Source organism: Indicator indicator, chromosome 7 (assembly GCF_027791375.1).
Source record: "Indicator indicator isolate 239-I01 chromosome 7, UM_Iind_1.1, whole genome shotgun sequence".
NCBI classification, from domain to species: Eukaryota; Metazoa; Chordata; class Aves; order Piciformes; family Indicatoridae; genus Indicator; species Indicator indicator.
Genome location: NC_072016.1, coordinates 30,916,502 through 31,028,718, shown reverse-complemented (window position 1 = coordinate 31,028,718; position 112,217 = coordinate 30,916,502). Strand labels below are relative to the sequence as shown.

The following is a 112,217-nucleotide window of genomic DNA, read 5'->3' as shown; positions in this document are numbered from 1 at the left end:
GCTTTCAGTGAAGCCGTGGCATGTAAGAGAACATTGGTTTGGGAAGCCTGCATGCGATAATGTTGTAGGCTGTTTCATGACTGGATAGGGTATGTAATTTAACCTCTTAAGAGAACAAAGAGGTCTCCATGAGACTTAAAGCTCTTGCTCTGAGCTTATTGCTTTCGCTTGCTCAGATTTTATTTCTTAAACAGCTGAACATGTTTAAGGGGTTGTATTATCTTGTTTATGTGCTGATAGCATACTATGTGCTGAAAGATCACAGCTAAAGCTACAGCTCCAACTCTGAAGGAGCCATAACATTCTAACACAAGGACTTTAGAACCTGGAAGACAAACCTCACACAGGGACAAGCTGCAGACCCAGAATATAGTTGTAACATAAGGCAAGTGTGCTCTAGACCTCCGCATGTGCTGCCTTGTATTTGCTTCGAAACAGAAGGGAAGAAGCAGAGCCAGAGCCAGCTCTTTTTTCTGCTCCAAGCATCTGGCTTAGCCTGCAAAAAGAGAGTATTGTGTGCCTTTAGTGAGATGTCAGGGAAGGCACGGTCTCTCAAAATATCTCTGGGGGGATGCACTCCAGACTACCATCTCCTCATGTGGCTGTGGCTAACCGATAACATCCTGCTGTATGTATCTATGTGGAGCTTTAGATGCCACAGCAGAAGGCTATATTTTACATGGGTTGAGAAGTGTGTGTTTTACACATCTTGCTACATTTCTTGGTCACTCTCTCTGAAAGGTTTTGGAAGGGCACATCTTCTCATTTCTTTGTCTGTAAAGATCATCACAGCTGAAAAAATATGTTGTTAGAGAATGCTGGATGCTCTAAGAAGGAAATTCAAGTAGGGAAGTAATACTGGGTGATCAAAACCTGCCAAAGTCAAATGAAGTTAAAGAACTCCTGCAATAATTTTGTTGAAAGGGTATGTGAAAGTCATCTGACTGTGACTCTTCAGGGTTTCATTTTCATCCTTTGTACTGATATTGCTTGGTTTCCTCATTTAAATGCTCTGTTTCAACAAAGGTTATTAATCACAATGCAGCTTTTCTGCTGTAGTAAAGCAATTGTTTGTTCAGTATGGTTATTTGAGACTTTGTTCAGGGTCTCACACATCTTCTATTCATCTTTTGTACAAAGCATTGAAACGAAAAAAATTAATTTCTTCCAATGGGAGAAATTACTTCTGCTAATTCCCCTAAGAAATATTACAGCAGTATGAGGAGATGCTGTCCAAGAAGATGTGTCCAGTTTGGCTAAACAGCTTTATAATTGTAGTTTGCAAAGAATGACAGTGAAGAAGCCACTGTGACAGTAAAAGGAGGAAAGCTACGTGCAAAGTACTGCAACACAACAAAATCTAATGAAAATATAAAGTGATAGAAGAAATTAGTCAGAAAAGAAACTTCCTTGTACTCATGATTCATTTTGGCTAGCTGTAATGCAGTTGTATAAAGTATCTTTCATTTGGATGACAGGCTAGACAGCACAGCTGTATATGGAACAGCAAAATCCACTTGTCTGTCACAGTCCTGAGTGAACTTATAGGAAGCAAATGGACAAATCACTGAAAGCCCTTTCTCTGCTCCTCCCAGGTTACTTGGCAGTTGTGAATGAGAGAAAAACAGCAGTTCCCCAGCAAAGGAGCTGAAACGACTTCCTTCTGGCCATCAGAGCAGAAGAGGTAGAAGGGAGCAATATCCCTTCTGGTGCTGGGAAGCAAGATATCAATGAGAATGAATCTGATGCAAAATTCTTAATCCTTAGAGAGTCATCACTTTTCTTTAGAGCTCACCCAGGGTCAGAATATTATATCCAAGTCTTCCCTATTTTCAGCTTGTGTAGAAAATAAAACTTTTCATTCTATTTTTAGTGAGGAAAAAGTTGGGTACTTGGAGGCAGTGCTTGGCTACTGAAGTTTGAAGATATTTTGAATGATGTGATATTTCTAATGTTGTGGTTCAGCAAATATTGCTGTGATGCTACCAGACAGTCCAGTTGCAATCAGCAATTGTGCTTTGCTTATGCCTTGAGAGATGTTTAGTTTCTTCCTCTTTTCTTCCCCTCTCCCCCCTGCTACACGATGATATCCTCTCCAAGGCCTACCAAGGGCTGATGAATGAATGAAGCACTGGGTAGGCTTTTGTTCAAATGACACTAAGTATACAGCCTGGCAGGGTCTCTGGGCTAGAAAGCAATAAAGGTATATTCATTTATTTTCTAAAATATCTATTAAACCACCTTCCTAGTAAGCAAAAATGTATCACCAGAGGAACAACTGTTCCATTACAGGTTTGATTAATGAAAATTAAAAATTATTTATCCTCTCTACAGCCAAAAGCAGATTCCTAGCTCCAAAATGAAGATCTAGCCTTTAATTCAGTATTTCTCTCAGCCTGACTTTCTGGATTGTTCAGACTGAGATATGGAATTTGCCTTAATATGCCTTGAGCCTTCTCTTTATGTTTTCCTGATTGAGATTATGGAACAGAATTGTCTTTATGGCTGTGCAGCAGCTATCCCATGGTCCCCAAGTGTGCACTGGCACTGAGTGGCAGTGCAAGGCACACTGCTGCCATATCACAGAAATAGCAAATGTAATTGCAGATATCTCTAGTGAGCAAATAAGTGCAGCTAACTCCACAGATAATTCTTGAGTAAGCTGTAAGAAGGAGAATATCTAGTGAAAACACAGTAGAGAACAATCCGTGGTGTTAATGAAAATGCCAATAATTTTGCAGACTGGAAGTATCTGTCTCATAATGAATCAGTATCAAGGGGAGGAATTGCAATGCTAGTTACAAATAATAGCTCTAAACTGGTGTTATTTAGGATTGCAAATGGGATCAACTGACTCCAGCAGTCAGCAGTTCTGCACTCTTGACTGGTTCATTAACTACAGCAAAAAAGGAGTGCACTGAGGACATTTTTTCCTTTCCTGGAACACTAATAGCAGTGACCTTGGGCACCTATTATCTTGAGAGATATCAGAGGATGTCATGAACAAAACTGACTGCATGACCTTCTTCAGTTTGCTAATTCAGTTTCTGCTAGCCAACTAATTACACAAGCTTTCTGAGTTTCCAAGAACCTACATTTAAGGCAATGTTCTCTTATTAGCCAAGTGATCTTTGGGATAAAATATTCACAAAGGTAGTTTGTTTTGGCAGTGGCTGGATGTGGAAATCCTTACATGGAAGGGAAGAAAATCACATAGCAGGAAGCTTGAACAGTGTGACCCTGAAACCTTTCATTTCCTCTTGTTTTGAGTCTTGTTAGACCCATTGCTGAAAGAATCTGAGCTTTTCCTAAGTAAACAGTGGTAGAGACATCTTAGCAAAGCTAAAGGGAATCCCAGATATATCTGAGTGCAGATCCTCTGTTTTATGTGGTGAGAGACAGCTTTGAGTGCTTGATGCCCTAAAGATGTTTTTTTCAAATGCTCGTTGTCTGTACCATAATAAAGAGGTTATTTGCAAACAGCAGATTCAATGCAAAAAGCATTTAACCATCTTTGGCTTTCAGTTGTAGTTAAAAGTGAGTCACTTGATTCAGTGCAAGTTGTTCCTGTCTAGTTTTTCAAGTTAGCATTGTTTTTATTGGGACTGCTTGTGTGTGAAGGCCCAGTGTCAGAACAACCAGCTACTTCTTCCTCTGCTAGTGGCATCTTTGTGGCCTTTATTCAGCAAGAGGTGCTCTGCCCAGCACCTCTGTTTGGAAACTGGAAGGTTAAGCAGGTATTAGAGCCTATATCCTTTTGCTGTTAATTTGATTGCATTTACCCATACACTGTTGAACACTAACAGCTGAATGGTTTTCAACTGTATAATTACAGCTATGACAAACAAGCTAAGATTTAACAGCAGTAGTCTGTGTTGCGGACGTTTAATGATCACAATCACATTCTTAGGTGCTTGCAGGAATTCTCACTTAACAGTCGCAATTGTCACACCTTCTGTTACTGCCTGTTGACAAGCTGTAGCTGCTGCAAGACAGACCTTGAGGCTTCAGACATAGGAGAGGTTAGGCTGGAGCAAAGGACTAAGGTTAGCAGTTTTGTGTGTTTGGGGGTGACATTGTGAGATATTTTTAATAACTGTATTTATAAAACTGTGTACCAGATGGTGGTTTACCTTCCTGGTTTAAAAACATAAGTAGCTTCAAATTCCTTTCCTTGTAGTGACTCAAGAAAGTCAGACAACAAAATTCCCATTTCCAAGTAATGTAATTAAATGATGGAATATCCAAGCCCACTTCTGAGGGAAACAAAGTCCCTCTAAGAACAAATAAGCTGAAGATTATGTCCATGTTTAGGTAACGTCTTACTTCTTTATGTATATTTTTCAATATAATATTTTATATTGATTTATATTTATGTTCTAGGTATATGTTAATTTTCTTCCATCTCTGTTTTATAAAATCCAGACCTTAAAACTCCCCCTTGACTGTAAGTCTAAAAGAGGCTGTTTGTTGCTCACTGTTACGTACTTCTGTAAGTAGTGGGAAATGGGAAAAAATGGTGGTGCTGGTAAGCATCTTCACATCTTGCTGCTCTTTGCTTTCATGTAAGTGTCTACTGCTCAAGGGAGTTACAACTGATGTGTAGCTACTACTGCTTCTGTTGAGAAAAATAAGTAGATTCAAGGCCTCTTCTGTGAATAAAACCTTTAATAGTCCAGCTTCTGTCCTTAGATACATTGCAGAATAGATCTGGAGCAACTGCCCAGGATTTACTTGTAGCTGTGAACAGAATTACTAGCTCCCACCTTGCAGCCCCTCCATTTGTAAATGCCATGCAGTTAAATTTTGTAAACACTTTTCAGGTAAGATGCAAGGTTTTCCTCTATGAACTTGAATCTTAAACCTTGAAAAGTGTAACCTATAAAAGAAAGTTCCCTTCTAAAAGCAAGGAAAAAAAAGAAGAAAGAAAGGAGAGGAAGAAAGGGAAGGAAAATGGAAGAAAGAAGGAAAAACATCTATGTAGAGTTTTGGGGAAATGTCATTATTTGTAATAAACTTTTAATGGCTTGGCTTGGGAGTTGAACAATGCCTCATCTTTTAAATACTTGTGATTATGTATATATAATGTGTGTGTATATATATATATACGCATACATATATATATATACACATATACACAGTAATCTATAATATATATTTAGTTAGAAATATTATGCTGAAGTAATAAATTGTGTTTACATGTGCATAACATGTTCATTTAACATGTTAATGTTTTATGATCATTAGATAAGTAATCTTAAACCACAAGCAAGTGATTAGGAGCTGGGAATATGTTGAGAGTCTAGATTTCTGCAGTAGAGGATCTGCCTAGACTGCACTAGTGATTTTGGTCTCCTCCAGCACAGTTCTCTTCCTGGTCTGGAAGTGTTCACCATTTCACCCACAGACATTTGAGTGAGATTCAAAGTGTGCAAATGTTAAATCCTCAAAAGCACTTCTTTTGCTTTAAGGAACTTTAATGAGCCTTAAGAGCACCTATTTTGCAAGCAAACAGCGATATTTGTCCTTCTGGTTATAGAAATGTGAGAGGTAAAATGCATTCTTCCCTTACCACTCTATTTTGTCTCTAATATCTCTTCCCTCTCCTGCTGACAGCATAACCACATAATCCACAAAGTTAAAACCGAAAGTTGGAATTCATCATCTCAGAAATGGGGTGGGATAAATCCTCTCTTCAAGTCATTCTGCAGAAGACACTGCCAGAGGTTTGTGTGCACTTGGAGTCATGCCTTGGACTATGACCTCAGTATTACAATACTGAGCACAAAATATTTAACCGTTCTTCAGGGAAAATGCACATTCAAAATTCTTTAGCTTTGTCAACATTTCATTATATAATGAAATGAGTATTTTTTATCGGATCAAAAAAAGTCTTTTTTTTTTCTTTGTAATTAATATCATCCCTTAGTAGTTCTCAAAATGAGAACTGAGACCCATTCTTACCAATGTCTCAAGTTCTCTTTGTTTTCTCAGTTGAAACTGAAATAAATTTATTCTGATTTTTAAATTAGGAGATAAAAAAGGAAAACAGGTGATGGCTGTCTCTGAGGCCTGCCTGGGGTGCTTCTCCATCCTTCTGTGAAGGCCAGGGTTTAGATGTTACAAGTTCTGAGCATAGTGCTTCAAGTGCTCATGATGTAAGTTTATATTGATTCAAACAATGTCTATCAGCCAGTTTCCTTCAAGGACTGGCCATATGAAAAAGGCCCAAAACATAGAGCAGAGCTCCACAGTTTGGTGCCAAATATACACACAAAAGTCCTCAATGGAAAATGTAACTGACAAGCAACAATATCCATTTATCCTTGGATAATGGTGGTGGGTACACCACTCTGCAAGCCCTTCCTGGCTGAAACTGCAAATCCACTACAATGAACTACTCCCCAAATGATTTAAAGTAAGTAATTTCTATTGTTCCTGCTAACAGTACATGTGAGCAGCACACAATGCCACAAATGCATGGGGCCGAGGACTACTGTAAAGTTTTGGGGTGCGACTGAAGCTAGATCACTGAGCAAAAGTCTCTATTCTGCCCGTGAGTGTAAGTGGCACCAATGTTAAGGGAATCACACGTGTCAGAAGGCTGGACACCCAAATGCTTGTGCAGCCAGACTGAAGAAGCACAAACTGGGCTAAGAAAAAGCCTGAAAACCAGAAGTATGCAAACTATATGTAATTTAGACATAATTTTGCCTTGTAATTTCAAAATTCTGGGCTTTTTAATTTTTTTAATTTTATTTTTTCTTTTTTTTTAGTGAGATTCAGTTGTCATACAAATACTGGTTAGTAGTGAAAAAATCAGCTCAAGACTTAGATTAGATACAAAAGAAATCTGGCTTGCGTTTATTCCCTGAAGGTTTTTCAGTTGTGCCTTTCTTTTTTTCACACTTTCAGTGTGTTTCTTTCTGTCAGTCCTCCCTAAGAATGTTGTAACATAAACACCTTTACGTTTGAATCCTATTTTCAAACTGCAATGTTTAAATGAGATTGATTTTAGATTGAATGAATTTGCCTGTCCCTGAAGAATATTACTGTTTATGAAAACAGGTAGATTAAAATTTACATTGCATTGTCCGATCACTGCTATGGTATTGTGTCAATTTTAAACAAATAATCTCAGTGTTGTATTTCCTTGCAAACATACCTAGACTGCTAATTCTTTGCAGCTGTTGATAAGAAACATTTTTTCAGTCCCACAGTAAGACCTGCTGTAAAATCTCTAAAGAATGCACAGGAATAGCAAACCAGTACAGAGCACACAGTTCTCCTTTGTCTGTGGTAGTCTGTCAAATACAAAATCTAACCAATTCCTGAATGGCTATAAATAATTTCTGATAAGTAAATATCTTTCTGCTCGGCCACAGGAACTAACACACTTCCTAGAGCTCTTTAGTTTTGTTATCTGCTTCTGAAAGAAAAAGAGAAAGACAAAAAGAATGAAATATCCTGACATCAGGAACCTTCATGAGGTGTAGGAGAGGGAGAAGAGTGAGGTTTATGAAATTGTTCTATTAACATTTGCTGATTTTGTTTCCACCCTTAAATTCTAGAGCATCTTCAGCAATGTAAACCTTAGGACCAAAACAAAACTCCTGATAAAGGAATCTGTCTTTAGCATAATTTGTATAACATTCTACTGATGTAAACTCTAGAGCTACTCTGTTTTCTTGTCAATTGCTGACATATTATTTCATAAAACTTAAGATGGGCTTCTGATTACTGCTTAATGTTGCAATATATTGGGCCAAACATTTGCTACTGACAGTCAAATACTTTCCTGAGAGAGAGAAAGAGAGCAAAGGAGATAGTGAGAGCTCAAGGGTGAGAGCTATGCCCTTCTAGCAGGACTGTTTCTGCAGCTGTTGTGTACATTAATCCAGAGAGCAGATCTCCCAGCACTAAATATAGCCAGTGGGGTCATTTTACATGACAGAATAAATAAATAAATAAATAAATAGAAAGCATTTAACTATGGGGTCATGTTAAATTAGTTTTGATTTTGCTTAAGAAGGAAATCTAAATGATGGCATCTTGATTTGAGACTGAATACCAGAATGTCAATATTCCAGAATGTGGAGGGAAAATAAGCAGCAAGAAGAATACAGTGGAAGCAAGGAACTTTTCCGGTCACTGCAATTTTCCGTTGACTCTTTGGAGGAGTCAGACAGGCTCCCAGGGCTTTTAAGAACCTCACCAACAATATTCAAGCCATTTAGAATGCTGCAGAACATAATTTCTCTTCCACTGCTATACATATGCCTCAGCATAATTTAAGTCAGTCATTTAAAAATTACTCATTATCTGGGTTTTACCAGCAGTAATTAGCATTCAAATATCCATGCTCACCAAACCCTTCTGCACCTGTGCTGCAAAATCAAAATGTAGACTGATGTAAAGTTGAGGGATTACCTTTTTGAATTCCTCCAGATGTTGCTGCCCAACCCTGGCAGTTAGTAGTGAAGACAATTATCCAGAAGTGTGAGATTAAAGTTAAGGAGGCGAGGGAATTCTTGGAGTCCTCAGGAAGAAAACCAGCTAGGAGTCCATACAGTGAAGGAAGTTAACCTTCGTTATTACGAGGATGGCTGTGAGAAGCTGGACAACCTGTCACCACCGGAGCATTTGTCAGTTTGCAGGTCCCAAGTTATTTTGAGCAGCATAAACCATGTGCCTGCGGAACATTCCACCTCATTGGACAGGGAATCCACTGCTCTGACAGCACCTATGGGCACCCACTGCCTTCTCCACGCTCATGAAACAGCCCATAGAGATGCTTAGGTGCTTTTCGCTGATTCATCCAAGAGGTGCTGGAATGGCTCTGTGTTACTCTTCTCAGATGGTTGAGACTTCAGCCTCTCCACATTACTGATTATTGCTGTTGTCTTTATGTTATAATCAGAACTTGAAGGTTGCAGTCACTGGGAAACCCATCAGCTTGGAACAGTATATAAGTTTTGTAACTCCAAAGGCAAACTCAGCAGGCATGTGTAGTTTAATAGTAAAATATTCCTGGCTTCTTTGGATTGTTTGGGTTAATTAACAAAGGGCAACAATGCAGAAATCCTTAAGGATAGCCTGTAACTACAAATCCTCAAAAAGTCAGAACTTCTAAACTTGTAACTGATTGCACAGAAATAAGTTGATGGAGGTAAGTAATTAAAAGTGTTAAAGAAATTTAACTGTAATATAAACATACATGGAATAATTTCTAAATAGATTAAGCAGTATGCAGAGACATCCTACTACTATATAGAATTTAATTTTGTAAATCTGAGCTACTGCTTAAGACCTGAGTGACTAAAACCTACCACATCACTTGGAAAATGTGGAAACTAGATTTTCTTTTCAACTCATCCTATATATCAGCTACAGAAGATAATCTGTAGTTCTAAACAGTTCAGCTTACCAAAAGTGCTGCTTGATTGTTGATTAAAAATGAACATGACAGTTTTCAGTTTTAAAAAAGTTACTAAAATGCATTTATTATGGAGAATTGATGTATATGATTTCCACAGCTGATAATGTCACGAGCTGTCTTTTGGACCTTCTTCCATTTCTCTCAAAACAAAAATTGTCAAGTGCCTTTGCTAGAAAAGTTTCTCCTGTGGGATGTAGTCCTTCAGAAAGATTTCCTGATGCACTGAAGGCAGTTTTCTTTTGTTTGTTCCTCTTTTTGTAAACTGTCACTGTCAGAATAGCTCATGAGCATTAGTTTGTGCTGTGGGTTCTTCAGTGATATGGAAAAGTCGTATGGTGAAGGCAGCCCTTCTTCTGAGGACAGCTTGGGCACTATTGGGGACAAGTTTGATATTTTATGGGTGGAGTGATGTCTAATTATATACCTGGAATAGAACTTCAGTGTATTCTTTATATATCTGTAACGGTAGATGTGGCCATACAGTGCTGACAGGGTCTGCATGTTGATACTGTACCACATGCTGCTGTGGCTTGGACATTACAGTATCTGTAGATCTGTAGGCTACAAGGTCTGAATCATGAAAATAAACTCTGATGTGTCTGGTAAAATAACTGTAGATGTATGTGGACTTCTGCTGAACTGCAACTCTTATAAAATGTGCATGGGGTCTTGCTGAGCTGTGAACCGCTTTTTGTGCATGATATGCAAAATTAAACAATCCAAAGCAACTAGTCAATCTGATCTGAAAAATAAGCAAAACTTTTCCACTTTGAGAGTTTTATATACTAGAATTGCAAAATCATCGAATAATCTGTGCTAAGGGTACAGCATTGAGAAACAGAAGTTCTGAGCATTTCTTATGGTAGAATGACTGACCATGGTAACAGCAGGTGGTGCAAGGACAAAACTTGCAGAAAACACCAGAAGTGAGAGCATACACAGCAAATGTGCCAGAGCTGTCATCTTGACAGAGCAACATCAGAGAATTTCACATTCGCTAGTTTGCAAATAACAGCATGAAGTCCATGAAAATACTGTTTGTCCTCTTTCTACCTTTGTAGAAGACAGTGAATTGAGGCTTTTGACTGCTGAGCACTAAAAACCCCAAACATTTCAAGATATCATGACCTCCAGATTTAAGCCCTTTTGTCTTTGCTGGCTGGCAGAAGGGAACATCAGCTTCTCTAGGAGAAGGCATAGTGTCCTAGAATAAATTACACAAGCACTAATTCCCTCCAGATCTTCACTGTCAAAGCCCAAAGTACCACTATCTGGTACTTTTGCAAGTAGAAGGAGTGATTCTTAAAACAGAACTTTGTACATGGCTGGTTGGCTCTTATACCACAGTAGGATTAGCAGACTGTAATTGTAAGCCTCCAGGATTTATCATAAGTGGGAAATTCTTGGGTTTGTAGATATTAGGATGAAATTAATACAATTCTGTTAATGGCATGTGCTGAACCAGTAATTGAGAAATAAGATGGATTGAATGTTTTTCAGTAGACAACAATTATCAGACAAAGTTATATGAGGATTCTGTACTGTCTGTTGGGGGTCATACTGTTCAGCCTGACAGGAAGCCTGTGATTATGGCTAGAAGAAGCCATCTAAAGTACATTACTGGAGGGTTTTAGAGCCTTAGAACATAAAAAAAGACAAAGCACCTGAAGATCTGAGGCAGTCATTTTTTTATAACATGGATCCACCATGGGTTTTTTTGTTGTTGTTGGGTTTTGGTTGGGGTATTTTGTTTGTTTTGTTTTGAAACAGCTCTGAGAAAAAGTAAGGCTTAATTAATGTCCTATCCTGGAGTAACTGGGGCAGATTAGTACTTCTCTGGTGCACACAGGCTTGCCATAGTTGCAGTTAAGACTATAGTACATATAGACTAGTGTCATGTGCCTAGCATATAGCATTTATTTGCTTAATTAGTTTGGAATAAGAAATTCTCCAATTCAAGCTACCTTAAGCACAGAATTATGCATGTACAAATTGGCTTTAGAGGTTAGTGCTGGAAATAGTGTTGACAGCTGCAAGATGGCAGTAAGCTTTGGGACGTGTATTACAGGGCATCCTGATTAGTTAGATACCTATAAAAGAAGCTAGTGATGAAAGACAGCTGGAAAAATTTCAAATTTGTGTTCTGAGCAGGAATGCCACTTTAGAATAAAAGGCATAAAACTGAGAGCTGCTGATATTTCATTGGGCTGGAAGCAGAGAGAGGATGGAGGTGGGACCAGAAGACCCAGAGGCAGCAGAAAAGCCATCCACATGGAACCAGACTGAGCCTCGGGCAGTCCAAGAAAGGAAAAATATCTGCACCGAGATGAACATCAGCAGTGCAACTGACAGGAAAGAGGCATCAATTCCACAAAGAAAAACTTGCTGGCAATATGTTTTTACAATTGGTTGATGAAGTGACTCTGATTTTAACTAATCTCAACTGGACTAAACCAAGCCGCTTTGAGAGCAACTCCAGTCAGTTTGCTCACAGCAGCTGTCTGCGTGCCTGTGGGGAGATCAAAGCAGTGATTGTTTCTGCTGTAGGGATGTAAAATGGTACTGTAGCTCTGGTGATGCTTCCTAACTCATCCAACCATTAGAACTTGATCTGAATTTTTAGGCAAAATGCAAATTTATCAATGATGCAACTGTGCATGTGGCCACACCAGTCAAGAAACATGTGCAGGATCAGAACAAGATGAAGAAGCACAAGTCAGAGAGTGTGCCACTATTATGCTTCCTTCAGGAGCTGATCAATCTCTGTCAGCAATCCATGCAACCATGGAGTGTTCCCTAACATGTATAACCAGAACCTGCTCTCCCATGTTTCAGATAAGCATCTATCATCTGGAAGGGTCTGGATAGAATCGGGTATCTTTGCCCACAAGAGTAGCTGTGGTACTTCCTCACATGACAGTGTCTCTGGTAATGGAAGCTCATACGAATGTCCTCTTGCCTTTGTTCTGTCATTGTTTCAGAAGAACATAAGAGCCCTCGGCGTGCTTATTCTGGGCCGTAACAAAGCGCCACCAGTGTCTACAGGAGAAGGCTTAATTTTTAAACCAATAGAAGGAGTTTGCTGTATGATTCAAAATATAGGCAGTGATATGCCTGTGACAGGTTGTGACTCTGTACTAAAAGTGCTGGTTGATGGGCAAATACAGATTGCTTTGCCATGCCTGCAAAGGACAGGTCAGACAGCTGAGTCAGATCCAGAAAGATCTGATATATTCTAGAGATCACATTGGGGGAAAACAAAACAAAACAAAACAAAACAAAAAAACCCCACGAGATGGTCTAATGAAGATTCTCCAGGAAGTTTGTGTGGAACTGATACACTAATGGTAGAAATGACTAATCAGTGTTTGGACTGTCAGCAAACTCATGTTCCACTGTCTCTCCAAAACTGACAAAGAGGCTGACATCCAAAGGGCTCTGATAGCAAGAAAAGCTAGTGTCAAATATTTCATAATAACTTCTTACTGTGCTGTCACAAATGGTGCCTTTAAGCTGATGAAAGCACTATACAATGCAGTAGAAATTTGCTCTTGATTTAAAGGCACATGCTTTTGAAAATCCAGTACTGCCATTAAGATGTAATTGCAGGTTTCACATAGACTTTATGAAAGCCTAGTCTACTGAAGACATTCAAAAGAAGCAGTGATATCATAATAATAATTACATTTATGTCTTCAATTTTCATGTATAAGTACTGAAAAAAGACAGAAGCCCCCCCCTTTTGCATACCAGTTTTATTGGATTTTTTCTGACCCAAACACACTATACAAGAGCAGAGTCCATTATTGCCCATAAATACACACAATAGCAGCAATAACCATTGTGTTCTTGTGACTATCTAAGGTGACCTTCAATTAAACAGAGCAGGAAGATGGTGTTTGCACAGCTTTCTCACAAACAGAAGATGTGATGTGATGGGGAAAACTGGAAAAGGAGGGAAAAATCTCACAATGTCTGAACAAGATTTCTCACAAGACCAGGTTTTTGTCTGTGGTTGTAATCCAAGACTGCTATTGAAAATATTGTCTTTGTATTTGGTCAGGGTTTTAAATTGTGGTTTGTGGGTTTTTGTTGTTGTTGTTGTGTGAGTGTGGTTTGGTTTTGGTTTTGTTTTTTTTAAATTCCTATTGAAAATTCTGGAACCAAAATACTAAATTGCTTTGAAAGCTTCCTTAAGGTTGCTTGCAGTCAAGTTCTAGTGAGGCAGTGATTTTGCAGATCTCTGCAAAGGTTTGTGCAGCACAGTTACTACCCACTTTGGGCTGAATCACACCAACCACTGTTCTTGCTCATCCCAAGGCTGAACTCATTTCCTTCTAATGTGAAGTACGGAGTAGTGTGTTAGACAAGTTTGCTTTAATAGGCTGAAGAAATAACTTCAGAAGAGAGGCTTAGCAGGGCCATGACAATTTCACTGGTTGAACACCAGTGCTGACTCATAAAAGATCCACTTTGTCTTTTGTTATACTAGCCCAGTGATACTCACCTATTCCAATGGCAGTGAGTTGCTCCATACCTTTGAACAACAGCAGTGATGTCAGTGATTAGTTGCTGCTTGAGAAATTATTTAAAAGTCCAGTAATTTGAACAGCAATGGCAAGTTCTGTTTCTTTTTTAAATTATAGACTTTAATGAAGTATCTTAAACCCATTCAGTTTTTTTTTTTGGTGGAAAACCATTAAAAGCAATTTTCTGGATGCTTCCAGTCAAGCTGGTTCAGCAGTGATTTGCAAACCCTGTGTAAGATAGTATGAGTTGGATATTTTCTGTTCATATCATCATGCAGTGCATCTCTTAGCGTTAGCCTGCCAGGTTTTGTGATTATAAATCAGATTCTAATTTTAGAAGTGGAGACATCAGAAGGATGAAAGACACAGTAGGTCTTTTCTGTAGAAAGCACAAAAAGTAACATTGAGATGTCCCTTTGGTGCCTATTTCTGTTTCACTCAGAGCAAAACAGCTTTATCATTTAACAGGGTAGCGCTCACATGAGGATTGCTGGAGTGTTACTACAGAATGTTCTGGTCTCCTTAATGATTTAGATGAAATATGGGGCCTGATGCTGTTTCTAATGAAGTCAATGATCTCATGTCACCAATATCAATAAGAGAGGAGTCAGACTTTCCCAGAAAGTTACTTATAAGCACAGTAAAGAAACCAGTCTTTTAGTCATCAATAGAGAGCCACAATCTCTTGTACTGTCCACATCCAGTTCCATCCAATGTCCCATCTATTTGCTTTTCAAAATGAATCAATTGCTAAAAATACACACCAGTGTTTTGCTGTGTGGCAGTAGAAATGGTACAGCTGAAAAGTGTTATAAATATTTCTATAAAACACAGAGATAATCTTCAGAACATGAAATAATTGATGTAATGGGTGACAGTTGTAAATGGGGGTTTGTAAAATTCCTTTTTTGTAAAAAAAAAAGTATTCAGTTGTAAAAGTGTCAGCTTCTTTAAGGTGGTGGATTCCCTGCCTGTACATATGGAAGACGCTGTGTCCTTATTTCAAATTATGATCTTGTTTCCCTTGTGCAGTATTATCCATTGGCCAATACTACCTTGTACAATATTTGCCTTTCAAAGAACTTGGTCAGCTTGCAAAGGTGCCTGTAATACAAAAGAGTTAGGAGAAAGTGTCTGTTTGCAGCCAGTTTATTCTTCCCAGGATAGTCAATATTTTATTAGGTTTTCCTGCATTCTCCCTTTTGAAGGGGAAATTCTTCTTCTAAGTTGGCATACCTAAATAGTAACATTCTACAAGAGAAGAAATGAAGGACATGAAATTAAGTGAGGAAATAAAAGAAGACAGGAAAGGAAAGGGCCATATGAGGAGTGCAAATCTCACATATCACGCAGTGTCCCAAGTTAAGTGAAGACAGTACAGCTAGCAATGACATTCTACAAGCAGTTGGGTTCTTTTATTTGATAGCTTTCAAATTTTAAAGTTGGTATTTTCTCTTTAGGGTTCAACTATGTAGTGTGTGGGCTCTAGCTGGAAATGCTCAAATGGCTGAGTAGGACTTCCTTGAAGTTACCACTAATTATGGGTGCAAGATTTGGCTCACAACAACTTTCTTTCTGGGGGCAAAATCACCAGACTTCAATGATTTGGAGAGCACTCAGCAAATATTGATATATATAGATCGACAGTTTCTGAAACAAGTGATAATTTGATGCAACCTACTATATAAGATTGTTTTTAAAAAATCACTAAAAAATCAAATTGAGATAATACTAATAAGGAGTTGTATCTAGAAAATCCAGTGACTTGGTAGAGACTATATCTGGGAATCAACAGAACACAAGATCAGAAATCAATGCATTAAAATTAATAACCCAGAAACTGGGTTTGATTACTCAACAAAACCTCAAGGGGATGTGTACTTCCATTCATGACTTTCTTTGGGCAAGTGAAACAAGAGGAAGCGTGATTTGACATTGATGCCAAAAAAAAAGTCATGATTAAAAAGTGTGAGATTTACAGTCAGGGTTACTACTCTCAGCACCATCAGAAACTACAGAATCCAGTCTGACACTATAGGATCTTACTGTCCTGATTGCAAGACATGACTAGTGCAAAACAGACCATAAAAGGGGATCTGAAAAATGCTAGTTCTACTGTTTTCACTTAATTTGGGACATTCTGTGATATGTGAGATTTGCACTCCTACTATGACTCTCTCCTTCCCTCTCTTATTTCCTTGCTTAATTTCTTGTCTTTCATAGAATCATAGAATCAGTCAGGGTTGGAAGGGACCACAAGGATCATGTAGTTCCAACCCCCCTGTCATGGGCAGGGACACCTCACACTAGATCAGGCTGGCCAGAGCCTCATCCAGCCTGGCCTTAAACACCTCCAGGGATGGGGCCTCAACCATCTGCCTGGACAACCCATTCCAGGGTCTCACCACTCTCATGGTGAAGAACTTCTTCCTCACGTCCAGTCTGAATCTCCCCACTTCCGGCTTGATTCCATTCCTCCTAGTCCAGTCACTACCTGATATCCTAAAAAGTCCCTCCCCAGCTTTCTTGTGGGCCCCCTTCAGATACTGGATACACGTCTTTCTTGTTTTTAACAAGAACCTGGCTTAGCAGACAAGACTAATTTTTTGTTGTTGTTTCAAGATCTAACTAAGATCCAGGTGGCACCAACTCAGCCTGATGCTGGTACAAGTTTGCCAGATCTTGCTGTAGCTGATACAACGATGGACTTGTTTTCCTGAGATTATATGCAAGAGGGGGCACTAAGCCAAACATAGGTTTGTACTTTTGCTGTTCTTTTCTGGGTTTTGCTTTCCTCTTTTTCAAGGCTTGTCTAATCTGTTGTTCAGATAAAACAGGACCATACCCTAGTGGGTACAGATCTATCCAGTTCAGCTGGCTTCTTCAGAACATATATCTCCACAACATCTAAAAAGGGTGTTTGTAGCCATGAGTAATACCAGCTGAACAGCGTGTCAGAGGGACTGGTACAAAGAGTGGAGATATCTCATTACATAAAGCTAAAGGGAAATAAAATACAGGTACATTACTGAAGTGAAAGACACTTTATGTACTTTTGATTATTTGAACATTTAATCTTTTTTTATTGTAATGGAATTTTAATATTTTTTCTCACAGTAGCTCTTTCTATGCTTGATTTTAAGCAGAGCTGACATCTACGCTATCTGCCTTTGTTAACCACTGTTGTCCAGAGACAGGGTGTACACATGAATGCTTTTGACTTGGGGTTGAGATTAACACAACAACACATGTATTTTAAAAAGTGGATTAAGAGTCAGTCTAGTGAGTTGTGTTTTGTAACTACACAGTCTCTATTTCCCATTACACATTTGTCAAACAGAGGTTTGCATCCTTATTATAATTTAAATGGCATTGCACATCTAGAACAAAGAGCAGAATTTCATCCAGGATACTTACAACGAAATGCTAAAACCCTTAAAGAGCTGAGAGACTTCACTGAGAGTCCATCTGTAAGTGCTTTTACCATAAAGAGCAAAGTAAGTCTGATTGTTGTTTGTGGCAAGCTGATTACTGTGAGTTGCATGGTAATGAGGAAAACATACTCAGAGGTATAGTGGCTTTCCAGTCTGTTTCTTTGCTTTATGTCAGATGTCCTTTGGCCTACAGCAAATGAAACAGAAAGGGCCAGGCAGCTGGCAGGAGCCTGAGGCATCTCAGCCTGATGGTATCACAGATCAGAACCTTAAGGATTTCTGAGTAATCAAACCCAGACTGAATGCCTGATGTTTTGAGCATCAAAGGCTTCTGCGCTTGTTATAGACAACTGGAAGTGTAAAGAATATCAGCTCTAGTCAGAATTTTAATATGACAAAACATTCAATAACTGAGTTCTCAAGATTATACTTCATGAGATACACCCCTAATAAGAATGTCTTAAAGGATAGTTGCCAGAAGAGAACAAGGAAAGGGCATTCATGGGAAGCTGACATTTGAAAACTGATTTTGTGAACCTGCTTGCTTTCCAAACACACTGAGATGAGAGTGTCAGGGGTTTCTCAGCAGTGTACATGGCAGTCAGATCATCTCTAAACTTGCAGTTGTTGGATCACCTCAGCTAGGCAGGCCTGGGAGGAAGTTTGGAAGACAGCAACTTCATAGTTCAGTGAGGTGTCTACAGGAGCTAACTAAAGACAAGAGCTTGACATGCATGGACTAGGAACAGGAGAGCATGTGTTAACAACAGTTGGCTGAAATGTGACAGATGCGTACTCCATGGAGAGGAGAGAGTTTGTGCAGTATATTACAGTGGTGCAATAGGATGAACTGAGAATGGGTCAGTCTGAAGGGCCACAGCAGTTCCCTGCTTACAGGGAACCTACCATCTCAGCACATGGTTGCAGCAGAAAAGCATGTCAGTCCTTGTGGCAACAAATAAAATGCAGAAATGGTCTGTGAGGGCTTCAGGGAATCATGTTTGTAGCTAGAAGCAGGAGTGACAGCTGCACAGTGCACAGTGATCAGAAAGCACTGACTGCCCAGCTCTCTGACTGTACAGCCAAGGGAAGAAAACAGCTTCTAGGCAAGTTCTATGGCTTTTAAAATCTTCCTGCTTCGTGGTGCCACTCTGTAATGAAAACGTAACTAGGCTATCATTCCTAAACTCTGAATTTCAGTAAGTGGCTGATTTGAGAAATAACTGTTTTACCAGCACTTTAGTGTGTCACCTTACCCTGCACATTTGAGATCAGTTTACCAGCCCCTCCCAGTCATTCTGGCACTCTTTCACTTACCGTGCCTCATCTCTCTGGAACGCCTACCCTCAGGCCACTGAGTCACCTTCCTGCTTTAAATGTTGCGCTTTTTTAAATTGTGATTTTACACTGACTTACATTATAACAGTAAAAATGTATATGAAGATGCACTGCAAAAATTGTTTTTGAAGCTTTAAAAAACCTGTTTGTTTAGAATACAACTTTACTGACAGAATTAGTTTTAAAATAAAGGACTTTTTTGTCAAAACACAAACTTTCAGAAGAGACACAGATCATGAATTTGATAGTACCATCTTATTAAACCCCAGTAGTGTTAGAGTCACTCTGTCTAGATAAGGAACAAGTGATACTCAGATAATGTGAGCTCACTTACCAAAGGAAGGATCATGACCCAGAAATTTACCTCGGAGCAGCGAAAGGAGGTACTACCCATTCTGGCTAGCCATGCAAATTGTTAACTATGCCAAACATGACTTTTTCACAAGTATGCAAGACAGAGAAAGAGAGAAAAAGAGGAAGATCCACCTTTTCTTGTAGGAAACTAAGTCCTCTAATTAATTTCAAATAAATCACTTCATAATCAAAAATGTTTACAACTACTTTTCCAGGCCACATTCAAGACAGTGCTTCTGCTTATGCAGCTGTCAGTCTCCAGAACCATCTAATTTCCAAACAGTCAAAATATTAATTTAAGCAATAGAAGGTGCCTTTGAAAATGCTTTTTAGATGTCTCACTTTTTTTTTTCCTTTTAGAAAAGGAAGAATATTGTAAGACTCCAAACTGTGACACTCTGAAAGAAAACGCTAATATTATGGTAAGTATTTTTAATTTAATCTGATTAGTAAAGGCCTTTTAAAGCACAACAAAACCTTTTTGGCATGCTTAACTAGTGGTGTGGGGCTGTGGAACCTCTGTATTTGAACCTCTTTTTAGACATAATGCTCTTGAAGTATATGCTTAATATTAAATCATGACAACATGGCAAAATACTGATTTCATAAAGGTGTATTTACTAGCTTGGAATTTCAGAGGATAGGAAGGCCTAGTCTATGCTTTCATTAAATAGTTAAAAGATATACTTTGAATTTTCTTACATATTTGTTGAAAAGGTAAGGAGTTACCTTTGTGGACTCAGTTGTATATTCTCATTTGGGCTGTTCATGTATCTTCATATTGGCCAAGGCTTTGACACTGGAATGACCAGAAGCAATCACCTAAACCTTTACTCACCATTTAAAAAAAAATCAAAATACATACTTTGAAAATACATACTTTAGAAAGTCTCAGCCATAATGTTCATAACCCATGGGTATTGTACATGAAAACTGTTCCTCCTGAATAGAGCAGATTTGTTTTGTCATGCACTGAGCTGCTGAAGGGGATTTATGGTGTTTCAGTGAATATAGAAGCTGAAGTGGGGGCTGGAGCAAGGAGCCAGCACTGCTGTTATAATGCTGTGATGGCTAGAGCTTACATGAAATACATTTCAGATTGCTGACTGCGCTGCATGAAAGGAGTATAAACCTGTATTTTTTACTTGACACATTCAGGTGTGGGTTTTGAGACTTAGTTATAATTGGCATTAGTTCCATTGACTTTCCTTGAGAAACAATTTACCTGTTCGAAGGTCTGACCTACATGGAAGGGAAGCAGGGAAAATGATGAATTTGACTTACTGGCTGGGGAGGGCCAAGAACTCAGTAGGAAGAACTTCCAGAGTTTTCCCAGCTTTACTGAGGATAATGAAGTTTAAAATTTAAGAACCAATGAATAATTTGATTATCAAGAACAAGGCCTCTAATACCAGTCTCCGCGTTGCAGATATACCTACTTTTGTGCACTCCCATGGGATCCTTTTGATTGTAACACTGAAACTATCAAGGAGGGGTAACAGTGTCCCAAGCAGCCTTGCTTCCTTTCCCATTGAAAACTTGAAAAATTTAGGAAAGAAGCTCTTCACATACTAATCCTGAAATACTTCTCTATTTATGTGGTACAAGACCTTGGGTTCTTCTGCAGAATTGTGAGGAACGCTCTGGTCTAGATCCTGAGATGCAGCCAAGTACTTACATGGGAAAATGTGTGATGAATAATATATTAGCTTTTGGCTTTATTCTTTTTATGTTGGTCACTGTATGTCCAAAGAAATAACAGCAGAGGCAAGCATGGTATTTGAATATTTAATTTCCCCCATGTTAAATATTTGTAACTTCCCTGAAATATAACTACAAACCTAATTTGGTAATTCTTGAGCTTTTAAATCTTACTTCAAAATACATACATTTGAAGTGTATTTTAAAATATTGTAATTCTATTTGTCAGATGGTATTTCTTTCGACTTGCTGTGACTTTGTTAGAAAACATCAGGAAAGCTACAGTAACAACAGTATCTGTTTTGTGCTTACTTGGGCAAATAATGAATTCTGCATGCAGTAAAAATTAGCTGAAGGCTTTAAAATGGTATGTATTGCTATTAACTCTTCTAACCTAAATTTTAGCCAAAAGATAACAAATTTCATAAATTTGACTTGAAAATCTGCATTGTAATGCTAAAGCCTAGATTTCTGAAATCATTGCTGATGTAACTCTCTGGAAATTATGACTATTTGCAATGGTTATAAACAAAACACTTTGAGGTTTGTGTCTATTACAATTCTGCAGGGAAGTCAGGGGGATTATTATTGATATGAACAGACTGTTTTAATGCTTATGGTTATTATTTTAAACTCAGAAGATAACACAAACAAGTTTATAATGGTGATGAGCTATTTAGAGGCTCAAACTTGAGCAAGAATTCAGGAAAAGTAAAGATCACACTTCAGAAAAAGTGATTTTTAATCCTAATGCTGTTTGTTACAAAGCAACCGTTTGGCTGTAAGGCCAAATAAGCTTTATTTTATTTTATTAAAAATATCCTCACATGCTACTCAAAGCAATTTAATTTGTAGTATTGATACTGTCTGTTAGAGTCAGTTTGCCTAGCTGAGTTTGTTATAAGCTTAAAAGCATACAGTGTTGTTCATACTGAATTGTTTGTGTTTGCAGTGATTCGATCACGTCGAGCACAAGATTTTTTCAAAAGTCTACTGGCAAAAAAAATATTATGGGAGTGTTTTCTGATGAAACTGGAGCTTCAAGCAGACTTTCCTGCTGGGAATCTGTCTGGTTTTGGATGTCTTCACTGGGTCATGGGGTGAACAGAAGCTGCTATGTCTTGGTTGGATATTGTGGAAATGCTGTTTCTCTTCTTCAGACAGTCTCAGGAACAATCTCTCTTGATTCTCAGGAATCCAACCCCTAGGATGACTCTCAGATTTATGTTGGTGTATATTTAACAGTAATTTTGCTGCTCTAAGACTGTGCAGAAGCTGGAAATAGCCCTGTGTTCTTTTATGGAAGTAAATGCATACATGTTAAGTGGGGACTATCCAGTATCCCTCAAACAATCATTTCTGATTGGGATCAGTGATCCTATTTCACAGTGTCCTAGTGGCTTGCTGACATTAGTAACAAGAAGGTCTTCATTAGCCAAGACATAGGTGATGAATCATTGCTATCTCCCTCCATATCCAAGAATAAAAAGCCAGCTGAATGCAATGGAGGTTTGGCACAGGTGTCTGCTCTACTGTTTCTGCTTCCAAATGATATACACAGTGGCTTTGGCATCCCCGTTACAAGCTTGCTGTTTTAAATTGTAACAATTTTTCCTATGCTGCTAGACAAAATAAACAAAGAAACATCATCCCATAAACATTGCCTCAAGATTTTCTGGAAATAAGAGCCTCTAAATCACTCCTATTAAAAAATCAGCAAGAAGACTGTCAGCATTTTGCACGTTGCCAGTGTCTCTAAATAGACACAAACGATCACAAGTTTGTGCAATTTTTCATCCCTAAAATGGTGGTCAGTAACTATTGGTATAGGAGATCAATAGGTTTCTCTACATAGGGATTGTGTGTAGATAGCAGCAGTGACTCAGTTTTTCAGTTAGGAGGATTTGATTGCTCATCTCATACAGCTCACTTTCCTTCTGTCTCCAAAGTAAAAACTTCTTAATTTAATTTAATTGAAATACTTATTCTAATGCAAAGACTTAACACCATAGGAAATTCAGAGTTAACAGTCCTCCAAGGACTCCAAGCTCTGACCACTCATATAATTTCTGTGGAGCTCCTTAACAACCTCTGCAAGAGAGATGTAATTTTCCATCTGTCCAAGAGTCTTTGTCCACTGGGGCTATTTAATCCACTTTTTGAGTAGAGATGTTCTGTGCTGTCGTTGATACAAATGGTACAGATTCACACCACATTTTAATCCATGATATACCAAGTTGCTAACTGCACCAAAGTAGATCTCACAGTATCATGCCCCTCTGTGTTTCAGTAATACCTGCAAAATCCCAAGTCTTATTCTTAATTAAATCACAAAAGCTGCAGTCCAATCATCTTTACTAAACAGCAATGTCTTTATTGCTAAATAGTCCCATGTTCTTGAGTGATAACTAATAGCAGAAACAGCTGGATGTAGTTTGAACATACTGGTCACAGTTTACACCTCAGAGTTATTTTCTTCCCAGCTATTTTTTGCAGAGTCCTACTACAGGAACAGAGAAAACAGCTTGTCCTGAGAATTGTTAATGCAGAGGGCCACAGGCTGTCACACCTAGCTGATGGCAGAGTCCTCTGCTTCCTGAAGATGCATGCTGTGTCTTTTCGTCTCCTAGCAATCAACCCTATATCCATTTCATGTCACACCTATTGTGCCCTCCCACACTGAAGTCTTTCCTTACAGTTCCTTTTTTTTTTTTTTTCCTTTTTTCTTTTTCTGCTCATATACAGTCATTATTCTGGTCTAGGACTTTTTCCTTCACTACCTCTATTCCCACATCCAAACACATCCATGCGTATCTTCCTACTGCTGGAAAGATTTTTTTTCTCTGACTCTTACTTTTTGTAAATCCAAGAACTTAATCACCTAAGAAATGGAGTGGAGAGAAAGCTGACTCTCAGGAAAAAAATCAGTCTAGTTCAACAAAGATGGGACTTTACGGTGGTGTTTCTGGATTTGGTACCAGCACTATTTTTTTACTCCATTACCAGTTCTTTCCCGTAACAACAAACTTAATTCTGTGAATTAAATGCCAGCTCCCAGCACATCTCTAAGAAACGAGACCACCCATGACATTTTCACAGTTAGTTTTCCCGTTTTCTCCCAACCACCCTGAGAGAACAGAATCCTCCACCCCACCTCTATTTACAGGAGCACCTTTCTCTTTCCCAGTTACGTCCCCCTGTGCTTGGCATAAGAAATGACACTAAACAATTCAACATGTAAATTTGTAAAGAAGCCCAGGGTGCTCACCATGAAGTGTTGTGACCAGCCTGCGTGTGAGCCTCAGTTCTGGTCCTCTCCTGTGCTGCTTTGTTCTCCTCCGTGCATGCTGCTACCTTTCTGCCTGCTCTTTACGAAATACTAAGGTGGCTAATTTTAGGGTGCTTCATCATCCTGCCATGCAAAGACACAGTGTCATGTCAGAATCAGCAGCATGTGGCACCACTTGGAGCTGCTATTTTATAAGCTGAGGTTCAACATGTTCTCAAAGTGGTCTCTGCAGGGCATAAATGGCTCAGGCATTAATCTTGTATTCCTGTAGGATTGCACCTTTAAAAATCAAAGCCCAGTTTAATGATGTGGGAACTGGTCTCTCAGCATTCAACACTTAAGTCAAAAACCTCAAGAGATTACATGGGAATTTCCTGCTGTTCAGCACCTTGCCTGCTGATCTATTTGTAACAGAAAAAATCAGGTAATAGTGTTGAAACATCACCACAGTGGGAGGATAAGAGGCCATGTGTGAGGAGCAGCTACACTCCCAACCCTCTGTGTAGGATGCTCAGACATGTTCAGCATCTTCAGCCCTAACCTGCAGGTGCCCTAACCTGCTCACTCTGAGTGCCAGCTACAACTCGTGTGGGCTTGGGATACTGGATGCACAGGAGCTTGTGAGCACAAAAGCTTCATATCTAAAGCAAAGGTCAGCTTGTTTCTTTCATTGTACTCTTTCTGTCCGGGATTCATCCTTGTCTTTGCTGCTTTTCTGTTTTTTTCACATCTGCCACCCTATGAGTAGCATTCTTTTGGCTAATCCAGCCATATTTTGTGGACTGAAAGGATGAGAATGGGATGTTACAGGTTTTTGGTTTTGCTTATGCTTAAAAAGCTCCCTTAACGAGGTGCCTCACATCAGACACAGAAAAATTATTAGTATTTATAGAGTGATTTATACAGTGATTTACTTTCACAAATGGGTCAAAGCCAGTTCATTTTTTTTCACCATATTGCCATCAATTAATACATAACTGGCAAGCACATTTGCATTGAACTAACCAGAATCATGCTGGGTGACAGACAGAACCAGAACAGGGTCAGCTATCAAGCACCAGAGCATATAAAACCTGTACTCTGTGTGTGTGAGTTATGTCTGCATGTCTACATAGGCACATTAATTACTAACATACAAATATTGATACTGTGAAGAATGTAAGGATAAAGTGTCACACTGAAATAGCATAAAAGGATCTGACCACACCTTATTTGTAAGGCTATTTGCATTCTAAAGCCTCTCCTTTGTCTTAATGCAGAATATTTCACAAAGGCTTCACACAAAGGTTAGCAATTTCTCACAGCAAAATGCTCACATCTCTAATTTCATATTATCAGCTGTTCTGGACACCCACTTTTATTTTCTGTAGTCTGTGACACATCAACTATAAAACAAAGGGGTTTGAAATGAGGAATTCATGTTGATAAAGAATGTACTAACTGTTGCCAGGAGAAAACGGAGGCAGAGAACAGTCAGTCCTGGTTATGAGCTATACAGAAAGTTTCATGCTGTAACACTGCAGCCTTCAAAAACGTGTATTAACTGAAAGATGTTTGCCAGTAAGAAAGCATAAAGTATACATTAGTTAACACCAGATGATTTTTTCATTTTTATATTAACTGGGGTACAATTTAAAAGCCACCATTGTGCTGACAGCAATCACCAGGCAGTAGCCAAGCACTGCTATTTTAATAATGGCAGGGCAACTGAAAATAGTTTCCTGCTTGTTGTGACCATCCCTAAGAAAGCTACAAATGTAACAGGAAACCCTTTGTTGTAAGGCACTTGGAAGGAAAACATCCCATCTCTGAAGTTAACCAGATGGATATTCCTTGTCCTCACTGCATTTTGCATCACTGCAAAACACTGGGGTTGTTTACAGTGCTAGAACTGACATTTGAACTTTGGGATGCAAGCTTGCTCAGCCAGTTCTCTTGATTGCTGCATCTATGGAGCGACATTTTGGCAGATTTAATGGAGAATTGGTTGTACTGAGTGGCAGGGAGTCCAAGCAGTGATTTGGTATAAGAGCAGGTACTCTCTTTCTCCTGCCTCCTGCATACCTTCAGCCCCATTAAGGAAAGGGCTTTCTCAAGGCATTAAGACAAGCAGGATATGGCTTCTCTAGCACAGAAAAGAAAATCTGCTAAAATAGGTAATAAGTGGAATAAAAATATGGCTTATACTTTGTTTGAAGTCACATTTGAATCATTTAACTTGCAGTAATCTGATTTTAGGACTAAAATAATTCTTTTAAATAAGACAGCTATGTCTGTTACACAAGGAAGTTGGACATTCTGCAATGTTGTATGTTGTTTTCTGCTTTTTATATTTCTTATTTAATGCTTTAGGCCAGCTATACCAAAATATATTTTTTCTTTTTCCTACACAAAACCTGTACTGGGCATGTAGTGTTCCCTTCAAGTTCATGCACATATCTCCACACACTGGTCAGAGGAAACATTGCACAATGGATGACTCAAATCTGCTTCATGAACAAAATGGTTTCCTTCCTTGGCTATGTGTAACAGCCACTACTAACCTTCCATTCTCACATATGTGGAATGGGAAAAGGCAAAACGCTCACATCTGCCTTTTAAATAACAAACCTGTATGTTTGCTACCCTGAAAAGTGTTGCATCATACAGCCTTTGCCAGCCATGCAGCCATCTCATCATCTCTGTGCATGAATTTCATATTTCTGGTTTGGATCTTTACTGGTGAACCTACAACCGTAAGTCCTGAGGAGTCCTGCATAATCTTACCTATTTAGATACACAAAGAAGCATTTAATGGCTGGGCTAAGACATGCCATTTGTAGTTTTCTTAAATGCTTTCTTTTGCAGGGAAAAATGATACCAAACACAGCACCTTTCTTACCCATAGTTTGCAAAATCACTTGCTCTGAAGCACACCATGGCTTGGCCTTACTTCCTGGCATACATAGAGTTAGATGGCAGAGCTGCTACTGTGAGCCTGCTAAAGAGGAAACTGCATTTGGATTCCTAACCTGTTCCACTTATATAAATTACAATGGATTTTCCTCCCAGCACTAAGCAAAATCCTTAGAAAAGGCAAAAACAGTATTTAGCATGTAAACTTCTCTTTAGTTGCTCCACTAGAGAGAAATGTGAACCGAAACAAACGGTTTAACATGCCTGCCTTGTGCATGCTCTGAGACTGAGAGAAGCCTTTAACTGGAATGCAGAATTCCGAAGATAGAGCGAAGACCCTTAGGCCACCCTGCTCCTGAGCCAGGGGAGCCAGCGGCAGGGCCGGTGCTGCCGCTGCTGCCTGCTGCCGCTGCCACATCGCCAGCATCACCCTCGGGGAAGGAGCCCCTTGGGTCATAAGTTAATGACAGGTAATTGGAGTATGAAGAACAGTGCTTCTCCCTGGTGGAGCCAGTTCCTTCCCGCTCACTTATCTCATTCTGTTCGTGCCCTCGGAGATCAAGCAGAGGCTTCTGCAGATATCCGCAGACAGAGAAGGTACAGCAATACGCTTGCGAGGTCTCAGCCACAGCACAAGGATGAAGAAACAATGGCATCACGAAGACCTCTTCCCAGGCAACGTGGAGGGAGTGGATCAGAATATACTGATTAAAAAAAAAAACAAACAGTTCTGCAGTACAGCCACTTAAAGCTGCTGTATTTCATGTGGCTCCAATTCCCAAACCACAGATCCGTCCAGCTGCAGTTAGCACCCCTGGGTGGGCACCTGAGCTGAGCGCACCCTCCTGCACCCAGCTCTGCTCTCTCCAGGCGCACCGGGAAGACCGTAGGCACCGCTCCCCCACCCATCACCTTACTGCCATCCTATATTTTCTTTCTGTTATCAGCTTCTCGCTCAGCCTCAACAACCCAGCGGCGGGAACCGAAGCCACGCGATAGATTCCGACCGTAACCTTCCTCCCAGCCTTGCTCGGGGTCCGGGTAGCGCCCCCACCCCAGAGCGCCCCCGTTCCCGGCGATCAGCTGGACCCGAGAACAGCACAGGCTAGGCGCGGGCCGCTGAATGCCACCATCTACAGCCCAGCCGCCAAGCTCTGCGCTCACATCACGCCGCACCACCGCCCCTGGCCACGAGGCTGGGAAGGGCGCGCGGCGGCCCCGCCTGCAGAGTCCGCGCCTGCGCAGGGGTGGCGGCCGGGCCCTGTCACCGCGCCGGGACGGCTCACGCCCTCGCGGTGGCCGGTGGGTGCCTGCAGCGGGCGGGTCGGGCTTGGGCGCGGCCTGGCGGCGCCGGGTGGAACGGATCGGACGCCTCGCTGTTGGCGGTGAGTCTTGATGCCGGACTTCTTCGGTCTCGGGCGCTGCCTCATCTCGGTTCCGTGAGGCGAACGGGAAAGTGGACGGGGCCGCGTTCGGCCCGCACGGCGGGAGCGGTGGGACGGCGGCTGTGGTAGCGAGGCGGGAGGAGTGGCGGTGCCCTCGGGGCGAGGGGGCAGTCACGGGAGCGGCCGGTGAGCCGGAGCGGTTAGGACCGTTACGAGCAGCTGTGGGGCGCTGAGGGCAGCTCGGCGCCTGGCGCCGCCCCCGTCGAAAGGAACGGAGGCCCGGCTCCGGCCGCCGCCAGTCTGTTCTACTCCGCTGGGGCCGCTCCTACCGTGCTCTCCGGACCGCCGGGCGAGCTCTCTGGTGGCTGGGGAGCCTGTGCCCCGAGAAGGGGAGAGCTGTTCAGCCTGTACCGCAGTGGCTGTATGTCGGCGACGGCGGGCGGTGTCCCGCTCGAAGAGGCAGGTGGAGCGGGGAGGAGCGTGCGGTACATGCAACCCTCGGTCTCACCGGCCGGGCAGCCCTCGGCCGGGGCGCTTTAGGAGCGCTTCAGTGCCTGGGCACAGCGAGAGCGATGACACAGCCTGCGGGAAGCGTCCAGACCGTTCCTGCAGCGCCGTTACTCGCGCTCTGCTGACAGAAATTGAGTTGGGTGGTTCCACTCGCCTCCTGTGTTTGCTGGTAGAGAATGAGTTGGGTAGTTTCCCTCGCCTGCTCTGTGCGGTGTCGGCATTGGGCGGCTTTTGACGTCACGCATGGTAGTCTCCAGCAGTTGACAGCGTGACTTGGCTTTCATGACTATATACAAGGATAAAATAACGCTGTGATATGAGAGCAAAGTACAAAATTTGTTTGGCTACTGACTCTTAACAGAAATGAGCAAAACCGTCTATGGAAATACCCCTTTCAACAGAAAGAGACCTTTTCTTAGTCCACTGGAGATGGAGATGAATTTTGATGATGGAAACCTTGATGCAGTAAAATCATGGATCTCTTCTACCTTCTTGTGTTGCAGGTTGAAGTTTGCATTGCAGTTACTGCTACAGATGTGTGACATTTGCGGTGGTGTAGCAATGTCTTAGCCGAAGATGTCTTCATTTTGATGTCCCCTTCTGAATGTGGTAGGATATAGCTAGTGATAGCTAGGGAAATAATTGATCATGTGTCATCTCCTGAGATAGGTAAAAAGAAAGCAGTATATTTTAAGCTGTTGGCAGTTTTGGGGTTTTTTTATGAGACCACAAAAAAAAAGCATCTTGTTTACTGCTTTTTGACTTTTGCAGAGAAAAGTAGTTTATGGTGTTCTAGCAAAAATTGTGCCCTTCTTTGGTTGGTGTAACTGAAGTGCTTACGGACAGCTGGTTTCTTTGAGCAGTTTTATATTTAGATGGTTTATTCGTGTTATGACCCTGCAGAATGTAAGACAATGCATATGTAGTGCATTGTATTCCACCTGCCATCATTCATGCCTTCCACATAATGGTCACAGATGAAAATTTCTAGCAATTGTGCTTTTCAAGTTGCTCTGAAAGGGAAACTTAATGTTGTGAAAAATAGTATAATAGTCTAAACACTGGTGTAGATTCTTCATTGTCTGCCATAGTGAAAAGGGAAGAGAAACGTTACTTTGGGCCCTGTCCACATAGGTACAGAGTCTGTCAGCACAAATGCTGGTAACTGCAATTTCGGGCTGGGAGTTTGTATGGTCTGCTGTTACTGCAGAGTAATTCTGAAGCTGTAGCCTTTGTGATTGCAATGCAATGCTAGGGACTTGAGCTTCAGCTATGTACTTGAAATTGCAACTTCAGTTGACTCATAGTTGTTTAAATGCAATGATTGACACATCTTATTATTCTTTGTGTTGTATAACTGAGTTGATCAAAGCTGACCAATTTTTTTCCAAGCTTTGAGTCAAGTGTTGGTTTTGGGGATGCTCTTGAGGCCATACACAATGCTTTCTGGAGTCATCAGCTCCTTGTGTGAAGAAACTGACCTGTTCTGTCTCCTTAAATGATATTTGAGGTAATTTCTGTTAGCTAGAGGTGGTCGTGACTGCTATTTCTATAGGTCTGGATTAGACCTATTGGAGAAGCTGTACAAAGAGTGACAGTTTCAAGTTTTTGAAACAAAATTTTATAAAACCAGGGACCTACACATCTTGAAAGTCATATCTGAAAAGGGAAGGAAAGCATTTTACTGCAGCAAACATAGATAATGTCCAAACCCAGTAAATTATGCTGTATAAAATTTTTCTGTGTTTCAGTATATTGATGTAGGGAAAGTGAACTTGTGGATTACATGCTAGGTAACTTAAATGTTTGGGACAAAACTGAAAATCTCTACTTTCCCCCCCCTTTTTTTTTAACAGCTACATAGAAGAGATATTCTGGAAAAGGGAAGGTGGAAGATCTTTGTGATCAAGAGAAGCATAAACATGTTGTGCTGGGGCAATGCATCTTTTGGACAGCTTGGATTGGGTGGAATTGATGAAGAAATTGTTTTAGAACCCAGAAGAAGTGACTTTTTCTTAAATAAAAGGATCAGAGATGTAGGATGTGGACTGAGACATACTGTTTTTGTCCTGGATGATGGGACTGTTTACACATGTGGATGCAATGACCTAGGACAACTAGGACATGAAAAAGCCAGGAAAAGACCTGGTAAGTTTAGAAATAATGAATTGTGGAGAGTATGTATGATTGTGCATGCATTTTCTTTTTTGTTCCAGTATGCTAAGATTGTAAATCTAAGATTGCCTCTCTGTGTGTGTGTTTGTGTACGCAGCTCTTCCAAGAATAGGCATATTTTTGACTCAAAACATTCCTGTGTTTGGGTCACATTTTGCGACAGTTGGAAACAGTCAACTGTGAAACATGGATGCCCCCCACTTATATTGTCCTGCTGTGCAGCTGGACAGTGCCACTATTTTTATTTTCAGCATGAAATCACTTTACCTAAGGCCAGGGAGACTCAGTGGCTGGTTTTAGTCTCAAGGGAAAGTGACCTGCTTCAGTACCTAGTTTAGCATTGTACTATATGTATGGCTTTGGCTGCTGCTGTATGATAGGAATGAGTGTTTGGCAAACCATAGTTGAGAAGCCTGGTGTGTGGTTTTAGTTATCTAGTATGTGATACAGAACAGGTCTGATTAAAGCAATGTTCTAGTTTTCACTTTTTTAAGAACTAAAAATAAAACTTTTGATAAAAGATATCAACATTCAGTGCTACAGGAAGAGGATTTGGAGAAACCTAGGGGTTGCAATGTACAACTTCTTTGGGCTTTTATTCCTTCCTTGTCTATGTTCTATGTGTTTTTCTGCTTCCTGCTAATGCAGTTCTATAGCAGAGGTGGGTAAACATCTTGCAGGGACTGCAGAGGAGTGTGCACATGGGCTCCGTTCAGAACTGTGCATGTGAGTCATAGCTGTGTGCTGCTGAGGTATGAAGCAGTGCTTCTGACAGTGCTCACAGCGTAACGTATGCACACTGAAAAGGTGTAGTAAGAGTTTATTCTAGTCATGGCTGTAGCAATTGTAGTAGTTCCTTGGCATAGTCATTGATACAAATATTTCAAATAGAAGTAGGGCCTTGTGCAGTGTTTTAGTAGATCTTTACTCAAGAGTTTTCAGATTTGGTGCCAAATAAAGATTTTTGGGTGTTTTTGTCTAGTTGATGTGTAACTTTTTAAAACCGATTTGGACTTCTATTGAGAAACAGTAAATGGATGTTAAAACTGATAAACTTTAATCCTGTGCAAACATCTACTTCATGAATGTGAATAGAAACTCAGTTTGTCAAACTTAATCTGAATACTTGTTACTCACTTTGGAGATGATGCTGAATTATCTTTCAAATCTAGAAGTTTAAACCAATATCAGATACTAATTTATTTTTTAAGCAACCTTGTATGAGATTTCATATGTATATCAGTGTGAGAGCTGAAATCCCTCCACCCCGAGAATAACCAGGCTAGCTCAGTCTGGAAGCGAATGAAAGCTGTATTTACAAGCAAATCTATAATCTAGGATGAAATGCAATGAATATGTACAAATATACATAATTCACAACATTTACAAATATACACAATCAACAGAAAAAGCACAACCAAGCTCCCTTTGCTTTCCCCTAAAGGGGACCCTTCCCAAGGGGCCTCTCTCCCAGGGGCCTCCTCCCCCCAGACCCCTCTGCCAGAAAGCAGAGTTAGTTAAAAGCAAAGAGGCTGTTAACTTAGCTCGCCAAGGTCAGTGTGTTATCTTCAGCCAGAAGAGAAGAAGCAGCAGCAGCAGCCAGACAGCCCAGCAAGTTGCCCTGACTGCAGACTGCCCCACTTTGAGTAGTGGTTCTTAAACATTTCTATCTATCCAATGGAAGTGTTTAGAACAATCAGTATTTTGATTTCTTACACCCAATAGTGACTTATTTACATTCTTTCGCTTTCTCTGCTTGAACTTTGAGAAGAAAAATTAAAAAAGACAGTTTCAAACCATCACAATATGTAATGGACAGGCACCTACTACAGATCTTTTTTTTTTTATTATTATTATTTTTTAAGTATGCTCAGTCAGACACAGCAGTCGTGAGGATTGCATTGTCCTCCCTAACTTTTGTTTCATCTGTACATTAGTGATGGTACTGTTGAGTGTTCTAATGTGAAGTTAGTGCCCTGGGGTAATTTGTACAGCCTATAAAGAGGCTCAGTATCTTTAAAAATGTCTGGATGCTGTCTTTTGAATGTCTTTCTGCCAACTAAAGATAATTTGCCACCTGTGTTGCCAGTCACCACTGGCACTGTTTAGCTGTGCCTCCCGTCTTTCCTCCCCACAGAGCTCCACTTGCCATGTATGAATGTTGCTTCATCCGTATTAGGCCAAGTCAGCCTGGCTAGTTTAGCATCTGGTGAAGATAGCCTAAGCTAATCTACAAGCCATTGGCTGGGCTGGAGAGTGTTGACATGATGTCTTCTGTTGTCAGAGCTGTGGAGGCTGTAATGGGCTGAATGGGGGTGGTAGCCCCTTTAATCAGATTAGCTGTTTAAAAACCATGAACTTAGTCTGCTGCTTGTGGTGCTTTATTGTGGAAACAGTGCCTGTCATGTTGCAGATGCTGTTAGCTACTGTTTTGAGATAGGCTGAGGCTGTGCTAGGCTGTGTTTACAGCAGTTAGGTTGATGCTACACAGGCTTTCTCAGGGGTGTGCCATTAGTAGGGAGGAATAGAGTTTGTGTTTGAAAACTTGGCATAAAATGTGCAAGGAAGCTCTTACTTAAGGCAACTGTTGAAAATTCCAACCACTTTACAATTGCTGAAATGATAATTTTAGATTTCTGAGCACAAATCATAAGCATGAAAGCAGACTTTCCCCACCTATATTTAAAGGTATTGATGCATGCTGCTGGAAACAAATGACAGGTATTTTAGTGTTTGTTTTTCAGAGATGTGCACTGTATATCTAGAAAAATTTCTATTTAGGAACTGTTTCTACAGTATTTTGTATTATAAAGAGGACATTGTGTAGCTCATTGGAAAATCAGTCGCTTTAGTCTTTAATTTGCCTTGTTCTGCAGGCTGTTTTGTTAATAATGAATAGGTGAATTTAATTTGTTGTGTTAGACATTATGTAAGAGAAAAACGTTCTCCACGTGTAGTCATTTGACAATAATCTATTTGACCTTAATGTTAATTGAGTTTTTGCACTCATTTTCAGATGGCAAGTTTAGAAGGACCCGTTATGATCCAGTTGCAGTGTTTGTGCAGTTGTGTATATTGCTCCAGACACTATTGTTATTCTGTTACTTTGGGGGTGCAGATTTAACTTACTGGTTCTGAACCAGGATACTTAAAATGTTAGACAAAGGCTGTTTGAGCAGACTTCTGAGCTTCTGTGTCATTTCAATTGATACCTTGATACTAGGTAGAACTGTCTTGAACAACACTAGCTTATTAGCAGCTTTTGTTTTTTAAACAACTAACTTTTTGTTTGGTTGGTTCTTTAGAGCATGTTGGTGCACTGGATGCCCAAAATATTGTAGCTGTGTCATGTGGAGAAGCTCACACTCTTGCATTAAATGACAAGGGCCAGGTATATGCTTGGGGTCTGGCTACTGATGGACAGCTTGGCTTGCCGGGAACAGAAGAATGCATCAGAGTGCCCAGGTTAAAAATAGTTTGTATATATATTTTTTTTTTTTAAATGTTCTTAGATCACTTTGGTTAAACTATTCTACTGTTATAACTGAAAAAACGTATCAGGAAGTATATTTTAGCTGAGCCACTTGCATGCTGTAGACAGTTTCTCAAAAAGCTTACAAGAGAAGTGTGTTAGGTATTTATTTGGTTTGGGGTTTTGTTTTTGTTTTTCATAGCAGTCTACTAAGAATGAGAGATATGTTGTGGAAGTAGGATGGGTATTTTAAGAATGTGAATAGGGATTGATAACTGCCATTTAAGAGAAGTTAGAGAAGTAAAATGTTAAACTTTCAAATCCAGTTGTGGAAGTTTGAGGAAGGTGTGTTTGCTGTCTGATTTTCATACTTCGGTTGTCACCCTACAGTTTTTCATCTGTGATCAAATAACACACCTAGTTACAAGCTAGCCAGAGTCACTTGCTTGTTTTCAGAATGCTGTAAGCAATCCAGCTAGCTGAAGTACGCATTTTTACTAGGTTCATTGACATCAGTGGAACTGTCTGTAGCAGTTAAGTTTGCTTGCAAGCTGCAGATTTTCTCTTCTAATGTTTTTTACCTAGGAAAAAGAGGCACGAAAGAAACAATTCCTGGGAACACTAGTGGTTTATAACTTTATCATGACTATCTGTGATGTGTGTAAGCATGAAATATATAAATCATTAGTATGAAGAGTTATTTAATACTGTATCATATTTAAAAGGCCTCAGGCCTTTTAGAAACTCCTGTTTTTCTCATCACAAGTTGAAAGCATTCTAGATTTAATGCGCATTTGTATGCATTTACAACTTATTTATAACATTATGTAATACTTAATAGCTCTATAAACAAGTTTTAATTTAAAGTTGAGATGAGAAATTGAGTGTTGAGATTTTAACAGAAATTAATTCAGTCTTTACAGTCCTCTGAATATTAGATATAAAACCTTTTTTCTTTTGGAAACTAGAAAGTAGGTATCATTTTCTTCTTGCATCCAGTACTTACTTCCTCCTTTCAGCTGTGACATTTTCTTCTTGACACATGAGCCTTCCTAATTCTTTATTATGGTCTTATACTGACATTATTAGTTAGAAAGTAAGACAGAAAGAACCTGTTCTTGAAAGTGTTAGAAAAGAAGCAGTCTTGATTTTGAGCAACTCGGTTTAGTGGGAGGTGTCTCTGCCTGTGGCAGGGATGTTGGGCTTAAATGATCTTTAAGGTCCGTTCCAACACAAACCAGTCTATAATTTAAGACTTTACTAAATAACTTCTCATTAAAGTTAGAATATTTAAATTAGTTTCATGTATACTTCAGCAAAAAGGATTAATCTTCTGTATGTTACACTTTGGTGTGACTTTATATTTCATAACATGACCTTAATTCTTTCTCTGTTTTCTTACCCAAATAGAAATATTAAGAGCTTATCAGAGATTCAAATTGTTCAAGTCGCCTGTGGTTATTATCACTCACTGGCACTCTCAAAAGGTAAGCCAAATTCTTCTGTAGTTGTGTGTCATTTTTTAACTGCTAATTCTAAAGTTTTCAACATCTATTTTGCCTTCTTTTCAAAAAGATTTTAATTTTTGTTAAAAAACAAAACATAATGCAGATGAGATTTCAGGTTGGTATGGAAAGTCATTTAGTGATGCATGCTTGAATTTAGAAAACAAATGTACAAATATGTTAGTCTTTTTTTTTTTCTTTTTATCATCTTGCTTTTGTGTAACTTCCATTTTTAATTCCTTTTTGTTTCTCTTTTTTTGTTTCTACTTATTTTCATCCTGTTATCAGTGCTTCACTGTTCTATTTTAGCCTATGACCTCAAGGTACTGAATGTTGCAGGCTATAACTTCCTCTGTTGCTATTCTATTGTAAAGCCTCTATTTTGTTGGTATATCTCTAGGTAAAATGTAATGTCACTTTATGACTCACATTTTGAAAGGCTTAAATGTCAGTGTTCAGAATTCTGCTGGGGCTCTAAGAACATGCTTAGCTGGCCTCACTTGAATTGAAATTTGCTGCTGATTTGGTTCATTGTGACAAAGTAGAGTTGTGGCTGCTGGACAAGCTTAGTGGGAACTTAAGTGCTCAAAACAAAAGTTCCAGAAAGACTGTAGTTCGATAGTGTTTCTTAACAATATGTGGTGAAAATAGAAACTAGGCAAGTTGTAGGGAGGGAGGTATTAGTTGTATGTTGAATAATCTTTTTTCTTTAAGGAGTTTATGCTGACTTGATTCTGTGATTTTTCATGGGTTTGTATTGAATGTTTCTGTGCCATTACACATTCCCAGGCATCTTTACTGTTATAACCTAGTGAGATTCCTTTGTTTTCAAGAGGAACAGACAGATACAAGTAATCCTTTGCCTTGGTTCAGTTTAGTAGTCGAATGTAAGTAGTATCAGAATTATGCTCTTAAGTGTTCTGTTGGTCAAAGGTGCAAAACTAAGATGAGTTTGTGGTTGAAAATTCACTCTGTTTTAAATAGTTACAAGCTTCAAGTGCAGCATTGCTGTCCTATTGCCACTTCATGGATTTGCAGCTCAATGTTTCTGTTCTTTGTGTGCACCATAGGGTGGTTCCTGTTGGGTGCCTTTATTCTGGTTATAAGAAAACCTGCAGACATACTTGCAGTGTAGCAAGTGTATGGCCTTAAAAATAGACCCACATGGGGAAGAAAATGGGAAAAACTTATTGCATCAGGCATTTTGATCCAGTGGGTTACTTCATGTGACTATGAATGGTTGGCATAGGATTACTTTTGTATTAGGGAGGTTATTTTGCATGAAAGTGGTGGTTGGTTGTTTGGGGTTTTTTTGGTGGGTTTTGTTTTGGTGTTTTGGTTGTTCTGTAATGTTCTAAATACAGTCTGAGAGACTTATTTATACCCTAGGGGCTGGGTTTTATTGTTTTTCATCTTGATAAAGCTGGTATGGGAGTGATGGAGGTAAGAGAGACATAGGAATTGCTTCTGTTTGAAGAGAACATTGCTGTTTGAAACGTGTTACAGAAGCAAAATATCTTCATGATCAGATGTTGGTCTTTAAGATAACAAATACTTTGGTAAACTGTTGATTGTTCAGTAGAACATTTTTATTTTGGAGGTAGTCTTAACATTAATTTACTCTGATTTGTAGTTCTTTAAAATGTTTTCCTTTTATAAGGCCTTGAGTGAGATTACACACTTTGTGCTTCATTGGTCATTAATACAATGTAAAATTTTAAATGTACATCACTTGTACATGAAAATTAAGCCTTTAACTGTGAAAAGCTTAAAGGAGGCTTGTGATTGGAAATTGGAAATGTTTGCGTGTCAACTTTTGCAACTTCAGCAAAATCTCTGTATAAAAACGTATGCAGGAGTGAAACTCCCCAGGGAATAGATCTTGCTTGATAATAATCCAACTCAGTTTAGCTAACACCATTTAAACAGGAATGACAAGAGCAGTTTTGAGGGTTGTGAATGTGATACACTGTCAGTCTGGTTAAATGTGTTGAATGTCTGCAAATTCCAGGAGGCTGCTTAGCTTCAGAAGTCAGTAGTTTGTATCTATGTTTAAATTAAAAAAGACTTGAAGATTAACTGTCATGTAGCTTTTCTTGCAAAAAAAGCTTTATATAATTGAACTGTGTTGATTGTATTCCTTGGTGGTTTTTTTTTTTTTTCCCTTTAAACAGGAAGCGAAGTGTTCTCCTGGGGACAAAATAAATATGGCCAGCTGGGCCTAGGTTACGAGTATAAAAAACAAAACTCGCCACATGTGATTAAATCTTTGCTGGGAATCCCTTTTGCACAGATTGCAGCAGGAGGAGCTCATAGTTTTGTACTCACACTTTCTGGAGCCATTTTTGGATGGGGACGAAACAAATTTGGGCAGCTGGGTGTTAATGATGATAATGGTAAGTAAACATTACCTCAGTAAGAGCTCATGCCAAAGGTCTAGGTTTATGAATCTGAAGACACTGATATTCCAAGAGAAGGAGAAGGCAGAATGAACCTTTGTTAAATACTGTTAGAGAGCTCTGATGTCACATTAGATTGCATAAGGAAGACAGAGGTTTTGTAGAGAAAATTCTGACCAGGGTCGTGTTGCAACTCTAGCTTGCTTGACTTGCCTTCTTTCCCTCTTCTAGATTTGTCTGTGACTTAAAATTTTCTGAATTGAGATACTATGAAGCAGCTACAGTTTGAACTGCATTTTAATTAGAGAAAATTGCTTGACAAAACCAACAGTCTGTCAGAATAATTTAGTTGCCCTTAGTAAATACATTTAAAGTGGCTTTGTTGTTGTACTGGGTATATGCCTTTCTCAGGCCACTTTTGATAATAGTTGATGGTTTTCAGCTAACCATTTCCAAAATTTCTTCTACAAGGCTGTTGGTATTCATTAATGATTTTGAGAAAGTGGTTAGGTTAGATAAAAAAATTGTTAGTTGTATTGTGTTACATGCGCACTATCCACATGCAGGGCTCTAAGATAGGAGTAGAAGTTCCTGTGGTATGCATTTAGTGTAAAACAATCCATAGCTAGTTTCATGAATTCAAAATGTTCTCATTGGCTTATGTGCTCAACACCATTGAAAGTAAGAAAAATGTATTGTAGTTACAATGCATGTCTGAACGAACACTTTAAATCTGGTCATGCTCACATAACAAAAATTACACTTTGCAGAAAAAGGTTTTCATAGGAGGCGTCAGTTGCTTCTAGATATTCTTTGTTATGTGTGTGAGTCCAGTTGTCACTTTCTAAGCCTTGATAGGGCTTCTTCCAGGCATCTTGGTGTACCTGACAGGCTGCTAGACTTTAACGTTAATATGTTCAAAAAAGGGCTTTTGTGCAGCTGCATCTGCTCTGGTGAAGGAGGGAAGTTGGATGGAACATTGTATTACATGTTTAATGACATTGAACTATGACTGACTGCCAACTGAAAGGCACAGTTTAAAAACATAACTCAGAAGAACTCTCATTGGTTTTCTCATGGCTATTGGCAGCTGTAGTGGAATGTTCCATATCTCATGATTTATATCGTGACATGATCCTATGCTAGCAAAAATGAGACATACTCCAAGGTATTGCAGTAGAGTAGCCTCTGCTTTCCTGCCATAACACTTCCATCTCAGACACAAACAGAACCACAATGATTGCATTACGCTAACATATTGAAGTGCTTGTTTGGCTGGAGCCAAAGTGGAACAGATGAGCAAAACTATTTGTTTTCTGACTTTTATTTCAAAAATAAGCCATCTACTGCTATATTAAACCTTTCAGACAGGTATGTTCCTACGCTGCTAAAGTCACTGAGAAGTCAGAAGGTCGTTCATATATGTTGTGGGGAAGATCATACTGCTGCTCTTACAAAGGTACAGTGTTTAAAGATATGTTTGTGCTTGGGTTTTTTGTTTGTTTGTTTTCAGGAGAAGAAGCTACTTGAATAGGAAATAATAAACTAAATTCTGCATAAATTTTTTTCAAAAGTTGAGGAAACACTGCAAGAATGGTTAAATATTTGAAAAAACTTAGCAAATGCAAGACATCCCTTGGTTGTTCTACATTTTTGCCGGATTTGGTGAAACAGAACATACAAAATAGAGCATTTTTGATATGACAGTGCACATTATGTTACTAAAATTATGCAGATACTAAACTTTAGTGTATCCTGAGGAGATGAGCTCTTTCTTGGCTGTAATGCCTCCGGCATTGCTGTTATCACTGATCAAACCAAGTTAATTCTGAGTCTGAATTAAATGCCTAGGGCATTGGCATGTGTGGTTGCTTAGTTTTTTTAGGAACTGCTGTTTGCTGTTGTGGTGGGTTGACCTTGCTGGGTGCCAGGTGCCCACCACAGCTGCTCTATCACTTCCCTCCTCAACTGGACAGGGAAGAGAAAATGGGTCAAGATAAGGACGAGGATATCGCTCACCACTGACATGGTCAAAATGGATTCTACTTGGGGAAAATAAGTTAGGGCAGATCCTAAGTCAGAGTAGGGTAATGAGGAATAAAACCAAATCTTAAAATGCCTTCTCAACTTTGTGGCAACTTTGTAATCTTGAAATTGATGTATTACGGAAGGTTAGGGAAATATGGAAGGTAAAGAAAACACCAAACTCTAACTGGCATTCTAAATGTTTTTATTTTTTTAATTGATGGGCATTAATTTCAAACTTGCTTTAAATCTGATGGATTTGATTAAGGCACTGAATTTACTGTCAACGTTTCTACAAATGCTTTATGTCACCTGTTTGTGTAGCTCCCTTTTTAATAGCATGATAGCCCTTGCAGAATAAGGGGCTTGATTTGTACCTTCTGCAGATAGTGCTGTGTCTGTGCTATTGTTCATCAGGACCTTCTGAAATTCAGAAAAGCCTGTCAGTGTTTGGTACCCTGGCTCAGTGAATGAGGCTGCCATTTTAATGATGATTTCCAGCAGAGGTCCGGTCAGATGGAGACTAGAATTGAAAGAAACAGCTTTACAGAATTGAAAGAAAATGTTTTTCAAAGCGTTTGAAAATTAAAAGTTTCAAAGTTATTGTAAGCTGTGTAACTTCTGAAAAGGTTTCTGATTTAACATTCTTTCATTGAAGGTTTGGATTAATCCAAAACACTTCTAAAAATAACTTGCCTTACAACAATATTGAAATTTTCTGGTTTCTTATGCTCTCAAATAATAAAACTGACTATTTCAGTCATACTCTGCATCATGTGTCTGAGGAGGGCAGCTTCCTATTTGGCGATTGCTTTAAGATTTATATCTAGAATTTAAAAGCCCAAGTGTACTTTATTTAGTAGTGTGGGTTTGTATGCTCCTGTAGTTCATCCAGAAAACTGGAAAAGCAGAATAAGGCGAATTAGTGTCTGTTGATGACAGGAATAACGTATAATAATATGGAATTCAAAGGAACGTGATGTAACACAAATAAAGTAACACTTGATAGCTGTGACGTTTTCTTAACTGGAGCTAACCTGTGACCCTTCCTTGTTTCAGGGCCCTCTTGTACATGTGTATTTTCTCTCCTTTCCCCAGAATTCCAGAATCATCAGATAAAGAGATATATTGAACCCTTATTTCTGTTAGGTTTCTTGCCTCGAGAGATACTATCATTTTAATACAAAAAATTGATTTGTTTAGGAAGGTGGGGTTTTTACATTTGGAGCTGGAGGCTATGGTCAGCTGGGTCATAACTCTACCAGCCATGAGATAAACCCAAGGAAAGTTTTTGAACTGATGGGGAGCATTGTCACACAAATCACTTGTGGCAGGTAAGATCTGTTCTATGCTAGCACTGTGAATTGTATAAGTAACTTGTATAAAACTTTATGTATATTGCGAAGTGAAATGGGGTTTTTCTTGCCTGTTGTGGGCAGAGAAGAAAAGAGGGTTTCTTCTAAAAGATATTTAGAGGCCTTACTAGGCAGCAGAATTATTTAAGAGGGAGGCACACTTTGTTATTTGGGTTAAAGAAATGCAATGTAAATCTGTCTTTCTAGCAGTTTGGTTGACTCTGTGTGGACCCTTTGTCTTCTATTAGCTTACTTAAATTCAATACTGGTTCTTCCTATAGGAGAGAGGGCATCTGGAGTTGAGAAGGGCAGAGGAGATGCAGGCAATCCGGTAGAAACTTCACATTTTTGAATGTTTAGAGATAAGCCCTAAAGGTCAGACTGTGGTTAAGCAGGGATTCAAGGCAGAACCTTGTCTCTGTTGTGTGAACTATTCTATGAAAGTGGAGTGTTCCCTGTTGGAGCATGAATTGAGTATTGCCAATGGCAGTGCATTGCCAGTAGAGAAGTGGAGTGTCTGGTACTACAGGACCTGTAACATGCTGTTTAACATGGTTCTTAGGCTAGCTTGCAGAAAGCATGTTATAATCCTTAGTGTTTTGTTCCTCAATTTTGTTTGCCCTAGGCAGCACACCACTGCGTTTGTTCCTTCCTCTGGAAGAATTTATTCTTTTGGACTCGGAGGGAATGGGCAGTTAGGTACCGGAACAACCAGTAACAGGAAAAGTCCCTTCACAGTAAAAGGAAACTGGCTTCCTTATAGTACTCAATGCCCCAAAACAACAGGTAAGTAGCATCAGGGGTATTTCCAAACAGGTGTTTTTTTGTGTGTGTGGGTGTTTTTTGGTGGTGGTTAGTTTTTTGGTTGTTTTTTTTTTTTTTTTTTTTGCTCTGCTCTTTTCCCTAAAGTCCATTTTTGCTGTAGGAAATAAATGCTTGCTTGTGTTGCTGGCTTAGGTCCATTGTAAAACTTAGACCAGTTAACCTTTACCTGAGTTAAAAGTAGTCTTAACTAGTGTATTGTAAAGACATGCTTTGTCGAGGCTGAGTAATGAAGGAGTCTTTTTCTAACTGACTGTTGGTTGCAGTGTCCTGATTGTTTCTCAAATTCACATTTTCACAGTTGCCTATTTCCCTTTCAGACAGTGAGGAGTTTTACTGTGTAAAGAGAATTTTCTCTGGTGGGGACCAAAGTTTTGCACACTACTTTTATCCACAGGTAACAAATAGACTTTAGTTCCAAAGACTGTCAAAGGTTTAATTTTTGTTTTTCTGATGCATTTTAAAAGATCTTTGTATTGAAGGTACATGTCCGTACTGAAAAGTTTATTAGAGCAATGTGGAAGCACAAAACACTGAAGGTAATTTAGCAGTTGAAGGACTGTGTTAGCTGTCGGTAAGCTCTTGAGGCTTTTTGGCATAAGAATCGGTCTGCTTAAATTCTGGGATGGAAAATAAATAGGATTTTACAGTACAAATGCCAATGGGAGTGTGCTAGAAAGGAAATGCTATTAGAGAGTGAGTTTGGAGGAAGAACCAACATGAAGGTAGGTAGAACTGTTTCAAATATCGACCAATCAATATTAGACCACAAGGATTAATGAGGCATCAAGAGTTGAGTATGTAGGGTGAAAACTAATTTGAACATGAAGAAAAGGAGATGTTAGTGGAAAAGGTTGGTCAAGAAAAATGGTTAGTTTGCAGCAGCTGTTTGCTCTCATAGCCTGCTCTGGTTGTGCAGAATCAACAATTATTTTATTTTTATGTTAAGTATCGCTCTATTTGAGAGAAGCTTGTTGAGCAGACATGAACTGGAAAAACTACTGATTGCCTAGACTCAAAACTTCTCTATTAAAACTCCTTTTTTAAAACATTCTTGTGTGCAGTTTTCGTAATTACTGAAACGGATTCTGACTAATTGAAGTGAACTGGAGACTATGAATGCAGTTATTGTGCTTTGTTCTATACAAAACATGTTAGCAGTAGATGAACTTTGCTGCTGCACAAGTATTTGTTTTAGTCCAGTAACATGTAGCAAATTCTTTCAAAGTCGTATGTGCTGCACTCCTGGGACCTGTGTCCTTCCTTGCCACTTAAAGGGTCTCAGCCAAAATCTGTGTGTTTTCTCAAGTTAGTTTTTAAGCAGCTCAGTTGTTCTCCTGAGTTGTTTAATTGTGCATTTAAATGGAACTTTGGTGGGACACAAGGAAAATTGCAAGGTGGTTCCCTGTCCTGATCCTGTAGGATGGGATCAGAAGTACTGATTTTTTGCAACAGCCAGCCATCATTATGCTGAGTCAGCTGTGCTGACTGCACCCTCAGGAGAAATATATTTCCCTTTGCTCATTCAGCCTTATTTCTGGTGGGATTTGCCATCTCTTCTGAGCCAGTGCACCTACTCAAACTGATGGTCTTGGTTCTGCTCCTTTTTACTGCTAGAAATCTTGCTGGAATTCATTTGGCATGAGCAGCACATCAAAATTCAGCTCATCTGATGATGCAGTGAATGTTCAGAGAATCATGATTTATTCCTAGAAGAGTCTGATGGAAGTGGGGTAGGACAGCAGCTGTCAAAAAAAAATGCAAAGGCTCCTTTTCTTTATGCTCAGAGTTTGACAGTGAGCTAATTGGCTCATAGGAGTTAGGGAGAAGAGATGCTTGCTACTGTTGTCTCAGTGTTCATCATATAGAAAAGTCTGTATGTGTAGGGAGTTTTCCATTAAGCAAGCTGCAGTGTGAACTAACACACTACTGTAGGTAATTGCAATGCATGCTCTGCTTTCCTACTGAATGCAGAACAGCTAGAACACAGCACATTTGCCCTTGGGTTTGTGTGGCTGTTCTAGCCTGGGTAGGCAAAGTGTCAGTCAGTGAAGCTGAGCCACAGGACCGATATTTTTCTGGAAATCGATGTTGTGTGTTGTGTGACTGATTCATTGTGTTTTCTTCACAATTTAGAACATGGTACCACCAGATGATTTCAGGTATCCTGACTTTTTGAAGCAAATCTGGACTGTGAATGAAATGTTTATTCAAAGATTGCTGAGCTTCCCTTCTGGAAGGCTTCCTGTAGAGATAGCTAAGTAAGTGATGTTGAGGAAATAAACTCTCTTTCATAATTTTACTTAAGAATTGGGCATTAATGGGGTTTTGTACATACATAGCAAAGCTGTTTTGAATTACTTTGACTGTCATGCTTGTCAGGTAACTGAGATCCTTTAGTATGTGTAATCTCTGTCAGTTTTTCTGACTGTACAAGATTAAATTATTTAGCTGCACATTGAAAAATAACCGGGGGTGAGAACAACACAAGGATTATTGCTTTTACTTTATTGAGGGAGGATGCGAAGAAAAAGATTGCAAGAGCTGTCTTAAGCGTTAGAGCTGTCTTAAGCGTTAGAGCTGTCTTAAGCGTTAGAGCTGTCTTAAGCGTTAGAGCTGTCTTAAGCGTTGCTTCTTGAATGGAGCTTGTATCTAGTGTTAGTCACATTAAACTCAGAGTTCAATCCTTTATAGCATGTAATTTATTAGGGATTAAATATGGGTTTTATTGCAAATGGTAACTTCTTTCATCTGAACAATTCCAGTGAAATCGATGGAACATTCTCCTCAGCTGGGTGCCTGAATGGGAGCTTTTTGGCCTTGAGGTAAGTGGTCAGGCTTTTAAGTAAGCGTTCCTGTAAACAGAATTAATGGTGGCTACCTTCCCAGTGTCTCATGTTTCAGCTGTAACACTTCCCAGTATTGCCTTATCTTACTACAGTAACTGCAGTTTGAAGCTGTAGCTCCTTTCCTGCCATGGTGTGTCAGCTGGCCCAAGTGCAGCATGTCTCCTGCCAGTCTTTGGGAGTTCACGCTGCCTGGCTATTACCGTGTGAGCCAGCAAAGCACATTGTTTCTCAGCCACAGGTTGTCCGTAACTCCTGGGGAATATATTGCCTAAGCTGTTTTAGATCCTGGTGTTTTTACATGATTGGCATGCAGTTAGAGAAGATTGTTGGGTGATTTTTTTGCTTAAAAGTCCCATATGAAAATGGAAGTCTGATAGTATGGTCTCTTGCATTTTAATTCCCTAGTTAACAGGGTTAAAAATTTCAACTGGTAAAAATGGTTGAGTTGCTGAGAATTCAGGATTCAGTCTTCTTACAGTATTTTTTTTTTCTTCCTGCAGCAATGATGACCATTACAAAACCAGCACTAGATTCTCAGGGGTTGATATGAATGCTGCTAGACTACTGTTTCACAAACTTATACAGCCTGACCACACTCATATAGCACAGCAGGTTTGTGATGCATGTTGTCCTTCTGTTTGGGATTCTCTCTCCGCATTACAGCTACCCAGAAATACTATTGTTATGCTTGCTGTGAGCCTTTTAATAGTTTTTTTTACTCAATAACATAACACCTTGTACTGTCATGTGACAGATATAATATCAACATATTGTATTTTAGCATTTATCATACTGTCTTTTTTCTAAATGTCTAATAGTTTAATTTAAACTCTGAATGATTGTTTTCTAGGTTAATTTTTATCTGTGAACATTTGTTTAAATTCACAATTGTATTAAAATAACCAGAATTTTATGATGTACTGTAGGTGGCAGCTAGTTTGGAAAAGAACCTTATTCCCAAATTGACCAGCTCCTTACCAGACGTCGAAGCTTTGAGACTGTATCTCACTCTACCAGAATGCCCACTGATGAGTGATCCAAACAATTTCACAACGTTAGCTATTCCTTTTGGAACAGCTATTCTGAACCTAGAAAAAGCTCCTCTGAAAGTCCTTGGTAAGAAATTGAATTCTTTACTGTTAAAACTAAGGATCTGCAGATGAAAATGTGTAGAAATTCCATCAGTGAAGGCATGGACTCAGCAACATCTGCTGTTTATTTACAGTTCTGTGGAATTCCTCAGAAAGTTAAGGGTTAACATTGCTTGATACATAGGAAAACACCTCCTCTGTTACTTCTGGATGATTGAACTGACCATCCCTACGAATTCATCTGGTATTGTCATTTTTGGACTGATTCCATTTGGGAGGAATTAAACAGTGTATCTCAGTGTATTTGATACATCTTTGCATTTCAAAGTGAAAATTATATGGTCAGACAGCTAACAAGCTCTAAGCAAGTTACAGAAGTGTTGCAGAGCAGATGTTAAATTGTCTTTGTTTTGACTGCAGCACCTGTTTAATTGAGCAGTGCACATTTTCTCCTTGACTCTAAGATCTGCTCTGCAAGATCTACTCTACTCTTGTGTTTCTCAGTAGTTTTTGGTGAGAGTAAAAAGGTTCTCTGCTGTAAAGAAAAGCAAACTGTTATTTTCCTTGAAGTGTCAATCCTTTTCCATCATGCTCCATTGCTCTCAGAACATGGAGATTTTCAGGGTTGGAGCCATCTGCTTTTATGTCAGATGCTACTTTGTGATACTGTTGGGTTCTCTGGCTGGACAGCCTTAATGCAAAGAATTTGTGTGTAATGAGAAGAGTGTTTGAATAGAGGTTTCATTATTTGGACAAAGAGTAGTTTGTTGTTTTAAAAGTCTGCACCACTCTTGCTGTACTAAACTTTTTATTGAAAGTCTTCAGTAAGTGATTGTACTTTTTAGCAAAATGTGGGGTTTAGTTAAAAGGGTAATGTAGTGTAATGTGGTGGTGGCAAGTACTAAGCTTGTGTTCATCTGTTGACAGAAAACTGGTGGTCCGTACTTGAACCTCCATTGTTCCTCAAGATAGTGGAACTCTACAAGGATGTTGTAGTCCACCTTTTGAAGTTGTGCAAGATTGGGGTTCCGGCTTCTGAGAGAAGAATCCTTACCAATTTTCTACAGACGGCTTTCAGAGTTCTGGAGATACTGCATCGAGTATGTATTTGTCATTCATAACCCATTACTTTATCTCATTGGCTCTGACGGCTTCTGTGTGCTGTGTAGAACAGGTACTCCTTAAGGTGCTGGTCAAGTACCATGTATGTACAATCTAGCAAAATGGGCAGAGATACCCGAATTGGACATTTGTGTGTATCCACTCGATGCTGTGCTCTTTAGCCCAGTTTTTTACAAGATTGTTTTTGAAATGAGTTCTGTTGTCTGACTCAATTCTCTCTGGAGTTCCATGTCTCCACAGGATTTGTCTTTCCAGACCCCCCCACCAACAAGTAACCAGGCTAGCCCAGTCTGGAAGCAAATGAAGGCTGTATTTACAAGCAGAGAAATGCAATGAATATGTACAAATATACAAAATTCACAACATTTACAAATATATGCAATCAACAGAAAAGCACAACCGATCTCCCTTTGCTTCCCCCCCAAGGGGACCCTCCCAAAGGGGCCTCCCTCTCCCAGGAGCTTCCCCCTCAGACCCCTCTAGGACAGAAAGCAGAGTTAGTTAGAGCAGAAAGTTGTTAACTTAGCTGCCAAGGTCAGTGTGTGTTATCTTCAGCCAGAAGAGAAGAAGAAGAAAACAGCAGCCAGTCAGCCCAGCAACTGCCCCCACTGCTGAACGCAGAATGTGCAGAATGCCTACTTTGTTTTGGGTAGTAGTTCTTAAACATTTCTATCTATCCAATGGAAGTGTTTAGAACAACCAGTATTTTGCTTTCTTACACCCAATAGTGACTTATTTACACTCTTTCACTTTCTCTGCTCTGAACTTTGCAAGGAAAAATTAAAAAGACAGTTTCAAACCATCACAGTGTGCTATATGGAAAAGCCCATCTCCCCAGAGTCTCAGAAGGAACGGAAAAGGTTGTGTTGTGGAAGTTGAAGTTTGTGTGCTGTGGCTTGATTCTTTATAGAGACTATCAAATTAAAGCTGAGAGTAAGGCTGTTCAGTAACTGTCTTCTGTTGGAAGCACAAGATGTCCATTGCAGATTCCCCTATGGAAAGCTGCTGGCATATAATAATTTTTTTGCTGCTTTTAGCATTTCTGTCACTTCTCAGGCTTGCAGTAGGTGTGAATCTTAACAGCTGAAGTTGGTCTTAAAAATCTTAAAACCTTGTGGGTGATTGTAGAATTGTAACATGGCTCTCCTAAGGTTTTTGAAACCAAACTTTGACTAATAGGTAGCTGCATTGTAGAAATAGTTAAATTTGTACTTACCTTGCTGCTTAACTACTTATATTGGTATTGTCTTTAATAATAAGATGGTAGGGACTAAGGTAAGAGCTAAAAATGAGGTGATGTGTTGGGTGTTTCATGGATTTAGTATCTGGTGGTTAGAAGGGGGAAAAGGGGAAGATGGGTGGGATGGTTGAGAAAAGTAGGCTTAGATAATCTGGTTATAAAGACAGAATTGGGGATCTTGCTAGTTTGGTAGTTAATGTTGCTTAACAGTCCTTGGGAAAGAAGTATGTTAAGAAAGTGTGGATTCTTCTGCATTCAAATTGCTCTGTAGAGACAAGCTTTTGTGTAAAGATGTTTTTCCATGACTCTTTTTTTTTCTAAACATAATTTTTTAAAATAGAAGCTGTTCCTCTGGTCCCAGGTAATAGCGTTCATGCTGTAACTAAGACTAGAGTTCTTGAATCATAGTTCTTAAACTTGTACAGATACAGGAACAAGTCCCGCTGTTTACATGACTGCAGATTCATCAGGGTTCCTGTGAGATCACTGATGTTTCAGAGTGGCAGCACTGCATTGTGTGATTCTCCGTGCTCAGTTCATCTTAGTTTTCTTTGCAACTTTGATGGGATTGTGTCTAATCTCTGTATCCATGTCTTCACCATTGTGTCGGTGTGAGCTGAAATTCCCCCCCCACCGACAATAACCAGGCTAGCCCAGTCTGGAAGCAAATGAAAAGCTGTATTTACAAGCAGAGTCTAAAATCTACAATGAAATGCAATGAATATATACAAATATACAAAATTCACGACATTCACAAATATATACAATCAGCAGAAAAAGCACAACCGATCTCCCTTTGCTTCCCCCCAGGGGGACCCTCCCAAAGGGGCCTCCCTCTCCCAGGAGCTTCCCCCCCAGACCCCCCTGGACAGAGAAGCAGAGTTAGTTAAGCAGAAAGTTGTTAACTTAGCTGCCAAGGTCAGTGTGTTATCTTCAGCCAGAAGAGAAGAAGAAACAGCAGCCAGACAGCCCAGCAACTGCCCCCACTGCCGAACGCAGAATATGCAGAGTGCCTACTTTGTTTTGGGTAATAGTTCTTAAACATTTCTATCTATCCAATGGAAGTGTTTAGAACAATCGTTATTTTGCTTTCTTACACCCAATAGTGACTTATTTACATTCTTTCACTTTCTCTGTTCTGAACTTTGCAAGGAAAAATTAAAAAGACAGTTTCAAACCATCACAGTCCACCCCTTCTAAACAATTCCATTGGCTGCTACTATCATTTATCTAATCTAAAATAATATCTACAACAATAGGTGAATAAAGACCATAGTCCATTCCGGCTATTTCAGATGTAGATGATTCAAAAGAGTCAAATCACAGGAAAAACAGCAAACAGCTTGTTTCCTCACAGATGGAGCGAAGGAAGGAATAGGGACTCTCAGGCGACTCAGGGCTCTCAGGGTTCGTGCACCGTAGATCTCATGAACTCTCCTCTTGGGCGCGATGCTGTATCTGCGCAACACTCTGAATTTAACCTCTCTCAGCCAAAGTTAGATTTCTTTGTGGAATACACTGAATTTCACCATTTTCTTGCATCACCCAATAGGTGTGACCAGGACCTTCAGCAGAAACCACCCCTCGGTTAGGTTTGGCCTCTCCTGAAGGAGAAAATACCCAAACAGTTTTGCCTAACACATTCTTTTCTCTGATAACAGGAACTCTATCACCTTCCTCCTTTCACAACAAATCTGATTGGGCAGGTCCAGCTCGATTCACTGAACCTCTACTATTCACTAACCAGGTCGCTTGTGCTAAATGTTTCTCCCAGTTTTTTAAAGATCCACCCCCCATGGCTTTGAGAGTGGTTTTCAGCAAACCGTTGTAGCGTTCGATCTTCCCTGCAGCTGGTGCATAGTAGGGAATGTGGAATATCCACTCGATGCCGTGCTCTTTGGCCCAGTTTTTTACAAGATTGTTCTTGAAATGAGTTCCGTTGTCCGACTCAATCCTCTCTGGAGTTCCGTGTCTCCACAGGATTTGTCTCTCCAGGCCAAGAATGGTGTTACGTGCAGTTGCATGAGGAACTGGATAAGTTTCCAGCCATCCAGTGCTTGCCTCTACCACAGTCAGCACATACTGCTTACCAGATCGAGAACGAGGTAGAGTGATGTAGTCAATCTGCCAGGCTTCACCATACTTGTACTTGGACCATCGGTCACCATACCACAAGGGCTTGATCCGCTTTGCCTGCTTAATAGCAGCACAAATGTCACAGTCATGGATGACTTGTGTGATAGCATCCATGGAAATGTCAATGGATCTGTCACGAGCCCATCGGTAGGTTGCATCTCTGCCTTGATGTCCTGACGAGTCATGGGCCCACCGGGCTAAGAACAGCTCACCTCGGTGTTTCCAGTCAAGATCAGGATCAGGATCAGAGTTTGTGTCCACCTGGGAAACTCTTGCAGCTAGATCTGCCTGATGGTTGTGTTGTTGTTCCTCAGTAGCTTTGCTCTTAGGAATGTGAGCATCGATGTGTCTCACTTTCACTGGGATTCTCTCAATGCGAGCAGCAATGTCTTGCCACAGATCTGCAGCCCAGATAGGCTTTCCTTTCCTCTGCCAGCCATTCTTCTTCCAGTCTTTCAGCCAACCCCACAAGGCATTGGCTACCATCCACGAGTCGGTGTAGAGATAAAGCTTTGGCCATCTCTCATGTTCAGCTATGTTAAGAGCTAGCTGGACAGCTTTTACCTCTGCAAATTGACTGGATTCTCCTTCTCCATCTCTCGCTTCTGCAACTCTGCACGTTGGGCTCCACACTGCAGATTTCCATCTCCGCTTGTTCCCAACCAGATGACAGGAACCGTCTGTGAACAAAGCATATCTCTTTTCATCATCAGACAGATCACTGTAAGGAGGAGCTTCCTCTGCACGAGCTACTCTCTCCTCTGGAGGTTTAGCACAGCTTGTGCCTTCTGGCCAGTTTGTGATCACCTCCACCAAACCAGGCCTTTCGAGATTTCCCATTCGAGCTCTCTGTGTTATCAGAGCCATCCACTTAGACCAGGTAGCATCTGTTGCATGATGTGGTGAAGAACCTTTGCCTTTGAACATCCAATTCAGAACTGGCAATCTAGGAGCTAGAAGAAGTTGTGACTCAGTTCCAATCACTTCAGAAGCAGCTTTCACTCCTTCATAAGCAGCTAAAATCTCTTTCTCTGTTGGAGTGTAGTTTGCCTCTGAGCCTCTGTAGCCACGACCCCAGAAACCAAGAGGACGTCCTCGTGTCTCCCCTGGAGCTCTTTGCCATAAGCACCAGGTTGGGCCATTGTCACTGGCGGCCGTGTACAGAATGTTCTTAATGTCTGGACCAGTTCGGACAGGTCCCAGACCCATCGCTTGGACTACCTCTCGCTTGATCTGGTCAAAGGCTGCTTGTTGCTCAGGACCCCATTGGAAACTGTTTCTCTTTCGAGTCACATCATATAGAGGTTTCACAATCTGACTGTATCCAGGAATGTGCAGTCTCCAAAATCCCACTATGCCTAAGAAACGCAGAGTTTCTTTCTTGTTGATGGGATTTGCCATGGTGGAGACTCTGTTTATCACATCCATTGGGATGTGACGGCGACCGTTTTGCCACCGCACTCCCAGAAACTGGATTTCTCTGGCAGGTCCTTTCACCTTGTCTCGCTTGATAGCGAAACCAGCTTGCAAGAGAATGTCAAGGATTTTGTTACCTTTCTCGAAGACTTCTTCAGCAGTCTCACCCCAGACGATGATGTCATCGATGAACTGAATGTGTTCTGGAGCTCCACCTTTCTCCAAAGCATCATGGATCACTGCATGGCAGATGGTTGAACTGTGAATCCACCCCTGGGGCAAACGATTGAATGTGTACTGAATGCCTCTCCAGGTGAAAGCAAACTGAGGCCTGCATTCCTCTGCTATGGGAATAGAGAAGAAAGCATTAGCAATGTCTATAGTAGCATACCATTTGGCCTGCTTGGATTCCAGCTCATATTGGAGTTCCATCATGTCTGGTACAGCTGCACTCATGGGTGGAGTTACTTCATTCAAGGCACGGAAATCAACTGTCAGACGCCAGTCTCCATTCTGCTTTCTCACAGGCCAGATTGGACTGTTGAAAGGTGAATGAGTTTTGCTCATGACCTTCTGACTCTCCAGCTGACGAATCAAGTTTTGAATGGGCACCAAAGAGTCACGGTTGGTTCTGTATTGTCTGTGATGCACAGTTTGAGAAGCAACCGGCAGCTTTACATCCTCTATCTCATGTTGTCCCACAACTGCAGATTCATCTGAAAGCTCAGGTCTAATGGACAACTTCAATTTTCCTCCATCAGTTTCTACAGTTGCTATTCCAAAAGCCCATTTGTAACCCTTAGGGTCTTTAAAACGCCCTTCTCTCAGAAAGTCAATTCCCAAAATACAAGGTGCATTAGGACCTGTTACAATAGTATGTTTCTTCCACTGCTTCCCAGTTAAACTTATATCAACCTCTATCTTAAACAATTCTTGAGATCCACCAGTGACTCCCTGAATAGTTATAGATTCTCCCCCTTGATAATTTGATGGTATTATGGTGCACTGAGCTCCTGTGTCAACCAAGGCCCTGTACTTCTGAAATTTTGAAGTGCCAGGCCACTGGATGTACACATCCCAATAGATTCTGTTATCTCCATTATCCCTTACCTCCCCCTGGCGGAAGGCAGGGCACCCCTAATGGTGGGGATTACCTCCACATGTACAGCTGGCACAACGTCCAGCACCAGAATTAGGATCACTGTTGGAGCTATCAGAGTTGTTCTGGGAAACTGAGGAAGCGACAGCTACCCTCCTGGTATTGCAACCTCGGGATCTGCCCCTCTGCAGCTCCCGTAACCTCTTGAAAAGATCAGAAGTTGGTTGACCATCCCATCTGTTCATGTTCTCACCAAACTGATCACGCAGAGTTATCCAGATACTGCCACGTGATTGCCTCTGCTGTCTGTTTTGGTTTGACCTGTTCTGGAATGGCCTTCTTGGAGCACGTCTGTTTCTGACAGCTGAAACTTGTATCCATCTGGAGGAAGAGGAATCAGAATCATCCCCCTTCATCAAGTTGGATATGGAGGTTTTAAATTCCTCCTTCAGCTCTTTCATGCAATTCTTCATTTCTCCAGACAAAGTTTCAATGGCTGAAACCAAAGAAGTACGTGCAAGACTATCCTCCAACTGCCTCATTTGGTCAGTGAAATGGCCAACAGTAGGAGGTGCTCCACCGTAATTTCTTGCCACAATCCTGCTTGCCAGAATAGTAGCATAATTAGGAGGAGCAAGCTTAATGAGCTTTTTGGCAAGGCCTGTTCCAACAGGAATTCCATCAGGATTCAGAGTCTTATGATCTCCATACATTACTTCTCTCACAGCAAACTCTCTCAGACGCTTGATTCCCTCAGCTATTGTGGTCCAAGGCTTAGGGTTCCATGGTAAATCATCTCTGCTGGGGTACCTCAGTGAGACTGCCAGTAGGAGGCGTGCCCACAGAGAAACTTTACCAATGCACTTGCCTAGGTGCCTGTCTATGCCTGTATCCTTTGAGAGCATCCCCAACTGAGAGGCCGACTTGTCACCTACCACCAATGCTGGGGCTCCCATATCAAAACACCTGGCTAGCCAAGACAGGACTGGCTCATTATCTCCTCTGATGTAATCCTTCCTCACATGTCTAATTTCCTGTCTGGGTGCATTAGCTGACTGTATGTCATCCTCATCATCATCATCATCATCCTGAGGTCGCTGTCCCCATAATCCTATTTTAATCCTCCATTGAATTTCTTTGAGTTCAGAGGCTCTGCCAGCAGTTGCTAATCTACAGGGTCTACATCCTGACCTACATCTCCATCATCCATGTGGGGTCTCAAGAGGTCTACCAGAGTTTTAAGGCTAACCCTCTCTTCCTCATCAGAAGGATCTTTCTTAACAGAGGGACCCTGAGTAGAAGGACCCTCATCTCCATCTGCACCATCTCCTGCAGCATCTGCATCTCCTCCTGCAGCTCCTTTACGCTTTCTGCTTACAGTGGCCACCAAATTTACTGGCTTGGTTTTCACATTCACAGCAGAGTTGGAAGAGCAAGTAGCCTTATGTCTTTCTTGACACAGTGCTATCAGTAGCCATATGATTATTCCAAGAAGCAACAAAATTAAGGCAAGCACAAGATATCTAGGGTACCACTGGTTCCAAAGACCCTCTGTAGTTGTAAGAGGAGTAACAAACTCAAATGTGTCTGCTAGCAGATCCATAGTTGAGTTACCATAGCTTCTTAGCCCAGTAAGACCACAACAGAATTCACCAACATTCAGTAACTTGTTCTTAACCCAAAGAAACGACTTATATGCCACATATCTCACAATCTTGTCTATCATACAAGAAATGGCCCATCTGTAAACAATCGCACCGATAATAGATGAAATAGAATGACTCAGAATCCAAAACAGCTTCATTTTGCTTCCTAATCTGAGCAGAAATAAATCACAAGCAATCGAGCCCCGAGTTGGAGCGCCAAAAATAAAAAGTGTGTCGGTGTGAGCTGAAATTCCCCCCCACCGACAATAACCAGGCTAGCTCAGTCTGGAAGCAAATGAAAAGCTGTATTTACAAGCAGAGTCTAAAATCTACAATGAAATGCAATGAATATGTACAAATATACAAAATTCACGACATTCACAAATATATACAATCAGCAGAAAAAGCACAACCGATCTCCCTTTGCTTCCCCCCAAGGGGACCCTCCCAAAGGGGCCTCCCTCTCCCAGGAGCTTCCCCCCCAGACCCCCCTGGACAGAGAAGCAGAGTTAGTTAAGCAGAAAGTTGTTAACTTAGCTGCCAAGGTCAGTACATGTTATCTTCAGCCAGAAGAGAAGAAGAAACAGCAGCCAGACAGCCCAGCAACTGCCCCCACTGCCGAACGCAGAATATGCAGAATGCCCCCTTTGTTTTGGGTAATAGTTCTTAAACATTTCTATCTATCCAATGGAAGTGTTTAGAACAATCATTATTTTGCTTTCTTACACCCAATAGTGACTTATTTACATTCTTTCACTTTCTCTGTTCTGAACTTTGCAAGGAAAAATTAAAAAGACAGTTTCAAACCATCACAACCATTGTGTTTTGCATTCTTGTAGGCACTGTTGTTTTTCTAGAATTTTTTCCAGTAGCTGGGTATCTGTGGCTGACATCAACTGCTTGAAAAGCATGGAAATGTCTTTTTGAAAACTGTTTTACAGGGTGCTAATAAAATAACTTGCATTTCTTCAGGTAAATGAAAGAGGACAAGTGATACAGTATGACAGATTTTACATTCATGAGATCCAAGATTTGATAGATATCAGAAATGACTATGTCAACTGGGTGCAGCAGCAGATGTTCGGAATGGTGAGTTGTGTTGGTGTGTTTTGAGTTTTTGTGGGTTCCCCACCATGTTTTGTTTTGATTTTGCCCCATTAGAGAAGCCTGTAGCTTCTCTAAATATGGACACTTTCATAAATGTGTCTTCACGTGTCACTGATGCTGAACAGACTCATCTTACATCAGGTATTAGCTAAGGAAGAGCTGTTCTGTAGGTCTGCTTCTCGTAGGGTGTGATTATTAGGACTGATAGTGTTCAACATTTTAATCCCTCAGTTAAAGTAATTTAGAATGGTGTCACTTGAGAATTAAAGTTAGGAGTGACAGTTAATCCCAGGAAATCATCCAGAGCAACCAGCATTGCTATACAAAATACATTCAATTGATGAGAAAGATGGGACTGCCTTGGAAAACTAGGTGTAGAAGCATAATAGGGAGTAACTAACATAGCTTTCTACTGGGAGTATTGCTATAAGATCTTAGATAATTAATTCCTGGACCTGTAAACAGGAGAGTGGTAAGTGGGAGTAAACAAATGACTGTGCAGAGAATTAGTGAGTTGGATGGGATTTAGCCACACAGTTCTTTTTGCTTTGAAAGAGTGCGAAGTTAATGTGCTTTCTGTAGCCATTTCAGTTCAATTTTTTGCAGCAGTACCTGAAAGGCCCTGAAAAGGGGAGATGTACTGTTGCTGTCTTTTGTGAATATGGAGCAAATGCTGCTGTCTAGCAAAGAATTAAAATTGCTACATAAAATAACAACAGCAGGGAGGTTGCAGAGCGTGAAGCAGTAATGAGTCAGTACTGGCAGTCATGAGAGGTACTTGTTTCAGCCAAGCTTGTCTGAAAACATAACAAGCTTGTGATGTAGGCTGCTGGTAGATGGGGGGGGCAGGATGTGGTAAATGAGATGTAGAAGTGTAGATGTAGGTGTGAGATGTAGGTGTGAGCGTTGCAGGGCCTTGGAATTAGAGGCAGGTTGCGTGTTTGAAATAGAGAGGGGTGGCAGAATTGAAAAGATGAAGAATGCCCTTTGCAGTTGTGCTTTAAATGGATGTGAACAAGCCCAAATGGTGTATGTCATGATTGGGGAAGAAAATACTGAATATGGGAAGTGACAGGTGGAAAAATGGTTTGTAATGAAAATTTAAACCCCATTTGTTAGTTAAATCAGAAAATTGAGCTGAAGCTTGATGTTACTGAGAAGGTTCTAGGTACTGCTTTTCCATTTGTCATATTTCTGTGGGGTTTCAAGTTCAGCAGAAAGAGTTAATTTGATTTATTATACGACAGTAAGTCCATGGCCTCAGATCTCCTTCATTAATGGTTTTGATGGCTTTTTCTTGCCTTCATATCAACTAGTTTCCTGTGTTCTTGCTTTTATAATGATAAGGAACTCTGCTTACCCATTGAAGTGGTTGCACTGAATCAAAATTTGTTTTGCTGGTTTAATTATCGTTGTCATAACTTGAGTTCAGTTCCTTAACTGAAATGTGGAAGGGAAGTAGAGAAGAGAATCTCAGAAGCACCTGCAAGTATTCTTGCAGAGAAACTTGGAAGAACAAACTTCTATTTTTTTCAACAACAGTGTGGAAAATTGAAGGTGCTAAATAATGAACTATTGAAGAAATGTTCTTGAGGTATAGCTTAAAAGAATTGGGGGGGAAAAAATCTGAATTAGGAATAAATAATGGCAGATGCAGTAGGAGTACCAAACTGCATAGATCTCCTCATGACAGATGGGATACTCAGATATGATGTTTCCTGTAGTAATTAGGGATACAAATAGAAAATGAAGTATTCTGGCCATCACTTTGTGAGCCATGGATATGTGTTTTTTCATATTGAAAATTCATTGGTTTGTCATTACCTTTTGATTCTTTCCCTGTTTTCTGTCTGCTAGGTGGCAATGAGCTTAGCTTTCAGCAGAGGATAAGGAGGGCAACAGCATGAGATAGATCACTTAGTTGCTTAGCAAACTGATGCAGTTTGTTGCGCAAGTCTGCGTGCAGTCTTAGCCATATATATTGTTTTGTCTCTCATTTCAAAAGTCAGTTGTGTTTCTCATAGCGTATCTTACCATCGACCGAAATGATTTTTAAGACTTTGTGATAAAGTGGTGGAGTTCTTTTTTTTAATGAGTAAAAAAATCTAAAATACAAATGTTTTGCATTTAATTCGACATGCTACAATCATTTGGGAATGAAAATATGTAGGCAAAGCAAATGTCATTTGTTAAAGTATGGAATCAGACATATTTAATATGTTTGTGTTTTTTTTCATTCACGAAAACATACTTGCTTTAATGGTCTTTTTTTTTTTAAAGACTGATGCATAAGGTGTTGAAAGGCATGGCTGTATTTGGTAGATTCATTAGTATGTTTATGGTTGATGCTTATTTCTTAGTAAACCTTCTCTGGGGGGGAAACTATAGATAAGTATTTTTAATTCTGCATCAGAGCTGATTAATTAATGCAGACACTAATGCTGCTTTTTCATCTTAATTATTGCTACCTTTGTGCAAATGCTGTCATAGGATGTCAACCATGGATTAACTGAGGTAAGATGGGTTGCAATCTGATTTCTTTTGCAGAATGTAAGGAAAACAGAAATATGAATGTTAGGGGTTGTCTGATGTGTTCTGTTGGGACTAAAGCTTTAAGATAGCCTGGCTGTAATCTGAAGACGTTTTTGTGGGGCAAAAATATGTAATTCTTTATACTGTAAATTCGGAGCAACATTTGAAAGCAAGGACTACTTTGATAATAGCTGGTAGCTGTAATGAAAGGTGTGGAATCAAAATGTACTAGGTGAAAATGTGGCTTGTGTGTGGTTTGGTTCATTGGGATTTTTGTTTGTTTTTTTTTTCATTGGTTGGTTTTGTTGTATTTTTGAGGTACTAAACAATTGCAAATCAACTTAATTTTCCTAAGGTGCTTTGGACCTGCACTGACAATGACTAAAGATCTCTTTTCAATAAAATACATGTATTAAATGAGTACTATTGCAATTGCTTCTTTAACCATGACTGTAGGTTTTAGATGAACAGAGACATGGCCTTGTTGTTTTCATTCCAGTTAACAGATATTCCTGTTACAATCTGCACATACCCATTTGTATTTGATGCCCAGGCAAAGACAACTCTGCTACAAACAGATGCAGTCATACAGATGCAGGTAAGAGTCTTGTTATAATGTAATGTGTTACAATTTCTTGGTTGTTTCAGTTGGGGGGTCAGGGGTCCCACTGTTGGATTTTTGTTGTGCTTATTGGTTGTTTTGTTTATGTGTTTGTTTTCTTTAAACTCTGTTTAAAGAAAACAAACACACTGTTTAAAATCTGTTCCTTATGTGAATGAGCGATCTGTTTTTAATCTCAGAGTATATACATGACAGAAACCACTAGTTTGCAGATCTCTCTGAAATTAGATTGTTTAATGATTGCCTACTTGTTTTCATTAATGAGGTGGGGTTTTTCTGAGGTGTTAATTCATAGCAAAGCCATAAAGAAAACCAAACCACATCCCCCTCAAACAACAACAAAACAGCCCCACCTCCCATTTGAGCAGACTTTAAACATTGTATGTGGAGTTCGGAGTCCATCTACCTTATTAGAGGCAGCAGCAGCCAGTGACAAATACTTGATGGAACTTAGGAGCTAGTGTTGTTCTTAAGATTGGTGATACCAGAGAGGGCATGTGTTGGCAGCACACAAGTATCTAGAGCACACTTCATTTCCCATTTCCACCTTCAGAACCACTATCATACCACCTTCAAAATGCTGCTGAATTCTGAAGTCTGCTTGGTGTCTGCAAGGCAGTAGAAAAGCTTATCTGTTTGAGGTAGTGGGAATAGGTTTCCTGATCTTGCAATTTGCAGTAGATTTTAGCTCTTTTCCTGTTAAATGCAATTATATGTTACTCCTGATTTGTTCACTTTTGCTTTAAGCAGAGACTTCCCTAGAAATTAGATACTTAATACAAAGAATTGTGTATCTTGACCCATCTCAGTTGTCTAGAGATAGATACACTAGACAGCCCTACAGTAACTGAGATGGTCTTAGGTGTTTTCATGATTCTCTAGGTAGAACTGAACCCAGTGTGATGTGGTGAGCTGTTCAGTGAGTGTTGTTCAGTGTGTGGGTTGATTTTTTTTTTTTTTTTTTTTTTTTTTTTTAGTACACATAATCCATGCCTCTTCAGTTGCTGTAAGGGTATAATGAATCATACTTTTGAAAAAGGAAAGGAAAAATGAAGGGAGGCCACTACCAAAGTAACGGCCCCTGCCTGTCCCATGTTTGCAATGTTTAACCTAAGTTGTTCTGAGTCTGAAATTTAACAGAGAATTCATGCTCAAGTAATGGCCTCATGTAGAAAAATAGCAGCTTGCTTTTGTAGTTCATAGTAAGGATGCTCATATGCCTTTAAAAGTGTCTGTACACAGTGAGTGATGAATTCAGGGAAATATCTATGTTGAATATTTCTATTAACAATGCTAAAAGTATTAAATTGCATAAATTTGCAAGACTTCCATATTCAGGACATATGCAACAGTACCCTGCTTTTGAACAATAGTAATACAAAACTTATAATATAAATGAAAGAGATTAACAAATTGCTTCTCATTCTGTAAATTAGTTTTTAATGGCTGTTTCCATGCCAGGTGGGTATTAAACAGTTTACTCTTCATTAGATGAAGCACAGTATTTATTTACTTCCTTTTGTTGTCCAAAGTGTTTTGACTGGAATGTCAAAAACTGTGCTCAGTGGTCGTGTTCAGGGAACTCTCAGATGAGGCTAATGGATAAAATCCTCAGATAAAAGGAATCTGAAGAACAATTGGGCAAATTCAGCAGCTTTCATAATAGCTATTCTTATCCGTGTCCTCTGTGGTTTTTAAGATAAGGCTGATGGATGTTACTGCTTGACAAGAATCTTAGGTTACCTACTAATACAAAACCTTTTTTTTTTTTTTTTCCCCCCCCCAGATGGCTGTTGATCAGGCTCACAGGCAGAACTTATCTTCTCTCTTCCTGCCAGTATTTGAATCTGTCAACCCATGCCTGATATTAATGGTACGGAGAGACAATATTGTAGGAGATGCTGTGGAAGTCCTAAGGAAAACAAAGAATGTAGATTACAAGAAACCACTTAAGGTATTCTCAGTACATACTGTTCAAAATGTCTTTCCCTGATGTTCAAATAATTGAGAATATTTGTGGACAAACTTTGTTTCACAATCTGTTTTTAATCCAGTGTTGACTGAATGGTGTATTCCAGGTTATTTTTGTAGGGGAAGAAGCTGTCGATGCTGGAGGTGTTCGCAAAGAATTTTTTTTGCTCATCATGAGGGAGTTGCTAGATCCCAAATACGGAATGTTCAGGTGTTATGAAGAGTCCAGGCTGATCTGGTTCTCTGATAAGGTAGAGTGCAATTGATACAGTCATGAATTTTAAGTTAAAATAATAAATGTGTGCATATAATAATTTGTAGTGGCTTTATTTCAAGAGGAGAAGCTGAAGTAACTATTCTCAAAGAATGTTTCTTTATGTTCTTGTTGGATCAGAATTTTCCCCTTCTGTTTTTCCCATTCCTCACCTATTCCTTAACAGTGGTCCCCAACCCAGACAAGTTTAGTAGGAAGAAGTGCCAGCCAGAGCAAACTGATTCCAAGAGCAGAATCAGTAGATGAAGGTGGCAAAATAAAATTCCTGAAATGGGGCTGGTTTGTAGGTAGCCATCACGTCATCCTTTCTCAAAAGCTTTGATCATTGACATTTTAGTCTTTCAGAGGAAAGTGGTGACCAGCCTGTGTCAGTTACCTCAATGTTTACATGTCCACGTGGTGTTTGAAGACTTGACTATTAACTTCAGGGCAGTTAATAGTGAGCTCCTCCCACACAAGATAATTTTGTAAAATACCAACATGTATTTAAGCCCTAAATAGTGCATTAGTAGGTCTCTGACAAAACCAGACTCTTAATGTGGAGCTTGCCGTGATATGCCTGGCTTGTAACACAAAATACGTTGTAGCTCAGCCTTGTGTTTAAGTAAAAAGAGTTACTGGATGTCAGTCTCAGCTGGGTAAAACATCTCCTTTTCCTCTGTATGTCTGAATACATACATATTTAAAGAGGAGATAAGTGAAACTCACTCAGATTGTACTGCATTGTACAGTTTTAGGTTCTGCAGGATTAAAATAACTTCTTTATTTTAAATCATCTTGTCTGTTTTCTGTTCTTAGACCTTTGAAGACAGTGACTTGTTTCATTTGATTGGTGTTGTCTGTGGGCTAGCAATATATAATTTTACTATTGTAGACCTTCCTTTCCCTTTGGCTTTATATAAAAAGCTATTGAATAAGAAACCATCCTTGGATGACTTAAAAGAATTGATGCCAGATGTTGGCAGGTAAGTGAGAGAAAAATTAGTGTTACTAGAAATTAATTTAAAATTCAGCCTTTAAGAACCTAAAGAAAAAGTGTTATTTTTAGACTAACAGGGTAAACAGCTCAGAGTAACTTGCAGCCACCATGTTCTTTGAGAAAGAATACAGGCTGCTGTAAGGCACCTGCTTCTGAATGCTTGGGTTTAGTGTTTGTGTCTTATGGTTTGTTAACCTGCAAGAATTTTAGGGAAAATAATTGTGAACATTTGGTTTTAGCAATTAATTTTCTAAGCTTAGGTGTGAACACAGTTCAGTTTAGTTTCATTCTGAAGAACTTGGAAACACTTTGGCTTATTTCAGGAACAAATACATGCTGAATGTCTGCCCTTGAGTAGGGATTTGTATGGCACTGTGCTGGTTACCTTGTCCTTTGGGAAGGGAGTGGGGTTAATAAGGAGCATCCATCACTTGTTTAGTGGCTGAGACAGCCCTGACCTGTTACAGGCACTAACAGGGGGTTCAAACCAGCAGAAGTGGCTGTTTGCTTGCCTCAGTGGGGTGAGTGCTGAAGTTTTGAGAGATTCAAGGAGAAATCTAACAAGTGAATGAAAGAGCCCATCAGTGGTTATGAAGTACTTAGTGCCTCTGGTTTGGGAATCCCTTAGCTGATATGGCTGAGGGTGAGTCTTCTCTTTTCACACCCAGACATAGTCAAAAGCAAAATGATTGCCTGAGATTTCTTAACACTGCATAAGGTGCAAGTCAATGAGCTATTAAATGAAATAATGGTAGAAAGACTGGATTTGGGTTGGTGTAGCATTTTGCTTTGTTGTTTTTTTCTTTTTTTTTTTTCTTCTTTAAACTTGAATTATCAAAACATAAAGAGTATTTCAGGAAAATAAGTTCATTTTTCCACTGGTACAAGTTCTTTGTAACTTATTTTGCAGGGGAATGCAACAGTTACTGGACTATCCAGAGGATGACATAGAAGAAGCATTTTGTCTTAATTTCACTGTAAGTTTTATAGAATGTTTGAAGTATTTCTTATCAAGCTCATTCCTTATCAAGCATCTACTATAGCTGCCACTGATGGGAGTGATTGAACAAAAGCATCAGCTACTTACTCCAGTGAATTTTAGCATTTGTGTTTGCTTTTAGCTCTGCAGTAAATAAGATTTATACTATTTTTGTTTTAAATAGATCACAGTGGAAAATTTTGGTACAACAGAAATTAAAGAGCTTGTTCCTAATGGTGCTGACATTCCTGTAGCCAAACAAAATAGGTGAGTTTTGTGGATTACAGGGTAGTTCAGTGTTACTGTTTGCCTCGGGAATGTAATTGGGCTACTAGAAATGTGCTTTGCCAAGATGTTATGCTAATTTGGGGGGTAAAACCATTTTGCTTTTTCAGGCTGTTCTCATGTGCATTGTTAAAGTAAGCTATTGTGTTTAAGTATTTGCCAGCTATAGAGAGGCTATCCACACTCAGAATTTGTAATTCTTATTTTTCACATAGAGCTTCAAAATGCTTAAGTTCAAAGGCCCATTTTGACTACATGGTCTTCATTTTATAAGGATAAATGGTTGTGATTCTGCAGGAAGTTATATATGTAATTGACATTTCCATCACTAAACTTCAACGTGAATGTCATTGTATGGCAACTAATCATACATGAAATATTTCAGAGCAGTCTTCTCTTTGTAGAGCAAATAAATTTGTGAATGTTATCTGGTGGCATTCGCAGAAGAGCGTTTGAGTAGGTTTTTTCCTTAGTCAAGGATTCTCTAACTTCTGAATATGAAAACAGCCTATTCCACTCTTTGTTCCCTTTATGTTTCTGGAGAATACGTAGAGTGTATCTGGTGGTGCTTGAGTCCGTTTTTGCAGAAACCATGCCATTTTCCTTGAGCTTATCTTCACTGTGGTTGTTACAGGAAGCAAAGAATACATTAGGATCCTTCTTGCTTCATTTTCCAAGTTGTGTACTATACAGAAATGGCTGCTGGCTTGTTGGTACAAGGGTGAAATACGCCTCTTTTTCTTGTTGTCTCAGCATGATTTTTTTTTTTCACTTCTTTGTACAGGCAAGATTTTGTAGATGCATATGTGGATTACATCTTCAATAGATCTGTGGCTTCCTTATTCAGTGCATTCCATGGAGGCTTCCACAAAGTGTGTGGAGGTAAAGTTCTTCAGCTCTTCCAGCCCAGTGAGTTGCAGGCAATGGTGATTGGAAATACAAATTACGACTGGAAAGAACTGGAGAAAGTAAGAACCATAGTTAGCTATTTGTTTACTATATTTTAATTTCAAGATGCAAAGGCAAAATCTTGAAATGTCTTTTTGAGCTCTGTTTTAATGAATGTGACTTGCAGCCTTGTTTGGATTGATTGCACGAGTGAGGAACGTTCTTTGAAGTGTCAGTGGTGAAGAACTAAGTTAATATTTACCTTCCTGCTTAAAGTTTTTCTGAAGGAAATCAGGCTTAAAAGAGAGACTGAAAAAGCCACAGAAGCAAAAGGCCACTGTACATGATGCATTATGTTAGAACGGGCAAAATAAGATGAACACAGTTAATAACAATAAATTATTCTTGACTGCCAAAACTCATTGTGAAACTTTGTCCGTACTTCATTAGGATTGAATATGTTTTGGTGTACATGCATGCAAACACCTAGATGGAGTCACATACCTCTATATCCCTTTACACAGCTGGAATTCGTTCTGCTTAAATGTCAGATCATCCTGCTAGTTCTACATGCAAACAATAACCTAATTTCCTCCTCATTTTAGAGTACAGAATACAAAGGAGAATACTGGGCAGACCATCCTACAATTAAAATATTCTGGGAGGTTTTTCATGAGTTGTCTCTGGAGAAGAAAAAGCAGTTTTTGTGTAAGTATTTGACACTGTTCAACAGAAGCTGCTAACTGAACTGTGATTTTAGGCTCTTGGTGCAGGAAGGCAGATGGATGTATTTGTCAGCAGTGATGTGATTAACTTTGTTTGGAAGAAAAAACATAGAAGAAACTGATGTTGACCTTTTCTCTGATGTTGCTGGGGTTGTTCTGAGTAATTCTAGGCAGTTAAAATATTGCAGTAGGCCAGAGTAGTATTAAAAAAAAAAAAAATGCTGCTGTCATTTATCTGATGATGTGGGATTTTTTTTCTTCATTTCAACATAAGGTTCACATCCTGCATTTTTTTCATTGTGCATAGATGGAATTTTGGAGTTAAAACTAATTGTAAATACATCTCAAGGTATTGATATAAGTAGAAATGTACAGGAAAAGGCATGTTTTTGAAGCCTCCTGTGAATGAACTGTTGTTTGGAGTAGATCATGGATTAGTTTCTAAGATAAATTTCTTACTGAATGTTGTGGTGGGTTGAAATTACTTTGTTTCTGTTTAGGACTGTTTGGTTTCTCATGCTAAAATTAAATGTTTTCCTTTAAATATTCCTTATTGTGTTGTAGTTAAGGATTCCTGTGTGTAAGCTGGAGATCAGGTTAAGTCATTATTCCCTGATTTTGAAACTTAGCAGAACAACTTCAGTGTGAAAAGTTGGGACAGTTTAAAAATGCAAGCAATGACTGGAACTGAAGACATGGCATATCCAGTGTTCAAGAATCTGTTTTTTCTTGGCAGTGTTTCTGACAGGCAGCGATCGTATTCCAATTCTGGGAATGAAGTGTGTTAAACTGGTCATCCAGCCAACAGGAGGCGGAGAAGATTATCTTCCGGTAGCTCACACTTGCTTTAATCTTCTTGATCTTCCAAAATACACGGATAAAGAAACCCTGAAATCTAAGTTGATCCAGGCTATAGATCACTACGAAGGTTTCAGTTTAGTGTAACTTCAGAAATGAGAGTTGTGTGTAACGTGGGATCATTAAACTGACTTTTGGTGTCTTTCTTGTGGTGGTAAATATGGTGGTTTAAATGGAAGAGTTGATAACATAACTGATTATTTGCAGCAGTGTTCAGTGGTACGGATATCCATGGGAGCCAAAACACATACAAAGATGAGGAACTGTCTTAACACACCTTCTTGTACAGAACCATGTGGATTTTGCTATCTTCCAATAAAAATGAGAGCATTGTGACTGGGAGTCAAGTTTCACTAACGAGTTAACATTTCACCTTATGCAGACAATTTGGCGTGAGTGCATGAGAGACTTGCTTAAGTTTTTCAGACCGCTTAGTGAGAACATTTAACTTTTTCTCTGATAAATTCACTTGGTAACTTTTCATTTTGTAAATAGTAAATCTTTGTGATAATTATGTTCCAATAGCAGTATGATTTCTATTGCTTGTAATTGAATATGAGCTTATTTTATGGCTTTTAACAAGGAAAGTGACTATGATTTCTGAAGATATATATTTTTCTGGTTTGTTTTAAGAACCTCAATCATGAAAGTGATTCTTTAAGAGACATTCATTTTTCACAATGTACAATCCATGAAGCAGTCACTTAGTGCTGATACAAACCTGCATACAGTGGTATTTTTACCATGTGGATGGACAAGCTGACTTAACACTGTTTTATTCTTAAGGACTGATTCTGCAATTAAGTTGACACAGTTATAAAAGAGGTTTTTATCCTTTGAAACCTCTATGGCCATGTGTCAAGAAAACGGCTTACCCTGGAAAAGATGCATCAGGCATGTTGCCGTCGAGAGGTTAAACGTTTATTTTTAAATGCTGAAAGCGTAGCTTATAGTTTCTAATAGACTTTTCACTTTTTTTCCAGATAAATGCATTTGAAATAACTCTTAACACCCCCTTCCCCTTTTCTTAAGATTTTATTTTTAGTATAATTGCCCCTGAGACCATTGTGCTTAGCTGGACACTTTGGGATTTGCCTTTTCCTTCTCTGGTTCAATTCCAGATTTTGTGGTGTTAATGCATATGTGACTTGCAGCTGTGAAACAAATATTTATTTTTTTTAGATTTTTAAATGCAGTGAAAAAATTCAAGCTATAATAAAAGACTTGAATGAAAGCCTTTGTTGATTTATGTGTATGGATGCTTGCATCATGCATATTTCTTGAACTAGAGGACAACTTTTGCATGCATTAACTTGAGAGTACAGCTAGGATACCAAGAATCCTGCTTTTCAAGTGAGGAAATTCATTAATTGTAATTAATTGTACAACGTGTGGCTTTTGTCTTGGCAGTAAGTATAGTACAAAGCAGTCAGCACAACTAAAATGGTTCTTTTTTCCTTCACACTGTTTTTACATCTTTCTCATGCAGTTTAACATCTAGTAATTTCTTTGTATGCAGCCCATATTCCACCTTTTCCAACATTTGTTACCTGGCTGGGAAATTCTTCTTGTGAAAGAGCAAATACTAAAGCAGCTTAAGCTTACTATGTGTGGAAGGAAAGAAAGGAGAAAAGAGGAAAGGAAAACAAATTTCAAATACTATGGCTTCATTGTACCAGGTAGTATTAAAGCACTGTTTTAATACTGTGAAACACCAAGATTGCGAAGGTAAATATTCCAAAGTTAGGAAGTGGCTAAGGTAAAGCTGTCTTCTTCCTTTTTCTCTTCTGTATTATTCCATGATCAAGTGCTGGTTGGTGTTATTTTTTTGGGTTTATTTTGGTTTGTTTTTTTTCTGTAGAACTCAGGCTTCATTCAGTGTACATAGCTGACGGTGTTCACTGAATAACAGGGGTTTTTTTATGTTCATTTGTGCAGATCCAAGTCTAGCTTAGAGCCTATCATCTAAACCCAGCAATATATGTATCTAATTTCCATATGGGGCTTCCTCCGATCTTTGCTGCATATCAATATTAATCTTAAAGGTGAGCAATAGCCTTATTCTGTGGATTAGGTAGTTTGAGACAGAATCCAAGCCAAGTTCTGGTGGCCAAGTCAGGATGTTCTGAAGAATTTAAATGTCCTTTAATTTTGAAGTGGAGTTATTGTTGACCAAAACTGCAGTGGCAATTGCTTCCTATGGCTGAAAATGTTTCTCCAGCGTCAGCAAGGCTTAATTTTTACTCATTTGAAACAACAGTAACTGCTGGGAGGGTTGGGGGTGTTTAGTGGTTGGTTAAATATTAAGGCTAAGAACCCACTGGCAGATAAGGACTAGAATCAGGAAAACATTCACCTGAGAGTCCTTCCTGCAGTTTTGGCCATGGCTTTATCCACCTCTAGAACAGATGGAGTTGGGTCCTACAGGGTGCAGTCATACTTGCTAAATGCTCCTGATTATCTTACAGGTGTTAGCTCATTCTGTGCAGCAAGACAGGTGCCCTCTTGCAAAGCAGATACCTGCATAGCAAGGTAAAGACTTTTCTGTAGTACTACAACAATTACTAGGCATTGTGATTTTTCTGTTGGGCAGTTTTGTACTTCTATGCCTAGCTGAACTAGCCATGGTGTTAGTGAAGAGAGCCTTGCACCTTCCTCCTGGTCAAATCTCCGTATCAATTCTTAAAAGAGTAATTCAAGCAACTAGGGGATAGTAGGCGTTTGGGCTGCAGTGGATGCATTTGACAGTAATGAGAAATCATTAAAGAAAATATTTTTATTTGATAATTAGGTCAGCTTTTGGTAAGGAGTCAGAATTACTACGAGAGAATGCTAGTTGCATGTCAAACTTGCGTCCAAAAAAACCCAAAACCAAAACAGAAAACCCCCCAAAGAATTCTTAGGATCGTTTTAAACAGCATTTAAAGATGACATCTTCACTGCAGTGAAAGAATTGTGTGTGAAATGGAGGAATACGGTGTCGTGTTAGTTTGAGATTTTTCTTACACTCAAGTAATAGTGGCAAAGATATAAGAACAAATGTAAAGAACCTCATCTAGATGTAGAAGTTACAACTGTTTTATTCTAGAAATAAGTAATCGATAGGAAACAGTTGTGTTAAAAATGCTTAGTATTTTGAATATTTCATGTCTCAAATGTGCAAATTTTAGGAACAGGTGGGGTTTTTGCCCAATGCAGATACAACTTGTATTTGAGGGATGGTGGTTCAGAAGTAAAGTGGCATTATCCAAACAGTAAGGTTCTAGTTACATAGTGGAGAGCCAATTAAACTGGGCTCTGGCCCTTAAGGGCCAACAGGAATCAGTCTTGGCAGTATTGGGGGGTCAGCAGAGCTGTAGCCTGCAGGAAGGCACAGGATAAACCCAAGCCCACGCTTCATCTGTGGCTGTGCAGAGCAGGTGAGATCATCACTCAGAGGGAAACACAGGCACTGTGTCATGTGCAAGATACTGAACACCAGTGGAAATAAATTCTTCAGCAAACGTAAGTTAATGTGGGGTTTGAAAGGCGAAAAGTAGTTTTCTGAAGGACAGCATTGCACTGTGCTTGAAGAGATCATTTTACCAAAGACAGGGCAGAGGAGTTTCATTCAGGCCTTTTTTTTCCCTTTCCACCAAGGGAGTATATAGAAAACAATTTGCTATAGAATGCCTTCCTTATATGTTCTGTGAAGTGTTTAGGATCTAACTAGAAATTGACAGAAAGCAGAACTGAAATGACAATTTTAATAGACTTCAGAACAGAGTGTACGCGTATAAAACACTGGGTTTGTATTTCAAAAGTTGCAGGAAGAGCGCCAGTCATTTTAAACAGTCTTCTACAAAACATATGCCAGTAGATTACATAAAAGACACTATATACAATATAAAAGAGCAGAAAACAATCCTCACTGTAAAAATAATTTAAAACAAAGTATTGCAATTTAAAATATCTCCTATAGCACAAACTAATACATTATGACATGCAAGTGAAAACTAACCATATTGCATTCTTTAGTGTAGCCAAATAAGAGCTGCATTAAATTTGGACAATGAGACAACATGCCAACATTTGCTGATGAATACAGAAGGCTGTTCTTACTTAGTAACTGATCTATCTTATGCTTAAAGAACAGCTACTATCCATCTTCCAAAATGTAATAAATATTAAAGAATATGAGTAGTCTACGTTGTAGAGTTCATTTGGGCCAATGTTGAAGAAGTGGTTTATAGAAAAAGGCTGTTTCACACTACTGCACTGTGCATTGTACAAAATAGTTCTAAAAGCTTGGAAACAGCCACACTTCAATCTGCAACATCCAGTGGCAAGGCAGCCTAGCACTTGGATATATACAATGTCAGAGTTGAGGCAAGATGCAGCTAGCAGGTGGGAAAGAACATCTTTACCCCAAGATGTGCCCGTTTAACAGTGTGCTTCCAGGTTGTGTTTTCTCCACGCAGCAGGGTAAGCAGAGGCTCTGGCTGTTTGTGTTTCTCGGCTTGGTGCATTGATCCATAACAGGGAAGAGCTTGCTCTTTGTTTTGTTGTTGTTGGTTTTTGTGTTTTGTGGGTTTTTTGGGGGTTTTTTTTGCACCTTCTCACCAACTGGTAGAAAGCCTGTTCTGAACTTGGCCTCACTTCCGCAGCTTGGCAGCTTCTCAAATGCTGTTTGCAATAAAGCTGTACTATACTTGGCTCCTGTATACAGTGTAGCAAATGTCTGCCACGGGGAAGCCAGTTTCTTTCCAACACCAGCACTGCACCTGCTCCACAGCCAGCATTCACCTCAGCATCTTCACAGCACTTCTTAGACGTCTGAAAACCATGGCAGCCCCTAAGTGCTCACTGGCATGTTTCCATTTAACTATCTACTCACATTTCAGTATGTCTCAAACATTTAAAGTATCTCTTAAAGCAAAAAATTAGCTGCCACAGTAGGTCTTAGAAAATGCCAGTGTTTAATGACAGACTAGGCAGAATGAAAGGTTTAGCAAAAGCATAAGAAGGTTTTAAATAAACCAAAGTATTACAAAGCAAGAGGTGTGAAAATACCATTCTTTGGTCTTAATTAGCTGTTCCCTTTATATTAGTTTAACATTCCAATGGCTTTTTCAAAACTGTTTAAAAATAATATAAGCTGGAATTCATTAAACAAAAATATGCGTTATATACATGGATGCCTGCTCAGACAGATGAACTTCAAAGTGAGCATAGTGATATTCCTAGTACCTTAAAAAAAAAAAGATGAGTTAGTGTTGAGTGCGCAGTAATAGAATTTTATTGAAAAAGGTAAAAAACTAAGCATGAAAATCTGTTTTAGTTATTTATAAACACTACATCTGTATGTTTTTGTTGCTCTAAATCCGGACGTAAACATTCATTCTGACATGCCAAAGCTCCTAATGCTGGTGGAAAGTTCCTGTAACCAGTCAGTGATCACGTTACAACTTGTTGCTTGGCTGCTCAGTCCCTGCAGCTTCACTTGTGTAAGCTGACTCCTCAGCTACTGCTTCATCTTGTTCAATTCCATCCTCCCTGAATCCAGGTTCCTCCTCCCTTTCAGGAGCATCCTCATCCTCTATGCCATTGTAGAACTCTTCAATCTCGCTCTCGTCCTCCACATCTAAGCTCTGACTACGACATGAACCACTTTCACTGCTGCTCCCACAAGAGCTAGAAGATACGATATCATCTTCAGAATCTGAGTACACCTCAGCACCGTGGAAAATATAGCGATTTGGAGGTAAAAACAGATACTGAGTACCTGGAACAGAATGTCAGAGTCAGTGAAAGGCTGAAATAAATGCTTCACCCAAGATCTTGCAGACTTCTGGTTAGAAGGTACTCATACACACACATTTTTAAACTTAACTGACAAACCTAGAAACGCATTTATTTCAATGGATGGGAATTTACTGTGAAGTCCCTAATGAATGCTTCCCTGGAAACTCAGCATACCTTCTCCCCCCCTCTCTTGGACACAAAGGAGCATTTACACTTGAATGTTCAGCAGCTTGTTCCATTGGTACGGGTACTGACTGAGGTAAATTCCACTGCTTGTAGCAGAACTGACACCCACTGCACAGAGTATCTGGCAAAGTTTTAAAAGCAGCCTTTGCTTTGGAAAGTTGCAGTTTAGTAGCTGGTTCTTCAGTCCCACCCATTTTCTAGTGTGATAGCTTTGTACATCAGTTAAGAGACTGCACATTGGAAGGCTTCCTTGTCAAAGTCTAAAGTTCCTTTCAAAACATGTCTGGTTCCATCTGTGAGATGTCCTTTACAACTCCGCTCATGAGTTCCCCTTTAAGTTCTAATGCCACACCAAATGATGACCTAATGTGACCAGCACCTTAACACTTGAGTATGAAACTAATTTTTCTGAAAATGACAGGAACTGATTCAGTTTTTAGCACCTACCTTCAACCTCCTGAACTGTGATCTTTCTAGGAAGTTATGTAATTGCTGATGATAAAACATGTATTACAAAAACATTTCCTATGTGCTTCTCCAAAGAAAATGAACAATGCAATGATGAGTTAGGTAGGCACCTGTCTGAACAAAAGTAGCCACCAAACCCAACTGATTCCCTCAAGGGTACCTTATTTATTGCTTTAAAATAAGTCTGTAAGAAACATCCCTGCCTAAAAAGGCAAAGCACTGCAATGAGTTAATACTTACCATCCAGCCTTTTACTAATCTGTTCTTTTGCAGATCTGTTTACCCAGCACTTCTTCAAGATTTCATTTTTTTCTTTTTCTCCGTTGTTAGATCCATTTTCCTTCACTGTTTCAGAGTTCATTAGTTCACTAGCAGGATTTTCAGGGTTGTCTGATGTTGTCTGTGTGTCTTGAAACTTTTCCTCTGTGCAGGTCTCTTTAGTTTCTGAAGCAGGATCACAGTTTTCTACCTTACATTCAGCTGGGTGTTCTGAAGACACCACTGAAGCATCTGGAGGAGTCATTCTTTCTGGTGAACTAGAGCCTTCTGAAATATTTAGAGGGGTAGGTGGCAGCTCAGATGAGTACATTTCAAGTTCTTTGTGCGTTCGTGGAGGCTTTTCTGTTATTTCTGAAAGTTTTATTGGGTTGTAGCAAAGTTTTGTGTATTCATTACCTAGCCTTTGACATAATTCATTAATAATAACATCACAGTCTCCAAGAAGCTCCACGTCGAAATGTAGATGAGGCAAAGGTTCCCTATTAATTAAGATCTGAGGCACTTCATGAGGGATGGAACCTATGTATAGAAAAGAGAATTTAAAAGTAGTCACTTCAGTGTTACATTCAACAGAGATCCATTTAGAAAGTTGATTTTTCAGACTTCTCTTTGCTTCTAACCACTGTGTCCAGTTCTGGAGCCCCTATTACAGGAATGATCTGGACGTGCTGGAGCATGTCCAGAGAAGGGCCATGAGGATGATTAGAAGGCTGGAGTACTTCTCCTATAAGGACAAACTAAGAGAGTTGGGACTGTTCAGTTTGGAGAAGAGAAGGCTCCAAGAAGACCTTATTGTGGCCTTCCAGTATCTGAAGGGGGCCTACAAGAAAGCTGGGGAGGGACTTTTTAGGGTGTCAGGTAATGATAGGACTAGAGGGAATGAAAAAACAAATAGAAACGGGTAGATTCAGATTGGATGTTAGGAAGAAGTTTTTCCCCATGAGGGTGGTGAGACACTGGAAGAGGTTGCCCAGGGAGGTGGTGGAAGCCCCATCCCTGGAGATTTTTAAGGCCAGGCTGGATGTGGCTCTGAGCAACATGGTCTAGTGTGAGGTGTCTCTGCCAATGGCAGGGGAGTTGGAACTAGATGATCCTTGAGGTCCCTTCCAACCCTAACAATTGTATGATTCTGTGAAATACCAAATTTATCAACAGCAGTTTGAGGTGCTATGCCTACTGCAGTCTATCTATAGACTTTTGTTCCCTGTGTTTTTTCCTGTAAAAAGTCTTCCTCTGTCAATCACTGAGATACACGTGTACTGAAATAACAAATACAGTAGTCTGGTGAAGTCTTTAAAAGATCGTTGAAATTAGTAGTGCAATCTCTTAGAAGAGATTCGCTGCATTAATCTATGTGCTTAAGTACACATGAGGAACACACTGCTGGTAAACGACAACCCCTTCCTTAGGGTCAAGTGTTCCAGGTATAATCTATGCTGTACAGGGTTGCTCAAACTGTTCCTGACATTAAGGCTTCCAAACCCCACTAGTTTGGTCACTTCATGTTGATTCCTCAGGTAACTAACTGAGAAAATCCAGTTCTAGGTCACAGAAAGAGCAATGGTTAGTGGAGTGTATCCCAATTTTCCAGTCCTTATGTGTCTCCCATCAGCCTAAACACCAGGCTTTGCCTCCTGTCTAGTGAAGAGGCAAAAGTCAGGGTGCCAACAAGCGTCTTTCTTGGGCTTACATGTGAGGAGAATTTCTTTAGTACCAATAAGTCTTACACTCTATGGGTAAATAATAAGTTGTCTGACACAGTATGCTGTCCACCTTCCTGAAGAGCATTTTTCTCTAACACGTTAGCAGAGATGATTTTCCCAATCATTTTTAAAAACTAAGGATCCAAACGGTGACACTATAATACCCACTTGTGAATCATTTAGTATTCAATACTGACTTTAAAACAAGCTATAATTCAGACACCTGATGTACTTGATCTGATTCCTGCATACATTTATCTTTTTAAAAATGACTCCAAATCTTTCAAGTACCTCTGAAAGCATATTGCAAGCAGGGAGAGAAATGACTAAGTCTCAGAACAAAGTCATTCAAGTTTTAGAAGAGGCATTTGTCAGATTATTGTTACCTTGAGATCTGCCCAGAACATAAAAAGGCACTTAAAACGTGTAACTTTCTCCTTTTACATTTCAGCTTTACAAAGGCAATTTGGTTTCATCTCAGAAAACTAGATGCTTAATCTAGTTCCTTCACTGAGTCAAGTCAAAAGCGTTTCCTAGAGGTTTTTACTAAGAATGTCACTTTTGATCCAAATCTTTGGAAGAAAACCTTACCAGAGATAGTCACTTACTTGGAATCAATGCTACTGGTCTTACTTTCAGTGAGGACCCAATGACAATAAGGAGATCAACTTCATTTTTGTCATACTTCATGGCACGGTGGAACTGCTCGGGTAAGTTCTCTCCAAAGAACACTATGTCTGGCTTCATGATAGAGAGTGGTTCATCAGCTGGACATCTGGGACATCTGGGTACAACCTGCATTAGAACAGCTTCTATTACTACAATTGAAGGCTGTGCCCTTGAAAAACCTCAAATTTTAGCAATTCAGTGACTTATTCTGGGAAAAGACTAGGGAGTTTCACTTTGTTTTCCTGTGGATATACAGGCAAGTATGTTTTTTTACTCTAGCCTGCAGCAACTACACACGTAAATAAAACTACAGCAGGGTAAAGAGGGAGGTCTCTTAAGGGAGAAGCCACTCAGATCTACACCACAGTTCTTACCTGGCAATTAAACCAAAGTTCAGAAGTCATGCTCAGCACCAATGAGTAATTCCCTCCTATCTGATAGGAATATATTTTTCTTGTTTTAATCTGAGCAAAAACTTAAGACTTTGCTGTCAGTTTCCATTATAGGATCCTATCTAACGCCCTCCCTAATCAAAGAGGATATTGTAGAGCTTTGCTTCTCTATTTTCCTCCAAAGCATAAAGCAACATGGCAGCTTGTACCAGGTAGCAAGCAAAAAGCATAGAGGACAAGAATACAGGAAAGAGCCTTTTTGGTCTCCATTTTTCAACTTTTCCAATTCCTCTAAAAACAGAGCAGAAGCCTTGTTCACTAGAACAAGTAGACAAGAGTGAAGTTTCTGGAGAAGTAAGTTCTCTTTCTTCCTGAAACCCTCTGATCTTTGGGATCTCTTTCAGCTGTCTCCTATCTTACGATGTTTTTTCAAGCATAAGAAAAGCAAGAAGGTGACCAATACAGGTACAGATAATGCTACAATTACTACTGAGCAATTTTTCTTTCAAGTAGTTCAAGTCTTCTCAGCTGTAGTGCTAAAATATGGTAGCCCAGAATAAATATAAGGAGCTAAAAGCAGCTGCAATCCTACAACAGTCAGCATAAACAAATCAGTGCTCTGTAAAGGTGTTGAGATGTATGTAACATACTGTAACAGGAAAATATATGCAAAGTGACATTTAAATGCATAACAACTTCCTTTTGTACAGAGAAAATATGCCAAAAAACTAACAGAGAACTCAGCTTAAATCAAAGACCTATTTTATGGATGCCTGCACTAGGACAAAAGATAAATGAGAAAACACCACAAGTAAAAGGCCTTCCTCTGGTGTTAAAGGACCTTTCCCAAAAATTTCAGTCTTTGAACACAGAACCCAGTATTTCAAGAAAACCTGGGAGGGATGTGTAAGAAGCAACATGGCCCAAGAACTGGGAAGGGTAGGGAAGAAACCTTCCCCACATCCCCAGGCTGGAGAGCATCAGTAACCACACCCTAAAGGGAAACTAGCTGAAGAACTCTCCAAAAAGGAGAAGATGGGCAGAATGAATCTTGAACTTTTTCCATGGATTTTTATATATCGGAAAAAGAGCTCAAAGAACTTGTAGCACACGAACACCTTCACCTCTTCTGAAGCTTTTTACCCTGCTGTGTCTCCTATCGACCTTTGAGGGAAATTACTGTTCTCTATTAGGAAGAAGATGAAATTAATATCTCTAATTTTTGGTTTCATGAGACCAAGTCACATTAACTGTGTTTCCATCATTTCTCACGGGAAGTGAAATGACATGTGACTTAGTGGAACTCTGTAGAGCAACTGACGTCCCTGTCCAAATCACCTGAGTCACTGGAATGGGCCCACGAATGCGTTTCAACACTAACTACTCACCGGCTTCTCTGCTAATCCTCAGAAAGGTCGTCAGTAAGGGGGAAGATCTATTCCAAGAGCTGAAATTGATACCAAGAAGTTAAAGCTAGATAATTGGCCACTCAACTGCCAAGGATCCTCTTTCCCTCCAGAAGCAGCACTCCCCCAAAACCCCACCGTCTCTGCTGATGTATTTTCTAGTGAAGCAGAAGTGGAATTTCTGACTACTGATGTTACTGGGATATCACAAACAAGATTAGGAAAGAATCTTAAGCCAATATAATATCTAAAGACCTGTTGCATGTTTTCCATTTCTTGGGCCTTTTTTTCCTAAATCTGTGACCTTTTCACTATTTCTTGATGTCAAAACCAAAGTTATTTTAAGTGACTGACAGTTGCTCTCCTTAGAAGTTCTGTGTGCGATGTAAAACTACTGCTGCTTCTCATTCAGAAGGATGGTTGTGTACAGCAACCAACAGAAAGAACCTCACTACAGGGAACTAGCACTGTATTTTGGACATGGCAAAAGAATGAAGAGCAGCAGCAAGAAACTGCTTATTTTCTAAACAGATGATCTCAGTAGTGACATGCTGGAAGGAAACCTTGGCAGAAGGATGCTAGCTAGACTCACTCACTTCCTTGTGAAGCACTTGGGACCATCAGGGAAGAGACCAGAGCAAAGGAAAGGTCTTTTTGGGAAAACTAAGGACCTGGGGCCACATACAACTGAACTTTCAAGTAGTGGAGGACTGTAGATACTAGAGACTGAACTATCATTGAGACCCATGTGTTAAAAACATTTTTGTGGGGGAGGACTTGTTGGAGAACAAAGCTCCAACAGTGTTTTATTTCGTAAGTAGAGAAAAGGTTTCCTTTGATATCTAAGGGAAAAAAATAGATATTCTAGAGAGGCAACAGAATAAGCGAAAGGCATGCTACAGAACAAAGATGGCAAACAGAACAATAATTTTTCAGGCATAAAGGATGAAGGATATTATTTCTTTCAAAAGCTACGTTTCTTGTACAAGCTTATATCTGGAAATAACCATATTTATTTTGCTTTATGAAAACTGCAGCTAGGGCCTACCCTTGAAAGAGATACCTGGCAATAGTACTGCAAGATTTGGGCTGAGGGATTGAATTTAAAAACCTTCTTCAGTCTCAAGAGTAAAAATCTCTTTGTTCTCATTATGCAGAATTATTGCTATAGGTTTCTTCTCTCCACTTCCCCATGCTTCCATTACTGGCCAGCAGCAGGGATGGGCCCTTGGAGCAGCAGTTTGGTTCAGCATATGAGTGTACAATGATTATAGTATTGTTAGGAACGAACAATCAAAACAGAAAATTACAACATGCTTAGGAAGGTTGCTTAGAAGGAAGAAAACCTAAACTCCAACCAGCTGACTTTGAAGGTAAAGGAGCAGCTGTAAGATAAAAAGTTTATCTGTAAGATAAAAAGTTCTTAATATCTTAATAGCGAAGTAAACCAGATTTCACATTCAGTATGGCAGTGTTACAAAGCTTTACTTAGGAGATTCACATTTCTTAAAGCTTTAACTCAAATATCTCTTCTGAAAGGCTTTTATAAAATCCCATTTCCAATGCAACACCTGAAAGATTTACATCCTTTCCCTGTTTCTTATCTATAGGTGCAACTGTGGACTCAAGCATTTATCAGAAACGCCTGCAGAAAAAGAGTCCCCTTACATTTGTATAAAAAAGATATTTTTGTTCATCTTCTCTGTTCCTTAAAAAGAAAGGGAAGAAGACTGGTAGACCTGGCAGTGCTGGTTTAGTGGCTGGACCTGATGATTTTAAAGGACTTTTCCAGCCAAAACAATTCTATGATTCTAAGAGCAAAGAGGGTCTTACCAAGCCAAAGGTTCATCTGCTCTGACAGAGCAGAACTCCCTGCCTCAGCCCTGGGGCACTTCCCAGATGTGGGGAACTGGGAATATGAAATAATACACAAGTACAAGAAAGCAACATCTGACATCTATTTTGACTCTCTTCCTCACTCAGAGGCTGCTCTGTAGTTAGCAATTTCTCCAGGCATAATCTTTCTGTATATTTTTAATGTACACAAATGCTCAAAGAGCAACCAATGTTGCTTTCTCAGTGTGACTGTGTGTTCAGATTAACATAGAACAGGTATAAAGCCAGCTTTCTACTTACCACTTTAACCTCTGCTTTTCTTAGAGAGGCCATTAAAAATGTTCTCCTGGGCTTTTGTTCTGCTTTTCCCCATGAGCTAAGTTTTGCAGTATAGTATTTGAGTATACTTTAAATACCAGAGGAAATGCTAAAATACAGCTGGGCACTTTTAGGAAGTACATGTATAGATACATAGCCTTTCAAAAGCGGATCTTTTAAGCAATCCAAGCATGGTGTTTTGGTTGGGTTTTGTTTATGGAGGGTTTGTTTTTTTTTTTCTGACAGAGAATTACTTATTAGAAAGCTGCAGTGAGTTAAAGTAAATTTTTTACCTGATTGAAAATATCTCCTCGAACAACTTCACAATCAACTTTGTATTTACAGATCAGGCAGGAAGCTGTTGCAAAGGAACCTGAGGGGGAAAACCCACATGGTAGAAATAAGGTTCTTCAGTCATTCACATTTGATCTTTTTGCCCAAGCTGCTTTGACACAAAGGCTGCAGTGCTATACAAATCAGTCATTAAAAGGTAATGTTAAATTAAGAGAAGATACCTGTAGTACTAGAAGTCGTTATTCTAGGTTAGTCAGCAGAAATCTTGGTTTAGGAGTGGTGATATACCACATGCACATCAACAAAAATCGTGTCCTTTCATTCCCCCAACCTGGACAAGCACATGTGAGGGGAGAACAGAACCTTCTGTTTTCTTCTTGACACAACTACCAGTAGTGCCAACAGCAGTAGCAGAATGGGAACCCAGAGCAACTCAAGACACTAGGGCAAAATAACTAAGAAAATGTATTAGTAAAGACTGCAATTCCTTTCAGCAGAAGTGAGAAGTTACAGCTCTAGTGTTCAACATGAAATACTACTCTGAACTTGATGTCCAGCTTAGCTACTGTGTTTATTATTTGGCAAGACCACATTAAGGTGGTTGCACAATCCAGCCACTTACTAGCTCTATCTGGCCTGTTTCTGATGCAGCTGAAGGTGATGCCTGAGTATCTCAGAGCATTCCTGTCTCCACCTGTCCAAAGGGAAAGCTTAGCAGGTGGCTAATAGCATAAAGTCACTGTGACAATGACACAGAGCAGCCTTTTGGTGTATATATGTCCAGGAGAGCCTAGCCTACGAGGCCTTTTATCTGTGGAGGGAATAATGCTAGAAGCTGATAAAATGCTGAAGAATAAAGTACAAAAACTGACAGATTTTCTCCTAACCATGAAACAAGAGGTTTAGAAAAAAAAAATTGTGTTCTTTGGCCCTGTACTGCAATGTGTCACTTGTACAGTAAAAGCCTGGAACTCTCTAATTTCTAGTGGTGACACAAGGACAGTAAAAAAGGCCTGTGACTGAGTAATGCACAGTAGGATACAAAAGTCTCTCTTGAAAATGAAACTTTTAGGAAGGCAACCATTAAAATCTTGAAAGCTTTGCAGAAGCTAGGAACAGCTAAAAAATTCTGGTTCCAAAACTTTATCTGGAATATTGTTTTAAGCCACCTGAACCAAAGATATTTTTTGCTCATAACCTACACACAGCAGCCAGCCAGCACTTAATTGCTAAATGAGGAGATACTGGGACTAGGTACAGCAGCAAAATAGGATTTGGTGATATTGTAACTGGGTAAGACAGACTGAAAGCACAGGAAAACCTGGAGCTTATCCTTTGTGAGCACCTGGCAGTGAAGCTCTGCTAATCACTGCTGGTATGGAAAGTGCACAGCTCAGCATTGCAACTCCCAGAACTTCAAGCATTTCAAAGACTACAGAAAGTATGACAGTTATTTGCTGTTTGTTTACAGTAATAATTTTCGGCCTTTTATACAATGTCTTAGGAACACATCTGTCTGGCTTTCAGACCTGAGCCTGTCTGAGGCACCTGTTCAGGCTCCCTGCTGTGGCTCTCTTAGGTGTTACTTGTCAGTCAGAAGGACCTGATCAGTAAGTTATGCTGGTCCATGCATGAGTCATGTGTAACCAGCAGGCCACTGCCTCTGATTATCCAGCTACAGCAATGGCAAGGGATATGATCTAATTCCAGGCATGCTGGTTAAATGTAACAGCCATTTTCAAGTCAGAAAATGCATCCAGGATACAGTGGTTTTCATAGCAGCAACTTTGCTGTAGGTGTGCAGTGTGGAATGGGTTCAAAGGTTTGCAGACAAACTTCTCAAATCATTACAAGATTGCCATTACCACAGCTAGACAACAGAGAAAGAGTCAAGATAGCAGTATGAACTCTCATGTAACAGTTTCAGTTTCTCTTAAGTCACTACCATTTGTTGAAGAGCAGCATAACTCTGTCATGTAAAGCTTGATGTGCTCAAAGCTTTTGCTAATTTCCAAAGGCCTTAGGATCTCAAGGCTCATAGCATGTTTTTAAAGAACCTTTTTAATTTAAAATCCATTTTCATAAAACATACACTAAAGATGGTTGGAAATTTAACTACTGTAACATGCAACTGAAAAAATGGAAGCTTGAGTGTGGCAGTGATGTGCAAAACCACAACCATATTAGAAGCTCATGACAAATATTTCCTATGGCATGACTACCAAAAGAAAATGCCTGACACACTAAGCACAAGTGGAAACCAGCACATTAGGGTTATTTGACAGGCAGGATTCTCCTGTGTGCTGTATGGCCACCATCATAAAGCATCATGTAGAAAAAGAATCAAAATGAGTTTGGTTCCTGGAGAAGGTGGAATTAGAGCGACCTTGTGCCAACACTGCTTCTGAACTGTTTGCCAGAAGTCTACCAAATGATCCAAACAGGCACTTAAAAAACTAATTTTCTGTATCCTTTCCTTAAAAAAAAATCATTGGACTTTTAGTTTGACATTTACATAACCCTTGAAATGGAAAGTACATCAAGCAACAAATTAAGAAATTCCACTTAATCTGGTATCATAATTACAGAATGTGTGTGATACTGGAGGTGTAAGAAGATGCTCTTCAGTTTAACTGAACTGGTGATTAATCCACAACATTTCATAGATGAGGTAAAGCCACTGAAGCGTCAGGACGTTTGAAGGTTTCAATGGAATATAACCTAAATAAAGAATCAGATAACAGCCAAACTCCATTTTCGGGATAGGCAGTGAGAAGGACTTATGAAAAGACTTTATATCTGCTCTGTGTCTTCATACATGAATATAAAGAAGCACCAAACACATTTTAAAAGTTAAGGTCTATGCTTATGCCAACAGAGTCTGACTGACACAGGAAGACCACTGTTTGTCCAAGGTATTTTCTGAAAGAAGTATTTGCTTGAAACACTTCTGATTATATACATAAGTTAACCTTAGAAAAAAAAATCCAGAGCATTTCAAAAGTAGAATATTTGTTGCTAAGAGATAGTCTCCTGGTTTGGCTGAGACAGAATCCTAGTCCAGCAATGGGCTGCAGGTCATGAGCAATTTTGAGTCAGCCAGGGCAGCTGACCCAAGTTAGCTACAGCTGTATGCCATACCAAAGCACCATGCTGATTATAAAGGAGGAAGTTTGCTGAAGGTAGGCTCCCCCTGCCTGAGCTCCTGCTCCTCCCCATGCCTGGGCGGGCTGACTTACCATCCTGCTCCTGAGGACTGCCTTCCCATCTATTGTGAGCATTCAATACAATTTTGTATACTTTGTGTGGTGTTAAATGTTTTCATTTTAACCCTTGGGCCTCCTCTCCTTTTCTTGATACCTTTCTCTGCTTGGGAGGGATTCCTGGGTGATAGAGTAACTGCTATAGTTTAGCCCCCGATACAGGCTAAACGTAGAGAGGTACCAATTCAGGAAAAAAAAATATTCCAATAGCAGTTATTTTGTCACATGCATAAGAGAAATGAAACTAAGCCCACTTACCATGACACTGTATTATCCTCTGGATTCCTGCAACCTGTTCTAGGGTATCTATGTTCTGAGTATAGTTGCGAAGTAGTTTTCCTTCTTTATCCATCAAAGCTATGAACTTGTGACAGAGAGATGGCTGGAACTGTCCTGGGTAGATTTCCTAGGGAATTCACAAGTACATTACAGAGTGTAAACAGATGCACAATGTCTCTATTCCAACTGCAGTAAATCACACAGAGCTAGATATTATCTATAACCATGATGTCAGCAGGTCATGTTGGCACTCCCTATGCATTTTGCCATTTCTCTCAGATACAGCTTGTTTCCACAGCTGAGCTGATCACATCAGGATGAACTGTTCCACAGAAGCTGATGTTTTGTCCTTCACAAGGTTGAGATCTGATTTTGAGAATTATGAAATAAGAAAGCTTTTTTTTCCCTTCATGTCAAATTACCTCACTATTTGTTGTTAGAGGTACACATGGTTTAACTGCAGTCCAACAAAAAATGTCATGAAGAATTTGGATCCTGACTCTTGGTTTGAGATAAGCAGTTCTGATTCCTTAGTGTTATTAGCTGTTCCTAGAAGATGGAAGCCTGGAATGCAGAAAGATATTGGATATGAAGGGGAAGACAGTGGGTACTTGATTCAGCTTTGCCAACTGAGCCAGTGACAGCAGTCATCAAGGTAAAACTGTATGGCTTAGCAGAGCAGTTCCACTTAGCCATTCCATTAGCCTGAGGTAGTGGGGGCAGGAGGATCTAAAGAGAATATGGAAAACATGTAGACCTTTAGTAGAATGATTTGATGTTTGCTCACCATCAACAAGGAGCTTGCCACAGCAAAAAAATTACATGTGGGCACCTAGCTGCAAGCTTCATACTGTCTAGAGTGGATGACCCTGTGTGGTACCTCTGGTTCTGTGTAACAAGGACAGCAGCAGCACCACCAGCACTCAGTTGCTCGGGAGTGCTTACTTAGAGGAGGAACTTGAATTCCAGACCCTCTGTTTTCCAGTCACTCTCTCACCACTGAACAGCATCTAGGGTGGAATCTCACATGGGAAAGTGAGGCATTTTACAGAACAAACACGAGAAAGTTAGCCCTAAGAAAGTTAGCAAGGAGGCTGCTGCCTACCTTTTAGTACTAAAAAAGCTGAACCAAAGTTTTATTAAACTATTAAACTGATTTTTGAGGCAGCTCTGCCCTCAGCTACCATATAGCCTACTAACACACAAAAAAAGACTTTGAGAAAGAATTAGGTTTCCCCCAAAGTATTTCAGGTTACTCAGAATGCTGAAGCTGCGTGGGTCTTTGGAGTTAAGCTGCAGCAATGATGAATGACTGCTCCTAGCGCTGTTAGATTATGGTGGGGACATTACCCAACTGTAGCCAGGTAACTCATCTGCTTCTAACAGCTTGAATAGCTTTGTCTGCAGAAGCAAGACATGTTTTGTCACTGAGCTCTGCAAACGTATTTGGCTGTTCTTTGTCCCCTGGAATTCAAGAAACTTAGGATTTAATGGAGTAAGAAAGCTGAGCTGGTAGACAGAAAAGGAGGAAAGAAATTATTTTAGTAAAAAGGTACCAGCCCAGCTCTCTCTGGACCATTCTGCTGAAAACTATGTATAGACAGGCTTCCAGTAAGTTGCTTGGGTTTGTTTGCTGTGGGTTTTTTAGTTTGCCTTTTTTTCCTAAATATTGAAAATTCAAGGAATTGAGTACACTATAATGTAATGAGCATCAAAATATGTTCCTATCTAGATAGAAGGCTTTCAGAGAAAGCAGCTGAAAAATGCAATGATTTTTCTTTTCCAGTGTAATATAATACAGCAGTACTATAAATTGTGAGCAAAAAAAGAGTGAGCACAAGTAGTAGTAATGGATTTTCTCAAGTCCTTACTTCATCCCATAGTAATTCTTACAGTATTTTAGGCTTGATATTCTTGTCCCAAGGAAATTCCAGCCTAGATGTAATGATGTGTGGAGGTGGTTTTCTGCTGTTGTGTTTTTTGTGTGTGTTTTGGTGGGATTTTTTGTTTGTTTGTTTGTTTTTTTGTTTTCTTTCCACAATTCTGCATCTTCTATAATTCTTTCTTTTCTTGGACATGTACTTCTGGCTTTCTAAACTTCATCATCACTAACATGTTTTCAAAACCTGCTGTATTCTCCCTTTTAAGCCAACACAGTCCCTGCAAAAAGGCTTTGATTCTCTAAGACATACGGATCCTTGTGGCATGCCTATCAAAACCTGAAACATGAACAAACTTATTAGTGCATTAAACTGCTTCAGTCCTCTTTACTGTAAAAACAGTGTTAAAATGTCAATGTATTGTATGACATTGAGGAGCCAGAGCATATCAAATTCCGATGTAGCTTTCCACATAGCCTATATGCTGGCTGAGAGGCGCTCTCATTCATTTTTCAGGGAAAGTAACAGCCAATAAGACTACTGAGAGGTTACTGAGGTTTCATCAAGTAACTGCCAAGTCTTTACTAAGCCTTCCTGACATTAGAGACCCCATCTAGAATGATTGTATATAAAAGGAACTGCAACAGAAGTTTTAAAAGAAGAAAATGTTGCTAAGTATTTCCAAAAAGGCTAGTATCTGGTTGCATGTATCTGCTTCAGCAATGGCTGAAGCAACACTAGGAGTATCAAACTGATGCAAAGAGCAGCCCAAGCAGAGAGTCAATATGACAAGGAATGAGGTTTCTCACTGAATTCAACAGATTTTTCTCTCTCATTTATAAAACCAGACAAAGACAACATTTTGTTAACAGATTTATAGCTGATTTAATACTGTTGTTGGTAGTTACTGACCAAGAGAAGAACTGTTGGAAAACCATACCTTTGCAAACTTAAAAAATGGCCTGGGATCCTTTCTGAAGTATTCTATATCAAACATTGCTTGAGGATCTGGAAGGTCTGGAAAGTCTACAGCAAGGCGTGCATAGATGCCATCTCTTGATCTAAAGTCAGGTATTCCACAAGACACAGACACCTGAAATATATTTTTGCAGTCTGAAATAAATGAAACTACACAATTTTGCTCAAAAGAGTTGCTGTGATACCAAACTATCTGGGAAACCACAGTTCTGTAGACTCACAGAATGGTCTGGGTTGGAAGGGACCTACTAAGGTCATCTAGCCCAACCCCCTCTACAGTAAGTAGGGGCATCCTTGAGCAGGCTGCCCAGAGCCCTGTCAAGCCTCACTTTGAAATAACAGTCATAGTGCTCAGAGGCATTAAGAACAAAACCAGTCTGAGTTCTCTGCGTTTATGTTTCTTTTTCTTTTTTTAAATCTCTACCAATGTAACAATTCCCAAATCATGAGGAGAAACAGCACAGAAACAAAGTTTGACAAGTGGCCAAAAAAACCTTTTAGTACAACCCATAAAAGCAGTAACAGGACACCAGAACTTACTTTTACTACAGGAAGTTTTGTAAGAAATGAAAAAAATATAAGAAACCATTAAATTTGTTTGTTGACTGATAATTTAGGCTTGGACAAGGTGGCTGGGGTTTTTTTGTTGTTTGTTTTTTTTTTTTTCTCCATGTTAATGCAGTAATAGAATAGACACTTGATTTGGATGCATAAACCCCTTTTGATGAACAAATGCTGTTTATCAAAGCACTGTAGTAGTCAAAGACGACTAAAATTTGTCTCAGTGTACCCCAAAATACTATGGGAAGACAAACAGGTGTATGATAGCAGTTATGGAAAAGATCAAGACTGGGTAACAGAAGTAGGGCTTCTCTGAGAAGCTCGTTTGAATTACTGATCTCTTCTGTCACATCCTCTGTGTATGAACAACAGAAGTAAAAAAAAAGGTCTGCTTTTTTATCCTGATCTGGCACACAAAGCTCCAAACATATGTCAGTTTAAAAGTGTTCTTTAGTGAACAATCTTACTGCCATGAGACAGCAGTGCATGTTAAAGTTAAAATTCAGTCTATTGAAATCTAATCAAACTCTCATTATCTTCCCCACCACCACTGTTTTTCTCACCCTCCACCCTCTTTTAGAGTCCTATTCTTGTCCCTCTAGCTCCATCAGGTATTGCAAGAGATTCACTGCCCTTCTGTTAGGAAATCATTACCTTTATTTGAAAGGAAAACCTGACTAGGATAGAAAATGTTCTGGCACAGGTAGATGTGATCTTATTCCATAATTCTACATGGAAGCAATTGCTTAAATGTTTACAAATCTTACAAGAAAGGAGATCTTATCACTTCCAACTTAAGCTCCAGTCTTGCAACTGTGCCTCCTCTTCCCATCTAGCACAACTGATTGCAAACATTGTGATGTGCAAACATCACCTGCATGGTGTAAAGCACCAACTGTCTATATGTTCTCCCACTGGTACTGCAGCAATACATACCCCAGCTCCAGTCAAGACCATTATTTTTTTGCATTCTTGTAAAAGCTTCACAGCATCATCAATGGTATTAATATCTTTCCGTTTTTTCCTTTTTGGTGGTTCTGAAAGAATGTTTATAACAATTTGCCAGAGTGTCATGTCATCCAGCTCAGGTGGAGGGATTGTTTCTGGTAGCAGGTCTTTCAGAATTGTCCGTGGGTCGGTACCCAACATGAGATGCTGCTGAACAAAAGTGTACGGACCTATGAAAGTTAAATAATATATAAATATTTAAAACTGAGTCAAGTATTTCGGATTATGAGCATCATCCCTTTTATTAACGCTTGCCACTACAATTCCATTAACCAAATTTAATGCTTCATTCATCAAAACCCCTGTGTGGTCTAAAATCTGAAATGGTGGCATAGCTGTAGGTTTTCGCTTGCTTATTGTTAACCCTGAAAGGGTTTCATAGGTTAGTCAAGGTAGAAATCCCACTTTGTAGCACACTTGATGGCTTTTAGAGGTGCACTCAGCAACAAGATTTCACTGTGTATCACCATTTTATGGCTTCATTGGTATTTTTCCAACATTTTATAAAGTATTTAGAGTAGTAAGTTGAAAAGACAACAACCATACATATATTTTCTAGTCATAACGTAAAACATCACTCTAGAGAGACAGGGCCCACCAATCCATGGACATGACCCCCTAACACCATCAAATCAATCCAGAAATACTTCATTAGAGCAGTATAAGAGAAATAGGGACTAAGAGGACTTAAACAGCTATACCTATCACTAAGGCAGTTACAGTCCATGCAGAGAGAACAATGGTTATTCAGATTTACCCAAAAGGTACCAACAGTGAGACTGTAACAAGGGATTGGCAAAGACAACACATGGGCAGATTTTAAGATGAAATATTGTGCTGTCATGTTTTTTTTTTTGCTGCTAGTCTTACCAATAGCAGAAAAATGAATGCTGTGGTATTATCAGGCCTATGTAGGAGAAAAGACCTCAAGGCCCAACCCCACTGCACCCTGGAAGCTAATGTCCCACACAAATTGTCAATGACCCTAGCAGTTATCTTGCCTGTGTGCAAGGCAGGAACTTTCTACTGAGCTCCCAGCTGCCACCGTGTTAATACTTGGGACTGTAAGCCCTGCAGATTCGCTGAAATAATACAAGAATCATCATCATCTTGTTCTTTAAAGAATTAACACTAAGGAAATAGGCTAGAAATATGCCATAGATCTGTTCAATTTAATGAGTCTCTGCATATGTTTTTAATAAGAATCACAACAGCATTTCTACATGAAAAAGACGTTGGCGTTTTTCATCAGAATACAGCAAGTTTAAGGATTTTAAAAATGAACACAGAGTCAACCACTCTAAGCTGCTAAAAGCAGTAATTGCTGCCTTTTTTTTTGGAACAGAAGAAACAATTTTGAAGACTGGAAAGAATGAAGTGACTGTTCAATGGCAAAAGTATCTAAGAACATTATATAGGCTTCTACCTATACGTGGTCTTGGGGTCCAGTCACTAGAACTTGCATGTGAGGCTCTGTCATCTTCATCACTATCACAGGAGTGAAAACCATTGGCTATGATTTCATCACTAAGAAGGAAGTTATCTGCAAGACATCACAACAGTGGGTTACACTTGAACCAGATGGAACAGATAAGACATATAAACACATCACAAATTCTAACACTGCATGCTTTGAAACGTGGTTCCAATGAATTACAAACAGGCATTTTTGTCAGACACAGAAAATGTCTACTAGCTTTGATTGCATAAGTAAGCTTGCAAGACTTCAATAGATTCATTGGAGAATTTACAATCCAAATACTGGACTTGAGCACATTTACCTTAGTGAAACTGTCATTCTATGAAATGTGCATTAAGGGTTTTGTCTTAAATGAAACAAGCAACGTTTTTAAATGCAATTAAAATTTCCTTCCTCAAATTCTTCATTCAGCTCACTGAAAAACTGGATAAAATGAAGATGTGTCACTATTTACAGACCAATCTTTGACTGTATTTTAAGAGCACAACATTTTAAAAGAAACCTGCTGATAGGCATTTGGATACAACTAAGTTACAGAACCCTGTTAGGTTGTTACCTTGCAGCAGAACTCTAATAGGTGACACATATACACAGCTATGGGATTTTGGTTATGACAGAAAATGTGCTGCTTTGAACCACCTTCTCTCAGTTTCTCTCATCCATTTTCCCCTGCAGCTGGATTTGGCTTGGACTACCAAAGAGTTACTCCAGCTCATCTTGTGGCCTTATGCCAGAGTAACTCAATCTAACTTCATGTCTGTAGTTGAAGGAGGCCAGAGAAGTCAGCTACTTGTGTTACAGCAGCATTACCAAGCTTACACTTAAGGGGAAATCTAAATTTTAACCTGAGCAGCTTATTAGAATTTAGTCTGCTACACTTTTTATTTTTTTAAAATTTGCTTTATTAAAAATAGCCACAGGAGCTGTAGCTTAATTTGCTGAAAATCTGACTCTACACAGAGAACAAGTTTCAGTCATAGATTCTAAAGCAAAGAATCACTAGAATCTGTTGAAGCAAACCCCTACAGTAGGTTACTTCATTCTTAAAGACCACCACAAACCACCATCTTTTTTTTATTCAGATTGTGTTGTCCTGTTCTTTCCCTTGTTGGTATGTTCTGATTAAAACAGAAAAAAATTAAAGGACAGAAATTTGGGTTTTTTTTTTCCTACTGGCTGTCTTGTTCTTCTGAGACCACAGATGCTCATTAATAAGACTATTTCTTAATCTAAGTATATTCAGCATCTCACTTCCATCTCATTACACATGAAGTCACTGAACATATGTAAAAACCAACATAAAGGAGAAAAAGGTTGATTAGCACACGTCAGTAAGTGTGAACTGCCAAGGTTTACTGAAACAACCTTTACATTTCCTGTGCAAAGAATCAAAGCTTCATGATGTACAGCGTCACACTGTTACGTATTTAAGAAACGCTGTGATACATACGAGTGGAGTAATAGTTGAAACTGAAATGCTCCTGGTGTATCCATTTGATGCTTCAAAGGATTAAAACGCTTGCCAGAACTAAGCTGAGTAACCTGAGCAAAAATGCTTCATATAAGATACTGATAAGAGATCATCAGCTTCACTCTTGTGCTGTTCCAATAAGGCTTTTAAATATCAAGGCTGTTCCTGGCTTCTCAACAGCCCTGTTCCCCTTTTGGATGCTCTTGCACAGGCAGGAATTTCCCAGAGTTTTTACTACACAGTTAAAGTATCTTTAGCTGCATTCCAGGACAAAACATAAAACTTTACCAGCAGAATGCATTACTTAATCCTTTTAACAAGTTTTTCCAAAGCACTACCAAACCCCAAAATGAAGTAAAAAACCAACTCAAAATTTATCCGTTTCAATACTGGAATGCAAGGGACTTCCATGCTGATACTGGCCAAGCAGTATGCTTCAAATGTGATGTGCAAAGAAACTTTTTTGACGATTATGGTCTAGTTTTGTGCTGCAATCACTGAAATCTTAACCAAAACCATAACTTTAAGAATTGAGACTGCTGCTCAGTGCAACTTCCAAAGAAGCAGAAATAAAATATCACAGCAGAAACTGTGAAAAGGAAACAGGGCTCGTTATTTTTCATTTTTAATAACTTGTTGCCTGACACACGGCAAAACAAAAGCTTTCAGAGATGAAAAAGGCGAGCCGATGTCGTCCTGCGAAGCCTTGCACAAGAAACAACAGGCTCTGACAAGGGCCGATTAGAACGAGAATAGATTAGGTTTAGAGAAATGGACGGAGCCGTTCGCCTGAGCTGGCACCTAGCGTACGGCTGAGGCGACGCGAGGAGCATATTCGGTGAGCAGCCGGCACGCAGCACCCGCTACTCGCGCCGCTTGCTCCCCGCAGGACTGGCACAGGCCCACGCCAGCCGCGGCAGGTGAACGTCGAGCCCTGCCGTCCGCGGCGCGGCCCGCGGGGCTATCGCCAGGCGGGACAGCCGGAACGGCTGCCGCGAGGGGGGGCCCGCCGCGGATTCGGCCCCGAGCGCCCGCGCAGGGAGGGGGCAGCCCGCCATGGGCTCCCGGCTGCGAGGGGGCGGCCCGCGGCCGGTGTTGCCGGGCCGAGCGCAGAAGGGAAGGGATGGGGTCCTCACCGGGATGCAGGGCCGGCGCTTCGGCCGCCCCGTTTGAACACTGCGCCCGCCTGCAGCCAATGGCCGCCTCCGCCGCGTCTTCGCCGGGCGCCGCCTCCGCCCCCTCCCCCCGGCCCCGCTGCCGCGGCTGCGGAGGCGGTTCCGCCCGGGACAGGCCCCGCAGCTCGGCCCTATTGTCTGCGCCGCTCCAGACCACCGCCGCCGCCACCGTTTCGTCGTCTTCCTTGTTCGCCCGGCCCCCGCCGCCATCGGCAGCCACGGTCGCCGCCTCGCTCGGCAGTTCTACTGCCACAGCAGCGGCGGCGGTTGGTGGCCCCGCGCCCCAGTCTGGCCGTTGGGCGGGCGCCGCGCCCCTCCCGCAGCCGCCGTCTTCTGAGTCGAGGCGCTGGCGCTTCGGAGCAGGCTCAGCGCTCTCGGCCGTGCCGCCGGGGCCGCCGTCGCGCGGACGGAGGAGCGGAGCCTCCTCATCCGCCATCTTGGAGCAGCAACCGCCGCCCCCCTCCCGCCCTGGCGGCGCGGCACGGCGCAGCGCAGGGCAGGGCAGCGCAGCAGCGCCTCCGCTACGGCCCCCTCCCCCACCCCCAGGGAGCGATTTAAACCCGGCACGTGACCGCCACCGCCCACGCGGGCGCCCGCCCTACGGAGGCAACAAAAACAAACCGCGTCACGTGACGGGGGAAGGTGGGGTGTTAGCGGCCGGCACGTGATGGCCGCGCGGGCTCACTCATCGCGCGACCGGCCGCAGCTCTCCATCCCCCCTTCCATGGCTCCGCCTGCTCACGTGGTTACGTGTTCGCACGCAAGCCTCGCCCAGGAGGGACAGGGGAGCGGCGCCGCGGCCGCTGGGGGAACTCCTGCCCTGTCCTGACGCGGCTTTGTCCTCGTTGTGTCGGGCGCGCGGTGGCAGAAGGAACCCCGTTCCTTGTCCGTCTACCTTCCCCTTCTCCCATTTCAGGCTCAGTCCGCAGCGCTCTTCTCCGCTGGGACGCTGCTGGCAAATGGCGGCTCCGGAGTGGCGTGGCGGGTGTCGGTCGTTCTCTGGTCACGAGTCATGGGAAACGCTCCGGTCTCCGTCACGGTGCTCGAAATACCAGGCAGAGAAGGTGTTTTCCTAGAACAAACGGTGTTTCTTGGCCGAGGTTGTTGGGCCTTATGTAGCTGTAGGCTTCTGGTGAGGTGAGCCCCACCAGGGCACGCTCGGGCGATCTCGTTTGCCGGCCGGGCAGCCGTACCGAGAGTGGTGAGGCGGCTGTTCGGTACAAGGAGATAAACCTGCAGGCTCACAGCTCCTGCCGGGTATGCTTGCTTTGCACCTGCAGGCTGAGGTTTTTATACAGATGCTTAAATGTATCGGTGGTGCTTGAATTCTGAGATACAGGAAGGATTGGGGGGTGGGGGGGAATTCAGTACTTATCCGTACAAAGACTGTTTTAAGAATGGAGCCCACGTAGTGTAGAACACACTTGATGGTTATGGCGAGAGTTGTGAGACAATCCTTAGTGGCAGCCGCGGTGGGGCATTGCAAACCTTCACTGTGGAGTAAGGAGGAGGTACCTGCCCTGGGCGTTCTTACACAGTCTCTACCTGGAAGTCTTGACTTGATAGAACTCAGCCACTTTCCAGGACTACTACTAATGCAGAAACAAGATTTAAGCTTTGCGTATATGAATTTTAACTACTACTTTGTTTAATGTTGCTGCTTAACATCCCAAATTATTTAGTGATTTTAATGCAACTGAATCTCAAAGTTTGGGGGCAAGACCAAGATTAGGTAGAGTTTCTCCCTTGCAGGCCTTAATACAAACATCTTTTTAGAAAACTTTAATACAAAGTTGTTTATATGTGATTTTTTGTTTTAAAGGGATTATTGTATAGATACCTGACTTGTTTTGTAGAAGGAGAATAATTTTTTTTCCCTGGTTCTTTCAGTTATTAATAGTCCCCCAAAAGATGCACATGGCATTTCTCACAGTACCTGTATCTCAAAACCAAGCTATGAAGTAATCAGATGTGCATAAGACCTGTATCTCAAAACCAAGCTATGAAGTAATCAGATGTGCATAAGACCTGTATCTCAAAACCAAGCTATGAAGTAATCAGATGTGCATAAGACCTGTATCTCAAAACCAAGCTATGAAGTAATCAGATGTGCATAAGACCTGTATCTCAAAACCAAGCTATGAAGTAATCAATCAGATGTGCATAAGACCTGTATCTCAAAACCAAGCTATGAAGTAATCAATCAGATGTGCATAAGACCTGTATCTCAAAACCAAGCTATGAAGTAATCAGATGTGCATAAGACCTGTATCTCAAAACCAAGCTATGAAGTAATCAGATGTGCATAAGACCTGTATCTCAAAACCAAGCTATGAAGTAATCAATCAGATGTGCATAAGAACAGTTGGGTTTTAATTCTGTGTAAATTTGTCTGCAAGCATTCCTTTTCCTTATTGAAGCTGAGGCAACATTCAAATTTCTTAAAATGCATATGCAACATGCCTTTGTCAGCATGTAAAGAAGAAGTGTGGCTTTAATAGATGTTTTGGTGCTCATTTATGTGAAGACTGCTCTCGGGAAGGAAATATGGAAGTGACACAGGTGTATAATTGAAAGCTTTCTGCAAAGGCTTTGGTGAAGAAATGATTTAAGGATCCTCAAGCTGACTCTAATATTGCAAGGATTTGTACATGTTAATGATGTACAAAACCAGGAAGCCCTTGTGGTAGTGGTGAGGTCCTCCTTTGTGTCTGCAACTCTGAGCATTGGTGGGGAGAAGCGTGGAGCAAGAAATGCAAAACTCAATTTGAGTAATATTGTGCCTTGAACTTGAAAATTGTTGCTCTGCTGTTGTGACAAAACAACTAAAGTCGATGGAAAATGTAATGTATTTTATAGGAATAAATTCAAATGGAGCTTTCCAAATTTTGCTGGTTTATTTAAAGGTCTATTTATAGCTTCTACTAGTTGATGTTAAACTTCCTGTTACACTGAACCAGAATTTGGTTTCTCTTTGGGCTCTAAACAAGTGAAATTGTTGATGATGTGTTAGCAATGAATAGAAAGGTTTTGTTTGTGGTTGGTGCAGAAAGATACGAAATTTCCCTACTTTCAGTACTGTTTTTAATTTGAGCCTTACTAACCAAAACACATGGATACATCACCTGTGTCATCTCCTTCACTGTGATTATCTTCCAAATAAAGTTCATGTCCTGAAGGCAAGCTTTTAATTTTTTTCTGCGTATTGCATAAAGGTTCTCTCGCTCTTTTTTTTCTTTTATTTTTTCTTTTAATAATGCTTTACTCTGTGAGTTGTTCCACTGAAGCCAGTAGGAGCACTAAAAGTCTCAGCCGTTACTCAGTATCAGTATTTTGTGTCCTACACATGCAAACTTTTAGATTGTGCTGTGGGACCCTGTATGCCCCAAGTTTTTGAAATCACCTGAGGAGAGGGATGAAAGTATGGTTATTGCTGCAGTTAAATCAAAGCCCCTGTTTGTTTTGTCTGAACAGACGAGTATAGACAGGATCAAGGCTTAAGCAAGCAAATTCCCTGTGGACAAGCAGCTTGCCAGTCTCAGTATTTTGTCATGTGAGTTCAGCTCTTGGATGTGCATTTCACCTACAGCACAGAAACAGCTACTGAAAGCTGGAGGGGGAAAGGGTTAAAGAGCTTTCCCTTTTCCCTTATGCAAATATGCCGGAAACACTTGGCCAGAACAGTATGTCAGGAGTGCTGTTAGGAAGAGGGACAGCTGTAGCTGTTTTTTATCCTCCCACCAAGTGCAGTCTATTTAAATATTTACATGATCTCTTGCTAAAAGCCTTTATTTTAGTTTTCTCTTTGTATTTTTTTCCTGGCAAATGGAGGAAAGGGAAAGATTTGCAATTGCTAATTCTTCCACTTTGTTGAGAAAGTGAAGCTATTGTTTTATTTACCCAGAAATATGGGAGTAGTGTTTTCTAACAGGTTTAAACACTTTCACTGTTTAATATTGTTTTTTTCTGTTTAATATTGTTTTTTTCTGCTTTATGTATTTTATGATCTTATTAGGCTATCTGGAACATACAGTGAAAACAGGAAATTTCAGACAATAAATGCTTGAAGAGAAAGCAGTGGAAGTAATATTATATGTAGATAATTCCAGAAGATTAGTAGTATAGATAATAAAATCGAAGACTTGTAAATGCAGGGATTATATAGACAGTATTTGAAAAACAGTTCTGAGTGTCCAACACATATCTGTTCTAGCCCTGGACATGCTCTGTGTATCTGTTCTGCATTCTGACTAGGTTACTGCATCTAACGCTGCATAACTGTTCATTTTAAGTGTTAGCTTAGACAGCAGTACTTAGTGATATGAAACATCTTGAAATTATAAAGCTGTTGGAGGGATCAGAAAAGTAAAATCAGAGCTGCTTAGGCTCCAGAAGAAAGACTTCAGTAAGTGGTTAGTATTACACCTAGGAAACCATCTTTTTAATCACAGAACACGCTACAGCTGTAGAGTCTACAGACTTTGTTGGACTGAGACCTTGATCACAGTTCAAAATTAAATATATTTAAGTACCATGTAAAGTGAGTTTTGCAAAGAATGTGTTTTACACACAATACAGACCCTCACTATAAAATTTGGAAGTAATTTTGCATGAGAGTCTCATAGCTGCAAGTATTTTGTATCGTCATAGTCTTAATTTTGTCAGACGTACAACAAAGACGTACAAGAGCTGTTTGTTATTGAAGAGTACTATGTCTGTATGCCTTAGTGTATTCTTAGGGTATTATGTATATTTTAGTGTCTGTAGGCTCAGGTGTAAGAAAGCTTCTAAGTGTGTGTCTGATTTGAGGTGGCTTTATGTGTGATGGTGTGATTGAAATGTCAAATGCAGATTTTAGTCATTATCCCAAGTCTTTTCAGTCCGGGCGATTCCAGCGGTTTGATTGCTGAAGTGACCTGGCAACTACAAGTCCCAGGGAGCACTGCCATCCACAGGTTCATGCAGCCGGATTGGCATCCTGCGGGGGCCAATGGCAGGCAGGGAGCTGCAGAAAACGCCTGCGTGTCAGCTGCCAGCCTCAATAAGCACTGGAGAGCGGTAGGCGGGAGTGCAAGTCGTCTGTTCCCTCGGGCTACTTTTAAAGCCCTGTGCCAGCTCGGTATTGAGGTTCTGTTCCACAGCCTCTGTGCAACGGCTGGGCAAAGCCTGCTGGAGCAGACTAGATGGATGCAATTCTGAACTGCAGACCGGATGACTTGGAAGATTACTACAACTTGCTAGGATGCGATGAGCTGTCTACGGTAAGAGCCTGCCCCACCTCCCCTCCAGGTTAATAGCGTTTGGAATGCACTTGCCCGTCTGCAGCAGGGATCTGGAGTTGGTTATCTTTGCAAGCAGGACTGTTAGAAATGCGTCGGGAACCTGCTTTCTTGACAACTTTACCTTTTAGTGTCTCCCTTTGTAGAGCTCTGTTTTCTGGTCTGTATACTGATAGTAAGAGCCTAGAGAAAGGCTTATATTAAGTGTCTTATAAATCAAGATCATATTATAGATACTGCTGAAATAATGGCTTATTCATTAGTTCAACATCTGATAAAATGTGATACAGTTATGAATCATGAGCCGATTGCGTACACTTGACAACATTCAAATGATAATTTGGAATATTTTTTCCATTTTAAAAGATGGAAAAAGTTATTTATATGCAACTAATACAATGAATGTTCATAGCTGTAGCTCACTAATAATACTGTTGAGTTCCTCAGTTTATATATATATATGTTTAACATTTATTAAGAAATTTATTCATTGCTTGGGAAGAAAACCCAAAAATCACATCTCTCTTTCATCATATTAATGAATTAAAAATGCTAATTTTTATAATATTCAAGTACTAGTTTTATTACTTTGTTTCAGTATCAGGTAGATACTTTGCAAGAGATTTGGCTAAACAATCGTTGAATGACTTGTAGTTAAAACAAGTGTTCTTCATAAAGTTGTCTTGCAGCATTTTTGGACAGTTTGAGTCAGTGGTTTGCTAATATTTGTAAATCTATTTTTTATATTAACTGGAATTGTAATTCGATTTTGGAAAAGGAATGTGGCTGATCTGCTGTAATGAAGGATATCCTCAGTGGGGATAAAAGCTGTCTTCTCAGTAAATTTCATCAGTCATTTCATCCCTCTGCAAGCGTGCTGCTTAATAAAGCCTCTTCGGTCTGCTACTGAAGGCAGTTAGTTCAGCGCCTCTCCTGAGGTAGCTCCCAAGAAGATATTCCAGCAGAGGGCGGTGTTAAAGTTTCTCTGCAGGCTTCTTTCACAGCTGCTGCTTCTCATTTTCTGCCTCACACTAAAAATTCCTTAACGGCTCAGCAATTAATGAGTAGTGCGAGTACATAAGATAATGATTTTTTCAATCATTGCTTAGAAATGAAATTAAAGTGATGGAATGAATGACACCTGAAAAATAATCTGTTGAGTGTTACTTGTTGGGAGAAGCAGCAGATGTTTCTAGATTATTTTTGACTTGGCAGTAGTATTTAAGCACACGTAGCCTCGGTTTCTACAGCTGTCCCCCTGTATTCAAGTAAACACACATGTTAATTCTGGGCTTCTTGTAGAATTGAGGTCATGGATACCTAGTTCATCTTCAGACTTGAAGAGAGGAGATGTAATCTACATTCTTCTTCCCAGGGCAATGCTATTCATATATAGTGTCTATTGGATACCTTTCTTGGTAAAACATCTCATTGAATGTTTTACAGAAATTTCATATATTTTGTATCAAATTCTATTAAATTTTTCCTTCTACTGATGTGTGTTTAAGCTGAAGACTTCTGCACTACCCCTCTGCTGCTGTACATATTTTAACTTTAAAGTTCCCCTTTATATGAACAAAGGTTAGAGATGGTAAGTAGCTCTACAGTAACCAGTTTCAACAAGTTTTCTGTACAATGTATATATTTTTAAGTGTTTTGCTGACTCCCTTGTCCTTCTGGAAGAAGTTACTGAGAAGAGTGAGAAGTGTAGAATTCTTACAATACCACTGTAGACCACGTTTTTCCCAGCACGTGGCAATGAAGTTTGACCAGCCAGGTGAGGAAAGTGTAATTTTATTCTAAACAAAATGTTATGAGTCTTAATTTTCAAATAAATAACTTAAATAGTATATGGCTCTATCAGAGTTTGGAGGATAAGAAATTATACAACAGCTTTTCTAGCAAGGGAAAAATAGCAGCTAACGTGTCAGGGCAAACTCTTGTGAAAACTGGAGCTGTGCTGGAATGGTATAAGGAAGTTTTGGCTTCTGAATTTTCGTAAGAAGCCAAGATACTTTGAAAAATATGAACATTTCAAAATCTAAGCTTATGGCTACTCCAGTTACTTCCTGTATTTTGTTAACTGTTAATATCTTTGATTTCCCAGTGGTTGTAATCCTTTGTGGTGCTATAAACTGTGAGGGAACCTGTAATTAACCAACATCTAATACATGCCGGTACTCTAATATTGATTATAGATTTATTCTATTCCAAGTCAACCTTTTTCCACAGCAAATTAGCTTTACAGGAAGAGTGTGAGCTGCTAGTTGTCTAGCTTTGGGGCATCCAAGATGGAAAGTGATGTGGTACTAGCTAAATTTTCTGTGAAGAGGATATGGAGAAAGGCAGCCAATCCCACAAACTGATCTTCAGCAATACAGAAAGTCTTTGCTTCTTGCAGTGAGACTTCATTAAAAAGTAGAGTTGATTAAACAAAGTGAAGAGCTCCTGGGGAGATGTTTGAGTCCCCATCACTGGAGGTGTTTCAAAGAGGCAGAGATGTGGTGCTGAGTGACATGGTTTAGCACCAGCCTTAGTAGAGTTAGAGAATGGTTGGGCTAGATGATCTTAAAAGCCAGTTCTATGAGTCTGTAATCCTATCTGAACCGATGCTTTTTGCCTGTGTGATCAAACGTGAGGGGAGGGTTTTGCACACACAATCTTTACACATTTTTCTTAAAGCGACCTTGGCATATAGGATGACTGAGCTTCAGAAAAACAAGGATAAGTTAAAAATAAGCAGTGTCACTGGCAGGAGATTGTTGCCGAATTTGTTGTATTAAAGCCTCTAAAACTGAGGTAGGAAAAAAGTCTTGGAGCATTCTTCGTTGTTCCTTTGAACCCCTTTCAAAAAGCACAGTTGAAAAATCTTTGTGTATGTCTTTACTCACTTAAATCTCAACATTCTGTTTAGGTTGAACAAATTATTGCAGAATATAAGATTAAAGCCCTTGAATGTCATCCCGACAAACACCCTGGAAACCCTGAAGCAGGTATGTATTCATCTCTGTTTAAAAACATTTTTTTCCCTTTAATTACCATGACTAAGATATTAAATTCACCCTTAAAACTTTTCTAAATATTATCTTTCTCCAAGATATTTTAATTGTCATTTGTACTGTGTTGTATTTAAATGGCAAGCTCTTTTCTAACTCTTGCATACTCCTAAGTGATAGAGCAAGACGACGCTTCTTGGATCTGTTTTTGACTGGTTGAGTGTTTTTTTTTTCCCTAGGCTTTTCAATTTTTTTCTTCTTTGTATGGTAGAACGTCTTTTAATCCAGAAAATTATTCATAGAGTGGTTCCCTCTCTAGACCTATGAAGTTGGCCTGCTTCCATGCTCAGTGGTATTCCAAGTGCTGTACTTGCACCAATGAGTTAATTTGCTTCCACGAACAAGGCCATCGTGAACACATTAAAATGTACTTTGGCTTCTTTTAATGTAATTTAATGACTGGAAATGAGGAGAGGCCAGCACCACATGAGTAGCCATCTGTTAGCAGAACAGCAGCTATCTTTTGGGTTTGTGAAGTGTGCAGTTCATCATATGTGTACTGGTGAAGCAGCACCAATGTTATCTGGAGACAGTCTGTCCCATTCATCACCGCACGATGGCTCTCCTTGGTGCTCACTGATGTCTGAATAGTTTATGTTCTTATAATAAAGATTGTTCTGATTGCAATTATGGGCCCCATCAAAAATCTGTTTTATAACAATTAATCAACATGAGAGGCACATGTAATTAATGCACAAAACTTTTCCTTTGGATTCTTCTATTAGTTCAACTATAAACTGAGCAACACAAGTACAGACTGAACCCTCCCTACCTGTGTGAGTTTGACATCATCCACATCCTCCTCTGAGAAAGCAGAGATGGGAATGTAGCAGATGTTAAATGAGACTCGTGTTCCTCAGTAGGGCTTGGCTTTCCTTATTGAGGTGCTGTCTGAGCCTGGGGGAAGGGGGGTGGAGCTTGTTATAGGGCAGAATAGATGGGATTCCTCACTTTGCAATTACTTGACAAGGAAAACCCCTGACCCTTGGTGCTTGAGAGACCATCCACAGCCTGTTAACAATAACATCACTAAGACTTAATTTCTTCTAAATGATAGCTCAAGTCCCAGTGTGACCACTGGAATCATCTTTGCAGAAAATTCTGCCTATTGCAGCAGGGAAGCAAAAGGCTATTCCAGTGCATGGTCCTGGCCTGGACTAACCCCCCATCTCATCCCATCCCCCAGTTAATTTGAACTAAATAAATCAAAAAGGGAGGCCAAGTGCTGAATTCTGAAGTAGCTTTGCTTATCAGGAAGAAATAGTTTATGCTCTGTTTACCTGAACGTGCTTTGTTTGTTAAATACATTTTTGCAGTACTGGTGAAAGTATATACTTTTTTAAATTTCATCAGCTAAACACTCAGTAAAGTGTAATTAAAATAGACCTTTTATTTGTTGAAAACTAGTAACACTAGAAAAAGAAAATAGAACTGCTTGCCCCCTCAATCTGTTGCCTGTTGTTTGATTTCTAGTTATCAAGTTTGATTAGTGTTTGGGCTTGTGTGTGTCAAAAAAGAAATTTCTCTAATTTGTCAACTGGAATAAATTAATAATAGATCACTGTAGCATAGGTGACTCATTGATTAAAATCTGAATCTTTATAACCTTTCTACAAATAGTAACATGCAGCTGCATCCTTAGTAACCATTTAATAAAAAATTACCATGTGGGGAGAAGGATGAGCTCTGATTTCATGCAGTCTGACATTCAAGACAACACTTCAGCATGTTTAGAAAACATACCTAATAATATGCACAAGTTACTTAATTTGAACCTTGTTTAGATGCCTCTTTCTCATCCATTTTACTTGTCTTTCTCCCCTGCTCATGTTTTCTGGGTGTTGTGCTTCGCTCTGGCTTCCTTGCTGCTGTGGACATCTGTTCCCTTGAAGCATTGCTGCTTAAGTTTAATTTCCCTTTTGAAGGCTGTCTGCAGGGGATGACTTGTGTCTTTGCCTGCTGTACGCTGCGAGTTTCTCCGGATGTAAATTTAGGAGCTTTGGAAGCTAATGGACAAACAAGCCTTTTAGCTTTCATTAGAAAATGCTACCAGTTGTCCCCCACAGGTGCTGTGATCTTAAAGCCTGCTAAAACTCTGCAAAGCTGTAAGCAAAACAACCATATACCTTTGTCACTAAGTTCTCCTTCTTGTCTCCTCTACTCTGTTCGCTCTAAGCCATTGTTGGCACCACCCTTTTCATACCTGAATTAATTTATTTGAAAGCAAATACTGGATTGATTTTTTTAAATCTTCTTGGTTTGTGTCCTAGTGGAGAACTTCCAGAAGCTGCAGCAGGCTAAGGAGATTCTTACTAATGAAGAGAGCCGAGCGCAATATGACTACTGGCGACGGAGCAAAATTCCTATTCCCTTCCAGCAGTGGGAGGCCCTCAGCCAGTCTGTGAAAACGGTTGGTGTTGTATACCTTTGGCCCTTCAGGAGCCCGGGGAGGTAGGGCTGATCCAGAGAAAGAGTTGTGGTGAGCGAGGGGATGTTTCAACACTGATGATGGGATTAGAGCAGAGTGTTCCTTCACTAAGGATGTTAAGGAAATGTAGGAAAAATTGGAGGGCTGTAGCAGCCCATTCACAGAAGTGTTTCAGGCTAGTGTTTTTCGAGTGAGTTTATCAAGTTGCTGCTTTTATGTGTACTATATGAAGTGTAACTTGAGGGCACTTTTCAAATGCTTCAGCACGCTTTGCTTTTGTAAGAACCTTTTCTTTCTCTTCAAGGCTAGATTAAAGCTAGGATCTTTGTATAATGTATTCTCCTTTTGTTATATTGCTTATCAGGTAGGTTTTCATGCTATCTGATTAAATAAAGACCTCACTGAAAAATTCAGAAAATAGGTTCCTTGCAACCCTAGGCTTCAAAGACATCTTTGGAGAGGCCCTCCTATGCCAATGGGATGATTTGTGACAGACACTTTCTGAGGATTCTTTTCTCTTCTACATTTGCTAGTGTGATAATTTGGTAGTCTGTTTGATTAATTAATTTTTTTCCTGCCTTACAGGGTGAATGATAGTTACAAGTCTGCATGGCCATATTTTAAGGCAGGAGAATAAATGTTTCCCCTTGACAGTTCTGTCCATTTAAATTCTGCTTACAAGAAGTTTGAGAGCCTCTTCAACTAAAACATTGTCAGAGCTTAAATGATTTCTAGAGGTATCCCATCAAGCTTAGTTCAATTCCAAACAGAAGTCGTTCTCTAGACTTCAGTAAAAAATCTTCCCAAATTGTCTTGCTTTCAGAGGGCACCTTGAAGTCGAAGACAGCTTTGAAGATGGGCATTTTATAACTCAAGTCCTCTTAAAAAAGGTCTGAAATCATGACAGAAGAAATTTAATAAAAGACCCTTATAATTATTTGCTGAGCTCATACATTCTCACCTGACATGAGCTATCTTCTCAAAAGGTATTTGCAGTGTGTAACCATGCTTTCCTCTGTCTCACTCACCTGCAAGCTTCTTTCTACTAGGTGCTTGATTTAACCATTTATTGCAACACATAAGAAAGAAAAGACAAATTCATTGGAAATCTCTTCAAGCACAGGAATTAGCTCTTTGTTATTTTTGCATTTCTTTAGTCAATGCACTGGGCTGTCCAAAGTAAGAAGGACCAAATGCTGGAAGCTCCTGACTTGAATAATAGCAGTAACGTAACTGATGAGATTTGGACCCAACAGCCTGAAAACAATGAGGATGGGTTGTCGGATGGGAACAGAGAGCAAGAAGATGTTGCAGTTCCTGATGTAAAACCACAGTCTTCCAAGAATCCAGACTCCCCAAGTAAGGGAAAACAGCAGTTACAGAAAATTGCAGTAGCCAGGGATTGGCCAAAAATGTTGATTTTTAGTCATGAGAAGTTTTTCTCCAGTATAATATGTTTAATGGGTAGCGTTTTCAATGTGGTTTTGGGTTGGGGTTTTGATCTTGTTGTTTAATTTTGAAGCTTTCAGGCTTCCTCTCTACCCCACGTTTGCTTGCTTGTTTACTAGTAAAACCAAAAATGAGAAGGAAAATACGAAAATGGAAAGTTGAATTTTGGTGCTATATCACAATGGGAAAAAAAAGGTGGGGGAGAGGCAACTATTCTCAGTGATTGAAAAAAAGAAAACACCAAACTTTAAAAACTATCGAATAAAAGACTTCTGTTGTTGTTACTGTTATCCAATATTCACTACTTCTGCACAGTTTGCATCCAATGAGTTAATGAGGAGTAAAAATTGGGACTTGAAGGCTTCTTTTGTAACAACAGTGCATGCAGCAGAATAAATGTGTATTTCACGAGCTGCCACCTGGGCAGGTGGTGTTTTCTGTCTGTTGTTTATGCTACTGTGTCTGAATCAAAGTTTACTTACTCCAAGGGCCACTCTCTGTCCTGCTTAATCCTTCAGGAATTTAATCACCTTAGGCCTTTGTTACTAGAGAATTATTGTTAAACAAAGTCATTCATTTCTTCCTACCCTGATCACACACAAAATGAAGTTGAACTGTGAACAGAGCAAAACCTCATTTAATCCCAAACACTTGTGGAATGCAGAAAAGAGATAAGGAAATGTAACACACAAATGTATGTGTGGCATACCTTAATGTCTTGTATTTAATAATTACACTCTAGAACATTATACTGGTTATTGTTTTTTTGTAATTAAATCATCACTGCATCCTTTTTAGAGCAGTTACAGTTGCAAGGAAAGAAAGGATCATTTTATTCCTTTTAATGGTGAGTGTTCTTTGCAGGCATCTTCTTTCTCTTCATTTTTTTTTAATTTTGATTTCATTTCCATAGATGTGAATGGGAAAAATATCAAGCTCATCAAATGCCCAACTTAATTTATCTACTGGCCATATATTTATATTTATTAATATATTAATTTTTATGTTAGTATTAGGATATCTTTTTAGGGCCTCTATGCACATCGGTGTCCATACTTGATGTTTGGGTGTTGATAGTGCTTTTGCTTTACTCCAGGAAAATTTATTACATTTGATTTCACTTTTAATCTGGGCTATTTTCAGTTGCTGTCTACTGGTCAGTAAAAGTTGTGGACTACAAAGCCACGTAGCTGTTTCAGTCTGAATAAGAGATTTTAACACTAAGTTTCATCATACAGGAACGTAAAATTTTAGTATCCACGCCCAGAAGTGATAGATAAATTGCAGAAAAACTCCTTTAGTTCCTTATATGTGGAAAGTGGTATCTGTACGTTCCCTCCACAGTGCTGCCTTTTATGTCCTTGGACATTTATCATGTCACTTTCTCTCTTTTCTTCTTTAGATTAAACAAAAGCAATATGTTCAGTTTTCCTTTGTATATGCTCTTTTCTGGACTACCATCACTCCTGTGGTTCTCCTTTGGACTCTTTCCAGATGAGGTTTGGTTTTTTTGCTTGAGTTCTTGTTCAAATGGTGCCAGGAATGCGGAGGTTGTGTCTGCTACTCAAGAGCACTGGAAGTGATCATTTTTTTCCTTACTTAGAGAGGAAGATTATTAAGTATTATTTCAAACAGCTTAGTTTTATGCATGTTTATAATAGTTTACTTGCATTTCTCTTTTTCCCAGGATTTTCCGAGGCTAATTACTGGCATTTGCGTTTCCGCTGGTCGGGGGATGCCCCATCAGAGCTTCTGAGGAAATTCAGAAACTATGAGATCTGAAATGCAGAGTAGACGAGAGCATGGAATTATCTGTTCGTCAGTTCAATATTCCTTTTTGTTAGCTGTTATAAGTTATTTGTGTTTTGTATTCATTTATTGTGATGTCAGCATTGTTGGAAGAAATGTCTGAATCCTGATTTGTTAACACATACTGTAAATGTTAGAGATGGAGTCTTAATGTTTAATAGGCAAATGTAATAAGCAAGGTCCATTTCAGTATTAACAAAGTGGCTTTGTGAAGTTATCTAATATCTTTTATATTGTCTGTTGTATTCTTCAATACTGTGTATGGAGTAATACTGTTCTCAATTCTGTGATGTTATAAAGCATGTACTACTGGTAGAATGCAAAGTCGGTGTAAAGACTCCAGTATATCATATTGTTCAGTGTTGATCTTCCAAAAGCTACACTGCAATGAATCTTAAACAAACTGCTTATTTCTAAATTACACACTCTGATGCACTTCTCCATTGCATGGGACTTAGTGTAGGGATTTATAGTGCACACTTGCATGATAGTATTACAAACTGAACTTGTTGAAAATTGTGATCATATGATATAGATTAAATAACCCTCTTATTGTCCAAGAAGGTCCCTGAGATAGATCAAGCATTCTTAAAAATCACTTACTTTCTATCTTAAAAGGTGTTTCTTGTACCAGTTATTTATTTTGGAAAGCAGTTTCCAGAACTTTACTTCTCCAATCAGAAGCTTTTTGCTTCTTAAGATTTATTGGTGGAAAACTGACAGCTCTTGTATGTGTGCCAGCATTGTTCTGTGGCTTAATAGTAATTTTCCTCCCTGCTCTGGCCTGGTAGACAGTTTTATCAGGGCTTTGTATGGTGAGGAATGAAGAATCTGGCCAGTCAGCTTTAATGCCTACAAAATCTCACATGAAAAGTTTTTGGTATTTTCGGCAGCTTTCAACTTCTCCATTGTATTTATTTATTTTGTATTTAGTTTCTTCTTTGTAAGCAGGGATAAAATGTTAGGTATTGGCCTCCTGGTTTTGTGCAGTCAAGAAGTTCCGTCTGCAACAAATAAAACCACATTCATACCCAAAGGGGTTGTTTTCAGTTTTTACATTGAAGCCTTCTACCCACCACAGAGATCCCTGTTGAATTTCTTGGTGTTTTTCCTGTCAGTTGGTCAAAGCTTAAGAGAGTCCAGCTATGATGTCTGTCTCTCCCTGGAGTCATGTTTGGCTCTCCTGTCCAGGAATATGATGTGCTAACTGACCTGCTATGCTTCTCCTGTTTGGTGCCTGTTTGCTGTAAACTGTAACACAAATGCCTGCCAGTGGAACCCTGGTACTGTGCATATTTTACTAACCTCATCACTCTCTCTATTCTGGTGCCAGGTTCTTTACCAGGGCTGATACCAGTGTTGATGCTAGTTGTACTAGTTTGTAAAAGCTGCAAGTGCTGGCGAGCCACTCATACAGCCATGCTGATCTTAGTTTTGATGGCATCAGTAGCAGTACCTCATCCTGCTCATTTCTCTACATGCTTTTTCCTTGCATGTTTTGCATCTGAAAACATTATAGAGATGAGTTTAATAATTCTCTGTAATATCTGCTAAATATAATCATAAATTTTCTTCTGGTGCCTGTACTGCTTTCTTTTATGTAAAAATATTTGCTCAAGAAAGACACTCATTTTGTAGGGAAGGGATTGTGAGGAGTGTCAAACAGTAGTAACAGAAGAAACTGCAAAGGATCCAAAGTAACAGGGTACAAATTCTCTCTCTTGAACAAGAAGATGGAACTGCAACTGGCTGAAGTACTCAGAATCAGATGGCAGCTGAGATTCTACTCTCCCTGTTTTACTTGCTCTTAAAAGAAGGTAGTTGGGTGGATAATTTAGCTGGCTAGCTTCCCTTGAGAACTGAGCATGTAACTGACCTCTGAACAGAAACTCATTTTTCATGTCATTAAAAGTGATGTCATTTATTAGCTAATTATGACATGGTTTATTTTGGCAAAGCACCTCTAGCTATTTGTTCTGGATGAATAATTGCAGATATTTGGAAGACTTAGCCAGTGGCAAAACTCATGTTTTGCAAGACACCTGCTAGAGATCAGTACTCTGATTTGCATTTGGTCTAGTGAAGGGGGCAGATTATTAACTGGTGCTCTAGTACACTGATGCAGACTCTTTTTCCAATACCTTCCCCCCTTCCCTGCCTCTATTTATGAATAACTTAAAACAGTCCAATTTTCTGTATTTATTAAATAAAGTTGAATCAACCTATTCCTAACAGAGCAAACCCAGAGGTACTGGAAACCAACAGGAAGCTGTAAAGCCTGTTTTGGTTTCAGACAGCGTTGGTGGGATCTGACCTGTGAGTTATTATGAAGCATTAACTGAAATAAGTAGGCAGCCCAGTTCTTCTTCATGTTAGAAAGGACAGAAATAAGCATCTGATGCATTACTCAGCTTTAGATCATTCATGGCCCACTGCTCAAGCATAAATAGGTTTCCTTTATATTTTTTTTTCAATAAATATTTACTATTCTTAGAAAATACTAAATTTCCATGCTAGTAGCTTGAAAAGATCCAGCAAATGTCAGACATAACATTATCCACAGCAATGTGGGGCCTTGACCTTTGCACAGGTAAGCACATACCATACATGCTTAAATATCATTTGGAGCAGGGGGGGATGTAAGAGTTCTCAAGCTCTGGCAGCACAGCCAGCTATACATTATTTGTCCGTGGCCAAGAGAGAAAAGTGGAAACGGCTGCAAAAGAGCAGTTGTGGGGTGGGGATTCATAGATTCATAGAATGGTTTAGGTTGGAAGGGACTTAAAAGATTGTCCAGTTCCAACCCCCACTTCCATGTGTAGGGACACCTCCCACTAGACCAAGTTGCTCAAGGCCTTACCCAACCTGGCTTTGAACACGTCCAGGGAGGGGACATCCACAACCTCCATGGGTAGCCTGTTCCAGTCTCACCACCCACCCTTACTGTAAATAATTTCTTCCTAACCTCCAGTCTAATATTCCCCTCCCTAAACTTCAAGCCATTGCCCCTCATCCTGTCACAAGACGACCTTGTAAAAAGTCCCTCCCCAGCACTCCTGCAGCCTGCTTCAGGTACTGGAAGACTGGGGCTTCTCCAGGCTGAACAGCCTCAGCTCTCTCCATAGGAGAGGTGCTCCAGCCCTCTAGATCATTTTCATGGCCCTGCTCTGAACCTGCTCTAGCAGCTCCATGCCCCTCTTATGCTGGGATCACTAGACCTGGATGCAGTACTCCAGGTGGGGTCTCAGCAGCGCAAAGCAGAGGGGCAGAATCGCCTCCCTTGTCCCATTGCATTTGATACAGCCCAGCACATGGTTGCCTTCTGGGCTGCCAGTGACCATTGCTGACTCATGGTGAGTTTTTATCAGCTGACACCCCCAAGTCCTTCTCCTCCACACTGCTCTTGAGCCACTCCTTACCCAGCCTTTATATTTGCTTGGGATTGCTTTGACCCAGGTGCAGGACCCTGCACTTGGCCTTGTTGAACTACATGAATTTGGCTTGGGACCACCTTTCCAGCCGGTCCAAGTCCCTCTGGATGGCTCCCTTCTCTCCAATCTATCAACTGGGCCACGCAGATTGCTGTCATCTGCAAACTTGCTGAGGTGCCTCCATCCCACTGTCCCTGTTGCTGACAAAGATGTTAAACAGCACTGATCTGAGTACCAAGTACCCAGAGGGACACCACTCATCGCTGGTCTCTTTTTGGACATTGAGCCATTGACTGCAACTCTCTGAGTGTGGCCACCCAGCGAATTACTTATCCAGCCAGTGGGACACCCCTCAAGTCCATGCTTTTCCAGTTTGGGGAACAAAAGCAACAAACACAGATACTATATATTAGAATCAGGGGCAAGTTGGGGGAGAAAGCAATTACCTCTAAGGATGGTAAGCTCCTATTTTCTTCCTTAACACTTCCAGTAACTTGTTTAGGTAGGTAACAAAGGGTCCTGAACCTTCTGGGTATCTGTGGCGTCTGACTCAGTGTGTTTCTACTACACAGTGATGGAGCATTACGCTTTGTACTTTGCTGGCTAGAGGTCTAAATGTCTTAGCCTAGCTTGGCATGAAAATAAACAGACCTGTGATGTAAGCCTAGATCCTCTGGAGCCTAGTCAAAAGTATTGATTAAACCTGGCCAGTGCTGGATTTGTGAGGGCTGATAAGATTTCAACTGGAAGTTACATGACAGTAGTTGGGAGCGCAGGTGAATGACGATGATAACAAAACACAGAGAATAGGTTATGTTCTTTAATACGTGTTTCTAGGTCTCTAAAATGGTATCAGCTGGATTTCAATATCAGCAATTAAGCAGCTATTTAGCCAGCTGTTGGTAATGAAACTGAAGAGCACGAGGAGGGGTGTTAGTGAATGACAGAAAGTTAGTATGTCGTTAATTACTGCTGTAATGCCTGTTACTGTGCAAATGCTGGATATAAAAGATCAGTGATGTTCCAGTTCTTCACGTTTTGGTTTGCCAGCATTTGCCAAATTGTTTTGACAACATTGCTCAAGTAGCAATGTAAAACTTTTGATGATGAATACAGACAAAATTCAGCTGAGTAATGCTGACTGATAGATAAGGTCATTTCTTGAATGCTTGTTTTCATCCTTGCATGGGTGGAGGTGAGGGAATGTCAGTTTGTTCTTACTTCTGCAGTAGAAGCAAGCCTTCTGATGATTAAACCAGATACTAGGTAGTTTTAATTTCCTGAGTACGGACATTGCTATCTTACAATTTCATATCCTGAAATGAGAGACAAGCCTGCTGGGAAGGTAAGCGGTGAAGCTGATGAAATTACACAGCAAAAGATAAAACAACTCAGCAAGGTGCCAGCCTCTATCCCCACCAGATGGTGTGATATCTGCCAGTTTGTACTGCATATTTTATTGCAGCCCAGTGTCCATGCTCATTCTGTTCTAATAATTGACAAGTTTCCCCATGAGCTGGGCACTCTTGTTCCTTCTTTCACCTTTACTGGGTTAGTGTCTTCTCCTCATGTTAATGAAGATGAGACTCCTCATGGGCTCTGCTTGTCCTGGCTCTGGAAGGCCTGTGTCTGAGCCATTGCACTGGTGCACAACATAGACTGGGAACCGCTACAGGTGTTAGGTCTCTGATGGATATCATAACCTGTCACAGGTGATGGATGCTGGAGCAAACAGAGTTTCTTTCCCTATATTCCATCTTCATTGCGGTTTGCTCTTGCTCCCATCTTCTGTCAGGGCAGTAAGGGAGAGGTGTTACTTCTACAAAATGGAATTTGCTGCTGATGGTTGGAAGCTTTCCAGTCTTGATTATGATGTGGTTCTCAGTGCTTTTGACAAAACAGTTTGCTGGCTGCTTTGTTGAAACTGCTTCTCTGAAAATATTGAAGGCCTCTTAGAACCAAAAGCAGACAGCTTCTCTAGGGAGATGCAGTTTGACTCTTGGGCATCAATTACAGAAAATTCATTTACTTTGTCAGGATTGTCACAGCTGGTCTTTTACCAGCACTTAATTTCCATGGAACCCCCAAATTTATGCTGGGTGGTAGATTTACAGCTCCTCCTCTTTCTCATAGTCAGCTTTGTTTGAATTATATTGAGAATCAGCAGAAAGGTCCACCCAATTAAGAGCTTGTTGCAGCTAGTTAGGCCTGGGTGTCTCTGCTGCTTTCTGTTACTTGAGATTTGCTCTTTCAAAGAATCTGAGTCTTTCCCAGGATTCTGATGTCCATCCTTGGTCTGTCCTTGCCAAAGGATCAGACTGCTTGCATCAGTGTGGATAACTGATGATAAAAGGGAGCCCAAACATCTTAAGCACCTCTTTGCTTAGCTGGCTGGGCGGCATTGATCCCTGAAGGTAGTGTGCAGGGAGCCTGAGCCAGATTTACGAAGGAAAATTGTACCAAGTGGTAGAGACATGGGGAAGTACCATGTTGAGCCCATCTGTACCATTTGGGGTCTTGACTCCAGCACCAGATTTTTACTGCTTTGCTTTCTCAGTCTTACAGATGAAGTTTAAAAAGGTAAGCAGATCAGAGCAGTAGCACTTGAACTCCTTCACTTTTCATCTCTATTTTGTGGCATAGGAGTCAAGAGGAGACTATCAGAACACTAGTGCTGCTGATGTGTGGAAGTCCTTTCTTCCGTAATTTCAAAAAAGTAACGTCAACTAAATTCAGATGGTTCTTCTCCTTTAGTGCCTTGACAAGAACATTTTCATAAATCTTGCTGAAGGGCAAGGGTGGGAAATAACACGGGTGTTCACTATTCATCTTTTATTTTTCGACTGCAAGTTTTAGGAAAAAACAATTTCAAGGAGAAAAGGCTCACTG

At 40.0% G+C, this 112,217-nt stretch overlaps 3 protein-coding genes across 7 annotated transcripts; 2 read left to right on the top strand and 1 right to left on the bottom strand.

Annotated features, from left to right (window-relative positions):
- The first annotated feature begins 30,770 nt into the window (after nucleotides 1-30,770).
- HERC4 (HECT and RLD domain containing E3 ubiquitin protein ligase 4) lies at nucleotides 30,771-66,907 on the top strand. 5 transcript variants are annotated; one of them, XM_054382575.1, is made up of 24 exons: nucleotides 30,771-31,022; nucleotides 34,355-34,514; nucleotides 35,932-36,008; nucleotides 38,201-38,422; nucleotides 39,793-39,884; nucleotides 41,654-41,784; nucleotides 42,431-42,591; nucleotides 42,948-43,024; nucleotides 44,764-44,888; nucleotides 45,393-45,452; nucleotides 45,977-46,088; nucleotides 46,403-46,592; nucleotides 47,495-47,667; nucleotides 56,199-56,315; nucleotides 58,824-58,847; nucleotides 59,365-59,463; nucleotides 61,274-61,441; nucleotides 61,566-61,709; nucleotides 62,531-62,697; nucleotides 63,622-63,688; nucleotides 63,875-63,957; nucleotides 64,760-64,943; nucleotides 65,469-65,571; nucleotides 66,325-66,907. In XM_054382575.1, exons 1-24 carry the CDS (start codon nucleotides 30,797-30,799, stop codon nucleotides 66,531-66,533), a joined length of 3,171 nt encoding a protein of 1,056 aa, XP_054238550.1. In that variant the 5' UTR covers nucleotides 30,771-30,796; the 3' UTR covers nucleotides 66,534-66,907. The 5 variants fall into 5 exon arrangements, with proteins under 5 accessions (XP_054238550.1, XP_054238551.1, XP_054238552.1 ...); XM_054382576.1 differs by having other exon boundaries at nucleotides 42,431-42,595; nucleotides 42,952-43,024; XM_054382577.1 differs by lacking the exon at nucleotides 58,824-58,847.
- Nucleotides 66,908-70,208: 3,301 nt separating this feature from the next.
- Nucleotides 70,209-92,312, bottom strand: SIRT1 (sirtuin 1). Its single transcript, XM_054382157.1, has 9 exons — nucleotides 91,838-92,312; nucleotides 89,177-89,293; nucleotides 87,679-87,920; nucleotides 86,144-86,296; nucleotides 83,303-83,450; nucleotides 79,781-79,860; nucleotides 75,475-75,661; nucleotides 73,125-73,682; nucleotides 70,209-72,210 (listed from the first exon to the last, which is right to left on the bottom strand). Exons 1-9 carry the CDS (start codon nucleotides 92,310-92,312, stop codon nucleotides 71,888-71,890), a joined length of 2,283 nt encoding a protein of 760 aa, XP_054238132.1. The 3' UTR covers nucleotides 70,209-71,887.
- Nucleotides 92,313-97,059: 4,747 nt separating this feature from the next.
- Nucleotides 97,060-106,533, top strand: DNAJC12 (DnaJ heat shock protein family (Hsp40) member C12). The gene is made up of 5 exons (XM_054382430.1): nucleotides 97,060-97,137; nucleotides 100,070-100,148; nucleotides 102,482-102,621; nucleotides 103,797-103,998; nucleotides 105,776-106,533. Exons 1-5 carry the CDS (start codon nucleotides 97,060-97,062, stop codon nucleotides 105,868-105,870), a joined length of 594 nt encoding a protein of 197 aa, XP_054238405.1. The 3' UTR covers nucleotides 105,871-106,533.
- The last annotated feature ends 5,684 nt before the right edge of the window (nucleotides 106,534-112,217 follow it).

Bases quoted from the DNA above. Each gene is read 5' to 3' on its own strand.
- HERC4 (XM_054382575.1), top strand. From the start codon at position 30,797: ATGTTGTGCTGGGGCAATGCATCTTTTGGACAGCTTGGATTGGGTGGA. The intron at 56,316-58,823 runs GTGAGTTGTGTT...ATGCTGTCATAG, and splicing joins AGCAGCAGATGTTCGGAATG to GATGTCAACCATGGATTAAC. The intron at 61,710-62,530 runs GTAGAGTGCAAT...TTCTGTTCTTAG, and splicing joins TGATCTGGTTCTCTGATAAG to ACCTTTGAAGACAGTGACTT.
- SIRT1 (XM_054382157.1), bottom strand. From the start codon at position 92,312: ATGGCGGATGAGGAGGCTCCGCTCCTCCGTCCGCGCGACGGCGGCCCC. The intron at 86,297-87,678 runs GTATGTATTGCT...AATATATTTCAG, and splicing joins TGGTCTTGACTGGAGCTGGG to GTGTCTGTGTCTTGTGGAAT. The intron at 75,662-79,780 runs GTAAAAAATTTA...GTTCTAATGCAG, and splicing joins GAGGAGATATTTTCAATCAG to GTTGTACCCAGATGTCCCAG.
- DNAJC12 (XM_054382430.1), top strand. From the start codon at position 97,060: ATGGATGCAATTCTGAACTGCAGACCGGATGACTTGGAAGATTACTAC. The intron at 97,138-100,069 runs GTAAGAGCCTGC...CATTCTGTTTAG, and splicing joins GATGCGATGAGCTGTCTACG to GTTGAACAAATTATTGCAGA. The intron at 102,622-103,796 runs GTTGGTGTTGTA...GCATTTCTTTAG, and splicing joins TCAGCCAGTCTGTGAAAACG to TCAATGCACTGGGCTGTCCA.